Source organism: Erinaceus europaeus, chromosome 1, assembly GCF_950295315.1.
Source record: "Erinaceus europaeus chromosome 1, mEriEur2.1, whole genome shotgun sequence".
Taxonomy (NCBI): Eukaryota; Metazoa; Chordata; class Mammalia; order Eulipotyphla; family Erinaceidae; genus Erinaceus; species Erinaceus europaeus.
In genome coordinates this window covers 1,548,829-1,651,328 of record NC_080162.1, presented here as the reverse complement: position 1 = coordinate 1,651,328, position 102,500 = coordinate 1,548,829, and the positions used below count along the sequence as shown (strand labels likewise).

General features: G+C 43.8%; 3 protein-coding genes across 8 annotated transcripts in view; 2 read left to right on the top strand and 1 right to left on the bottom strand.

The window, feature by feature from the left end:
* Positions 1–2,285, top strand: part of LIPN (lipase family member N) — a 51,147-nt gene extending 48,862 nt beyond the window's left edge. For 4 of the 5 annotated variants that reach the window (XM_060185977.1, XM_060185787.1, XM_060185914.1 and 1 more), the window contains 2 exons: positions 24–95; positions 669–2,285. In XM_060185977.1, the coding sequence (XP_060041960.1) occupies positions 24–95; positions 669–899 (303 nt within the window). In that variant the 3' untranslated portion in view covers positions 900–2,285. Of the gene's footprint in view, positions 1–23; positions 96–564 lie in introns of all 5 variants that reach the window. The other variant, XM_060186030.1, reaches the window with a different exon arrangement.
* A 3,451-nt stretch (positions 2,286–5,736) lies between these two features.
* Positions 5,737–58,397, top strand: LIPM (lipase family member M). 2 transcript variants are annotated; one of them, XM_060185641.1, is made up of 11 exons: positions 5,737–5,965; positions 28,870–29,136; positions 34,170–34,284; positions 44,829–45,027; positions 46,524–46,633; positions 50,524–50,660; positions 50,768–50,914; positions 52,248–52,331; positions 52,574–52,645; positions 54,871–54,942; positions 57,934–58,397. In XM_060185641.1, the coding sequence occupies exons 2-11, from the start codon at positions 28,990–28,992 to the stop codon at positions 58,204–58,206; spliced, it is 1,356 nt and encodes a 451-aa protein (XP_060041624.1). In that variant the 5' UTR covers positions 5,737–5,965; positions 28,870–28,989; the 3' UTR covers positions 58,207–58,397. The 2 variants fall into 2 exon arrangements, with proteins under 2 accessions (XP_060041624.1, XP_007537843.1); XM_007537781.2 differs by lacking the exon at positions 52,248–52,331 and having other exon boundaries at positions 5,750–5,965.
* Positions 58,398–58,999: 602 nt separating this feature from the next.
* On the bottom strand, positions 59,000–98,878 carry ANKRD22 (ankyrin repeat domain 22). Its single transcript, XM_016194636.2, has 6 exons — positions 98,634–98,878; positions 68,534–68,725; positions 65,506–65,613; positions 62,359–62,436; positions 61,459–61,557; positions 59,000–60,860 (listed from the first exon to the last, which is right to left on the bottom strand). Exons 1-6 carry the CDS (start codon positions 98,652–98,654, stop codon positions 60,783–60,785), a joined length of 576 nt encoding a protein of 191 aa, XP_016050122.1. The 5' UTR covers positions 98,655–98,878; the 3' UTR covers positions 59,000–60,782.
* Positions 98,879–102,500: the final 3,622 nt, after the last annotated feature.

Genomic DNA, 102,500 nt, shown 5'->3' with positions numbered 1-102,500 from the left:
TCTCTGAAACACATTTATTCCAGCTGTATCGGTCAAGTGAGTTCCGAGCCTACGACTGGGGTGACGAAACTCAGAACATGCAGCACTACAACCAGGTGAGCACCAGCAGCACCTTTTACTGCTGATGTTACTACATTCTGGTCCTCACGGTTCATTCTTCCAACAGTCTGTTTCTCCCTACTCTGTGTTTTATATAAAATAAGAGGGCTAATCCATACAAATGCCTTGGGGGAAGGGGATGTTATTTCCCTTCAATCTCTCTGTTTCTACCCAATAATAAATGAATAAAAATTCAAAAGGGATTTTATATATATAGAGAGGGGGGGGGGGGCAAAAGAGCACTCAGAGCATCTTCTCTGGTTCTGCTGTGCTGGTATTAAACAGAGAACCTCACGCATGGGATTCGATCCTTCTAACGCTTATAATCTACCTCCTTGACCCTTTATCGTGTCCTCCTTTGGATGTAAATAACTTGAGCTTATTTACCGTGTTCATTCCTCTACATGCCACGTAAAAACGGGAACTGTTATTTGTTTCCTTCCTATTTCCTTCGGTTCCAAACAGACCTACAGACTAAGGCTCCTCTAGTCGTCCGTCTCTCGCCTGGCTGAGCACACTTGCTGTGAGGACCTCGCCCTGAACTGCATCTGCTTTTTTCTCTCCCGTAGACTCGCCCCCCACGGTACGACTTGAGGGCCATGAACGTTCCAACTGCTGTTTGGGTTGGCGGACATGATGTCCTTGTCACCCTCCGAGATGTGGCCAGGGTCCTCCCCCAGATCCGGAATCTTCAGTACTTCCAGTTATTGCCGAAGTGGAACCACTTTGATTTCATCTGGGGCCTGGATGCTCCAGTGGTTTACAGGAAAATTATAGATCTAATGAAGGAAAATCCATAACAGAGAGCCAGTGACTTGTTAGTTCAAAGCTACAATACGTCCAAACCTCTAAGAGGATTTAGAAGAAAAATACCAGTGAGGTCTAGTCTGTTGCCCCACACCTTATTATTTGTGCTAAGGTCTTCCCTTATCAGGACATTTCACATGGGAATTATTTCCACCGTGTTTTAAGAGATGTTCACATTTGGGAATTTTTTTCTCTCAGTCAAGGTCAGGTCCCATGTTTCATCCAAGATGTTTGACTCTCAGAAGAGTTCAGGACCACAGGAAGACCTTTCCTGTTCCTGTTTCGCAGTATGTTCATGTAGTGACCCATCACTTCTCTTGAAGAGTTGAACATGAACATTGGGGCACTCTCTACAAGAAGACTGTTAGGTCAGGGTTTTTTTGAATTTTTTATGGGGAGTGTCTTTGTGGTGATTGTGATCGTGTAAAAATCACAATACAGTGTTAGTCATTGTAGTCATGAGATAAGCCCTGGCCTGTATCAACCTTGGAAATAGAAAAAAAAAAAAGATAGAAAACAAACCTTCAATATTCTAAATGTTCTAAGAATATGATTTATGAGCTAGAACAGAAAGGAACAGAATTAAGGATAGCTAGAATGAGCTGAAGTGCCAAAGATTAAGATTATTGGTTACAGCACACTTGTCTTTGAATCAAGGCTAACCTTTCACCGCTGCCTAGGAGTGGGATACCCTCTCTGATAATCAGCGAGTGGTCCTGAGTCACAACACGTGGGAAAGATTCCTTCTTTTTTTAATCTAAAGAAAAACTAAAGAGATCAACTATTACAACTCTACCAAAGTAGAATTTATACTCCTGCATTTGTATCCACGAAAAATTGAAGGCAAGCTCCAGAAAGCACAATTCAAAACCAGCAAGGGAGGCACAGGGAATATTTGAAGTTTTATTCAGTCTTTCTCTAGACGATGCCTACCTTGATTCTAATCGTCAGTGCAGTGTTCTAACAGTTGTGTGAAGTGGTAGTGGGCCTGGTCTGCATTTTTAAGTGGTGTAAACTTGAAAAAGTACCTTATCTTCTATGAAGATGTGATTAATGAAAAGCAATTTATATTCCCCAAGAAACCATAGATAAATGGCACACATGGACATGAATAGTGACACTGGGACTGACAGGCAGGACCCCAGTGACATTCCTCAGCAAATAATCCATCATTCACCCTTCATTATTCTCATGTGGATTTTAGTACCTTTAAAATGGAATGAGACTTATTTTTATGTAAGTTGTATATTAGTGAGTTAACACCGGTTTGAAAAGTCATTAGATTTCAGGGTTACCATTCCCAACCTGCGTCCACCCCCAAACCACAGTTTTCTCATAATTTAAGGCACAGTTTGATTAATAATACTTTTTCAAGTCCATTTGCTTTATCGTATTCTTTCATTTTTATTGGGGGTGGGTGGGTTAATGGCTACAATCCAGTTGACAGCATGTGCATACAGTTTCTCATGCCCACAGGCTTCATACAGCAGGATCCTAAATTTCCCTCCAGCCAACCCTTCGTCCCCTTCCCCAGAGGCCTTTGCTTTGCTGAAATAGCTTCCAGTACTTATGCCACACAGGAATGACTGACAGACGGCTACTCAAGAAATTATGAGATACACATTTGGGGAAATACTATTGTGCTGTTAAAAATGCTGATAGTGTATTCATCAGGGCAGAATGGTTGGAAGTGGAGTCAGGCGGTAGTGCAGCAGGTTAAGCGCACGTGGCGCAAAGCTCAAGGACCGACTAAGGATGCTGGTTCGAGCCCCCCGGCTCCCCATCTGCAGGGGAGTCGTTTCACAGGCAGTGAAGCAGGTCTGCAGGTGTCTGTCTTTCTCTCCCCCTCTCTGTCTTTCCCTCTTCTCTCCATTTCTCTCTGTCCTATCCAACAATGACGACATCAATAACAACAATAATAACAACTACAACAATCATAAAAAACAAGGGCAACAAAAAGGAAAATAAATAAATAAATATTTTTTAAATGGTTGTCTGGATAGTGGCCCTGTTTGTAGCCCCTGTTTGTAGCCCCATTTCTAGCCTCATCCCTGAGGCACCGGGAGATATTTCTGTGTGGTTCTCTCTCTCTCTTTCTCCCTCTGTCTCTCTTCTTCTCTGAAAGAGCAATGAATCCCAGGTAATGACAGAGAAAAAAAGAATTTAGGGGGCCAAGTAGTGGCAGACCCTGTTAAGCACACAAGGTACTAAGCCCAAGGACCCGGGTTTGAGCCCTCAATACCCACCTGCAGGGAGGACACTTCACAAGCAGTAAAGCAGGAAGCAGGTCTGCAGGTGTCTCTCTCCCTCCCTTTCTATCTCCTCCTCTTCTCTCAATTTCTCTCTGTCCTATCCAATAAAATGAAAAAAAAAAGTACACCAGTTGCAGTGAATTCATAGTGCCAGCAGGCAGCAAACCCCAGCATTAAACCCTGGAGGAAAATAAATAAATAAAAGATTTAAAAAATCTTTTAAATGAAAAGTGAAAAGGATGTGACCATTTTGATAAGTGAACATTCAGGAAGTGCTGGAGATCAGTCAGTAAACTGGTTGATCTGAGAACTGGCCCAGCAGATGCTAGAGAAGACATGTCCTGGGAGGCTGACCTCCTGTTCCTACTCCAATGATTTGTAACAAGTACGAACATGCCATCCATTGCTTTACTGTAACAGACACTTGTGGACCTTGCTCAGAGATCTGCACCTTTGACAGTTCTTACATCAGGCCCATGTGACTCAGGTTTGGCGCAGAGCTCTGGGGTGGCGCCATGTCTGCTCCACGTAGCTCTTGCCTAGAAACCAATGCCTCTCAAAAGCGTGTCCCGGAGCACCCAAAGGCACTGAAATCATCCGTCATTTCAAGACCTTTTGCTGGTGACATATCTGGCTGCAGCTGATCATGTGATCAAACCTGACTCCCGTGAGGTGCCTGCTTCACCCACAGAAGGCTGTGAATCATGTCACCTAGGCCTGGTGTCTGTGACAGTTGTGTGTACGTGTGTGTACGTGTAATGGAACAGTCAGCTGAAATTAATTATTTTGAATTGATTGCTATTTCTACCCAAAGCTGAATCTCTGTCCTACCAAATGAAAATGGAAAGAAAAGGAATGGGGGGGAAAGTTCATCTCAATTGTGTGCTCTGCATTCCAAGACTTGTGTTGGCTTTGAAATTTAACAGAATTCCATCCCCAAACCATTAGTATCACCAATGCAGAGCCACTTCATATGAAAATAAGCAATTATAATAAAATAAAATCATCAACACCTTAGGTCAGGTGAAAATGAATCACTCAAAATAGTAGGCATTCTGCTGAGAACTCTCATCCCACTTCTAAGCAAATGGCCCCTTAACACTCCCGTCAAGTGGCTCTGGAGCCAGGACTCCCTTCTGTCTGTGCCGCCTCCTCTGTTTGCTTGTCCTTTTTGTTTGTATATTGTTTCCCTAAACAAGCCAGTCAGTTGAGCTGAGAAGGAAGAAAGTTATTTTATTTGGAACAGTCTGTGATCTCAATAAGGTTCATAGAAGTCAGAGCAGAGTGAGAAAAATGCTTCCACACCATGGCACCTTTCTCCACAAGAAAAGTCCCTGGAGCAACTGTCAGCAATAAGCAAAGGGTCCTAGTCGCAGGGCCGCCACAGCGGTGGGTGGAGAGACCGGAGCTTGAAAATAGGAACTGCTGGGGTGGGGCAGGGGGATGACTAATCACACTCTGAGAGAGCTGTCACAGGCTATGGGGAAATACATGTGTTTATGAGTCCTGACGAAATACTCACATTACACACATCACGGGAGGTGCATGGGAATGAAATATGAAAAGGCTTAGTACTTACGTTTTTAAATTTTAATTTATTTTCCCTTTTGTTGCCCTTGTTGTTTTATTGTTGTAGTTATTGTTGTTATTGATGTCGTTGTTGTTAGATAGGACAGAGAGAAATGGAGAGAGGAGGGGAAGACAGAGAGGAGGAGAGAAAGACACCTGCAGACCTGCTTCACAGCCTGTGAAGCGACTCCCCAGCAGGTGGGGAGCCGGGGGCTCGAACCTGGGTCTTTGAGCCCGTCCTTGCGCTTTGCGCTACCTGCACTTAACCCGCTGCGCTATCACCCGACTCCCAGTACTTACCTTTTGAAGACGCTTTAATATTAGAATCCTTTAATGTGTATATACACATTTTGGCACTGTAGCCATATCTGGTCATATTCCAATAGTAAGTCTCACAGGGAAACTCCAGTGTGTTAACCTTGCATCGAATAGATGGCTTGGAAACATTCTCTCTCCCTTTCTGGACGTTTTTTTTTTTTTTTAATTATATTCATTATTGGATAGAGACAGAAAACAATTGAAGGGAGTGGGAGAGATAGAGAGAGAGAAACAGAGCGACACCTGCAGCCCTGCTCCACCACTCATGAAGATTTCCCCCATAGATGGGGGACCAGGGGCTTGAACCCAGGTCCTTGTGCCCTGTAAAGTCTGTGCTTAACCAGCTGTGCCACCTCCTGGCCTCTGGTGGTTTTCTTTCTTGTACTTTAATTTTGTAGTCTCTTTTGTTTTCTTTCCCTCTCTCTTCCCTTCCTTTCTTTCCTTTCTTTCTTTCCTTCTTTCTTTCTTCCTTTCTTCCTGTCTTCCTTTCTCTCTTGGGTAACTATTTTTGCTGCTGCTGTTATTCCTTTACACTAGTTAGCTGTTAGGCTAGTTGTGGAAAGTCAGCTCCCAGACTGATGTCAGGAGCCGTCCCGGCTGTGCAGCTACCTAAGCGACATTGTAGGTGAGTGAGCACCTGGCCCCATGCTGCAGAGGCCACACACAGAGGCCACCTGATGAGCTCCTGGAAGTCATCAGGAAAAGGTGGAGGCCAAGACACAGGAATGTGGATCTGAGTCAGCGGCCTGGAGAGGTGGCTGAGGCCATGGCTGGTGAGAGAGGAAGCCCTGTGGGGTTTGAGTCCTGCGTCCTCACCTGCATCCTCACCTGCGTCCACCTCCCTTCCTACGGTAGCTTCTGGACTAAAGACACATCAGTCCTGGCCGAGTCCTCCTCCAGCGAACGGGCGCTGCGCTGAGGTAGGCCAGATTACCATTCTCCTTGCTGCTAAAGCCGTCGGCCCATCTTTTAACTTAGAACAGCATAGAAACATTTTATTGTGTCTTGAAACTGTAGCTTTATTTCATTGAAAAAAAATTTTAAAGTCTATTATAAAAATTTCATTTACTTTTTCAAGTATTTATTTTTTATTATCTTCATCTATTTGTTGGATAGAGACAGACAGAAATCCAGAGAGGAGGGGGAGATGGAGATGGAGAAGGAGAGAGACAGAGAGACACCTGCAGTCCTGCTGCACCACTTGTGAAGCTCCCCCCCCCTGCAGGTGGGGACCTGGGGCTCAAACCGGGGTTCTTGTGCTTTGTAAGCTGTGTGCTCAACCAAGTGTGCCACCACCAGGCCCCTATTATAGACATTTAAAAAAATAGAAAAGAAAAAGAAAAAGAAAAGCAATCACTGGTCTCATCAGCTAGGAAAAAAAAAAAAAAAGAAAGACTTAGAATGTTGATGGATTTCTCTCTGACCTCACTCCAACTCATGTCCTTTCATTTAAAAAGTAATATAAAACATTGAATAAGTAAGCTTTAATAAATACAACCTTGATTTTATGACCACTAAAACGTGCTGTGAATAGCGTTGCATTATCTTAATATATGTTTCTAATATTTTTGTAACGAATGAATAGTATTTTGGGGTAAGAATAAATTGAAATGTATCCATTCCATGCATCCAATTGTTTATATGCTTTTCAAGTTTTCACTCTGTCTCTTAGAAATATTTTTTACTCATTACTAATGACTCCCAGAAATAAATCTCTGAATGAGAATATCGTATTTGAATTTTTGTATAATGACTATTTTATTTGTATGCCGTCACATTTTCCATTAGTGTATTATAAACATTGCAGTCAGTCAAATTAAAACGCAGCACTGCTTTCAGGGATATGCCACAGTGATTTCATATTTGTACACTTAAAAACGATCCCCACAATAAAGTTAAGTAATGTATCACCAGATAAACATAGCTACCATTTCTTTCCCTCTATGCTTTCTTTCTTTCTCTCTTCCTTAATCCTTGTCTTTTTCATTCCTTTTTTCTTTTCTCTTTCCTCCCTCCCTCCCTCCCTCCCTCCCTTCTGCAATAAGCACTCTGAGGACCTGTCCTCCTAGCAGCTTTCAGATGCCCAGTGCGTGGCAGGGAGATGGCTGGGCTGGCAGAGTCCCTGCTTCCCACGTGCAGAGCCCAGGGCTGATTCCTCAGCCGCCACAGGAAAGAACAGTGGGAAAGAAGGCGTCAGGAGTGGTGGGGCAGTGTTGAGGTGTCTCCTTCTCCCCACATTTGTGTCTAATATTATGTCCACAAGTCATATATTTTATAATTGAATCTTCATTCTTCTGGTCTGCCCACCCCAGCAAGCAACAGCTTACCTTCTCTATGAGCTAGACTCCTGCTTAATTTTTTTAAATGTATCTTTGTTATTATCTTTATTCATTTACTGGATAGAGACAGCCAGAAATTGAGAGGGAAGGAGGTGACAGAGAGGGAGAGAGACAGACAGACACCTGCAGCTCTGCTTTACCACTCACAAAGCTTTTCCCCTGCAGGTGGGGACCGGGGGCCTCAAACCTGGGTCCTTGCCTATGGTAACGTGCGCTCAACCAGGTGCACCACCACCCAGCCCCCCTTTGGCTAATTTTTACTAAATTGCATTTGTGGGGCAGATGATAAGCTTGTTGTCATGGGAGCACAGTATCTTGTTCCCCCATGCTCGGTGCCAGCACACCACAATTCTGTCAGTTTGACACCTTCCTCCACGGAAGGGTGATGGGACTCCCCGACTCCTTTCCAGCTGACTGCCCGGTGCCCCTTTTAGGGTCCATAGGACCTTTCCAGTTTCACACATTGATTAAAGCTTCACCCTTTACCTGCCTTTTTTTGTTTCTTAAGTCTCATCCAAGATGGGCCAATGAAGGTGGGTCCATTATTCTTAACAGCTGCATAGTATTCCATTGTGTATTCCACAGTTTTCTCATCCAATCATCTGTTGTTGGGCACCTCTGTGTGTGTGTGTGTGTGTGTGTGTGTGTGTGTGTGTGTGTGTTTTATTTAATGTTTTATTAGAGCCCTGCTCAGCTCTGGCTTATGGTGGTGCAGAGAACTGAACTTGAGACTTTGGAGCCTCAGGCAGGAGAGTCTCTTTGTGTAACCATTATACAATCTACCCTGTCCCTACAGACTCTGTACTTTGCCATTAGTGCAAATCTTTAAGGATGGTGTTATTGTTAACACTTTATAAGTAAGAAAAGAACACATTAAAATTTTGTCCAAGAGCTCATATCTGGTAATACATAAAACAGGAATTAAAACAGACTTCCCTGGGCAGACAACCCCACCAATATGTCCTGGAACTCTGCTTCCCCAGAGCCCTGCCCCACTAGGGAAAGAGAGAGACAGGCTGGGAGTGTGCATCCACCTGTCAACGCCCATGTCCAGCAGGGAAGCAATTACAGAAGCCAGACCTCCCACCTTCTGCATCCCACAATGACCCTGGGTTCATACTCCCAGAGGGATAAAGAATAGGAAAGCTTTCAGAGGAGGGGACGGGATACGGAGTTCTGGTGGTGGGAATTGTGTGGAGTTGTACCCCTCTTATCCTATGGTTATGTCAGTGTTTCCTTTTTAAAAATAAATTAAAAATAATAATAAGCAAGAAAAAAATAACAGCAGTTGAAGGCAGGCATATTTACACAAACTGATATTGATTTTACAGATAGAACTGTCCTATATCCTTTTGTTCATTATTAAATTCTATTTATCCATTAAAAAAAAAAAAACAGGAATTTGGACAGGGGTCAGGAGAGTCCTCTCCTCCCTGTTGTCTCTGCTAAGGAAGCCGTGCTAGCCCTTGCGGCTCCAGGAGTTAGTAGTTATTTTTAGATTGTGTTTGTTTCTTTGCCAGCGCACTGCTCACATGTAATTTATTGTTGTTTTGGGAGTTAGCCCTGAGTCTGCAAAGGCTCTGGCCTACAAGTTTTAGTACAACCACCATGCTACCTCACTGGCCCTGTATTTAGAGAGTCATTAAATAAGCTGAATCCCTCTAATGCTTACTTTTTAATAGCCCTGGAAAACATTTAACTTTTTAAAAGTTATCTTTATTTATTTATTGGATAGACACAGCCAGAAATCAAGAGGGAAGGAGGAGATAGAGAGGGAGAAAGAGAGAGATACCTGCAACCCTGCTTCAACACATAAAACTTTCCTCCTGCGGGTGGGGACAGGGGACTTGAACCTGGATCCTTGCACATTGTATTATGTGCACCCAACACCGTGTTCTATCACCCAGCCCCTGTAAGACGTGCTTTAAAGAAACCCAATGACAGTGTTGTTTCTGTTCCAAAGATTTCACGTGGCCCGCAGCATGTAGCAAGGTGTGACCGGGGGTGCTCCTGGCCACATTTCCTCTCAAACAGGTGAAAGAGCAGGACAAAAAAAATCATTACTTCTTCTATAAGTTGAAGATTACTGCTTTATCTTCATTTTTTTTTTATTTTGTGGTAACATTGCAAAATGTGCTTCTACACTATTTTGGTGAGTTTGTTAAAAGATGAGTAGCTGGGCAGGGGTAAGTAGCATAGTGGTTATGCAAACAGACTCTCATGCCTGAGGCTCCAAAGCCCCAGCTTCAATCCTTGCACCACCACAAACCAGAGCTAAGCAGTGCTGTGGTGAAAAATAATAATAATAAGGATTTTAAGATAAGACATTTATTTTCTGAGGCCAGGCAGTGACGCACTTGGTAAAGCACACACATTGCAGTGTACAAGGTTGCAGGTTCAAGTCCCTGGTCCCCACCTGCAGGGGAAAAGCTTCATGAGTGGTGAAACAGGGCCGTAGGTGTCTCTCTGTCTCTGTGTCCCCCTCCCCTCTCAATTCCTCTCTGTGTCTAGCCAATAATAAGAAAACAAAAACATTTATTTTCTTTTTCTGACTGCAAAATACACATATAAAAATATCTTCCTTTGGATGATGCAATTTGGAAAGCTAAGCCTTTTACCACTGTTCTCAGACATCTTGTCATTGGGGCTGAGTGACCCTAGATGCTAACAAGCCATGTCTCCATCAACCATGCCAAGTTCAGCTGAGCATCAGAAAGGCACCTGACTGAGAGGCGCTGTGTGATTCACGGCTCTCTGCTTGGCATCAGACAGGTCCAAGCCAGGCCACCTTATTCGACAGGCTCCGCTACATTGTTTGTTGAAGACAACCAAGCTTGATGCTACTTGATGTTCAAACCCACTGTGACATGAAAGAAAACTATCATTAGTTGTCACAGAAATAGGTAGCCCGCACCCCTATTGGTCCAACTCCTGTGATTAATCCCAAACGACTTACAACCTCCCAGAGACCAGGGTCATTATGAATCGTCATTTGAAGACCTGCTCTGGTACCTCTGCCCTCCCTGCCACCCAGCATCTGATTGCACCACAGCTTAGATTCTTGGCTGAGCAAGAAGCAGCTTTAGGACAACTTGCCCCGGGGGAACACAGCTCTCTCTGGGGGTGTGCAGAGGCCACTGTGTGGGGCTAATCCCCACACCCTACTCATCCTTGGGTTCATCTGGGTTCATCTGGCTCAGCTGATAAAATCACAAGTCACAGTGGCCTGTGGAGTGGGCAGTGCTGATGCGGCAGACTCTCGAGTAGGAGAGCCAAGTTTAATCCTGACATCCCTTGTTCCTGAGTAATGTTCTAGTTCTCTCTTCTCTTCATGACCAGATAAATAAATCTTGAACCAGATGCCAAGTGAATGGCTTGTAAACTTGTAGCTTTGCTCGGTCTACACCAGTCAGGAACCGAAGTCAGCATTATCAATGGGCTGATTCTCAGACCGGGGAGAGAAAATCATTTTAAGAACGTGGGTCCCACTGACCTAATCAAAAGCAGCACCTTTAGGAGAACACAGGACCAGGGCATACATTGTCCAGAGATTTGGACAAGCTGGCTCGGAGTTGGTGGGAATGAGAAATATCTCATAGAGATGACAGTGAGAAAAGGTTACAGAGATCTTTCCTCACTCCCTCAGAGACATGAAATAACGAGGGTGAAGTCAGATGTGAACAACCTTTGGTGAACTTAACCAGCAGCCATTTGGTTTTGTTTTCTTTTGACCAGAGAGAGGGCAAACAAAGAAACTGATAGTAATTGCATGCCGGTCACCTGTCGACACAGGAGAAATCCAGTCAAACTGAGCAACTTAGCACATGGCTAATTCACCTCTTCAAGTAACTTTACCGAAAGACGAGATGTTGCTGGAAGTGGGAATAATTCTAAACACGGATTTATTTTTAAACGAAAAGTTCACGAGCCTTCTCTATATAGGCTGCAGCCTTTTCAGACTTGTACCCCATGATGAGTCTGCTAAGATTTCTCAACCTCAGCAACATCAACACTTCAGGCGGGAAATTCTTTGTGGGGGGGGGGGGGAGGGAGGGTCTGCCATGAGTGTTTTAAACTGTTTAGCAGCACGGCAACCCTCGCCACTAAATGCAAGTAGCATTTCCCTTGGGGTGAAACCCCCCAAAAATGAGTCCAGATGTTGACAAAGTTCCCTGGGAGGAAAATGCCTCCCAGATGAGAAGCATATAAGAGAAAGAGAAAGTCACGTCCAGTCTCTGGTGCCTTGTGGATTTGTAACACTCATGGCAGTAGAGCCCGCCAATACCAGAAGTGATACTGACTAATTAACAGAATCATTTTTTAAAAACATTTATTTATTTTATTCCCTTTTGTTGTCCTTATTGTTTTATTGTTGCAGTTATTATTGTTGTTGTTATTGATGTCATTGTTGTTGGATAGGACAAAGGGAAATGGAGAGAGGAGGGGAAGACAGAGAGGGGGAGAGAAAGATAGACACCTGCAGACCTGCTTCATCAGATCTGTGAAGCGACTCCCCTGCAGGTGGGGAGCCGGGGGGCTTGAACTGGGATCCTTACGCCGGTCCTTGTGCTTTGTGCCACCTGTGCTTAACCCGCTGCGCTACTGCCGGACTCCCTAAGAGAATCATTTTTGAAGAATGCCATTCATTTGTTAACAAGAGAGTGGACTGGAGCCTTAGGCTGGCATACAAGAGGCCAGGTATTGGAATAAGCGCCTCACGCATTCAAGTCTGGCACTGCACCTGTGATGCCACTTGCTGGCCCACTCACTAAAAAAATGACATAATCACTTAGCAAAAGAAATCTAGAAGGGGGCCGGGTCATGGCGCACCTGGTTGAGTGTATGTGCTACACTGCGCAGGGATCCAGGTTTGAGCCCCCTGCCCCCGCCTGCAGGGGGAGCTTCAGGAGCAGTGAAGCAGGGCTGCAGGGGTCTCTCTGTCTCTCCCTCTCTGTCTCCTCCTTCCTCTCAATGTCTGGCTGTCTCTATCCAATAAATAAAGATAATAATAAAAGAAATCTAGATGTAATATGTAACCATACTGAAAAAACATTTCAAATTATCTAGAGATCACACACACACCTATATGTATATGTAATATATATATGGATATATGGGGGGGAGAGGAAATAAACTTTTATAACCTCGGGGAAAATAATATCTGTCCTAAAATATCTCAGAAAACCTAGGAGCTGGGTGATGGGTTCTCACCTAGTAGAAGGCACATATCCCCATGTGCCAAGACTTGGATTCAAGTCCCTGTGTTACAAGGGGTAGCACAGAGCTATCTCTCTCTGTCTCTTTTTCTCTATCTCTGTCTCTCTCATTCTCTCTCTCTTTCCCTCTCTGTCTCTCTGTCTCTTTCTCTCTCTGTCTCTTTCTCTCTGTCACTCTCTCTCTGTCTCTCTCTCATTCTCTCTTTCCCTCTCTGACTCTGTCTCTCTTTATCTCTCTGTCTCTTCCTCTCTCTCTCTCTTTCCCTCTCTGTCTCTGTCTCTCTTTCCCTCTCTGTCTCTTTCTCTCTCTCTCTCTCTCCAGAGAGAAAGTGAAAGAGACCACAGCACTAGCTCCTGCAGTGTGATGTGGGCTAGGTCTGAAACTGGACAGCACACAGGGCAGAGCAGCTCTTGGCCAAGTGTGTTATTCTGCTGCCCTGCCCCTGCTCTGTGGGTGTCCCTCATGCTTTATCAGGAAAGAGTAGAATGCAATATGACCCCTGAGCTATACAGATCATTCTATGTGCCACAGAGAATTCAAAAGTTTGCACCGGTAAATGTTCTTGATATTATATTTAACTTGAATAAAAGTGAGGGAGTCCAACTCAATAGTTGGAGAAGTTTGAGTGAAGCCATAATAAACTATTACTTAATTAATCCAAGTTTAGAAATGAATCTGTAAATAGAAGCTACTAACCTTGTGTCCAAGTCTCTGGTTCCCTCAAAAAGAAAAAGGGGGAGAGAAAGGATTGACTATTTCTTTTTGCTTTCTCCACCAGGGTTATTGCTGAGCCTTGGTGCTGACACTAAGAATCCACTGCTCCTTGTGGCCATTTTTTAAAATTTCTATTATTATTTGACAAGACAGAGAGAAACTGAAAGGGAAGGGAGAGAAGGGTGGAGAAACACAGACATCTGCAGCCCTGCTTCACCGCTCATGAACCATGCTCCCTGCAGGTGGGGAGCAGGGGCTTGAACCCAGGTCCCTGAACGTAGCGATAGGTATGCCTAACCAGGTGCATGGCTGCCTGGCCCCCAAAGAATCGCTGTCCCTTAACAGCCGCTGTGTGTTTGATCTTGTCTACGTTTCTCTCTGATCCTGACAGGATCTTGTTCTGAGAGATGAGTTGTTCAAAGAGCCACCGGAAGGGAACAAAGCCCAGAGACTCACGCGGCCCTGCCCCGGCAGCCCCAGCCGCTGCTCTTCACGCAGATGAGCAGCTAGCTGATGGAGAGACTGGCCTTTGCCCTAGAGACAGCAGGCCGGAGAGCAGGAGGGTCGGTGGTGCGGGGCAGGGCTGTCCGGCAGCACGGACACCGTGAGTGCTGTGAGCGGGCGCCGCCTCTGTCCCAGCACGCAGCCCACAGACTCTTTCCTCAGTCAGCCCAGCACGCAGCCCTGAGGAAACAGGCCAGTGCTGCTCACCTCACGGAAAGAGAGAGAGAGGTGGATCCGGCCCTCAGTCAATGTTCAGACAACAGTCAGGTCAACAAGGAGCCTCAGGGACCAAGGTGGCCCCCAGATATACCCCAGAGGCAGTCGGCTTTGCCGCCACGTTGTGGAAATCCACTGCTACGTTTGCACGGGGATGGAGTCACTCAGCAATGTGGCTTCATTTCTTCAGAGACACGAGACTACAGGACAAGCAATGGAGCAGAGTCCCCAAGTCCCAGCCGACTTTCCTTTCTCATTGCCACCTGGATGCGGTAGTATAAAAATTACCGGGTCCGGGGCCAGGTGGTGGCACACCTGGTTCAATGCTTACATCACAGGGTATAGGGACCCAGGTTCAAGCCCCTGCTCCCCAGCTGCAGGGAAAGTTTTCATAAGCGGTGAAGCGGGGCTGCCGGTGTCTCTCTGTCTCTCTCCCTCTCTCCTCTCTATCTCCCTTCCCTCTCAGTTTCTCTCTGTGTCTACCCCATCATAATTAAAGTAAAAAAATATTTTTAAAAATAAATAAATAAGGGAGTCAGGCGGTAGCGCAGCGGGTTAAGCACACGTGGTGCAAAGCTCAGGAACCGGCCAAGGATCCCGGTTCAAGCCCCCCGGCTCCCCACCTGCAGGGGAGTCGCTTCCCAGGCTGTGAAGCAGGTCTGCAGGTGTCTGTCTTTCTCTCCCCCTCTCTGTCTTCCCCTCCTCTCTCCATTTCTCTCTGTCCTATCCAACAACGACGACATCAACAACAATAACTACAACAATAATAAAAACAAGGGCAACAAAAAGGAAATAAATAAATATTTAAAAAGAAAAAAAAAGTTAAAAAAAATTAAAAATGAAAAATAAAAATAAATAAATAAAATAAAAATTGCCAGGTCCTAGCTAACTTGCGGGAAGGAGAACTTGAAACTGTAAGATATTGACCATTGCAACTATTACTAGGTGAATCCTAGGAGTCAGAGCTCAAAACTGCTTTCCTGTGCGTGTGTTCTGAAGGGACTCATGAGGCTTCAGTGGAGAGCAGAATACAGAGCCCTTGCCCGGAGACTCCAGGCCCAGCCTGGGAAGGCAGCGCTGCAGGCCTCCAGCTGCTCTGAGGGCTTGCTCGCGAGCAGCACCTCTGTGGTGTTGCTGGATTCCTGTTTGCTAAGCAAGGCAGGGAGGGCTGTGCAAAATTCATACTCCTAAGATATCATGGGCCTTTGGGCCTCATTTTTTGCAGTGTGCTGCCTGGGACCACCACAGTGGATGAGCAGCAGGAGGGTCTGGGGTCTCGAAGGCAACCTCCCAGGTGGGTCAGGAGTCGGCGAGGGAGAACAGATAGACACCACACTCTATTGGAGGGTGAATCTGGACTCATTTTAATAGTGAAACTGCATTAGCTTTTATACTTTTTTCAGGTTACATTCAGGTTGTCTAGACAACCAGCTCATAAGGAAGTAGCAATAAGCATCATAGTCTTGTGGCTTTGGCAAGCCATATGTCACTCCCCTATTTCTGTAAAGAATGGTACAATGCTTAGTATCGCCCTGTTCTCAGGGGAGGTCATACCCAGAATTGTTTTAGACTTTTGCTGAGGGCTATCTCTACCATTAATCTTCTATGGGGGCATACGGATCTTTGCCTAGTCGTGGACCACTGCTCATCTAGGTCTGGTACAGTTTAACTATTAATCTTTCTTTGTTTCAGTATGTCAACTTGTACCTGGGAGGCCTCAATCTCTGTATTGTTTTTATGAGGGGCAAGTCATAACATGACTTCTTTTGTCCGTCTATGTTGACCCACCTTCCCCATTTTCATAATGTAACTTTCAAATATGCCCCTGTGTAAGGGAGAGGGGTGCTTCTGACTCTCCATTCTCACCAGGCACTGCCAAAGCATTATTAATCAATTGTGACAGTATAATTGTTTGTAGCAATAACGGGGGGAGAATGCATCTTCCCACTCTTGTCCTTTCTGCCCAGCTTCCTTGAAGTCTGAATGCAGGTCCAGAGGAGATGACCCTGTCAGGCTCCCTGGCATTTGTGACGGGGGCCACAGTGTACAGAGGCCATTCAGTAGGTGATGCCATCACCTTAGATGTTAACAGTATCGAGACAGGAAGATGAGAGGCTTCAGACTCTGTTTCTCCTTAAAATCGGCCATCAGACAGCTACCTACCAGCACAACCCTCTCTGAGGAAGGGCCGGGGATCCCCTGTGAGGCTGACTGGCATGCTGAGGACCACACCACACAGACTGTCTCTGTGCACCGGGACTTCCTGTGGCCTGAGGGTCTCCAGGACTTGGTCATCAAGGAGACAGTTCTTCCCAAGACTCAAGTATGAGTGGGGCCTGGATGGTGGCACACCTGGTTGAGAGCACATGTTACAGGACACAAGGACCCAGGTTCAAGCCCCCAACCCCCACCTGCAGAGGGGAAGCTTCAAAAGTGGTAGATTAGTGCTTTAAGTCCCTCTCGCTCTCTTTATCTATCTCCCCCTTCTTTCAATTTCTGGCTGTCTCTTTCCAATAAATAAATAACTAAAGAGAATTTTAAAAATCAAGTGGGTAGGGGTAGATAACATAATGGTTATACAAAGAGACTCTCATGCCTGAGGCTCCAAAGTCCCAGGTTAAATCCCCCGTACCACTGTAAGCCAGAGCTGAGCAGGGCTCTGGTAAAAAAAAAGAAAAAAAAAAATCCAGTGAGAGGCATCTTCTCAAGTTCACACAACTGACATTAGCAGGATACATCTGCTCATAAGCCAAGGCTCAGTGGGCCTTGTAGTAGTGAAGCTGCCAACGTGGCTCCTGGTTTTGACCCCCCAAAATGAGAGAAGGAGCAACTGAGAAAAAGCCAACTAAATGGAAGTCACATATTTTTACATTTTTTAACTTTGTATTTGTTATTTTGTTTTATTTATTTATTGGATAGAGACAGAGAGAAAATCAGGAGGGGAATATAGAGAGGGAGAGAGACAGAGAGACATCTGAAGCCCAGATTAACTGCTTGTGAAGCTTCCCCCTGCAGGTGGGGACCGGGGGCTTGAACCTGGTCCTTGTGCACTTTGATGGGAGCACTTCACCAGGTGTGTTACCACCTGGCCCCATATGTATGTAGCCTGATCTATAAAATATCCTCTCATCTTTTTTTTTTCTCTCTATCTTTTAAAGGAACTCCCTGCTGATGGGGTAGTGGTTTACAATATTATGAAATTACAGGGGTGTAGTTTCACACAGCTCCCATCCCAAAGTCCTGTCCCCACTCAGGTCCTACTGCTTCCCGACACTCACCACTATCATTCCTGCAAAGGCTCAGACACAGTTTAAGTACTTCTGTTAAATCTCTCTCCAACCCTGCCTCCCTCCCCCAAGTTTGTGTGATACCTTTAGTCTTGCTGGGTTCTTTCCACCAAGAAAGGACTGCAGGTGAAAGAGAAAGAGAAGAAGCAGTCAGCTCCCTATCGCCAGCTTTGCCCCATTGATTAAGCAGACATGACATTGCTCAATATTAGGAAGAAACTCGTCAGTTGGAAAAGGTTCTCCATTGCCCTGGCTGGGAAAGTCAGATCAAGGTAAACAATCAGCTTCTCCATCCTTCCAGGCCATCATGGCATGAAAAACCTGCTTTGGTTTCACCCCACCCAAAGTGAAAAAATTGAAAGGCGGGGACAGCAAGAAACAAAGTAAAGCAGGCAGGCATGTTCTGAGAGCAGCCACACAGCAGGAAAAGTCGTGACTCCCAAGGACCTGTTCTGTAGATAAACCTCGCACATCACACCACTAGAGAAACCGAAGTCCAGAGGCCTGGAGGCAGGACTCTGGAGTAGCACCAGTCCCATGTCCCTCTCCCTGATCAAGTAGGGAAATCACAGAAACATTACCTGGGAACTCAACAGAATACAACAAGCAAACTCAAAAAGCCGGGGTGAGTACAGACACCTGTGGCTCATGGACAGAAAAGGGGTGAGGGAGAGATTCCTGGGACTGAAAGGCTGGACGCAGGGATGGCTGGGACCAGACTGAGAGGGCAGCAACTGAGGCTCACCACTTTCGGGTCAAAGACAATCACCTAAGCCACAGGCGAGTACAGACACGTGTCTCCTCCTGTGGACAGAAATGGGAAGCCATTGCTAGGACTACAATCAGTGTTTTGGGGGTGGCTGGCACCAAATTGGGGGATTGGTGGCTGAGCTGCCCTACTTCTGGGTCTGACCTTAAACCACAAAGAACTCTGACAATGAAGAAAACAATACCTGAAAACTCACCAGTTTACAACTATGACTTCTCAAGTCTCCATTGCTGTTGCCCCACAGAGGCTGGATTCCTCATTGACATCAGGGACTCTGACCTGGGAAGGTGACTCAGGATAAAATCTCCCCTCCCCATCAGGAGATATAAACAAGGAAATTGAACACCGGAATCATAGTGCCTCCTGCTGGCACTACAATGAAAGCCACAATAACGAGAAAACAGAAATACACATACAGCAATGACAGAAAACCCAAATGACCAGACAGACACAAATCTAGAAAAAATGGCAGAGACAGAGTTCAGAAAACTCACTATGAAATCAATTCAAGAAACTGAATTTAAGATTCAAGAACCCAGTGATTATTTTATGAAAGAATTACAAAGTACAGGGAAAAAAAAAAAAAGAAGAAAAAACTCCAAACAGAACTGCAGGGCTTAAAGGACAGTTTGAATCAGTTCAGGTTGAGGGAAGAGCCCTTGGAAGTAGATTGAATCAGGTGGAGAAGAGAATATCAACACTAGAAGATACAGCTCTGTAAAGTTAAAACTTCTTGGAGAGGAAAGGTTTAGTAAAACTATAGTACTTCTCAACAGACTAGCAGACTCCATCAAAAGGCAAACATCACTGTTATTGGGATCCCTGAGGAAGAAGAGAGAGCAAGAGGAGTAGGGAACATATTCAAAGCAATTTTAACAGAGAATTTTCCATACCTGAGCAATGTTCAAAATACAGAATTCCAAAAATGTGAATGCACACATAAATTTTTGAATCCAAAATGACACACACCAGTTGACATTATTGTAAAACTATCCAAAGCCAGGGACAAGGAAAAAATATTTCAAGCTTCCAAGGAGAGGAAGAAATTGACATGCAAAGGCCAACCGTCAGGCTTTCCTCACACTTCTCATCACAAACCCTATAGGCAAGGAGGGAGTGGATGGTTTATTGAAAGCACTGAAATATAAGAATTGTCAGTCAAAGATTTTGCATCCTACTAAATCATCCTTCAGATATGAGAGAGAGAAAAAAGATCTTTTTAAACATTCAGAAACTGAATGAATTTGCTACTACCAACCCTGCTTTGAAGAATTTCTGAGAGGAGACCCACAGGAAAAGAAGAAGCAAAAGATTTCCAACTTTCAATGAGATAATATTATAATAGAACCAGAAGCACAACAACAGGGAAAATCAGACACAGAAAAGGGGAGAGCCAAATAGTCAGAGGAGCATAGTAGAATGTTGGTGAACCAATGTCAACTTGAAAAGGACTCTTGTACATATTGTAAGTTAGACACAATATTCAGGGTAACCACACAAATACAGCATTAATACAAATAAGAAACATATATACAATAGGTAAGGGCATTAGAGAAAGTCACATAAAACAACACACAGAAACAGGAAAAAATTCAACAAGTGTATAAAGCAACCTCAAAAAAAAAAAAAAACCATAATGGCTCTAAGCAAACCACATTTATCAATGATCAGCTAAATATGAGTGATGTAAATTCACCACTCAAAGGTTCAGAGTGACTGAATGGGTAAAAAGCAAGACTGCTCTATTCTGTGTCTCCAGGAAACACACATACAAAAGAAATACAAACAGAAGCTCTATGTGACAGTCTGTAACAAGGTATTCTAAATCAATAACACAAACAAAAGGGCAGGAACAGGTATTCTAATAGAAAATAAATTAGACTTTCATGCAAAAGAATTTTAAAAGTGACAGATATGGACAGTACATATTGGTCAGAGGATTAATCCAACAGGAAGACATAACCATAATCAATATATATGCTACCAATATGTGTGCACCCAAATATATAAAAAAAGTACTTACTGACCTCAAAGGAGACATTGACAGCAGCACAACATTAGTTGGAGATCTCAATGCACTACTCACAGCAAGAGACAGATCATTATGGCAAAAGATCAACAAGGAAATAGAAGCCTGAAATCAAGTCATAGATAAGATGAGCATAACAAATATATTCAGAACCTTTCATGACCCCCCCAGAAGAATACATATTCTTTCTTTCTTTTAATTTTTTATATTTATTTATTTTATTTACTTTCCCTTTTGTTTCCCTTGTTGTTTTTCATTGTTGTTGTAGTTATTAATGTTGTTGTTATCAATGTTGTCATTGTTAGATAGGACAGAGAGAAATGGAGAGAGGAGGAGAGAAAGACAGACACCTGCAGACCTGCTTCACTGCCTGTGAAGTGACTCCCCTGCAGGTGGGGAGCCGGGGGCTCAAACCAGAACCCTTATGCCAGTCCCTGAACCTTGTGCCACATGCGCTTAACCCGCTGTGCTACCACCCAACCCCATTCTCAAGGATCAAGTATGTATTGGGTCACAAAGAAAGTCTTAATAAATATGTGAACATTTAAATAACAAATTTTTTCTGAATAGAGGGAGTAAGATTAGAAATAAAAAGAAACAAAGAAATATACCCAGGCAATGGAGACTGGACAATACATTTCTAAATAATACCTAGGTCATTGAAGAAATTAAAAGAGAAACTGAAAATTACTTGGAGAAGAACAAAAATCAAGATACCAACTAACAGATCCTGAGGATGCATCAAAAGCTGTTCTAAGAGGGAAGTTCATAGCAATACCGGCCCATATTAACAATCAGTGACAATCTCAAGTAAGCTACTTAACATCACAAGTGAGATAACTAGGAAAGAAGCAACAAAAAGACCTAAAAATCAACAGGAGGAAGGATGTAGTCGAAATCAGAGCAGAAATTAGTGAAATAGCATACAGAAATATGATCCAAATGATTAGTGAAGGCAAGAGCTGATTATCTGAAAAGATAGACTAGATAACCCACTGGCTAGACTCACAAAAAGAAGAGGAGAGAAAGCTATGATAAAAACAATCAGAAAAAAGAGATGGAATTACAACTGAAGATGGGGAGATATAGAGAATTATGTGTGCATATGAACATCTCTATGGAAATAAATTGAACAACCTAGAAGAGATGGATACATTTCTAGAATAATACCACCTAGCAATCCTAACATAAGAGAAAGAAGATAGCTTAAACAAGTCTATCACTAGTTTAGAAATTATATCAATGGGAGTCAGGCAGTAGCGCAGTGGGTTAAGCGCACGTGGCACGAAGCACAAGGATCAGCATAAAGATCCCAGTTTGAGCCCCTGGCTCTCTACCTGCAGGGGAGCTGCTTCACAAGTGGTAAAGCAGGTTTGCATCTGTCTATTCTTTCTCTCCCCCCTCTCTCTGTCTTCCCCTCCTCTCTCCATTTCTCTCTGTCCTATCCAACAACAATGACATCAATAACAACAACAATAATCACAACAACAATGATAAACAACAAGGGCAATAAAAGGGAAAATTTTTTTTAATTAAAAAATAAATAAATTGTATCAATAATCAAGAATTTTCCCAAGAATATAAGCCCAGGTCCATTTGGCTTCACTAGTGAATTCTGTAAGAAATTTAAAGAACTAACACTTCAAGCTGTTCCAGAAATATTGCAGAAGGGCAAATACTACCAAACACATTCTATAAAAAGAACATCATTTTGATCCACAAAGCAGGAAAGGACTCCACCAAAGAAGAAAACTATAGACCTATATCCCTGATGAACAGTGATGCAAAGATCCTGAACAAGATCTTGGCAAATCAAATTCAACAACATATCAAGAGAATAATTCACCAAATGGGATTCATTCCTGGGAAACAGAGTGGTTCAATGTCTGAAAAATCAAGCGATGCAATACACCATATTAACAGAAAGATAAAAATCACAGTCATATCAATTGATGCTGGAAAGACATTTGATGGAAGCTGGGTTGTGGCACACCTGTTTAAGCACACACATTACAGTGAGCAAGTACCCAGGTGCAAGCCCTTGGTCTCCCACTGGTGAAGTAGTGCTTCAGTTGTCTCTCTGTCACTCCCCCTCTTTATCTCTCCCTTCCTTTCAACTTCTGTTGCTATCTAATAAAGAAATAAATAAAGATAATAAAAAATTAAAAAAAAAAAAAACGGCACTTGACAATATCCAAACCCATCTGTGATAAAGACCCTCCAGAAACTGGGGATATAAGGGCCATCTCTCAACTTAATGAAGACCATTTATGACAAATCCACAGCTAATACCTTTCTCAATGGGGAAAAGCTGAAAACATTCCCCCCTAAAATCAGGAACCAGACAAGTTTGTCCACTATCTCCACTGTTACTCAACATAGTTCTTGAGGTCTTTGCCAATGCTATCAGACAAGAAAGAGATATCAAAGGAATACAGATTGGTAAAGAAGAAATCAGACTATCAGTTTTTTCTGATGACTTAATATTATCCATAGTGAACCCCAAAGACTCCACCAAAAAACTTTATGGAAATAATTCAGTAGAGCAGCATGATACAAAACCAATACACATAAATCTGTGGCATTTCCGTATATAAACAAGGAGTCAGAGGAAAGGGAAGTAAAAGACTCAATGCCATTTACAATTGAACCCCAAAAGCTAAAATACTCTGGGGTGAGTCATATGAAGGAGGATCTTTATAACCAAAAATACAGGACATTGCTAAATGAAATAGAGAAGGACACAGAGAAGTGGAAGCACATTCCTTGTTTCTGGATTGAAAGAATAAGCACTATTAAAATGACCATTCTACCAAAAGCAATCTACAATTTCAATGCACTCTCTATCAAAATTCCAGTGGAACTTTTTAAGCAAATTGAACAACTTGTTCAAAAAATTTGTGGTACAACGAAAGGGCACAAATTACCAAAGCAATTCTGAGAAAAAGGGGGAAAAATGGACGTATCACACTCCCCAACTTCAGTTTATACTACAAAGCAATAGGGATCAAAACATCATGGTACTGAAATAAAAATGGACAACACTTGGATCAATGGAGCAGAATCCAAAGCCCAGAAATGAGCCCACACAGATACAACCACCTAATATATATGACAAAGGGGCCAAAACCTTTCAATGTGGTAAAGAAGATCTCTTTAAGGGAGTCAGGCTGTAGCACAGTGGGTTAAGTGCAGGTGGCACAAAGCATAAGGACCGGCATAAGAATCCTGGCTCAAGCCCCTGGCTCCCCACCTGCAGGGGAGTCGCTTCACAGGTGGTGAAGCAGGCCTGCAGGTGTCTGTCTTTCTCTCCCCCTCTCTGTCTTCCCCTTCCTCTCTCCATTTCTCTCTGTCCTATCTAACAACAACAATAACTACAACAATAAGACAAGAAGGGCAACAAAAGGGAATAAATAAATAAAATAAATATTTTTAAAAAAGATTTCTTCAACATATGGTGCTGGGGAAATTGGACAGTCACCTGTAGAAAAGTGAAACTAGACCACCACTTAACACCATACACCAAGGTCAAATCAAAATGGATTAAAGTTCTAGACATTAGACCAAGTACTCTAAAATTTATTAAAGAAAATTTTAATGAAACTTCATAGGACCTTCACATCAAATATGTATTTGAAGACTCAAACCCCTGGGCATGAGTAAATAAAACAAGAGTAAATAAATGGGATTACATTAAACTAAAGAGCTTCTACACATCAAAATCAAAGTATAGCAGGATATACAGGTAACCCAGTACACAGGAGAAGATATTTACACATCACACATCAGACAAACAACTGATATCAAATGCTGGTCCCTGTTAGGGCACCGGATGCGGGGCTAGCTTCGTGGGTGGGAGACAGATGACCAGGGACTCATGGCTGAGCTGGGAATGCGGTTCAGTCTTTATTGATGAGCGAGGATACAGTGCAATCAATCTAATCTCTATTCATTAGAAAATCCTGTCCTTTATATCTCCTGAGAAGGAAGTGTCAGGAAGAGGAAGTATGTAGGATAGGGGATGGGGAGAAGGAAAAAGCGTGTGAACCAGTGGGGATTAAACGGTGGAAAACAGGATGTGACTAGGAGAGGGGGCGGAGTGGAAAAAGAGCTTGATCCAGTTGGGATTAAACCAGTGTGAGTCTCAGGTAAAGCAGTGATTATGTAAATAGACCACAGCATTAAGCAATGCAAGTAAACCTAACATGATGATCAAAACAGAAGGGGTCTTAGAAGCAGAATTAGAAGCATACCAATAATCAAACATATATACAAAATTAGCACAGATCTACAAAAGAAGCAGAAATGACTCAATTAAAAAGTGGGCTAAAGAACTATACCGTTTTCTAAAGAAAAGATACTCATGGGCCACATGAAGAGATACTCATGGTCCAGTTTCACTTATCATTGGAGAAATGCCAATTAAAACTACACTGAGATCCCCTCTCACACCCGAGAGAATGGCCTCCATCAACACACCAGGAAAGGACGGGAGCTGGAGAGGTTGTGGAGAAAAGGGACTCTGCTCCCCTGCTGGTGGGAATGCAGACTGAGACAGCCCCTGTGGAAGACTGTGTGGAGAGTCCTTAAACAAGTAAAAATGGAATCACCTTGTGACCCAGCAAACCCACTCTTATGTATTTATCCAGTGGACACTCAGACAGTAATTAGAAGGCATGTGTGTACCCTGTGTTCATAGCTGCATTATTCACAGTAGCCAAGGAAGCAGTGGAAGCAGCCTAAATGCCCATCCACAGATGATTGGCTGAAGAAGTCTTGGGATAAAGGGACTGGATGGTGGCACACCTGGTTGAACGAACATGTTGCAATGCACAAGGACCTGGGTTAGAGCCCCTGGTGCCTACCTGCAGGGAGAAAGCTTTGCAAGTGGTGAAGCAGGGCTGCAGATGTCTCTCTCTCTCCCTCTCCCTCTCTCCCCTTACCCTCTCAATTTCTGGCTGTCTCTATCCAATAAATAAAGATAATAAAGTCCATTGGAAAAAAAAGAGAGAAGTGGGGAGTTGGGCTGTAGTGCAGCGGGTTAAGCGCAGGTGGTGCAAAGCTCAAGGACCGACTGTCATAAGGATCCCGGTTTAAGCCCCCAGCTCCTCACCTGCAGGGGAGTCACTTCACAGGCGGTGAAGCAGGTCTGCAGGTGTCTGTCTTTCTCTCCCTCTCTCTGTCTTCCCCTCCTCTCTCTATTTCTCTCTGTCCTATCTAACAACAACTACAACAAGGGCAACAAAAGAGAATAAATAAATATTTTTTTAAAAAGAAGTCATGGAATATTACTCTGTGATCAAAACAGATGATATTGCGTCTTGTGGGATAAAATGGATGGAGTTGGAGGTGATGGTGCTTAGTGAAATAAATAAAGAAAGCTCACTATCAGATAGTTTCACTCATATGTGAAATCTAGAGACCAGATTTACATAAACTTGCCCCCCTAAAAAAAATTTCAAGACAAAACAGAAGCAAGCAAACTGTAAGCCTTGTGAGAACTCTGGTGGTGATCTCTAGGAGGTGGGAGGGTTGGGACAAAGAATGCTGGCGGTGGGTGTGGTGTGGAGTTGTACAAGGTATCCTTACAATCTGGTAACCAAGTATGAATAACAAATAAAAATTATTCTTAAAAAGTTAGCAAGGGAAGACCCTCACAGGGAGCATGACCAGCCTTACAGATTTTACTGGCCTCAGTGCCACAAGGGTTTGCACTCAGGCACACAGGCTCTGGGCCCCTCTCTCACCCCCATCTCGTGGGCAGCCTGTCCAGGTCTCTGTAGCTGTGCTCAAGTGACAGACGAGACCCCGGAGGCAGACTTCAGTGCCATGAACATACTCACAGCAACTTTAGCAGGGTACCTGTGTGCACCAGGCTGATGTCTGTCATGGACGTTCACTGCCTTGTGAGCTGGGAGACCTCACCCCCAGGGGGAAACGCTCTCAAGATCAAGCCCCTGCAGATGCCAGGCTGCCTGCAGCTGGGCCTTGCCCTCTCTCCATCCATACACACGCAGCTGCAACTCGGCCCTGGAAGTGCATGGACACCTTCCACAGATGTGCACACGGCCAAATTAGCGAGCAGCACCTCTCTCATTCATCACCGCCCGCCGTCTGCCCTGACCCCTCACCCCTGCCTACTGTGAGCCTGAGAGTAGGTCTCCATTAGCCCGTCAGAATGGGAGCGCTTCTGTTCTGTCTCTACCAGTTCTTTCACGAGTAACCCTGTACCTACGAGTATACTTCCTCATCCAAATTTGAGTTGTTCTACCTGAATATATAGGCTCAAATTGGAGTAAAGTAACATATCTGAAGATTATAATAAAATAATTAAGAATGGACTTAATTTTAAATCCAAGAGAGAACTATTTTGAAGGTCAGAGCTGGAAAGCACTCTATTTTTTTTTTTTTAATTTTCAAAACATTTTATTATATTTATTTACTTATTTTTAGGGTCAGAAATCGATATGGTAGGGAGAGATAGAGAGGGAGAGATATCTGCAACCCTGCTTCACCACTCGTGAATTTTTCCCCCTGCAGGTGGGGAGCAGGGACTCAAACCCTCTGGGAGTCTGGACTGAAACTCTCTATGGGGTGCAGAAAGTGGTGGTTGTGGCTTCTGTAGGTCTGAGCTCACATTCTATGGTCACAGCTGGGAACATTCTGGGCTGCATCCATGTCAGGACCCCTCTTCCTAGAGTGGCAGAGTAGGCTGACCAGACTCCCTTCAGAGAGTGGCGAGTCCCTACCATTGTTGATCCACATTGAGGGCAAGGTCCTATAGGAGCCCTCAAAGGGGTCCATTATGCTGTTCCTGATGGAGACGACCAGTGGCAGTGGAGAGAGGGATCTGTTAGAGGTCTGGGATCCATCATGTCTGTGTGGGAATCCCACTACCAAGCCACCCCATCATCCAGGGTCCTTGTAAGGGAAGCTTCCCTCTTCTTTATCTTTTTCTGGGAGTATGGAGCACAATTCTTTATTTTGATTTTGACTTTTATATTCTCTCAGCAGAAGGTGCAAGGTCTGGCTTCTGTAATTGCTAAGAGAGAACTTGTTAAAGAGACAATTTACAGAGATTTGTGATTGCCTTTGATAGGGAGTGACACTTTGAGCAAGGAAGACAGTGTTGAAGTGTCAAGAGTTTTCCGTGTGACAATAAACCAAGCAACTCATTTAAACAGCTGGATTTTAGTTCTGGCTTGCCATAATCTAGTGAGATAATGTTTAGGCAGGGAATGCAACATGTCCTCACATTTCTAAAAATGGAAAAAACTGAATGATATTTTCTTTCCTTCTGACTATAAGCATATTTAAGGCCAACATATCAGCAGTAGGAGAAAAGCTTCTCAAGATCTTAGAAGATTAGTTTGAAATACAGGTTGCTGCAAGGCACGAGGAGATTTATGCAAGGGGAGATGTTTGCATGAGTATTATTTAATTTCTACATAGGAAGAAAAGTGAAATTCCTTGTGAAATAGAACCTGATCCAGGTTCTATTTAGAATAATAGAAACTTATCCAACTTATCCAAATAATAATAGAAACTTATCCAAGTTTAATTCCAGTTTCGAAATCATGTAGTCATCATTCTCAGTGCAGGAGATCGTGTTCTTGTAAATTTTCCCAGTCTCCTGTAGCTGAAATCTAGCAAAATACAGGATAACCTTCAAATTGTTAGTGTTTTCACTCTTAAATTGGTGACTATCAGAGTCAGCTCAAGGGGTCCTAGGTGTTAGACAAATCCTCCCTCTGTGCTTCTGAATCAGGTCAGACAAGCCTCACAGCAATCATGGGAAGGTGGAGATCATCCCAGATAAGAGCTGGGGCTTAACTCACCACCATGTCTATGTAGCCAGTCCGGAACAGGCGAGGTCAAGATGATGGGCAGGTCCCTTCTGACAGACTCACCTTTCCTGTTCCAGCTTCTGCCTCTCCAGTGACATTGCAAAGGTCTGTAAATCAGCATGCCTGCTCTTGGCTCAGAGCTGATAGGAATCAAAGCCATATTTAGCTCTCAGTAACATCTCCCTCAGTGTTAACATTTGATGTGTTTAAAATGACAACGAATCTATCCTGCTGGCCTTCCTAAATATGAGTATGAACACTGTCAATTGAAGTAGGACACTTGCTTCATGAAAATGGTCAGGCTGTGAATCATCTTACTGCTGAGATGATCTGATTACTAGGTAGTGTTCGCGTGAGGTCTCAGCAATTACCTAGCAATTACAAGGGAAGATAAAACAGCTGTTTTCAAATGTCTATGTAGATGACCCAGATAGAAATGATTGAACCTTGGATGATTTATTTTTTTCTCACCAAGATTCTCAGCCATCACAACAAATAGGAAATGCCCTAATTTTTTAATGTCTTAAATATTTATCACCACACGATGCTCAAAGGACAGTGATCTTTGAAACTCTAGAGTGTGACTGGAGAAACATATCAAGTTTTCTGCAGATTCTTCACCTATCAAGGATAAAATCTGGGGGACAGTAAAGAAGTAGGTGCTTTCTGGGATCCCAGTTACCCCATGATGAAGAAGAAGAGTGTTATGGGCTTTGTCTTAGACACAACTCCAGGTGGCATCAAGGAAAGTTCTACACATGCCGAAGCTAAAGTATTGGTGACTCCATGATGCATGAGGGAGGAGGAGGAGGAGGGGCCAGTATTGAGCCATCCTTGGCAATGCCTTGGTTCCACTTGGATTGCTGCTCTCTTCTGAACTACGCTTGTTTAATTTGCTTCAGAAATTGGAGAAGAAATGGCAGCTGGAAAATAGATGAGAGAAGGTTAAGCCTACAGATCCCTCTGATGTAGAATTTGCTGTTCTACAACCAGGAAAAAGAAATAAATGCAGATGTTGAATCATGCCAAAAATCTTGTCAAGAGAATGGATCATTTCACACAGAACCGAGCTATGGATTCTCTTTCTGGTGGCTTATTTTCTCCAAAGACATGTGAATTCCGGACGCATGCCCACTAAAGATGTGGACCCAGAAGCCTTCATGAATGTGGTAAGTAAGCTGGTATTTTTTTATAGTATTTCATGGGTGGTCAAGTTCTGCATCCAAGCATCATCTGTGTTACAAATTGTATCTCCATGTCGTCTTGATTTTTACTAGCAGAGTATAGTCACAAATGAGCCTGTTGTATAGCAAAGCTCATTAAAATGAGCATGGGTAGGCCTGTGGTTCCCTTGAACAAATTTGTTAAATGTAGGGAAACAACTATTTTTTTGCATTTCAAACACAATGTATAGTTTTCTTAAACTTTTAAGGTTCATTCTATGAGAAGAGAAATCACTGGCATTTGTTGGATAAAGCTCATTTTCTCGATTATTTCTACTGTGTCTGTGCTTTTTATTCTTTTTCTGTTTTATCCTACATTGGAAAGAAATGATCTCTCCCTTATCACTATCAGGGCACCAATTCTAGTGCCATCTTATACCAAATTTCAACTGAAAATAGCTGTTTCTGTTGCATGTGGATAGATAAGAAAAAAAAATAATCACATCACATTCGTATCCTAATTATAAAATTTCCTGCCCACAGGAAATGAGGTGACTAATCTGGATGTTAGGAGATGGGGTCACATATTTGACTTAAATCATAGGCTCTTCCTAGGCCTTAGTTTCTGTGTGTGATTTTTTTTTTGGTCTTTATTTTCTGGATAGAGACTTATCCTACATTGGAAAGTTATCTCTCCCTTCTCACTATCAGGGCACCAATTCTAGTGCCATCTTATGCCATTCTCCTGCAGTTTTGTAGCTTATTCTGAACTGGTAATTATGTTAACTGGCACGAAAAGGGACTTCAAGAATGCCAGAATGGGATTCCTGTGAGAGACATGTCAGTGATGCAATGTCTCTTTAGCAACTACAGAGAATCTGGGGTCAAAGAGAAATGCACCAATGATGCAATGTCTCTCTAGCTATCACAAGGCATTTGGGATGGGGGCTTCATCAAATAGCTAGCCAAATGGTCGACCTGCAAGAATTCATCCCATAGCAGATGATGTGATGAAAACTCAGAGACACTGCTTTATATTAAGACATATGGTATCTATAGGTGTGATCACCAGACTTATCAAAACAAAGAATTGAAACTAAAGAGGTTGAGCAGCTTAAACTAGGCCATACCACGGGTACATGGTAGAGCTGGAATTTAAGCCCGACCCTGCCTGATCACCAAGCTTATAATTATAACCACCATGCAGTGAACCTTCCCGGGTGAGAAGGGGAGGTTACCACCAGATGCGTAAGATGAGTGTATGTAATGATCACAGTCCATGATTTAGCACAGACGTAATATGCCCTTATGCGTGTGAGACTCTTGTTGCAGTAACATCCCTGAGTGGATTTTAAATATCTCACAAAACATGTATATCATCTGAGTCCACATGACACCAAGTTTTAGGATTCTTTGTGCCACTATATTGATAGGTTCTTTTTTTTCTTTCTTTCTTTCTTTCTTTCTTTCTTTCTTTCTTTCTTTCTTTCTTCCTTCCTTCCTTCCTTCCTTTCTTTCTTTCTTTCTTCCTTCCTTTCTTTCTTTTTTTGGGGGTTTGGGTAGTGGTGCACTGGGTTAAGCACATAATTATGAAACACAAAGAGCCACACAAGGATCTTGGCTTATGCCCCCAGCTCCCCACCTGCAAGGGGATCACTTCACAAGTGGTGAAGCAGAGATTCAGGTTTCTATCTTTCTCTCCCCCACAGTCAACAGCTCTCTGTCCTATACAAAAAATTGGTGGTTTATACATATATTTGGAACACTAATGTAAATCTGAACGACTTATCCTTTGACCCTTGAAATGAAATATACAAATCCACTAGATTCTGGAACAGCTGGAAGCTCTTAAATTGTAGACAGGATCAGTCTTCATCCTTTTTTTATTTATAAAAAGGAAATATTGACAAAACCATAGGATAAGAGGGGTACAACTCCACACAATTCCCACCACCAGATCTCCGTATCCCATCCCCTCCCCTGAAAATTTTCCTATTCTTTATCCCTCTGGGAGTATGGACCCAGGGTCACTGTGGAATGCAGAAGGTGGAAGGTCTGGCTTCTGTAATTATTTCCCCGATGAACATGGGTGTTGAGAGGTCAATCCATACTCCCACCCTGTCTCTCTCCCTAGTGGGGTACATCTCTGGAGAAGCAGAACTCCAGGACACATTGGTGGAGTTGTCTGTCTAGGGAAGTCTGGTTGGCATCATGCTGGCATCTAGAACCTGGTGGCTGAAAGAGAGTTAACATACAAAGCCAAACAAATTATTGACCAGTTATGAACCTAAAGGCTGGAGTAGTGCAGATGAAAAGTTGGGGAGTCCTCCGTTTTGTAGAGAGCTAGTAGGCATATTTTAGTTATATTTCAAAGGGCCTGTGTCTATACTAGTTTTTGTTTGTTTGTTTTTTCCCTGAGCCTGAAATCGGATATGCAGGTGGATCCAAGTTATTGTCTGGGGAGATGATATCATGACTGGAAAAAGTACCACAAAAGCTAGATCAGGGAAGAGAGTAGCTCTCTAATATGAAAAAGGGGTATAAATATTGTTGACTATAAAACCCATTGATTTAATGTAGTCTGGGGCCCATATTCGGTTTAGGAGCCTATGTGACCTCTGCATCCCTGTGGATCTAAACTCATATTCTGTGGTCATGAATGGGAGAAAATCTTCACATGCCATACATCAGACAAGAGACTAATCACCAAAATATACAAAGAGCTCAGCAAATTTAGCAACAAAAAAGCAAATGATCCTATCCAAAAATGGGCAGAGGATATGAACAGAACGTTCACTACAGAAAAGATCCAAAAGGCTAACAAACCTATGAAAAATTGCTCCAGGTCACTGACTGTCAGAGAGATGCAAATAAAGCCAACATTGAGATACCACCTCACCCCTGTGAGAATGGCATACACCAAAAAGGACAGCAGCAAAAAATGCTGGAGAGGCTGTGGGGACAGAGGGACTTTTCTGCACTGCTGGTGGGAATGTAAATTGGTCCAGCCTCTGTGGAGAGCAGTCTGGAGAACTCTCACAAGGCTAGACATGGACCTTCCATATGACCCAGTAATTCCTCTCCTGGGGATATACCCCAAGGACTCCATAATGTCCAACCAAAAAGATCTGTGTGCACCTATGTTCATAGCAGCACAATTCATAATAGCTAAAACCTGAAAGGAACCCAGGTGCCCAACAACAGATGAGTGGCTGAGAAAGCTGTGGTATTTACACAATGGAATACTACACAGCTATTAAGAACAATGAACCCACCTTCTCTGACCCATCTTATGGAGCTAGATGGAATTATGTTAAGCGAGCTAAGTCAGAAAGACAAAGATGAGTATGGGATGATTCCAGTCTTCATCTTCTAAGATAAGTCAGCACGTGTAACAAGCACACAGAAAAGATGTTCTCAACAGGGGTTAAGGAGACCAGGGATGCAAAGCCCTCTGAATTGTATGCACATCCATGTGTAACAACTTCCTCAAGTCATTACAGAAACAGGACTTGAAAGCTCTAAGGACAATTACTCTTGAGTCTGGTTATAGAATTTACCAGTCCTTGGGGAATGCATGGCCCTAGGCTTCTCAGGAACTGTCCCATGTGATTCTGATTCATTTACCTAATTTGAAGTCAGTGATCTGTCTAGTGGCTCACAAACTTTAGAGTGTGTCAGAATTCCCTAAAGAGTCTGCTCAAACACAGAGTACTGGGTCTTATCCTGAATTCCCATTTCAATAGTTAGCAGGTCATTTGTAAATCTAACACATGCCCAAGCTGCTTTTACACTTTGCATCCAGACCCCACTGTTTTGAGAATTACCACTCTAGTCAAGTTTCCGCATTAAAAGTAAAGAAAATGAGGGCTTACTGACGTTACAAAGAATTAGTTGTCCAAGTGTGGAAAGAAGAGACAACTACTAAGTACTGGACGGTAGCACACCTGGCTGGGCACATAGGTTACAATGCTATGACAGTGCGCAAGGACCCAGGTTCAAACCCCTAGACCCCATCTGCGGGGGGGATAGCTTTGAGAGTGGTGAAGCAGGGCTGCAGGTGTCTCTCTGTCTCCCTATCACCCCCCTTCCCTCCCCACTTCTGGCTGCCTTTATCCAATAAATAAGCAAATACAAAAAAAAAGTCAACTGCTAGATAGTTTCACTTACATGGAGAATATAAAAAATTAGAACACATGAACTTGAAATAAAAAGAAACCACACTATAACACTGTATCTAAGATTTCATGAGAACTATGGTGGCTGTCACGTGTGGGTGGATAGAACAGGCATAGAACTTTGGTGTTGGGAGCAGTATGGAATTCAATTCCTGTAACTTTATAACCCAGTAAACATTCTCAAATCACCACTGAATAAAAAAGGGGGGAGGCTGCTAGCTCTTGGCTGCCTTCCCAAGTATGGGTTGCATCAAGGAATCTCCTTTTAACTTTAGAGTCAGTAAGAATATAGGTGGGAGGGGCGGTCAGGCGGTAGCGCAGTGGGTTAAGCGCACATGACATGAAGCACAAGGACCGGCATGAGGATCCCGGTTCAAGCCCTTGGATCCCCACCTGCAGGGGGAGTCGCTTCAGAGGCAGTGAAGGAGGTCTGCAGGTATCTGTCTTTCTCTCCCCCTCTCTGTCTTCCCCTCCTCTCTCCATTTCTCTCTGTCCTATCCAACAACAACATCAGTAATGACAATAATAACTACAACAATAATACAAGGGCAACAAAAGGGAAAACTGAATAAATAAATATTAAAAAAAATAAAAAAAATATAGCCAGGACCATGTGGTGGCACACCTGATTAGGTGCACACATTACAGTGCGCAAGGACCCAGGTTCAAGCCCCTGGTCCCCACTTGCAGGGGGAAAGTTTACGAGTGGTGAAACTGGGCTACAAGCATCTCTCTGTCTCTCTCCCTATCTTCCCCTCTCAATTTCTCTATGTCTTTATCCAATAATAAATAAATAAAAATATGTTTAAAAAATATAGCCAGAGAGAACAAAAAATAAAATGAACTCTGCTTTATCCACAGAGCGAAATCATCCGACATAAAGGCTATCCTTGTCAGGAGTATGAAGTCACAACAGAAGATGGATATATCCTTTCGGTCAACAGGATTCCTCAAGGTTTAATGCAGTTAAAGGCAGGTATGAGTCTCCATTATGACCACACTTAACAGTACTGGAGTGCCTGCCTGTGATTTGAATGTCATAGCAAAAATTAAGAAAGTGTTTTGGATGCAATAATGGCTACAGTTTCCTCCACAATCCCTCTCACTCCCATTCCCAACCTAATTATTTCAAATAAGCGCATGACATTTACTTTTATTTTTTAAAAAATTATTATATTTTGTTGTTAAAATTTGGAGGCTCCAGCTGGCTGGGCTAGCTTCACGGGCGGGTAACAGAGACGACCAGAGACATACGGCTGGGCAGGGAAGCTGTATTTCTTTATTCAGGAACAACGATTTATAAACTAAGACAAACTAGTCACCAAAAAGAACTCTGCTGCCTCTTTCCCCTACAGCGGCACCAAGCACTCTCGAACTCTGCAACTCTCCAACTCTTGAACTCTGGAACTCTGGCCCCCTCTCGGGGTTCCCAGGGGCGGGGCCAAGCGGGCCCGCAAAACTAACTGGACTGATCCAATTCTCTTGGTGGGGGAGAACTAGAACAACCCAATGTAAAGCATACAACAATTCCCCCTTTTCTTTTTAACTAAATGACTACAGTATCAAGGGTGTGGGGTGAACAGAAACCCATATCGTACAGGCATTTTTTAAAAAAAGAAACTGGCACAAACATGGAGAAACATGTAAGCAAGTAACAAGAACCAGTGTGCTGTCAAGGGAAGGCCTGAGGGGGTCATTTTTTGCCTCTGTGGGCAAAACTTTATCAGCTTAAAAAAAACATTTCTTGCCTCTGGGGGGCGTACTTGTCTCGACAGGCATTTGCATGGGGGTAGGGAACGGCCTAGAGTCCCAAAGGCAGCTGGCTGCAATTTACTTACTATGAAACAAAATTTGTTATTAGCATAACCACAGCACAATCTAACATTTCTAATAGAGAAGGAATTTGAGACTTTTACATATCAACAACATCTTTTTAACCTTTTGTTACACCCATTCAAGATGGAGACACACCCTAGGTGTGCGCAGGAAAGGAAGCCTCAGGCATGAGAACAATTAGCATAGCCATTGTGCGATCTACCATTTCTAATAGAGAAGGTAATGGAGAGTTTTACCTATCAACAAGTCTATTTAACCTTTTGTTTAGACCAACTTAGTTAAAATATATTGATGGTTAACTAATTTTTACCTCAGAATTTAAATGTAAGTTAATTTTATCTTTATGAGAATTACGTTGAAAACCTTTTTCATTTAACTTTCCGGGATCGTTCCAGAATTCATAGCCCGAGGGCGGGCGGGCCATCTTTGTAGAAGGCGTGGGCCGAGGTGCCCAGGGGTGGCAGCCATGATAGGCCGCCGTGGCCCTGCCCCATGGCCCTGTCATGTCTGCTGCCCTGTTTGCAGTGGCTGAGCAGCGTGGAGGGATCACGCGTCCAGTGCCCTGCGCCACGCGGTGGAGAGCCGGCTCCTGTGGGCTGGCCTGCGTGCTGGCATTGGCCTCCTGCGTGGTGGCATCGGGCTCCAGCGTGCTGGCATCGGGCTCCTGCGTGTTGCCATCGGGCTCCTGCGTGCTGGCATCGGGCTCCTGCATGCTGGCATCAGCCTCCTGCAGGCTGCGGGGCTGCGGGGCTGCGGGGCTGCGGGCGCGGTGCGCGGGGTTGTCTGGGCGCAGCCGGCTGGCTGGCTGTTTAACCAGGTGGAAACGGCAGCTCTGCACCTTGCCTCCCGCCCGCTGGCTCTTCCCGCTGGCTGTTCTGAGTTCGCCCGAGCGAGTGGAAACCACAGAGTGGTCCAGAGATAAATGTTCCAGAAACAGCGAAACAGTCTCATGAAGAAAGAGCAGAGGCCTTTGGAGACCTCTTCACAAGCAGAAGAGAAGGCCATAGTGCATAGGTAGCCAAATTGTCTTCACTTATCTGAGAGATGTGCAGGTCAGGTCCACGTGGGCGCCATTTGTTGTTAAAATTCGGCGGCTCCAGCTGGCCGGGCTAGCTTCACGGGCGGGTAACAGAGACGACCAGAGACATACGGCTGGGCAGGGAAGCTGTATTTCTTTATTCAGGAACAACGATTTATAAACTAAGACAAACTAATCACCAAACAGAACTCTGCTGCCTCTTTCCCCCACAGTGGCACCAAGCACTCTCGAACTCTGCAACTCTCTAACTCTTGAACTCTGGAACTCTGTCCCCCTCTCGGGGTTCCCAGGGGCGGGGCCAAGCGGCCCGCGAAACTAACTGGACTGATCCAATTTTCTTGGCGGGGGAGAACTAGAACAACCCAATGTAAAGCATACAACAATATTTATTTATTTATTGGGTAGACACATCAAGAAATCAACAGGAAGGGGGAGATAGGGAGAAAGACAGAGAGACACCAGCAGCCCTGCTTCACCACTCAAGAAGCTTTCCCCCTGCAGCTGGGGACTAGGAGCTTGAACCTGGGTCCTTGTGCACTGTCAGATGTGTGTTCAACTGGGTGCACCACCACCCAACCTCTAGTATTTATTCTTCAAAAAGACCTTCAGGAAAATTAGTCTCTTCACCCGTCCAGCACTCACTCCCTAGACCTCTCCTATATTTTCAGAATCCACCAAGGTTCTTTTGAACAGACCACACCAACTTCAGTCCCTGAAGAATCCAAGTAATACACCATAGCTCCAATCTTGTATATTCCTCATCCAAAGTAATACTTTAGAAATTTAAGATGTTGCCCAAGTTTCCAATGAGTCTGTTTTAAGTCTTTTTTATTTACTTTTAAAATTTGAGATATATACTCCCAGAGTTTATGCAATTTTGTTTTTAATAGTGAGATTTTCAGTTGTAGTTGACTTTTTAAAATGTACCTTCATTCTGGAGCCAGGTGGTAGTGCACCTGGTTCAGCACACACGTGCACAAGGACCAGGTTCGAGCCGCCCGTCCCCACCTGCAGGGGGAAAGCTTTACGAGTGGTGAAGCAGGGCTTCAGGTGTCTTTCTCTCTCTCTCTCTCCCTCTCTATTTCCCCCCACCCCTCTTGATTTCTGACTGTATTTAACCAATAAATAAATAAAGATAATTTAAGAATGTACCTCCATTACTAATTTTGAAAAGATGCTTAAAATTTTGGTATCTCTGCGTTCCTCTGCCTCCAGTCAATTTGTTTTTTTTTTTATTTCTTCCAATTTTTATTTGTAGTTAGTAGTAGTTTACAAGATTGTAAGATTACAGCGCATAGTTCCACACCTCACCCACCAACAATGTTCTGTATCTCCACCCTCGCAAAGAGAATCTTTCTCACATGGTTCACAGTTTGTTTCTGTCTTCTTCTCAAATTCCTGTGTATCAGTTCTCTGGATTCCACATCTGAGTGAAACCATCCTGCAGTTGTCTTTCATCTCCTTTCTTATTTCACTAAGGATCATCTCCTCCCGTTCTGTCCATTTAGTCCCAAACAGTGCAATATCATCATGTTTATGGAAGAGTAGTATTCAATGGAATATATATCCCATGATTTCTTTTATGTAATTTTTATTTACAAAATGAAAATGCTGACAAGACTATAGAAGAAGAGGGGTACAACTCCACACAATTCCCACCACCAGAACTCCGTATCCCATCCCCTCCCCTGACAGCTTTCCCATTCTCTATCCCTCTGGGAGTATGGACCCAGGGTCATTGTGGGATGCAGAAGGTGGAAGGTCTGGCTTCTGTCATTGCTTCCCCGCTGAACATGGGTGTTGACAGGTGGATCAATACTCCCAGCCTGTCTCTCTCTTTCCCTAGTGGGGCAGGGCACTGGGCAGGTGGGGCTCCAGGATACATTGGTGGGGTCGTCTGTCCAGGGAAGTCCAGTTGGCACCGTGGTAGCATCTGGAACCTGGTGGTGAAAAAAGAGTTAATATATAAAGAAGAACAAATTGTTGACCATTCATGAACCTAAAGCCAAAAATATTGCAGAGGAAGGTTCAAGATCTCCATTCTGGAAAAAGCTAGTAGGTTTCCTTTGGGTCCTATTCCAAGGCGCCCATTGCTTAATTCATTTTTTCCTGAGCCTGATATGCAGGTGGACCTAAGTTATTGTCTGGGGAGCTGGTATCATAGCCGGAAAAAGGACTAGAAAGCTGGATCAGGAAATATGTCTTACTAAGAAATAGAAAGTAGCTGTGTGGTGATGGTGGAGGTATCCCAGATCCGCCTACCATGATGCCCTGTTCCTCCCCCTCTACAAGCTTTCAGGTCTCTGCTACTTGCAGTCAACTGAGTCCAATCCAAGTCCCTGAGTAAATCACTTGCCAACTTCCCATTCTTGTCAGGTGTGGCGACTCCCCAAGGCTGGGGAGAGGTTGAGCTCCATTTAAGTCATTCTTGCATGTGAGCATTTCCAAGCCTGTAGGCTAAGGAACATACAGGGTTTTTTGTTTTGTTTTGTTTTTAATTCTTTCTTGCTTGGTTATAGTCAAAGTACACGTGTCCTACATCTCTACCCGACTGTTCCTTCCTATATTCTAGTTCTTTGTTTATAGAAGCAGCAACATGATCTGTTCCAAGTGTAGACAGGGTTTCTTACTGTGTTTTTTTCTTTTTTTAAAATATTTATTTATTATTATTTCTTCCCTTTTGTTGCCCTTGTTGTTTTATTGTTGTAGTTATGATTGATGTTGTCCTTGTTGGATAGGACAGAGAGAAATGGAGAGAGGGAGGGGAAGACAGAGAGGGGGAGAGAAAGACAGACACCTGCAGACCTGCTTCACAGCTTGTGAAGCGACTCCCCTGCAGATGGGGAGCCAGGGGCTTGAACTGGGATCCTTAGGCCAGTCCTTGCGCTTTTTGCCATGTACGCTTAACCTGTTGTGCTACCGCCCAACTCCCACTGTGTTTTTTCTAAATGTCAGGAACTAACTGCTTTGTTTCAGTCTCAACTTCCATGATGATCCTAAAATATTGTCCATCTCAGAGGTTAAGGAACTTCTCCAGACACTTGATGGTGATGCTTGTTAGTATTTTGAGAGAACCACTCTAGAATCAACATTTGCCACTTCAGCCTGTGATCCTGACTAGAACCAGAACATGCTGGGCTACATCTGTGGTGTAAAGATGGTTCGTGTTTTGTTTTTTCTGACACTCAACACAGCCTTTTGAAAACCAGCAGTTTTTTTATGCCAGCTATGAACTAAACCGTGGGGGGGTGTGGATACAGATATCCAATTGTCGCCTCAGTCCCTCTGAACTAACGGCCCATCTTACAAACCACTGACCAAGCAGACATCTCTAGTACCCCAAGCGTCCTGCCAGTCAGTTCTTTCACTCCTGTTCCACCTTCCAGCTCCAAGACTTGGCCTTTCCATAACCATCTTCTTCAAAACACTGGCCCTGTTTTTACCTTTGATACTACTTCTATGCTCTTTCTGCCTTTTCCTGGTGACACTATACCCACCCCATATGATATGATTATTTTCTGTCTCTTCTCAACTAGGATATAAATCCACTGAGGACAGGAGCTATTCTGTTTTGTCCAATTGGATAGTCAATGCCTAGAAGAATTCCAATTACATTGCAGGTGTCAATAAATATATGTGAAATAAGTTTGTGAATTTCCTGTAGTGAAATTAATATTATGGAGACACAGGTAGAACTTTTTACTAAGCCCTATAAATCCTGGGGGGCTTGGGAGACAAGTAAGGCATACACTGTAAACAGTGGAGCAAGTAGGATGATTCCCAAGCTCAGGTTCCAGCTGCATTGCAGTTTCTTTTGCAGAATGAAGACTGTGTCCCAGGAGGTGGGGGCCCCTTGGTGCAGAATATCCAGCCCAGTGGCTGATGTCTTTGTAGATCCCACTTCTGCCAAGAAGATGTCTCCTGGTACTGAAGGAAGACAAGTCCTCACCTTGTTTTTAGTAAGAGTCACTGAGGATGTTGAGAAGACAGTCCACCAGATGCAGAGTGAACTCTGCCATGTGTGTGGCCCAGGTTCAAACCAAAGCATCGCAGGGGAGTCCCATGGTGACACCAAGGAGAACTCTAATTCTGTGGTGTTTTGTGTCTCTTTCTCTGTCTGAACGAAAGACACGGACAGAGAGCAGTAAACTCGACGATCTATGTGGCCGTGTCTCTGCAAGAGTCAGTGAAAACCAAAGTAACAACCCCAAAGTGTCTCTAGCTTGTGGTGAAAGCTTCTGTTAGTCCTACTTCATCAAATACTGTTGACTTCAACCATTTACATCAGGAGAGAAAATAAGCTCAGTTGCCCTCAGAAATTATGCTATTTTAAGGTGTAACCTTAACACACTCGCCTACTGCTTAAAATTCAAATGAAAGACTAAGACTTGAAGGGACATTTGAAATGATGTAAATGATATCAGGTCAGTTCTTTCTTCAGAGTCACTGCAAGTACACACAGTACTGATGACAGCAAGTGTGGTGCCCGACCTGGGGAAATGTGTACAGGCTGTGAAGGGGCACTGATGCATTGGCTTAACTATCCCATGTTGAGGAAAACAAGGCCATCCCCTGTCGGGCTGGGCTGTGCTGCAGAGGAGAGAGAGGAGATGGGAGTGGAGAGGGAGCACAAATCTTTATTCACGAGGGCACAAGAGACCAGACCCGCAGCAGCAGCAGCAGCGGTGGGCTTTAGAGGATAAAAACCGGAAGTGGAAGTTGGGACAGGATTGGCTGGGAAAGGCACTCCAGGAAAGAGTTTCAACTCTCACGGGAATTGACAATACCCTGAGGGGACAGACAATATGGCAGAACAAGGCACTCCAGGAATATAGTTTCAACTCTTGCAGGAATTAACAATACCCTGAGGGGACAACATGGTGGATGTGACCGCATCTGCACAATTTCCCAACAGTCCCCCTTGAGGGCTGGAAAGACGTACCTAGTGACTAGACATAAAGGAAAGTCTAAGGACACTCTGGGTTCATTTCACCTGGTCCTCAATAGTAGTTCACATGTTCTCCCTTAGAAAAGAGTTTGAGTTCTAAAGACTTGTGTCCTGTAGAGAGATGACTATGGAATCAGTTCCCAGAAGAGCAAGCACTGCCATTTTAGGAGGCCATGCAGCATGCTGTTCATTTATTTAATAAACATTCTCTTAGTTAACCCTCACTGCCTGGGCACTGAACAATAGCATCCTTGTTCAGAAGCTCATAAATAACCCAATGCCTTGGGAAGATTGATCAAAAGCAACAAATGCAGTGATTCCCCTCTGTACCTTGCCCAGGTACCGTGGTGTGTAGTTACATGATGGCCCACTTGAAAACCTCACAAGTCCTATTGAGAGATGCTTTGTCCTCCTAAAAATGCAGTATTTTCTTAATCTTCCATGTTAAAAAGTCAACTGAGGGGCAGGAGTGGATAGCCTAATGGTTCTGCAAAGACACTCTCATGGCTGAGGCTCCAGAGTCTCAGGTTCAATCCCCTGCACGACTATAAAAACCAGAGCTGAGCAGTGTTCTGGTTAAAAAGAAAAAAAATTAAACTGAATAAAATTCAGAGATTCTGTTGGGCTGTTGAGTATATTCAATAATCTATTAGTCTGGCGGCATCCAATCTAAGAGAGAGAGAGAAGTTACTAGGAGCTATGCAACAGGACATTTTTTTTTATCATGGATCACTCTGATTGTATCAATATGAAGAGCTTGATGAGCTACTGTGTTCCTTAGGAGTAAGTACCACTTCTCCATATTGTCGGGATTGATTCTTGAGGCTCTCTGTGTGACCCACTGAAGGGTAGCCTGTTTTTCTGCTGTGAGGTGCTGTCATAGTTCTTAGGGGCTCTGCTTAGTTTTGTTTTTGTTTTTTTGTTTTGCTAAACCACCCCGCCCCCCCCCACACACACACACACACTAAGGCACATCTTGTCCTTTTGCCACAGTGAGTACTTCATTAAGCAACTCAAAGGACTACTTTGTGGATATGTACTTCATCTTTTTTGACAGGAAAAGCAGGGAGGAGGGAGAGGGAACAAAGAGAGAGAGGGACAGCAGAAGCTTTCCTCAGTGCTTGAACCTGATCTACACAGAGAGAGAGAGAGAGGGAGAAAGAAAGAGATAAAGAGAGAGAGAAGACAGAGCACTATTCAGGTGAGCTGTTTTCCCAGTGCTTGTCGCTTGTCTTAACTGTTTACAAGGTGGTCTTGGTCACCAATCCTCTGTGTGTGGCAGAAAGGAGAGATCGCTCCTGTAATGATGCAGAGTAGAAAGTTGAAGACTCAGTGCAAAGCTTGGTTACTCTTTCCCCTGTCAGATTCCACACTCCTTCTATAAGGAAACTGCTGTCAGCTGAACTTGGACGGAACTCCTCGTCTTGCCTGGACTGGTTCTTGTGTACTTCATGCTGTGTTTGTATTATTAATAGAATAGCTTCTAGTCAGATGCGATCCAGGGAGGAGTCCTAGCTTCATGTAGGACAAGGGAAGCTTCATAGATGGTAGGGCATTGCTATGCTGTCTCTTCTCTCTGTCTGTCTTTCCCCTTTCTCTAGTTCCCTCCCTTTCTTCTTTAGATTTTTAGTTATAGAATGGAAATATTGAAAAGACCATAGGATGAGTGGTTCAATTCCACACAGTTCCCTTCTATAGTCATAAGGGAGCAGGAAGAAAAAATATACTAGACTAAGACAACCTACATTGTCACTAGAGGAAGACGGGTCCTGACATGAGAGCAGCCTGGAATGTTTCGGCCACAAGCATGGACTGTGAGCTCAGACTGACAGGGACTCAGAGGCCACACAGGCTCCTGTGCTGAATGTGAACAGACACGGGCCCTGGGGCAGGTGGATGGGTAAACAGTTAATGGTATTTATACACTTTCCTCGAGTTTGGGAGCTAGTCTCTGCCCTAGTTCAGCTCACTAGTCTTCTTCTCAACTCTGACATCATCTTCCCAGACAACAATCTTCACTCACCTGTGTGTTAGCTATTGGGCTCAGGCAAAAATGTCCAAAGCCATGGGCCCCTTGGAATAGACCTAAAATAGATTCCTAGCTTCTTCCCACACCAAGACCCTTAGTTCCACCTGCTCTATTCTGACCTTTATATTCTTGGATATTAAACAATTGGTCTTTTTTTTTAAATATTTTTTTCTTTTTTTTTAAATTTTTTATTTAAGAAAGGATTAGTGAACAAAAGCATAAGGTAGGAGGGGTACAATTCCACACAATTCCCACCACCCAATCCCCATAACCCACCCCCTCCCATGGTAGCTTTCCCATTCTCTATCCCTCTGGGAGCATGGACCCAGGGTCATTGAGGGTTGCAGAAGGTAGAAGGTCTGGCTTCTGTAATTGCTTCCCTGCTGAACATGGGCGTTGACTGGTCGGTCCATACCCCCAGTCTGCCTCTCTCTTTCCCTAGTAGGGTGTGTCTCTGGGGAAGCTGAGCTCCAGGACACATTGGTGGGGTCTTCAGTCCAGGGAAGCCTAGCCAGCATCCTGGTGGCAACTGGAACCTGGTGATTGAAAAGAGAGTTAACATATGAAGCCAAACAATTTGTTGAGCAATCATGGATCCCAAGCTTGGAATAGTGGAGAGGAAGTGTTAGGGAGGTACTCACTGCAAACTCTAGTGTAATCCTGCTTTCAGGTATATATTTTGCAGTAGTTTATGGATACGTGTGCACATAAGCTCTCTCTCACAGAAACTGGTGTATATCTAGGTTATGGGACTTTGTTAGAAAGTGAACTACCTGAGATGAAATTAGAGTGTACTATTAAAGGAAAGGTCTCACCCGAGTAATGAAGCTGAAGGGTTGTCATTCCACACGTGAAGTCTCTGGATACATTCTGAGGTGAAGCATGTTGAGGTAGCAATCGTTGCTTTGGTTTGGTTGTGATCGGCGGATGCAATATTATTTGGTTTGGATTGGGAGATGTATACGGGAAAGTGGGCCCTATCCAAGGGTTCCAGGACTGGGGGAAGTAGGGGCTCTATAGTGAAGATGTGAGGTTCCTGCTGTCTTAGGGTAAATATTTTTTATATTTATTTATTTATTCCCTTTTATTGTCCTTGTTGTTTTATTGTTGTAGTTATTATTGCAGTCATTGTTGTCGGATAGAACAGAGAGAAATGGAGGGGGTAGGAGACAGTGAGGGGGAGAGAAAGATAGACACCTGCAGACCTGCTTCACCGCTTGTGAAGCGATTCCCCTTCAGATGAGGAGTCAGGGGCTTGAACCGGGATCCTTATGCAGGTCCTTGCGCTTTGCACCACGTGTGCTTAACCCGCTGTGCTACCACCCGACTCCCAATTGGTCTTGTTTTATATCTTAATGCTTTTCAGTCACCAAAATGCTACCATGACACCAACCTGACCTCACCAATGTGTCCTAGAACCCCACCTCCCCAGAGCCCTGCCCCACTAGGAAAAGACAGACATAGGCTGGGGGTGTGGATCCACCTGCCAACACCCATGTCTAGCGGAGACGCAATTATTTTATGTAATAACAGAAATCCCCCTTTTCAGATGAGGAAATGAAGACACAGGCAGCTTAACTGGCCAAGACTCTCACACGAGTGAACTATTTACTCATGATCTGGGCAGAGGTGAACATTTCACACAGCTGGGACTCTCTCTCCCTGTAGGCCCCAGGCCTGTGGTTTTCCTGCAGCACGGCCTGCTTGGTGATGCCAGCAACTGGATTTCCAACCTGCCCAACAACAGCCTGGGCTTCATCCTGGCCGACGCCGGCTACGACGTGTGGATGGGCAACAGCCGCGGAAACACCTGGTCCCGGAAACACCAGAGCCTCTCCACCGACCAGGATGAGTTCTGGGCCTTCAGGTACGTGAACGTCTTTAGGGGAGGGTGGAAACGGATGTCTCTGAGCACGCTGGGAACGGAATTACAACGTACAATACTTGATGCTCACTTTGGCTGAATCATCAGCATCCTAGCATAATCATGCCCCTACCGGTGAACTTAATTAAATAGTGATCTGTGGGAAAATTGGTGAGGAGGACTGGGTTCCCCATTAAACGTAGGTATGACTGACTGTGTGAGGGTGGTGGTTGTGTCCACATGATAGAAACTTGGAAGAGAAAAGTCTAGGTCCGGGACCGGGTGGTGGCACACCTGGTTGAGTGCACATGTTACAGTGAACAAGGACGCAGGTTCAAGTCCACAGTCCCCACCTGTAGGGGAAAGCTTCATGAGTGGTGAAGCAGGGCTGCAGGTGTCTCTCTGTCTCTCTCCCTCTCTATCACCCCCTTCCCTCTCAATTTCTGGTTGTCTCTACCCAACAGCTAAATAAAGATAATTAGAAAATGAAAAAGAAATAAAAAAGAAAGGGATTCAGGCAGCGGGTTAAGCACAGGTGGCGCAAAGCACAAGGACCAGCGTAAGGATCCCGGTTCGAGCCCCCAGCTCCCCACCTGCAGGGGAGTCGCTTCACAGGCGGTGAAGCAGGTCTGCAGGTGTCTGTCTTTCTCTCCCCCTCTCTCTCTGTCTTCCCCTCCTCTCTCCATTTCTCTCTGTCCTATCCAACAATGACATCAATAACAACTACAATAATTACTATAACAATAATGAAAAACAACAAGGGCAACAAAAGTGAAATAAATAAATGAATAAATAAAAAATAAATAAAGGAAGGAAGGAAGAAAGAACAAAAGAAAGAAAGAAAGAAAGAAAGAAAGAAACAAAGAAAGAAAGAGAAAGAAAACTCTGTTGTGATCCTGGAGGTGGTGCAGTGGTAAAGCTTTGGACTCTCAAGCATGAGGTCCCAAGTTTGATCCCCAGCAGCACATGTGCCAGAGTGATGTCTGGTTCTTTCTTTCTCCTGCTATCTTTCTCACAAATAAATAAAATCTTAAAAAAGAAAGAGAGAAAGAAAGAAAGAAAGGAAAGTCTAGGTCCATTTCCTGGGAGATAAATGTTCGGAAACTAACTTCCTGAGTGGTATGTAACAGGGACCGTACCCACAGGGATCTGGGCCCAGAAAACATTAAAGGCTTAAGGAAACCTATTAAGACTGGGGAAAATTTGACTAGCACATCTCTCACAGTTTACAAAAGGCAGTGGACTTCTTTCTGTCTCACCTTCTGGCAATCCAATCCACTCTCTGTGTTTCATCAGAAGTGTCTCTTATGGCTGTTCACATATGTGAGTCTGCGTGGCCATGTCCTGTTCTGCTAACAGGGTAAGAGGACATGTCCACCAGGCCATGTCCCGTGAGCTCAGGGAATAACTAAGGGCTTGTTTTTAAAGCTTGGAGACTGTTTTTATTTGTTTGTGATCACAACTGTTTCATATGAATTTTGTCTCTTCTTCCTTTATAGTTATGATGAGATGGCTAGATTTGACCTTCCCGCAGTCATAAACTTTATTTTGCAGAAAACGGGTCAGGAAAAGATCTATTATGTCGGCTATTCACAGGGCACCACCATGGGTACGTTCCAAGGAAACCAGGTTTGTATACACAGAAGAATCGTGAGTGTGTGAGGTCCCGTTGTGCTTGCAACTGGCTCTCCTGCATTTGTGTCAGAGCTGGTCTCTGCGGCCGCTTACGCGGGGCCGCTGGAAACGGGGACAAAGCTGAAGGAGGACTCTGGTACGGTAAGAGCAAGGGTTCAGCTCACAAAGGTGTGAATTCAAATACCCGCTCTACAGCCTCTTAGGTAGACATTCCTGAAGAAGTCACTTAGCCTCCTCTCTTAGTTTCTTCATTTGTGAAATTCAAGATGATAACTCCCTTTCAAGGTGGAGTAGGAGTCTGGAATGAATATGACCGTCCACACACGCCCTGTGAGGATGCTTGTTTGTTCTAGGCATGAAGGAAACACACTGCCCTGTGTATCTGTGCTGTGCTATCTCTCCTCTCTTTATCTCTACCTGTCTCTCACTTTCTGAAGTTTCAAAGAACAGAAAATCTCCCAGGATACATGAAGTCGCACAGATGTGAGGTCCTGGCAGGCAAAAATGTCCGAGCTTCTGCTGTAGAACTGTACAATGGCATTCATACACACAAGACTGAAACTCACGCAACGATTTTCTTTTAATTGTGTTATCTTTATTTATTGGATGGGGAGAGCCATAAATCACAAGGAAGAGGAGATAGAGAGGGAAAGAGACAGAGAGACACCTGCACCCCTGCTTCACCACTTGTGAAGTTTTCCCCTTACAGATGGGGACTGGGGGCCTGAACCCAGGTCCTTAAGCATTGTAGCGTGTGCACTTAGCCAGATGCACCCCCACCTGGCGCCCACAAAGATATCTTATCTCTTCCACAGTTGTTGAAAATCTCAACTCAATATCTTAAAATAAATAACTCACCTGTAAGGTCTGTTTCATACTTATGGCACTAGGAGTTAAGGTCCACTGTGGGAAGAATCTCTGAGCTTTTGTTTGATAATGTTTGTCTTCTCTTAATCCACTACACACCACAGAAACCTCAGCCCCCGGGCTTCTGCGCTCTCACAGACCATAACGGTCACTTTAGCCCTTGATATGATTTTCCAGGTGATTTGATTCTGTAAAAATGCTCAGTGATCATCAGATATTATCACCAAGCTGTGGGGTCACTCACCTCTTGCCTGTTGTCTATCTCTTGGGATGGAGTCACATTTACTTTTGCCTCTGCTTTTTTAGGAACTTTTCCAGAAATAATTATGGTCTTTACTCACAGTAACTTTAGGTTAAAAAAAGGAAAAAGAAAGAAAGAGAGGAAGAAAGAAAGAAGAAAGAAAGAAAGAAAGAAAGAAAGAAAGAAAGAAAGAAAGAAAGAAAGAAAGACTGTCTGTTCTGACAACTTAGCAGTTGCTAGAACTAAATACAGCTTCATTTGGGTAACTTTTAACTGACTCCTATAGTAAAGAAAAAGAATCGACTTCTATGTTGGCTTTTCTGGATTTTCAACAACATTATCTGATTCCAGTGACGTTAGCTCTTGTTGTTTTCGATGGGTTATGTTGTTTTCACCGGGCTGGCTTCACGGGCGGGTAACAGATGACCAGGGACTCAAGTCTGGGTTGTACGCAGTATCTCTTTATTCATGCAGGACGCAGCACAATCTAAGACGAGCTAAGCTAAATTCAAGGTACAGTACTCTAAAACTCACAATGCTGTCTTTATATATACTTGCTAAGTAGGGTGGAAACAGGGTGTGACCTAGAGAGGGTGGAGAGAAAAGTGACTGGTGACAATCAGAGTGTGACAAGGAGAGGATCAGGGTGTGACAAGGAGGGGGGGTGGAGCAAAAACATATCATGAAACAGTGGGGATTGAACCAATGCCCTGGAGGGAGGTGCTTGTTAACAGCGATTATATAAATAGAATGAAGTGGTTATGTAAATAGAATAGTGTTAAGCAGGGGGGATTTAAACCAAATGAAACAGAAAGGATCTCATGTATACCAACAGCTCTTACTACCAGCATACAGAAATAAAATCCAGATGTTTCTGCTCCTACTGCAGCATCAAAAACTTTAACATTTTCTACAGGAGCCAGAACTTCCACCTTCTTCACCCCAAGAAGAATTTTGGTCCAGATTCCCAGTAGAGGAGAAATGTTAAGGAAAGAGGACCAGAGGGCTCTCAACTCCAACTCCATCAGGATTCAGAGAGAGAGGGAAATGGGAAGGACATTTGGATGGAGTAACAGGTGTAGGTGTGACTTAAAAAGGAAGAGAAGATAGAACCATGGTGGGGAAAAGATATAGACAGATAGTTGTAGAAATAATAGTCAACTCATATCTTTGACCTTGGGAGAACTGCTGTAGCTTCCAGGGCAGGAAACAGGGATACAGAATTCTGGTTCTGGAAATGGTGTAGAGTTGTAGCTGTTCTCGTGTAATTTTGTGAATAAATATTAAATCCTTAATAAAATGAAAGATGGGGCCAAAATCATAAAGAACAAAAATAAATTTCAAAAGAGCTTTAGCATTTCCCTTATGCTCAGTTTGTCCAGCCGGGCCTAAGTGTTAGTTCTGGGCTAAGTGTCCTTTCAAGCACGAGGAAGCAGACAAGAGACCACAGATCACGTCTAGCTGTCAGACGCAGAGTCGCCGGTCCACACGGTGCTCTTGGAGTGAAGCATTGCTGGGGGAAGTTGTCTAGAGCTCTCAGATGTCGACACTGAGAGTTTCGATTGGGTTAGAGTTGAGCTGCGATACAGTTGAGGGTGTTGCGATACCCTTGCAGCCACACCTGGGAGAGCCAGAGCGAGTGGTGGCCAGTCTCGGGTCTCCGCGATGAGGCGATGTGGAGGGGAAAAGCCAGGAAGGAAATTGCAGAGTGTGCATTTACAGCCATGTGTGTGTAGCTGGGACCTCGTGCATGCAGGATTCACTGCTCTGAGTGGAGATAGAGAGAGAGAGAGAGAGAGAGAGAGAGAGGAGAAAGAGAGGAGAGAAAGAGGCAAAGAGAGAGAGGAGAAAGAGAGGAGAGAAAGAGAGAGAGAGGGAGGGAGAGGGAGAGGGGGAGAGAGAGAGGGAGGGAGAGGGAGAGAGGAAGGGAGAGAGAGGGAGAAGGAGAGAGAGGGAGAGGGAGGTAGAGGGAGACAGAAAGAGAGGGAGAGAGAGAGGGAGAGAAAGAGAGAGAAATACACTACAGTACTGGAGCTTCTTCTAGTGTTAAGGCACTTCCCATGGGTGCTGGGCTCAGATGCAGGCAGCATGACCTCTCTGGGCTGCTATCTTTCTACCCAAGACATGTTTGTACTCATAAACAAAGAGATCATTCAAATTCTCAGTTTCCCACACTGTAGAGATTTCTTAAAATCAATCCACAACATTCTTAAAATTAAATGAGCTGAATTTCGTGGAAATCCCCAGCAAAGTGTCTGGCCAGGATCACACCCTCTATGTTTCTCCGTTCTTATTTTCCTCTAAGTGCAGGTCACCCTACTCAGTGAGCTAACTCGGTCATTCAGAGAGAATGTGCTCCTGGAGAATGAGCTTGCTGGGCGTCTCAGGGGCCATAGCGGTGTGTTCCTGCTTGGGGCACCTATGATTTTATAGAAGGAAGAGACCATGGGGTGGGGCGTGGGGGGCAGGAGCCAGCTCACACTTGTCACCTGCGTGAGAATCTGGGCCTTGGAGCAGCAGGCAGAGGGGGAGTGTCCCAGTGCTGGGTCTGTGCTGTGGAGTCTCTCCTTCTCTCTGTCTCTCAGCCTCTAGCTGCAAAATATCTGCCAAGGAGCACGACGGGTCAGGAGAAACAGTGAGTCACTAGCAGAGGGAATAATGACGCAGAATTCCTGAAACAGGGATGAAAGCAGAACAGCCACGGAGTGAGTCCTGGCATAGGCCGTATCCACACGGGCCTGTCCCCTCTCTTGTAGGCTTCATTGCTTTTTCCACCATGCCGGAGCTGGCTCAAAAAATCAAAACGTTTTTTGCATTGGCACCTATAGCCACCGTCAAATATGCAAAAAGTCCCGGGACCAGATTCTTGCTGCTGCCGGACATAATGCTGACGGTAAGCAGGCAGCTCCTTCCTCGTCTCTGCTCAAGAGCCTTCCAGCGTCACTTAAGACGCGCTTTCACACGAGGATTCCATGCCTCCTAAACCCTCATGTTTTACAGGGGCTATTTGGCAAACAAGAGTTTCTCTACCAGACCAGGTTTCTCAGGCAATACATCATCTACCTTTGTGGCCAGGTCATCATTGACCAGATCTGCGGCAACGTCATGCTCCTTCTGGGAGGGTTTAACTCAAATAATATGAACATGGTAAGTGGAGGCCCAGATGATCCTCTGCTTCTCAGAGCCAACCTGAGAGCTCCTTTGTCTGACTCTTTGAGGATAACCAGCAAATACTTAAAGGAATGGCGTCCCAGTCATTCATTTTCTCTGAACCACAATATCACACACAAATGGTCCCACCTGGACTGAGTCAAGTTTAACAGAAGGCACTAGTTCATTATAAATGTACCACACAGGGGCCTGGTGGTAGCACAGCTGGTTGAGCACACACATTTGCAATGTACAAGGACCAGGGTTCGAGCCCAGGACCCCCACTTTGGGAAAAAGCTTTGTGAGTGATAAAGCAGGGCTGCAGATATCTCTCTGTTTCTCTTTCTCTCCTTCTCTATCTCCCCCTGCACTCTCAATTTCTGACTGTCTCTAATAAATAAATAAAGATGATACAAAAAACTGACTTAAAAAACTGTATAACAGGGAGTCTGGCGGTAGCGCCTCAGGTTAAGCACACGTGGCACAAAGGGCAAGGACCGGTGTAAGGATCCAGGTTCAAGCCCCTGGCTCCCCACCTGCAGGGGAGTTGCTTCACAGGCGGTGAAGCAGGTCTGCAGGTGTCTGTCTTTCTCTCCCGTTCACTGTCTTCCCCTCCTCTCTCCATTTCTCTCTCTCCTATCCAACACTGACAGTAGTAATAACTACAACAGTAAAACAGCAAGGGCAACAAAAGGGAATAAATAAATAAATTCATTAAAAAAACTGCATAACATAAAGGTAAGCTGTCTATTGACAAATGATATGTCACAGATGGAAGAGGAAAGGGGTTTCACCACAGTGAATTACAGAGTCGGGGACTTGGAACCTCACTGCTGAGCACAGGGCTGTGCACACTTCACCTGGTCCTTCTGACTGGGTCTCTGTGATTTGTAACTTGAGCCCTCGCCTGGGGATGCCATGAGGTTTGAAGCAACCAGCAGTCCCTGCAGGCTGGCTCAGGGTGCTGTCCTGGGCATCACGACTCAGGAAGGGAAGAAGACTAGGGCTGAGAGTTGGGAACACCTAGAAGGAGCCAAAGTGACCCTGTGAGCAGTTGTGCAGACAGTGTGACGCTTCAGGCTTGTCCCAAATTGGGCAGGAAGGCTTCGCATTTACAACCCTCACGCCACCAGTCGTGTGATGCTGACCGCACTGGAGGTCGGGGTAGAAGCTGGGCAAAACCAGTCCTGCCTTAATTCCACAGGAAGCTGGGCGGAGGAGGCAGTGCCAGCAAATGTCTCGGCAAAGGGAAGAAAGGGTCTTTTTATCCCCAACATTTTTCCTTTTCTATAAATATTACCATAATGGTCATTTGATGCACATCGGTTAGGTAATGGTTGGCATGTCCCATGTCAACCCTGGAGACTCTGAAGGTCATAGGAGACTGAGGCTATCAGTACCACACTTGACACAGGTTAACATCCTGGAGTTTAAGGGATTAAATATTTCTCCCCAATGCTCCCCCACCCCCACCCCCCCAGCCAAATGCCGGAACTGGGATTTGATTTGAGTACAGGCCCTTTTCAGAGCTCCCATCCTAGTTCCTAGCATCCCAGTGATTTCCCTGCTTCTTAGTCTCACACCCTTAAGGTGAGTTGTTGGCCAGGGGCATGTTCTGTGCGTTTCCCCCTCTCAAATACCCCCACTCTGTTCCAGAGTCGAGCAAACGTCTACGTCGCTCATTCTACTGCTGGGACATCGGTGCAAAACATTCTGCACTGGAGCCAGGTAAGAGTGTGGGCTCTGCAGCCTTTGTGCGTTAGGGTACGGCACAGAGATGGTAAAGTGACAGTGCACTGGGCTTGCTGTTGGTACGTCCTGGGTTTGATCCCGGCTGGCACCAACAACAGCCAGAGCTGAGTGGCACCCAGAAATAAAGGGAAGAAGAAAGAAGAGAGAGAGAGAGAGAGAGAGAGAGAGAGAGAGAGAGAAAGGAAGGAAAGAAGGAAAGAAGAAAGGAAGGAAGGAAGAAGAAGAAAGAAAGAAAGAAAGAAAGAAAGAAAGAAAGAAAGAAAGGGAGGGAGGGAGGGAGGGAGGGGAAAAGAGTGAGAAAAAAAGAAAGAAAAGAGAGGAAGAAAGAATTAAAGAAAGAATATAAAATTGATTCTTTTTATTTTTGTCTGTATCGGCCCAAATATGCCCTTTGGTATTTCAGAAATCATTCCATATTTATTCCAAGGTGAGACAGAACCTTTTAAAAGCTATTTCTACCATGAATTTGATACTGAATGCCGATCCCTTTCAGAAGATGGAAGTAATGGCATCAGATATTGGTAGAGGGTCTTCAGGGTGAGAACTCAGATGGCTCAAGACAGTCCTTACAGGAGATGGTTTTGCTTGGTCCTTTCTCCTGTTCGATTTTTCAAAACGCAAGGCCAGGTAGAAACAGAATCGCTCAGGCAGACTGTCATGCCCCAGGTGATCTGCAAAGGTGCCACCGGGTGCTCAGCCTCCAGAGTGGCCTCTAGACGCCAGTGTGTGTGTTGGATCTGAGACCAAGGTTCAGAGCTGATCCCAAGGCCCCTTAGTCCAGCTGTTCTGTGCCCGGCGAGGAGGCTTGCGTCAGTGTGCGTGTTAGAGATGTCACTGCGTGCAGCTTTACCCCACTTGGCTGGAAACAGAAGGAAGGGAGATGAAAGAGAGTAAGCCAGCCGAATTTCCCATTTACAGGGAGTGCAGAGACTCTTAACTGAAGGGCGGCCTCAGTAAACCACTGATTGCCAGACTAGCTTCACGGGCGGGAGACAGACGACCAGGGACTCATGGCTGAGCTGTACGCAGTATCTCTTTATTCATGCGGAACGCAGCACAATCTAAGCCATCTAAGCCATAGCTAATCCCAATCCTGTCCTTATATATATACTCGCCAAGTAGGGTGGAAACAGGATGCAACGTAGAGAGGGTGGAGCGAAAAGAGACTGGTGGAAATCAGGGTGTGCTATGAGAGGGGGCGGAGCAAAAAGGCATCATGAACCAGTGGGGATTAAACCAATGCCCTGGAGGCAGGGTGGTGCTTAGTTAACAGTGGTTATGTCAAGAGAACACAGTGTTAAGCAGGGGGGATTAAACCAATGAAACAGAAGGGGTCTTAGAAGCAGAATTAGAAGCAGACCAACAACTGATGTTGGTCTCTGCCCGTCTTCCTAACAGTGCAGAGCCGACTCCAGAGTCCCTGTGATCCTTGACGTCTGTGTGTGTGAGAGAAAGTGACATTTTGATGAGCTTTTCACAGACTCGCCATATCACCTAGCTCTGGGGAATACGTCCCCATTGTAGCTCATGAAATTGTGGTGCCTGAGTGGAGGGGCACCTGGTTGAATGCTCACATTACAGCATGCAAGGACCCGGGTTCAAGCCCCTGGTCCCCACCTACATGGGGAAAGCTTCACGAGCGGTGAAGCAGGGCTGCAGGTGTCTCCATCTCTCTCTCCCTCTCTACCTCTCCCTCCCTTCTCAATTTCTCTCTGTCTCTATCTAGTAAATAAATAAGATATTTTAAAAAATAATTTCGCAGGACACCCATCTTTGTGATCTACAAAGGGGTTGCACTTCCTGGAATTGGATCACATCATGCTTAAGTACTTGTGTGCACAGTTTTCTTTTCCTAAGGGCTTTGTCCTCCACTTTTTGGCGTCAGGGAGATTATCCTGATACTGAAGAGAAGGGCAGTCTCGACCATTATCTCTGCTCCTTTCACCACTGGAGGTTCGGTGGCATATTTCCAACACCCTCCTCAGCCTTATCCAGCGATCCATTTAAATGTCAAATATATATTTTAAGGTTCATTATTTTATCAAGAGAAATGAGGGGAAAAACCATGTTCAGATCTAGCCAAAGACAGTGCTAGGCATTGAACCTGCAGCTTCTAGGGTCTCCGACATGCAAGTTGGGCTCCAGTAGACTGAGCTGCCTTCCCAGTGCAGACTATAATACACATGTGTGTTTCCTTTCAGGCAGTGAACTCTGGGGAACTCAGAGCATTTGACTGGGGGAGCGAGATAAAAAACCTAGAGAAAAGCAATCAGGTAAGACAATCCAATAACACCAGCCGGAAGTACAACCTTTTGAAATAGATTGAAGGACATTATGACGTTTATTCCAGAAGTGGGACTAAAATGCAAGAGGGCAAGTAGGAAATAATAGTTTGGATTTGACCCTTTGAGAATTGGGAAGCTTAAAATACATCAAGTAGTTTTAGAATTTATTCATTTATTTAATGAAATAAGAGAACTTTTGGGCTCAGAACGTGTTTATCACAGTTTTAGTAGCAAGATGGCAGATCCAAATGACATCTGCAGCCTGTTTTAGCTATTAGAAAAATCCTTTAGGAAAAAGAAGAAGGAGACGAGGAAGAGGAAGAGGAAGAAGTAGAAAAATAAAAAGCAAGAGTGAAAGAAGGGGGGTGGGCTGCACCATGGTACATTAAAAAACATTTAGGGGGCCAGGCAGTAGCACAGCGGATTAAATGCACATGGTGCGAAGTGTGTGAGCCCCAGTACAAGGATCCAGGTTCAAACTCCCAGCTCCCCCCATCTACAGGGAGGTCTCTTCACAAGTTGTGAAGCAGGTCTGCAGGTGTCTGTCTTTCTATTCCCCTCTCTGTCTTCCCCTCCTCTCTCCATTTCTCTCTGTCCTATCCAGTAACAATAGCAGCAATGACAACAACAATAATAATAACAACAACAAGGGCAACAACATGGGAAAAATAGCCTCCAGGAGCAGTGGATTCATAGTGCAAGCACCCAGCCCCAGCAGCAGCTCTAGAGGCAAAAGAAAAAGTATTTAATAGTGAGGGCGACTCTGTTAGTCTTTTTTAAAATTTGTTTATATTATTTTATTGCTAATGGGGTAGAAGATTTACATTTTAATTTGTATTTATTTATTGAATAGAGACAGAGTGAAATCAAGAGGGATAGCGAAGACAGAGAGGGAGAGAGACAGAGAGACACCTGCAGCCCTGCTTCCCTGCATGTGGGGACCAGGGGCTTGAACTCGGGTCCTTGAGCATTGTAAGATGTGTGCTGAACCTGGTGTGCCACCACCCGGCCCCAGTCTGTTTGTCTTGTCTCTGCGAGATAAGCCTGTGTGATATGCTCACATTGCTGTGGTGTTCGGGGGCTTTAGTTTCTGTTAAAATTTGTTGAACTACATAGCCCCTAACAGTGTTCTCTGGCCACAGGCTTAATGACTTTAATTTACAAGTGAAAAGAACTTTTTAAATACTTACTACACCATGCAAGAAAAATGAGGTTCCAGCACTTGGCTGAGTGCAAATATTACAGTGTTCAAGGACCCTGGTCCCCACTTGCAGGGGGGAAGCTTCATGAGTGGTGAAGCAGGGCTGCAGATGTCACTCTGTCTCTCTATTTCCCTGTACCCTCTTGATTTCTGGCCATAGCCATCCAATAAATAAATATAATTAAAAAAATAAAGAAAGAGGGAGTCAGGTGGTAGCTCAGCGGGTTAAGTGCATGTGGTACAAAGAGCAAGGACTGGTGTAAGGATCCTGGTTCAAGCCCCTGGCTCCCCACCTGCAGGGGAGTCACTTCACAGGTGGTGAAGCAGGTCTGCAGGTGTCTGTCTTTCTCTCCCCCTCTCTGTCTTCCCCGCCTCTCTCCATTTCTCTCTGTCCTATCCAACAACGATGACATCAATAACAGCAATAACTACAACAACATTATAAAACAAGGGCAACAAAAGGGAAAATAAATAAAAATTTAAAAATTAAAAAAAATAAAAAGTAAAAATAAAAAAAGAAGTGAAGAAAAGTGTGGTCAACTCGGAAAATAAATAAAAATTTTTAAAAATTAAAAAAATTAAAAATTAAAATAAAAAAGAAGTGAAGAAAAGTGTGGTCAACTCTGCAGAATAAAAGCAAAACTAGACACCTTTGGGGCGTCAAAGGGGAAGTCGCGTCCTCCTGAGTGTGAGCTCTTCAAGGAATATCACGGCTCAACTCGTGCAGGCAGTAAACAGATACTGCCCATGCCTCATGCTGAGGTGGTAGACTTAGGCAGACCCTCAAGGGCATCACATCTTCCCTAACATCCATGTCTCCAGGAGTCGGGCTGTAGCGCAGTGGGTTAAGCGCACGTGGCACAAAGCGCAAGGACCGGCATAAGGATCCCGGTTCCAACCCCTGGCTCCCCACCTGCAGGGGAGTCCCTTCACAGGTGGTGAAGCAGGTCTGCAGGTGTCTGTCTTTCTCTCCCCCTCTCTGTCTTCCCCTCCTCTCTCCATTTCTCTCTGTCCTATCCAACAACAATGACATCAATAACAACAACAATAAAACAACAAAGGCAACAAAAGGGAATAAATAAATAAATATTTTTTAAAAATCCATGTCTCTGTATCTGTCGAGAGAGAAAACTCTAGGAAGTTGGAGAGACTACCTGACCTGAAGGGCAAAGTATAAATCATAGGTGACAGCTGTCTAAAGTGATCAGGTAATTCAAAGGTTTTCATATTTAAGTTAGCAGTTACTACAGATAGCCCCCATTCCATGGGTGAAACAGCTGGGGCTGAGTAAAGATAAATGATTTTACCTTCAAGTAGAGGCTGAATACAAAAGCACTCAGTGAAGCTTGGTGTGGCACTGGTGTCAAGCGACTCTGGAGCTCCCGCATGAATAAAGAATTTTATTACCCACCACGAGTTCCTGGTCTCTCTCCCGAGAAGCTAGCCCGGCATCTCTCTCTCTCTCTCTCTCTCTCTCTCTCTCTCTCTCTCTCTCTTCTTTCTTCCTTCCCTTTCTCTCTCCCTCTTCCTCCCTCTCTATTTCTCTCTTACTGAAATAAATAAAATAGTTTTAAAAGATAAATTTGGTGGTCAGTGAGGACAAGCAGTTTTACCTTCAGGAAGAGACTGGAGAGAAACTCTCTACAGCTCTGTGTGACTCTAACACCACCTACCTTTCACCGTGACACGGGCTTATTTGCTTTGCTCATCTGAGATGGAAAACGTGAGTTGGAAAGTCTATAGGTGCTGTCATCAGTAAGCATTTTCTTCTCTTCTAGCCAACTCCTCTAAGGTACCGAGTTCGAGATATGACGGTGCCTACAGCAATGTGGTCAGGGGGCCAGGACTGGCTTTCGAATCCGGAAGACGTGAAAGCACTGCTGTCTGAGGTGGCCAACCTCGTGTACCATAAGAGCATTCCAGAGTGGGCTCACGTGGACTTCATCTGGGGTCTGGACGCCCCCCAGCAGGTGTACAGTGAGATCCTAGGTCTGATGCAGCAGGAAGAGACGGGTCTCGCCCAGGGGACGTGTGGGGCCACGTTGATCTGATGGGATGCAGTGGGCGCCAGCCAGCCTTCAGGAGAAGCTCTCGGAAGGGGGGGGGTGTTTGTAAGGAAATTTCCCAGAGTCACAGAGAGAGGAAAACAGGGACATGACTAAACACGCCTTCAGATCTTTCTACATTTGGTACTAACATTGGCATTTCACTTTTCAGGTAATAAAGCTATTCACCTCATGAACACAGATTCCCTGTACTATTATTACAGGCTCCATCACCTTGCAGGGTAGGTGGGCTTTATCGGATAGTTAAAATCTATGTAAACGAGGGAAGCCTCCTTGAGGTCTTAATTTTCTACAAGCCATATTTTGGAGCAATTAAGTAAAAAGACCAACTTGGTCAGAAACAGAGCTCTTGAATCTCCACACTGTCACTGACTTTGATGAAACAGACGAGTCACTGTCATCGTATGGCCATCCATAATTGTTTTACCCCCAAACCATAAAGATCATTTGCACTGTGAGTGAAAGCTGTCTTCAATATCTTCATAATAAATGTTGAACCCCAGGGAGGTGAAGCTGTGTATCCTAATAAGAGCATCACACCTTTCACAGAGCAGGATACTTGGACTCTAGCCCCAGACAACCTGAGAGTTTACAGCCATTGCACAGAGATCTGGTGGCAATGGACCTCTGGCCCTGGGATTCTGCCTCCAAAAATTAACACAAGAAGAACATTTTATCCTCCCAGGGGCACAAGGAAACACGTTGCCTTATCTGTTTTCCCCACAATCTTGACAAAACTACTATTACAAATCACACCGACGCAATCACAAATCAGGGGTTGTCACGTTAAAAATATATTCAGTTCTCCAATGATTTCCAGAGTGACAGCTACATGCTACATGTCACAGAAATGAGGGTCAGATTGTGCAGAATTCTTAAACCAAAGGAAAGCCATCCTGGTGTGTAAAGTTATTTATTTTTCTGTCCTTCCTGGTTACCAGGTAACTTATTTCAGTGTGAATTTATTTCAAGTACATTAAGCAAGATTTAAGAGTTTCTGAATCTATTATTATTTATTTAGTTTCTATATATACAGAGATAAATTGAGGTGGGGAGAGAGAGAGAGACACCTGTAGCCCTGCTTCACCACTCACGAAACTTTCCCCCTGCCGGTGGGGACCAGGGGCTTGAACCCAGGTCCTAGTGCACTGTGATGTAAGCACTTAACCAGGTGCACCAGCACCTGGCCCTATGAGTTTCTGAATCTATATCTAAAAATTACCATTTCCCTCACACAATACATTTCTTAAGACCCTGTGCATAGTTCAATAAGTACTGATTTTAATTAGAACATTTTCTTTGACTGAAGATGGTAAATCTTTATTTTCATACTAGATTTGTCATCATAAATGGCGAAGCTTAGTTCATGTCTAAAATTATTCACAACTTAGTCTTGCTTTGAAAATTTCTCCTTTGTCTCACTGACCAAAAAAACTCAAGACAGATATTGAAATTCAGTTTCTCGTCTAGATGTATAATCCCGACACAGATATTGAAATTCAATTTCTTGTCTAGCTGTATAATCCCAACCAGAAGATTCCATTTCATAGCTCTATCTCTTGTAAATAATCCCTTCATGCCAAAACTGTGCAACCATATTTTAAATTTTATCCGTAAGAATAAACAGAACAAGTTTATAATTCACAAAAGAATAATAGATATTTTAACACCTTGATAAGTATTAATTATACAATCTTGTTCAAAATCAAGATGGCTTTTATTTCTAAACTGATGCAAAATACTTAGAGGCATAATGGTAAAAGGATCCCCCCCAAAAAAACACCTAATTTTTAGCACTCATCAACTTCTGTGGTGTAAACACTGCCACAGCTGACAACTGATGACTTTGTTCAAGTCGTTATACCAAGGGGATGTTTACATATGGAAGACTACCCCCACACACACACATAAGTTTAGATAGAAATATCGATATTTAGGATCTCACTCATGAACAGAAGTTGAGAAAGAAGAACTGAAAGGGGAAAAGCAGAGCAGGATCTCACTGAGTTTGGAGTAGGGCAGCAAAGTAATAAACTCCGGGAGGAGGGTGAGGGTAGATGCCCAGCTTCACTCTGAGGGCTGGGGGGTGGGTAGGGACATGGGCCTTTGGTGGCGGGAACAGTGCTAATATGCACTTTTAAAAAGGGATTTAAAAAAAAGAAAGAAATGTACATATTTTCTGACTCTTACTGCTAGTTGGGCTCTGAGAGGGGATTTGTCTTTTAAGACACGCATAGACAAGAGGCCTGTTCTTAGAGAAGGGACGTTCTCAGATACGCTAGATCCCTTTCTTCCCGAGGGACTGGATTTAGAACATGACCTTGGGAGAGAAGCAGGAACTCCGACAGCTTTAGAACTTCCCTTAGAAAGGAGTGTAGGGGACGCCACCAAGCAAGAACAATAAATACAGAGCTCTTACTAAGCACATCCCACAGCAGCCATCACTACCCCCCCAAAAAGCGATGGCTCCCAGGCTGAGCACCTCACAAAGCAAGAGTCCAGGATGGAGGCAGAGACCAGTTCTTCCTTTTCCCCCAGTCCTCCATTTCAGGCCACAAAGATTATGATCCTTTCTTTAGCATTGACTCAATCTGGAGAAAGTTTAGTCTTCGCGCGATATCCAGGGAACTCTCACCATGCTGAGGAGAAAAATAAATTTTAATGACTTATCTCCAGGATATTCAAAGAACCCAGTGATTTAAAGACTGACTGACTGTCACACATGGCAAGTTCTAAATGGCATGTATTTCTTTTTTTGAATCTTTAAAATGCTTTGATTTATTTATTACTGGATAGAGACAGAAATTGAGAGGTGGGGATAGAGAGGGAGAGAGACAGAGAGACATAGAGACACTTACAGCCCTGCTTCACCCCTCATGAAGCTGCCCCCCCACAAGGTGGGGACAGGGGATTGAACCTGGGTCCCTGCGCACTGTGATGTGTGTACTCAACCAGGTGCGCCACCACCTGGCTCCAGTGCCATTTATTTCTAACACCAATAAGATCACCTTTTATTTTCAATTTTCTACAATTCTCCCACGCTTCCCATACAATGTTTTTTCCTTAATGTTTTGTAAATGAATTACAGAGTTTAATGAGAATGATCAATTTGCTGTTACCAGCACTACTTTGATTCGAGGTCAGCGATAAACCAGCAATGGTGCAGCAGACACATTCTGGACCCATAGAAAACCGGGTGTCCAGAAGCCTCTCAGGGCGCGGCCCACGAATCCTTACCTTACTGCGTATCATGGGGTCAGCATGGGCTTCGAGGAGCAGAGGGATCAGATTCTGGTTTTTCATTTCACAGGCGTAATGTAAGGCAGTGTAGCCATACTGAAACACAAAGGCCAACACTGCAGTCGCCGGTTGAGCTCCTGAGACTTGCTGTCCTATGCTTTCTTTTCATTTTTTTAAAGCATTATTTTTATTTTGTTTTTTCCCCTTTTTGTTACCCTTGTTGTTTTACTATTGTTGTGGTTATTATTATTGCTGTTATTGATGTCACTGTTGTTGGATAGGACAGAGAGAAATGGAGAGAGGAGGGGAAGACAGAGAGGGGGAGAGAAAGACAGACACCTGCAGACCTGCTTCACCGCCTGTGAAGCGACTCCCCTGCAGGTGGGGAGCCGGGGGCTCGAACCAGGATCCTTATGTTGGTCCTTGTGCTTCATGCCATGTGCCCTTGACCTGTTGTGCTACCGCCCAGTTTCCTTGTCTTAGAGTTTCCTTAGCAAGAACTTTCACACTTCTCAGGGCACAAGAAAGAAAACAGTCTGCAAACCGTCTGCACGCAGTTGTCTTTCTTGTGCTTAGACAGTCTTTTTGGCCTCAACATTGATATTATTAATGCCCAGCAAGCCACAGCTCACTTCCTTTCTCATTTTCTGTTTCAAACAAGAGTAAGTAAAAAAGAAGAAAAAAAAGCTGATGCTGAATTATACCAAAGTTTCTCCACAAAATTCTATGTCTAATCATCACCATTTTGAGAGTGTTAGCATCTTTTTCCCTTCAAGTGAATTCAATTTGGGACAGATGAAATGTGACAGCGAAGTAGGCAACATACAGGAAATGAGTATATTACCTATGAGTGCTGTGTGGGGCATAGTTTCAAAGTGTCTTAAGTTACAAACTCACACAGTCAGCTGCATTGACATCAACACCAGCATCAAGGAGCATCCGGACAAGAGTTTCATTCTGTTTTGTCTTTGATACCTGTAACAGCGAGTACAAGATCTATTTACAAATAGTTCTACCATCTTTGATTTGGACGTCCTAACCAACACATTTAGGTCATTTTAGTCCCAATCACCTACACATCTCTACACCTGCTTTAAAAATTCATATATCTTGAGTAGGGGAGATAGCACAGTGGTTATGTGAAAGGACTAACCTGCCTGAGGATCCAAAGTTCTATATTCAATTTCCTACACCACCATAAACTAGAGATGAGCAGTGCTTTGGTATCTCTCTATCTCCATCTGATCACCTCTATCCCCATCTCCACCTCCAATACCATTTCCAACCCCATCTTCACATCTACCTCCATGATCATCTCCATCTCCATCTCTATTCCCACCAACATCCCCATTGCCATCCCAAGACCATCCCTATCCCCACCTCCATGGCTATGCCCACATCCACCTCCAGCCTGAACCCCAACCCCAGCCCATCTACATGTCCAACTCATTCCCCATTCCACCCCCATCCCCAACTCCATCCACATCTCCACCTCAAACTCATTCTCTAACCATCCCATCCCCAAACACATCCCAGTCTCCAAATATATCCCTTCCCCATCCACAGCCCCAGCCCCTTCTCCAAATCCATCACCATCTCCATCATCATCTCCATCATCATCTCCATCATTATCTCCATCACCATTCCCATCCCTTCCCACATCCCTATCCCATCCCCATCATCTCCATCATTATCTGCATCCCCATCCCCCATCGCATGCTCACCCACTCCCTGCTCCCCACCACCACCCCATTCACATCCCCCACCGCATCCAAAACTGCATCTCCATCCCCATCCTCATCTCCAACCCCAATCCCAGCCCCATCCCCAACCCCATCCCAAGCCCATCCACAGCCCCATCTCCAACCCCATCTCCATCCCCATCCCCATCCCCATCTCCATCCCCATCCCCATCCCCATCCCCTTCCCCACCCCTAACCCTATCTCCACCCCCACCCCCATCTCCATCATCATCTCTATCTTCATCTCCTCATTCTTGTGTGCAGTCATCCCTGCCTTTCTCCTCCTGCCCCTTGCTCAAGGAACCCTGTCCTTTTTGGGCTCTTGCCCTATAATTTACCCTAGGGTTGTTTAATCTTTACATAATGCATGTGCACAATTTTAGGGACTATTCAGACAGGATTGGACATGTACAAGGTGGTGTGGCCATGGGACTATTCAGTCAGATGCATGTGATATCAAAACTGTGCTGTTTGGCAAAGCAAGAGAGAGACTCCTTTTCACCTTTGTTTCCTTAGCCACCTACACCATCCAGGCCCTCATATCAGGCTTGCCCAAGTGACAAGCAAACTATAATCACCACGAAAGATATGCTTTCACAAACTGTGTTTGTGGGAATCTGTAAACTGAGGACCACCGATAGATAGACAGCAGAAAGTAGACCAGAAGTACCTTCCGAGAAGCCCTCTCTTCCCTAGCACAAAAGTCTCTTGGGACCAGTCTTGCACAGTATTGTTGCCTTGAATTTGCTTTTAACATTTTAGCAGACTAGACTAAATATACTGACCACTGGAACCGGATCATAGTGGGAAACTGACCCTTTCCCCTTCCCCTTTCCATCGTCCTCAACCCTCACCTCTCTGTTGACCCTCAATAGTGCCCTTAACTCCCAGCCGAGCAGAAAGATAGGCTTTGGAGATCATTATCTTCTCTAGGAGCTGAAGCACTTGAGAATAAAACCATTTTCTTTTGACCAGCAGTAGCCTCTTGAATATTGGCTTGGAAGAGCCAAGCGCTGAGCCTTGGTATCAGTAACATGACTATGTACTGCACCTCCTGTGTTTGTCTAAGTCTCCAGCTCTTAAACACTAGACTGTCTTAGAAATCACAATTGCATGCCAAAAATTTTTAAATACATACATCATAGCCATAATTACTTCTCTATAACCTCTAAAATGATTTACAAGACAATGACAGATCCCCTGCTGAAGTACAAATGCTATGCACTAGGTGCACAATTTTTCAAAAAATTTTCAAGGTATGAGGAGATTATGTATTTACTTCTGTATTATGATATTTTTAATTCCAAATTCAGCCATCAAAATCAATGTTATGATATTTACAGTTTTATAAATTTGGTAGTATCTAACTATTGGATGATGTAACATCATTTCTGACTAGCAGACTTTGGATCCAGGGCTCCTGTTAGCAGAGGTTAATACCAATGGTCTATTAAGTTAAAAGAAAATGGAGTGTGGCCACTTAACTGGTGGAATTTAACACAAGTTACTCCACACAGCATACACATGACTTGAGTTCTCTCTCATAGTTGGGACTGTCATACAGGTGCCAGAGGGAACAACATGAGCAAACTTCTTTCTATTAAAAACAAAAACTCAAGCTTTATCTCCTTTTCATTGTGTTTCTACATTGACATTATGTTTAAAAAACTGCTGATGTCTAAGATTCATACAGGCAGGAGTTAATTTATCCAGGTGAAAGGCAAGCTTAAAATTCTCTGTAAAGAACTCTTGGATTTTTATCTTCCAGGTACATATATATATTCAGAGCCCTGTTCAGCTCTGGTTTATAGTGGTGTGGGAGATCAAACCTGAGACTTTAGAGCCTCAGGAATGAGAGTCTCTTTGCATAAACATTATGCTATATACCTCTTTCATCTGTCTTTTTTTAAACTCACAGCCAAGTTGTGCCCTTAAGAATATAAACCTGGGGAGCTAAGTACAGAAACAAACTCTTCTGACATGAAAAGGAAAACAAGAACTTTTAAATATTCAGAATGTGTGTATTTCTTTCAGATGATCCTTAATCAAGTTTAGCTAACTTGTTTTAAGGAAAGATGTCATAGATCACATACATAATTATTTCATTTCTGTTTTCATTTCATTTCTTTACTTTAACCACAGCATGGAAGGCTTGTTGCAGGTGTCATTTGAAGAATGCACACTAAGAGCTAAGAGCTTATTCTCTACGAGTTCTTTATCACATGGGTTTAACACCACAGGACAGCAGCTATTACCTTCCTAGCCTTCACTGCTTGTTCTCAGCCTTCACTGCTGTACTCACCATAAGGAAGTAGCCAATGAGTAGGACAGGCATTAAGAGTATGATGAGTAGATAATCAAAGAAGGTAAATTTTTTCATCACAGCATAATGCAAGCAGGTCCTCTCTTTCTAAAAAGCAAGAGAAGGAAAATTCAATAACAGAGTTTCTTGTTTCCAATTTCGTATTACCATTTTCAAATGTTAACTTTGTGCTTTTTATTTTTATGATAACACTTGCTACTTATTCCAGTGGAGTACCTGTGATTATAAATTCAAGTTTTCATTGACCAGAACATGAAGTACAGGTTAGTCTAAAGGAAAAAATCTATGGGAAGGAACAAAAAGTGACCAAAGAGGTGAAATGTTTATTTTATAAATCATCCAACAGTGGCTAGCTTCGTGGGAGGGAGAGACCAGGAACTCGTGGAGGAACGGGAACGCATATCTTTATTCATGTGGACGTTCCAGAGTCGGGTGTGAGCACAATAGGTTTAGGCCACGTGGAGCTAGCAAAATGGCCGCCTCTGGCTGTGCATGCCGCCAGCCTTTCTCTGGGTCTTCTCCAAGTCAGGAAGTGGAAGATAAAGAGACCAGGAACAGCAGTGCTTTTTATAGGGTAAAAACGGAAGTGGCTAGCGAAGAGGGTGGAGAAAAGAAAAAGGCATTCTGGGAACGTCCTTAGGTGTGGTTACTATAGTTTTAGCTGGCGGGAATTAGCAATACCCTGAGGGGATAACGTGGTGGGGATATGTAAATAATACTCGCATCGAAATATAGCAGTTTGTGGGCCCTGCCAATGTTCAACCACATCTGTATAATATCCCAACAGGTTCTCATGTTCATTCTAGTATTTGAAAAAACGCACTGAGTTACAGGCAAACCAAATTTAGTATGAAAGCTATCGCTGTCCTCAGCCCTCTGTGACACACCACCACTCAGTTAGTGGTTGGTTCAGAGGAAAGCAAAAACTTCACCTTGTGTCACATTTCCATGTTCTTTCACACACAGAGGCAGTACCTGAAGAATAGAAATAGCCCAGCCTAAGTGTTCACATGTCTGAATAGTTACAGCATGGTAGACTGAACTCCTGAGTCTGGTGGAAGATATGGGCCCTCAGGGCCTCAGAACAAAACTAGATGAACAGAATCACACAAAACAGGTAGAGAGAAATAGGTCATGCTCACTGGAAACGAACCAAATGAATGAGAAAGGCAGAGAGAGGGCACCTCTTCTTGGAGAAGATACTGTTCTCACATGAGAGTATCTTTTGTTTTTTTGATATTAAAGTATGTACCTGAAAGAGTTTGAACCCTGACAAAAACAAAAGCACCCCTGTAGCAAGCAGTTCAGTTTATCAATGAGAGTTTTGTGTTTTTTCCTGTCTCTTTTTTGCTTTTTGGATGTATGACAGACATAGCATCCCTTTGCATGTAAACATGTAGGATTTTCAGACACAAGATCATAGCCTGAGAGATGGCATAGTTGAATAGCCTTGAACTTGCCAAGCATAAGGTCATGAGTTCAATGCCTGGCACCATTTGTGCTCCAGTCCTATTCTAACATCTCTCTTCCCTGTGAAATGAAAAGAAATCTTCTTTTAGAAGTAGTGCCATTCTTTCCATGCAAGATTGTCTTGTTTTTATTCTTTCAGTGAACATTATGCTGTTGTCATAGCACTTAAAACTTTCCAACATCTGACTGTAAGAGCCTCAGTCATTTGCTTTTGAGTAGAGCAACGTTATTTAGGCAAAAGCTCCCTACTGGGAAGCTCAAGTTTTAGTTTCTCATTTCCTAAACAATGATCTTTAACAGCCTTGTTAATAAGATATTGTCAACATTTTTAAATATGTTCTTCCCACAGGATTCTAAAGATGGAATTCCTGGCATGAAAGGTAAGGACACTTTGCACACTGAGCTTTTAAGGAAGGAGACTTAGACTTCCTAATCAACGTGTCATTTTCTTTCTTAATCCTCACCAAGTTGGCAGATTAAAAAAAAAATGTCTGTTTTAATGAATTACTTTGTATTGAATCAGTGCTCTGGCAGTTATCTGAATCATCAGAGCTTCTGTTTGTTTTTAAAACCATTTTAAACATAATTATGAAAATAACTCATCAACATAGAGTCAAGGAAGGAAAATTTTCTGGTTTATTATGAACAAACAAACGAAAACAGTTGAGATATTGAAACATCATTATGAATATTTTTAAAAAAACATAAAATGCAAACCAAACACTTCTGGCATTATCTCTTTCCGACTTGCAACTACCATTTTCTGGCCTTTAAGAGCTTGGGATAGGGGATAAAACAAGATTGGAACCACCTCGCAGACACCAGCTCAGTTCCTGGGTCATCTCTCTCACATTGCTGATTGTATTTAAGAGGCACCCCCACACTAGCCCGACAGTCGAGGTGCTGCCTGTCCCTCTGTGCAATCACGGGGTGACCCAAGCTGACCTTAGAGCACACGTGCAGTAATACACCTGCACTCTGCTCTTCTGCAGGGCTGTGGACTCCAAGCACTGATGAGTGTTTTAGTACTGCCTTTGTCTGTGTGGGTGGCTTGGAGTGTGTTTCTTACTGACATTCGTTCACTCTACACTAGGATTTTTCTCAAGAATAGGAAAGCAGTACAGGAGGTAAGCATAATGCTAATGAAATAGCATCATATGCCCAGCGTCCCCCCCACCCCAGTTATCTTTCCCACTATTTCTGTAAAAGAGAAGAGGAGGAGAGAGTGGGGGAGGGGAAGCACAAATGGGAAGTGAATGTGAAGCAGGCAGGAGCACTATCCAGTCACATAGTGAGACTCGTTCTCCTATTTCAGTAAAAACACACAAGCAGAACTCTCACTGCACCTGTGTTCGGACTCTACGTAATCTCACCTTTTAAGCTGTTGAAATGCCCTAATACATACCTAAAATAGAGGCAAAGACAAGGTTACTGATATCAGAAAATACAAGCAATGGTAGACGAGACGGCACTAGCTACTTGTATCCATGCGGAGAGAGTGACCTTGGAAAGCTCGCTTCTCTACGGAGACCCTCACCTGGTTTTTGAGATTGGCGTCAGCATTTCTCCGTAGCAGGAAGGAAGCGATCTTCAGGTTCCCTCTCCGGCAGGCACAGATGAGCGGAGTGTCTCCATTGAAGCCATCTTGGACGTTGACATAGCTGCTGTCTTCCCTCACCCAACGCCACACCTGACCGAAGTCATTCTGGTAGGCGGCCTGGCAGATGGGCTGCCGAGAGAAAAGCAAAAGTGGGATTTGAAACACAAGTACTACTACCACACACACATACACACACACACACACACACACACACACACACACACACACACACACACACACACACACACGAGTTTATTCAGACTTAAATTCAAGTGCATCTGAATCTCAACACACCACTCTGTGGGAGACATGGGTGTGTCCCGGAGGTCTAGCCTTATGTCTAGAATATACAAAATTTCATGGGGAACCTCAGAATTTCATAGCTCTCTTGGCATATTACCTATTAAAATGAGTGAACAGTTGGATTCTGGGATGTAGCTTCAGCTCAAAAACCGCACAGAAGTTTCTGGTAAAAATCAGGATTTAACTGAATATAAAACAAGCCAATTTGAAGAGATTCAGGCACCTTCAGGTGGGATCACATCACCACCTCCACTCAAGGGACTCAACACAATGGAAAATACCTCCTTTAGAAAAATAACACAAGGGCTGGGAAGACATCTCAATGGTTCTTCAATAGATTCTCGTGCCTGAGGCTCTGCAGTCCCAGGTTCAATCTCCAGCTAACTACCATAAGGTGGAGCTGAGCTGGACTCTGATCTCTGATTCTCTCTGTGTGTCTCGCTCACTAAATAATAATAGAAATAAAACCTAAAATATAACAAATGATGTAATCAACTTCAATTCATCAGACACTTTTATGTTAGAAACCGCAATAAGGAGTTCTGGGATTCATAGGAAAGATCCAAACACTTCTGGTCATGGCTCCTCTTCTCACTCTCTCAGCCTGACTAGTTGTCAGCTCACCCTTCCTGTTATGACTTGACTTTTACTTTCTCTTTCCCCATTCCTGCCACAACTTCACAAAAACCAGCACACCTGTAACCCTGCCTAAAGTACTTATTTACTTATTTTCATTTTGTTAACTACCTCCAGGCTTATTGCTGGGGCTCATTGCTAACACTGTGAATCCACTGCTCCCAGAAGCTTTTTTTTTTTGTCCCCTTTTCTTTTCATTCAATTAGATAGAGAGAAATTGCGAGGAGAGGGAGAGAGAAGGGAGGAGACACCTACAGACTTGCTTCACCATTTGTGAAATGAGCAGGGCCTCAAACCTGGATCCTTGGGTGGGTCTTTGCGCTTAGAACTCTGTGTACTTATCTGGTTGTGCCACCTCTCAGCCCCCTGCCCAAGGTATTTATGATCACATGTCTCAAGCAAATGTGATTCCGGAAGTGCTGAGGTCACACTGAGTGAAGGAAGGTCCTGAAGTTAGGGCTATATCTCCATTAACTAAAGGAGACACTGACTCACCACCATATCCCCAGCTGAAAATACAGCACTGGATGAGGCTGGGGGAGTAAACAAGGGCCCAGGTTCAAGCCCCCAGTCCCCACCTGCAGAGGGAAGTTTCAAGTGCCATGAAGCAGGGCTGCAGGTGTCTCTCTGTCTCTCTCCCTCTCTGTCTCCCCTACTCCTCTCAATTTCTATCTGCCCCATCAAATAAAAGAAAATGGGGGAAAGTACAAAGTGGCCACCGGGTAAGAAGCAAATCTCTGTACCCCAAACAGAAGTGAGCCTGAGCAAGGAGATCCAACTTGGAAAAGAAATGAGCTGTTACAGAAACAGAACCACCCTTTCTCCAAGTCCAGAGTCACCCGTTACTAGGCCTGGGCCCTGCCAGGCTTGATAACATCTGCTGGACCAGCTGGCTGACAGCAGTAACTTAGAGCAACTGAGAGACACTCGCTGCTGTTGGGAAAACTGGGCTTGGTCACAGTTCTTCCTCTGCACTGTAGGTGAAGTGGACAATCCTCTTAGTGTGTCACAGTGGCAGTACCTGAACCCAGCCTGACTTGCTAGTCCTCCTATCTGCAACTCGGACACCATCTTCCCAGACAATACTCCTAGCCCACATGCGTATCAGCTGTTAGGCTCAGGCAAAAATGAGTAAAGTCATGGGCCCTTTGGAATATACTTAAAATAGACTTCCTAGCTTCTACCAACATGAAGGATCCAACTTTCAACTACTATTATTTTACCTTTAGGTCCCCGATTATTAAACAAATTGTTCTGGTTCTGCTTTACATCTTAATGATTTTCAGCCACCGAGTTGCAGATGCTACCATGACGCCATCCTGACTTCCCTGGGCAGGCGCCCTCACCCATGTGGCCTGGAGCCTCCCCTCCCCAGATCCCTGCCCCACTAGGGACAGACAGACACGGGCTGGGGGTGTGGATCCACCTGCCAAAACCCAAGTCCAGCGGAGAAGCCATTACAGAAGCCAGAGCTTAAAAAAAAAAAAAAAGAAGAGAAATATCAGTTTATTTTTCTTCTGTTAAATCTGAAAATGACAGCATTCTTAAGAAGTGGAGTACTTAATCTAGTCATTTGCCTTGCCAAATGATCTCTAAATGTGTAACTGTCTGACAGCATGGGGCTGACAAGCCCCTCACTGCTTGGATGCTTCAAAATCTTTACTGAGGTTTGATTCAGACAAGGAAAGAAAGCAGCAGGCTTCCTGCCTTGGGTGCCCACTGCCCTAGAGAACATTTCCAGTTTCACATTAGGACTAATACTAAGCCATCAACTTGATCTTATCTTTTAATATTTCCTGAGCTTCCTATGCCCTTGACAGAGTTTGCTTTAGTGCACTTTCTTCCTGACCTCATACACAGGTGGTGTGGGGCAAGGGTTGACCAGATGGCTGAAATCTCCATGCTGTTGTAGACCCAGTTTCCACTAGAGGGCAGCTTAATACCATCAGAGCACTGATAACAGAAAAGGGAACTCAGCGGGAAAGCTCTAGTGTCAGAAGGACTTGCTAGGATTGAGAGAGGTAGCCGTCCACCGAGGTTGAGGGAAGACATTATTGATGACTTGTTCCTTCTGTTGATCTCTGCAGTTTCTGGAGCTTGGAGGACTTCTGCATATGCAGGAAAACAGTACACTCCTTGGAAAATGACTCAGATGATTCCAACCTTTTAATGTAATCAGATCTGTCTGCAAAGAGACCCTCCTGCTGGAGGTTCCAAGGCCACAGGTTCAATCCTCCGTACCACCATAAACCAGAGCTAAACAGTGCTCTGGAGGAAATACACACACACACACACACACACACACACACACACACACACGTAGGACTATGTGAAAGCTTGGTAGAGCTTAGGGGAGCTCTCCCATCCTTGGATGGAGGTCTGGAAAGATACACCACTTGTTATCCTGTCTCCTTATAGAGACGAGCCAAGAGGAAAAGTCTCCCAGACTCAGTTTCTCCTTGTTTGTCTCTTAAGCTCACAGAAAGCCGACAGGCCTCTCACACATAGTTCATTCTCCTGCTAAGTGGCTGCTTGCTTCAAAGTTCATTCAAAGTTCACACATTCACTCTAACTTCACCTTTTGATGATACAGGAGAACACACTCTACCATATACCCCTGCCAGTACCCAGCAGTGAGACCCCAACTTCTATTTCTTTGTGTCCTTTGATATCTGTGACTTACATCAAGCTTTGTTTTTTCTCCTTCTCTACCTCACCTTACTGGTTTAACCCCTCAGCTTTTCTCAAATACCTTTGGATAATTAACTGGCCTGCATCATGGAAACTAATTGTCTTGACCTTTATGTATCTCATCAATTCTTGTCATACCAGCCCCTTACCATGGGGGCAGGCTGACCTTTAAGAAACCTGTAATTTCTGACATATGTGAAAAATGTTCTTTGTTTAACTCAGTATAAAATCCTGTACCCTTCTCCAAATAAATGGATGTTCATACCAGAATATCTCCTGATGCCTCTTTCTATTTCATGCAGCCACTAGAGCTGGTGAAGGAGAGTCGGAGGCTTACTCCCCCCCGTTGGAGCCACTCCACATGAGCACCAGCACACACACACACTCTCACACGCACACACTCTCATGCACACGCGCACACACAGACACACTCTCATACACACGCACACACACAGAGACATGCACTCAGACACAAACACACACACATAGACACACGTAAACAGGCACACACACACTTACACACACAGGCACACACACTCACACACGCACACACACACTCACATAAACTCACACACACACTCACACACTCACATAAACTCACACACACACTCACACACACACACTCACTCGCACACGCACACACACACACACGCACTCGCACACGCACACACACACACACACACACACACATCTTTATCATTCCCACCACACTCTTACAAACTAGAGATTAACTTTGCTTGTATCTATCCAGTCCCCAGTCCATCCTTCAACAATGCCAACTTTGTCACTTCTCTGCTGGAAGCCATCTTTGCTGACTCTGGGTCAGACTCATCAAGCTGCCACACGTGCGATTGCTAAAATGTCTGAAGTTCTGTCTGTCTGCCTGCATCTCTTACTGCTCCAGTAAGTATACTGTTCATCTCAGGGATCCTTCATCCACATGGCTTGTTGTGAAAGCAGAGTCCCCACACGAGGGCAAAATACATGCCTGCATCTAGCACATAGGACTGACACACAGAGCACATGCGACACACACTGGGTGAGAAAACAAGGGACAGAGAGGCCAGGGGGTGACATGTCGGGTTAAGTGCACATAGTACGAAGCACTAAGACCCATACAGAGATCCAGATTTGAGATCTCACCCCCCACCTGCAGTGGGGACACTTCAGAAGCACATCTGCAGGTGTCTCTCTCTCTCTCTCTCTCCTCTCAATTTCTCTTTGTCCTGTCCAATAAAATGGGGGAAAAAGGCCTCTAGGAGCAGGAGCCCAGTGGTAATCCAGGGGTGGGAGTGAAGGAACATGGAATTAGGGAAATGAAATTTATTTATTTATTTAGTTTTTTATTATTTTCATTGTCTTTATTTATTTATTGGATAGAGACAGGAAGAAATCAAGAGGAAGGAGGAGACAGGGAGGGAGAGAGACAGAGAGATACCTGCAACACTGTTTTACCACGTGTGAAGCTTTTCCCCTGCAGGTGGGGACCGGGGGTTCGAACCCAGGTCCTTGAGCATTGCAACATGTGCGCTCAGCCAAATGTGCCACCACCCGGCCCCAGGAAAATGGAATTTAAGGAAAAACCATTGGGTTTGATGATCAGTGATCATTCATAGAGCAGTCTCCATAGAGTGGCAGAGCACGGGGTAGAGATACGGGCATAGAGCAGTCTCCACAGAGTGGCAGAGCACGGGGTAGAGATACGGGCATAGAGCAGTCTCCACAGAGTGGCAGAGCACGGGGTAGAGATACGGGCATAGAGCAGTCTCCACAGAGTGGCAGAGCACGGGGTAGAGATACGGGCATAGAGCAGTCTCCACAGAGTGGCAGAGCACGGGGTAGAGATACGGGCATAGAGCAGTCTCCACAGAGTGGCAGAGCACGGGGTAGAGATACGGGCATAGAGCAGTCTCCACAGAGTGGCAGAGCACGGGGTAGAGACACGGGCATAGAGCAGTCTCCACAGAGTGGCAGAGCACGGGGTAGAGACACGGGCATAGAGCAGTCTCCACAGAGTGGCAGAGCACGGGGTAGAGACACGGGCATAGAGCAGTCTCCACAGAGTGGCAGAGCACGGGGTAGAGACGCGGGCATAGAGCAGTCTCCACAGAGTGGCAGAGCACGGGGTAGAGACACGGGCATAGAGCAGTCTCCACAGAGTGGCAGAGCACGGGGTAGAGACACGGGCATAGAGCAGTCTCCACAGAGTGGCAGAGCACGGGGTAGAGACACGGGCATAGAGCAGTCTCCACAGAGTGGCAGAGCACGGGGTAGAGACACGGGCATAGAGCAGTCTCCACAGAGTGGCAGAGCACGGGGTAGAGACACGGGCATAGAGCAGTCTCCACAGAGTGGCAGAGCACGGGGTAGAGACACGGGCATAGAGCAGTCTCCACAGAGTGGCAGAGCACGGGGTAGAGACACGGGCATAGAGCAGTCTCCACAGAGTGGCAGAGCACGGGGTAGAGACACGGGCATAGAGCAGTCTCCACAGAGTGGCAGAGCACGGGGTAGAGACGCGGGCATAGAGCAGTCTCCACAGAGTGGCAGAGCACGGGGTAGAGACGCGGGCATAGAGCAGTCTCCACAGAGTGGCAGAGCACGGGGTAGAGATACGGGCATAGAGCAGTCTCCACAGAGTGGCAGAGCACGGGGTAGAGATACGGGCATAGAGCAGTCCACAGAGTGGCAGAGCACGGGGTAGAGACACGGGAGTCTGCGTGTGTAGTCCCTGAAGAATAGAGGATGAGAGTGGAGGAAGAGAGTGTGCTAAGCCTGGAGGTACAGGGCAAGGGGTGGCTAGCAAGCATGTAGGGAGGACAAGCACAGCCACCAGTGTCTGGAACATGCACAGGGACAGTGGTGTTGTCAGAGTTAAGGATTAATACAAACGCCTGAAAGAAACTTGGTGAGCCCCAGGCTCAAGTCCAACGTGCAGCAGCCGTGAGTGTGGATCACCTTGTCTCTGTGCCAGGGTCCTTCTCCAGCTGATGATCACGTTGCCTATGAGGTCACAGGGAGGAGGACCTGTGATTCTGTAAATCAGGCACTTAGCTCAGACGTGGCTTACAGCAAGCCCTAAGGTAATGTTCGTTATGCTTATAATTATCAAAACAAGATGCTAGTAAGGATGGGCAGGGATGGCTGCAGAAAAGAAAATGCTTCCTCAGAGGAAGTGGAGGGGGTGAGGATAGGGAACAAAAAGGCGGCACTCACCTTTCTAAACGAGCAGGATGACAGAGTCTAAAAGCAATACAAGGAAAGGTTCATTTATGAGATAGGGAGATCTTTACTGATCAAAAAAAAAAAAAAGTATTCTCCCTTCCAGGGTTATTACTGGGGTTTGGTGCCTGCACTACAAAACCATTGTTCCTGGAGGCCATTTTTCCTGTTTTTGTTGCCCTTGTTATTATTATTATTGCTGCTATTGTTGTTGGATAAGAAAGAGAGAAATCAAGAGAGGCGGGGAAGGGGGGGAGAGACCTGTTTCACAGCTTGAGACTGTTGAAAGGATTTGGGATGGTCATAATGAAATGTGTCTTCACAGATAAATAGAAATATGAAATCGAGGCACCTAGTTATAACAACACGTCATGAAGCTGCAGTGGATTCAGTCTTTTTTTTTTATTATTTTCTCTGTTGTTGCCCTTTTTTTTTATTGTTGTTATTGATGTCGTCGTTGTTGGATAAGACAGAGAGAAATAGAGAGAGGAGGGGAAGACAGAGAGGTAGAGAGAAAGACACCTGAAGACCTGTTTCACCGTCTGTGAAGTGACTCCCCTGCAAGTGGGGAGCCGGGGGCTCGAACCGGAATCCAGATGCTAGTCCTTGCGCTTTGTGCCATGTGTGCTTAACCCACTGCGCTACTGCCCAATTCCCTTGGATTGAGTCTTCTTATGGGCATACGATTTCCTCCAGCAAACCCACTATGCAGGAAGAGTGGAGAAACTGAAGGAGGCAGAAAGCATCATGGAGGAAACACCTCCTAGAAAACCGAGGGTACCGAAGGAGAGTTGTTTATCATCGAATTCAGACGGCATGAATAATGTATATAAAGCAAGTAGGCACTGACAGACTGGATGAAAAGACAGCCAGCAACAAAACCAGTGAGAAGGTAGAGTGGGCTAGTGGGAAAGGTGGCCAGGAGACCTCTAATCTCATCTGCTCTGTTCCTCCCTTTGGGTTCCTATTTATTAAACAATTTGTCCTGCTTTAGATCTTACCACCTTTCACCCACCAGGTTACAGATGCTTCCATGACACCATCCTGACCTCCCTGAGCAGATGACTTCACCCCTGTGTCCTGGAGCCTCCCCTCCCCAGAGCCCTGCCCCTCTAGGGACAGACAGACACAGGCTGGGGGTGTGGGTCCACCTGCCCGCACCCATGTCCAGCCGAGAAGCAATGACAGAAGCCACAACTCCCACCTTCTGCATCCCACAATAACCTTGGATCCACACTCCCAGAGGGATAAAGAATAGGGAAGCTTCCAATGGAGGGGATGGAACAGGGAACTCTGGTGGTGAGGACTGTGTGGAATTGTGCCCCTGTGAACTTAACAATCTTGCTAATCATTATTAAATTAGTAATTAAGAATTTTTTATAAAAATAAATTTTGATAGGAAATATTAGTATCCAATTCTTTATAAATTTTGCACATGATAGGAACTCAAGAGCAATCATTATAAGTGACTTATTTACCATAGAGACAGAGGCCAAGTAAAGGTCTGTGACCAGCACAGTCTCTGAGGACAGCCCCAAAGAACAGAATCAAAGGGTCAATTGTGCTTCAATGATCAAAGATGGTGGATGTAGGCTCAGAAGTGAGAAGGGGGAAGAAGCGGCATAAATAAAAACTGAAAGCAAGAGCCTAAGTCTCTTCTTAAACTGCCATGGTGGGGCAGGGACGATTACAGAGCAGTACGCACCACACTGGCATTCCTGAAGCCTAGTGGTCCTGGGTCCGATGGCCAGTACCATGTGCCTGAGGTGAGCGGTGTTCTGGACTCTGTCCCGGTATCTCTTTATGTGCCATTAAAAACAAAAATAAACACATTCAAAGATAAATGTAAATTAGAATGGTAACCAGCTATCAGAGGAGAGAGGGGATATGGAGTTCTGGTGGTGGGAATTGTGTGGAGTTGTACCCCTCTTGTCCTATGGTTTTGTCAATGTCTCCTTTTATAAATAAAATAAAATAAATTTTAAAAAGGAATAGGAAAACTATCAGGGAATGGGATGGGGATATGGAGTTCTGGTGGTAGGAATTGTGTGGAGTTGTATCCCTCTTATCCTATGTTTTTTGTCAGTGTTTCCTTTTTATAAATAATTTTTAAAAAAAGGATTGAGAAAAATAAAGAAAGAAAAGAAAAGAAAGAAATTGAGGTAGAAACCAGAGTGAGATTTTTAGCAAAGAGAATCGGGAAGATGCGCCAAGTGTGTGAGATAGACTGAAGAAGGGAATGGCTAGTGTTTTCTCTGACTTCCCCTCATTACTGCTACTCTTCAAAAAGCAGTCACAGTGGGGAACGTTCTTCATGTTACTCAACAATTCAGTTGGTCTAAGACAACTTTGAAAGATATACTTTGACCTTCTACTGTCTCAAAGAAGGAATATTCTAAGAAACTAGAAAATCAAGATATGTTAAGAAGTAAATAATTAAAAAAGAGAAGAGATAGATGTAAGTGTATATTGAATAATTCATCCCTTAAAATACCTGAATTTGAAGATGTATAAGACTGTCTTTCTCTTCTTTTTTAAATTTATTTATTTATCCCCTTTTGTTGCCCTTGTTGTTTTATTGTTGTAGTTATTATTGTTGTCGTCGTTGTTGGATAGGACAGAGAGGAATGGAGAGGGGAGGGGAAGACAGAGAGGAGGAGAGAAAGACAGACACCTGCAGACCTGCTTCACCGCCTGGGAAGCGACTCCCCTGCAGGTGGGGAGCCGGGGTTCGAACCGGGATCCTTATGCCTTGCGCCACCTGCGCTTAACCCGCTGCGCTACAGCCCGACTCCCGTCTTTCTCTTTTGAGAAGGCATTTACTAATAGGGGAATTTCTACTAGAATCAGTCTGTTTCTCAAACCAACAAACCTTTCATTAATTCCCAAGAAACATTTTAAATGGGTGGGGTTTTGCAATTTCTTAAGTGCTCTAAGTCTCAGGCTCAGTTTTCTGTGATCTTTTGTTTTGTTGTGTTTTTAAAAATATTTTTATTTATTTATTATTGGATAGAGACAGAGAGAAGTTAAGAGAAGAGAAGGAGATAAAGAGTGGGAAAGGGGGGGCCAAATGGTGGCACACCTGGTTAAGTGCATACATTATAGGGCACAAGGACCTGGGTTCAAGTCCCTGGTCCCCGCTTGCAGGGGGAAAACTTCATGAGTGGTGAAGTAGGGCTGCAAGGGTCTCTCTGTCTCTCTCTTTCTCTATCTCCCTCTCCCCTCTCAATTTCACTCTGTCTCTGTCCAATAATAAATAAATAAATAATTTTAAGATAAGAGTGGGAAGGGACAGAGACACACCTGCAGCCCTGCCTCACCACTCTTGAAGTTTTTCTCCAGCAGGTTAGGGACCAGGGGTTTGAACCTCGGTCTTCGCACACTGTTATGTGCGCACTTAACTGGGTGAACCCTCACTTGACCTGTACGTGACATTTCTTTCGATTGAGAGTTATGAAAGAGCCTTTACACTTTAGAAGAAACATAACCCAGAGTGTACATTTTGGTAAGCTTTGCTCTCCGGACGTCTGTAAAGACGCAAGCAGCTCAGATGTTTCTATATTATTAAAATGATAACGAGCGTTGTTCTTGCACTGATAATAACACCCTGAAAGCAGTATAAAACATGAGTTAAAGAGTATGTGCAAACCAGCTTAGTGATCAACAAACTGGTTATCTCATACGTTACCCACCAGCATTTCCCACAGCTCAGAGTGTGGGAAAGTAAAGTAGAGCAGGTTGGGTTTCTAGCTCCAAGTTCTTGGTTATTTTAAAGGTCAGGTGCATGAGAAGAGGCCAGTCATACAAATTTGCTCCTAATGTTCCAAGTCTCCAGAGTTCCAGTTGTTCCTTAATCACTGTGAATGTGTGTGTTGCAACAACTCACAGCCATTGTTTCCATCATGGGGATTGTTTCTTCTTTATGTTTTCTTGGGGGACATAATAGCTTATAGCAAGTACAGAAGTACAGCTGTTAATGCATGAGGTCTCTTTCTTTTAGCTCTGAATAGTTCTCTCTCTTTTTAAGATTATTTTTTTATTTTTATTTTTTTTATTTTTATTTATAAAATGGAAATAATGACAAGACCATAGGATAAGAGGGGTAGAATTCCACACAAATCCCACCAGAACTCTGTATCCAATTCCCTTCCCTGATAGGTTTCCTATTCTTTATCTCTTTGAAAGTATGGACCCAAAGTCATTGAGGGATGCAGAAGGAGGAAGGTCTGGCTTCTGTCATTGCTTCCCCGCTGAACATGGGCGTTGACAGGTGGCTCCATACTCCCAGCCTGCCTCTCTCTTTCCCTAGTGGGGCAGGGTTCTGGGGAAGCGGAGGTCCAGGACACATTGGTGGGGTTGTCTGCCCAGGGAAGTCTGGTTGGCATCATGGCAGCATGTGGAATCTAGTGGCTGAAAGAAGAGTTAACATACAAAGCCAAACACATGCAAGTGCAAAGACCTGGGATGAGTGCTGTGAGCAGAGACAGGGGTAGAGATGACACTGAAGAGAAAAGTCAGTTTCAGTAGAGGATTATCTCTGTGTCAGTGTTTTCCGTTTCTTCCACAACAAGGCCTGCTTGAGAATACGATGTTGTCCTCACTGTGAAGGAGGTAAACAAATTCATTACCATACTCCAGACCTGAAAAGCATGGACAGACACGCTGACCAGTGGGTTAGAAGTGAGAGCCCAGAAGTGAGGCCCCCACACGTATGGACATCTAATCTTTAACAAAGGTGCCCAGACTATTACACGGGGAAAGCAGAGTCTCTTCAACAAATGGTGTCGGAAACAATGGGTTGAAACATGCAGAAGAATGAAACTGAACCACTGTATTTCACCAAATACAAAAGTAAATTCCAAGTGGATCAACGACTTGGATGTTAGACCACAAACTATCAGATGCTTAGAGGAAAATATTGGCAGAACTCTTTTCCGCATAAATTTTAAAGACATCTTCAATGAAACGAATCCAATTACAAAGAAGACTAAGGCAAGTATAAACCTATGGGACTACATCAAATTAAAAAGCTTCTGCACAGCTAAAGAAACCACCACCCAAATCAAGAGGGGTCACAGAATGGGAGAAGATCTTTACATGCCATACATCACACAAGAGGCTAATAATCAGAATATATAGAGAACTTGCAAATCTCAACAACAAGAAAACAAATAACCACATCCAAAAATGGGGAGAGGACATGGACAGAATATTCACCATAGAAGAGATCCAAAAAGACAAGAAACACATGAAAAAATGCTCCAAGTCTTTGATTGTCAGAAAAATGCAAATAAAGACAATAATGAGATACCACCTCACTCCTGTGAGAATGTCATACGTCAGAAAAGGTAACAGCAGCAAATGCTGGAGAGGGTGTGGGGTCAAAGGAACCCTCCTGCACTGCTGGTGGAAATGTCAATTGGTCCAACCTCTGTGGAGAACAGTCTGAAGAACTCTCAGAAGGCTAGAAATGGACCTACCCTATGATCCTGCAATTCCTCTCCTGGGGATATATCCTAAGGAACCCAACACACCCATCCAAAAAGATCTGTGTACACATATGTTCTTGGCAGCACAATTTGTAATAGCCAAAACCTGGAAGCAACCCAGGTGTCCAACAACAGATGAGTGGCTGAGCAAGTTGTGGTCTATATACACAATGGAATACTACCCAGCTATAAAAAATGGTGACTTCACCGTTTTCAGACCATCTTGGATGGACCTTGAAACAATCCTGTTAAGTGAAATAATTCAGAAACAGAAGGATGAATATGGGATGATCTCACTCTCAGGCAGAAGTTGAGAAACAGGATCAGAAGAGAAAACACAAGTAGAACCTGAACTGGAATTGGTGTATTGCACCAAAGTAACAGACTCTGGGGTGGGTGGGTGGGGAGAATACAGATCCAGGAAGGATGACAGAGGACCTAGTGGGGGTTGTATTGTTATATGGAATACTGGGGAATGTTATGCATTTTTATGCAAATGTTATGTGAATTTGAAACACAAACTATTGTATTTAATGTTGAATGTAAAACATTAATTTCTTAATAAAGAAATTAAAAAGAAGAAAAAAGAAAATTTAAAAAAATAATAAAATAAATTAATTAAATAATATTTTTAAAACTTTCTTATCCTGACATCTGTTTTTGTCTCCATCTTCTGTGACAAATTTTATTGATTTCCTATGGCCATCCCCAATTCACTGTCTTAAAAAAAAAACTATGACGAAGTAGGAATTCTTATTCACTTATACAGATATGGAAAATCTGGCACCAGGTGGTGGTGCACCTGGTTAAGTGCTCATATTACAGGGCACAAAGACCTGGGTTCAAGCCCCCGCTCCCCACCTGCAGGGGGAAAGCTTCACAAGCGGTAAAGCAAGGCTGCAGGCGTCTCTCTCCTTCTCTCTCCCCCCTTCCTCTAAATTTCTCTCTGTCCTATCAAATTCAATAAAGATAAAAAAAAAAACAGAAATGGAAAATTCTTAGGTTTCTAGACAGTAGAGCAAAGCCACCTTGTTAGGGATCCACATGCTTTTGAACGCCGGCTGGAGGTTAATTATTGGCCAAACCACAAAACCAGGCACAGTTGTCTTCCTCTTTAAAATTTCACCAGGTCTAATTTTAAGTACATTTCAGAGAAAAAGAGCCTTCGTAGAAATGTGTGATTTGTAAATTTGTGTGGCTTAGTCCTGCATCGAAGCGCAAAGAAGGTTTTTTTTTTTTTTGTCTTCCCATTTTTTTGTTGTTACAAATTAGATTGCAAGAACATGAATATGGATACTGGGATTAGTTGACTATTTTGGTGTCAAATAAGTTTGGGTTGTTACTGTGAAACCTATTTAAGACAATTTTGACTCCAGCAGCAGGAAGGTTGAATTACTGTGAGGTAGAAGTCACTTACACTCAGCAATTCCCCAACAGACAGATTCAGAAGGAGAAATAAGTACATCTGGTCTCATGACCTAAATATGCTCTGGAGAGATACAGTATTTTGGGGACATTTCTAGTGCTGACTAAGTGGTGTTATTTTTACACAAGGCGTTTTGTTCAATTAACATCGAGAACAAGGAAGTTGTCATAAAATCTTCCTCAACAGCACACATAAAACTAAGAATCATAAAAATAATAAGGCCAAGGGCTCAATTCAACTCAAAAAATAAATTCTGATTCACTGAGAAAACTGGAAAGACTTAATTGCAATACTGAGACATTCAAAAGTTACTTAGTGTAAGATAATTTCCACAAAAAAAAAAAAAAAGTTGGACTGAATCATTTCCAATGTGTGAAACAAGCTTGTCCTGAACACTGAAATACTGGAACCCAATAATATTTCTATAGTATATGTAACCTAAGGTGGAGGGAGTTGGTTGTTTACTCTGGGTTCTAATGGGAAAAAAAAAAAAAAAAAAAGAACAAACCCTAAATCCTGCCCACCAGAAATGTTCTTTTATGTTGTTGTTGTTATTGGATAGAAACAGAGAGAAATTGAGAGAGAAGGGAGAGATAGAAAGGAAAAGAGACAGACAGACACCTGCAGACCTGCTTCACCGCCTGTGAAGCGACTCCCCTGTAGGTGGGGAGCCGGGGGCTTGAACCGGGATCCTTACACTAAGTCCTTACACTGGTCCTTGCGCTTAGCACCACCGGCACTTAACCCACTGCACTACCGCCCGACTCCCAGGCAATGTTCTAATTATTTTGCTCATATATGGTAGATGAAGGGGAAATAAAAACATATCAACAAGCAAAGCAAAACTAAGTCAAACTTTTGGACTACAAGAACAGAATAATGGCTTCCAGACAGGAAGGTGACAGGAGGGTAGGCCAAGTGCAAAAGGCATCAGCTGTGATGGGTCCCAAGCAGTGGTTCCACAAATCTCCTCCTAAGAGGTTTTCCTGTGTATTAGATGTCAGGCTTAGGAAAAAAAAACTGGTTGGGTCACAGGCCCTTTAGAACAGACCTAAAATAGACCTACTTGCTTTTTCCAAAACAGAATCTAGATCTCCATCCAATATTATTCCAGCCTTTAGGTTCACAATTAGCCAACAATTTGTTCTGCTTTCTGTCTTAACTCTTTTTCAGCCACCAGGTTGCAGATGCTACCATGATGCCGACCAGGCTTCCCTGGACAGACGACCCCACCAATGAGTCCTGGAGCCCCGCTTCCCCAGAGCCCTGCCCCACTAGGGAAAGAGAGAGGCAGGCTGGGAGTATGGATCCACCTGTCAATGCCCATGTTCAGTGGGGAAGCAATTACAGAAGCCAGACCTTCCACGTTCTGCATCCCACAATGGCCCTGGGCCCATGCTCCCAGAGGGATAAAGAATAGCAAAGCTATCAGGGGAGGGGATGGGATATGGAGTTCCGGTGGCAGGAATTGTGTGGAATTGTACCCCTCTTATCCTATGGTCTTGTCAGTGTTTCCATTTTATAAATAAAAACTTTAAAAAAAGAGGTTTTCCAAAGAATTACTTCCACTGTTAATAGTTGTTAGTATGGGATACATATATATTACCAGTGAGCAAAACAGACTTTGAGTTGTAGGAGTTACTGCTTAAAATCTAAAGAATCTTAGTGGTTCAAATCAGACATCTTATCTGTTCTGTTCACATCCTTTCTCAAATACGTTTGTACACTGTCATAAAAAGCAAACCAAGAAACATAAAAGTGGAATTTCTTCAGCTGATCACAAAGAAACATCCTGTGTATTTAACCTCAAAGTGATTTATTATTATAATAGTCACACTAGTAACAATGAAATGAGTCTTGGTTTATGTTGCATATTCAAATAAGATAACTTATTTGAACCCTATGAAAAGGAATTTGTTGGGAGGATTTTGTTCCCCTTTCTCTTGATATTAGTAAAGCTCAAATTTGAAATCAGGCCTTCTGAGTCCCGATACTAGTTTATTTTTAAAATTAATGATTTAATATTGATTTACAAAGTTACACGATCACAGGAATACAGTTTCACACGGTTCCCACCCCCAGAGCTCTGTGTCCCCATTCCCTCCATTGGAAACTGCAGTGGTTCTCCCAAGGTCACAGATAGGGGCTGACTATGATTTTAGCAATTTCCTATCTGTATATTGATATTCTTGCCAGTTTTTTTTCTATGGTCCTGCCTTCGCTTTCTTTTTAAATTTTTATTAGTGATTTAATATTGATTTACATAATTATAAGATAGCAAGGGTACAACTATACACCATATCACAGACACAGGTCAACTATTATTTCTATATCTGTCTGTCTATATTCATATATATTTGCCCATCTTGCCCACAGCCCTGTCCTCTCCTCCCCTCCATGTCAAACCTACTGCTACTTCTGAGAGTCCTTCTTTACACCTTTTCTCTCTCTAGATGGAGTTGGATCTCAGAGTCCTCTGGTCATCCCCCTCCAACATTTCTCCCCCTCTGGGAGTATGGATAAAAGTCCTTTATTTTTATTTATTTTTAAAATTTTATTACTTTTCTTTATTTATTGGATAGAGCAGGCAAAAATCAAGAGGGGAGGTGGAAATAGAGAGATAGAGAGATACCTTAAACACTTCACCACTTGCAAAGCTTCCCCCCCTGAAGGTGAGGATCTGGGTTCTTGTGCATTGTAACCTGTGCCAGCACCCAGCCCCCAAAGTCATTATTTATTAATTAATTACTTTATTTATTTATGCATTTATTATTTTTACCAGATCCCTGCTCAGATCTGGCTTATACTGGTGCTGGAGATGGAAGCTGGGCAGTAAGAGCCTCAGGCATGAGAGTCTGTTTACATACCATTATGCTGTCTCCCTCACTAGACCAGAATTCTTTCCAGGGCACAGAAAGTGGGAGTTCTGGCTTCAGTAACTTCTGCTTCCTTACTGGTCTCGAAAGTCAAGTTTCTGCTCATTTACCACATTTTGTAATGATTATCTGACTTTGTGTCAGGTACTAGAACTCCCTAAGTTTTTGTCTTAGAATAAAGGAAGGGCAAACAAAATAACCCCACCTTAACTAATGGCACTTGTGTTTATTGGGTGGAAATGATAATTTTAATATTTACAGATACTAGAACTGAAAATGTGAAAGCATCTATTCATTCAACTGTCCATTTGTTTGCCGTGCATGTAACTGATCCCACACTGTAACACAGACACATGGCAGCTCCTGTTATGTGGTGATAAGCAAAAGTGAACTCTGATCTCTTGGCATTTATAGTGAAAAAGACACATAAAAATTAGTGACAAGGGAGTCGGGCTGTAGCGCAGCGGGTTAAGCGCAGGTGGCGCAAAGCACAAGGACCGGCAGAAGGATCCCGGTTCGAACCCCGGCTCCCCACCTGCAGGGGAGTTGCTTCACAGGTGGTGAAGCAGGTCTGCATGTATCTGTCTTTCTCTTCTCTTCTCCTCTCTGTCTTCCCCTCCTCTCTCCATTTCTCTCTGTCCTATCCAACAACAACAACAACAATAATAACTACAACAATAAAACAAGAAGGGCAACAAAAGGGAATAAATAAATAAAATAAATATTTAAAAAAAATTTTTTAAAAATTAGTGACAAGAAGAATCAACCATGTTTTAGTGCCATATGATAATTTTTAATATTATTTTAAGTAACAGTGTACATGAAAATAAGTAAGTAACCAGGGCCAGGTGGTGGCACACCTGACTAACCACACAGATTACAGTGCACAAGGACTCAGGTTCAAGACCCCGGCCCCCATCTGCAGGAGAAAAGCTTCACGAGTGGTGAAGCAGGGCTGCAGGTATCTCTCTGTCTCTTTCATTCTCTCTATCTCCACCTTTCTTCTTGATTTATTTCTATCTCTCTCCAATAATAAATAAAATCAAAAGGTTTAGAAATAATAATTAAGGAAGCGATTTGTATGGAAGCCCCTTGGTGCTGTTTCTGAGTCTGGAAGGCCAAACATTTATTAGGGATTCTACCACAAGGAAAGCCTCGGTAAGGTTGGGAGGAAGACACTTCTCTCCCTTGTCTTGCCTTGGGTTTCCCCACATGAAAATGGTCGCCCAGTAATGAGTGGCGCTCAGCACAATGTTCCCGCCTCACAGCTATCTAAGCCTCAACACAGGAAGGCACAGCCTCCGTGAATCTCTAGGTTTTCTTGCCTTCATGTCCAGCTACCCTCTGCTGAGTCACACTTCTTCCTATCTCCCTTGACTTTCCTCCAGGGAGATCTGCTGGTGAATAGGAGAAGACATTCTACGCTTTTGGGATGATCCTTTTCCATAGTAACATCTGCCTGGTAAAAACCAGTCATTCCCCAGAGACGAAAAGTATGTGTGTGTGTGTGTGTGTGTGTGTGTAGTATGTATATATGTGTGTGAGTGTGCGTATGTGTGTTTGTGAGTGTGTGTGCATGTGTGTATGTGTATGTGTGTATGTGTGTGTGAGTGTGTGTTTGTGAGTGTGTGTGTATGTGCCTGTGTGTATGTACGTGTATATGTGTGTGAGTGTGTGTATGTGTGCATGTGTGCATGTGTGTATTTGTATGTGTGTGTGAGTGTACGTGCGTGTGTGAGTGTGTATGTGTGTATGTGTGTGTGTGTGTGTGTGTGTGTGTGTGCGCACACGCTTTGCTAGTGTTCATTCCTTTGTAGATAATCTTACCACAAACCTGGCCTGAGTTTAGAGGAATACATAGTGTGATGTGTGACAAGACTTTCAAGAAGCTTTTCCTCCCTGATGTCTTCCAAGGCCTTGCCCAGGAAACTGCGTGCAGAGGCTACAGGGTGGGACCTTGCTCAGCCCAATGCTTACCTGGGCGGGCAGGACATGCTTGGTGAAGAGCTTAGCTGTTCTGCTGAGTGGCCTTCCCCATCAGAGTGACTTTTGTGAGTGTAATTATTTCCTGCCTTAGTCCACTGTCTTGGGTGTGGATTGACACAAACTCTGTGCCTCTGTGCAGGGCAACAAGTGTCTGCAGAATACTAGAATAATCCCTATGGTATAATGGGTTGCCTTTGCCCATTATTGTCACTAAGCGAAACGTAAAATAGCACATCCTAGCCAAGGAGAGTACTGGTAGATGAGAAAATGGTTAAGTCCAACTCATTTATAGAATAGGGCTTCCCTGTTAAGACAAAAAATAGAACAAGAGTTTGGCAGGCTCTGCAGTGATGTAAGAACTTGCTCTACAAACACGGCTTCTACCTGTAAAAATAAACAGAGTCACTTTATCCCCAATCCTTGCCCAATCTCTAGCCAATAAGTACTTTTAGGTACATGACTCTGTTAACTTGCAAGTACTTGCTTTGCCTCTATTGTTAATTTGTAAAAGAAGCATGATAACAGTATTCTCTTATATAGTTATTGAGTATTATGAAAGCCTATGTATCAGATCAACTAGGAATACCAAAAGAGATCACTTGGGACTTCAGCAAGACAGGAATTGAATGACTTAAGAAACCCAACAAATCACCGGTGTGTGCAAACATGTATGGTTCATGGACAGAGAGGAGGCTAAGAAGATACTGAGTAGCTGGTAACAGTCCGGCAGTGTACCAGTTGAAGCACCAACTCCAGTCTGATTTACTAACAAAAAAGCTAGTGAAGGGAGGAAAGGACTTGCCTAACACTCACCCAGTGCAGCTATGAGTCTCCACTGCTACTGCCCTCAGAGGCTGGAGCAGCAGGGGAAGGCCCTGTGCTGACATCTGGGGACAGAGAACTAACCAGGAAATGCAGGAAAGATCTACACGTTGGTGGTCTAGTGGTGGGGCTGTATAGAGGAAAACTTTCCACATTGTTTTCCTGATGTGAACATGATGACTAATTGCCTAAGAACCTACAGACTGTAAAGAGAACTTGTTTAGAAACTCACAGGGTCCAGCAGTGCTGCCCAGCTTGGCAGAGAAGCTGAATTGAGCTTGAAGCATTGAATCCTTGGGGTGTGAGAGTCTCTTTGCATAACCACTGTATTGTCTCTCCCCCACCCTGATTTGTCTCTTGCTGAAAAGTGACTGATTAAGCTAACAAGCCTACTTATAGTTTAAAAGCCCTCATGCTCCCATAGCCTACTGGGAAGAAAAAGAACAAAAGAGGTTTTAACAGCCACTGTGCTCCAACTCAAGGATCAAGATCATATTGAAACAACTGTTAATTTACAGAACTGTGAACTCTTTAAGTACTTTATTTAGACACAAGTCAATTCAGGCAAGAGTGACCAGTAATTAGAAAAGAACTGAAAGAGGGACATCATAAAATACTATCTTGAATAGTTAAACCAACATGAAGAAATATAGGAGAAATGAACCAGGATAAAAGTCCAGCTAAAAGCCCCCCAATGGTTGAAGAACAGAATAATGAGGTCAATATCAACATGCTAGTTAAGGAAATAGTCACAGGAGTGAGTAAAGAGTTTGAAAGAATTGTCATCAGAAGTGCAGAAACAACAAATGAGACTCTGGAAGAAAACACTAATTATCTCAAGGTGATTAGAGAGCTGAAAGCTGAAATAGCTGAGCTAAGAACACAACTAGCTGAACAAGCTAAAACAGAACAGGGTAATAAAATAGATGAACTCCAGAAAACAGTAGAAGGGAGAGAGAATAGAATCAACGAGACTGAAGACAGAATTAGCAAGTTCGAGAATGAATTAGACACAACTAAAAAAGAAAAGATCTCAAAAAGAGATTAAGAGATACAGAAAACAAAAACAGAGACCTATAGGATGACTTCAAAAGAAATAATATGCTCATTATTGGCTTACCAGAGATAGAAAGAGAGGGAGGGGAAGAAAGCATTTTACAGGACATAATAGGACAGAACTTCTCTAGTCTAGACAACATCAAAGACATAAAGGTTCAAGTAGCCCAGAGGGTCCAAAACAGAATTAATCCAGATTTAAAGACACCAAGACATATTATATTTAGAATGGAAAAAAATAAGGATAAAGAAAGGATCCTGAAGACTACAAGAGAAAAACAAAGAGTCACCTACAAAGGAAAACCCATAAGATTAGCAGCAGACATCTCCACACAAACACTACAGGCCAGAAGAGAATGGCAGATATCTATTGAGTACTCAATGAGAAAGGCTTTCAACCAAGACTACTGTATCCTGCTAGACTGTCATTCAGACTAGATGGAGGCATAAAAACCTTCTCAGACAAGCAACAGTTGAAAGAATCAACTATCACCAAGCCTGCCCTGAAAGGAGTTCTGAAAGGTCTCCTATAAATAGTCATACCACCATAAATAGGCCATATATCAGAAACTCTAAAAATCTACAATAATGGTGTTAAAATATCTTCAATCTATGATATCAATAAATTCCAATGGTCTGAATTCACCTATTAAAAGGCACAGAGTAGGGGGAGCCGGGCGGTAGCGCAGCGGGTTAAGCCCAGGTGGCGCTAAGCACAGGGACCAGCGGAAGGATCCCGGTTCGAACCCCCGGCTCCCCACCTGCAGGGGAGTCGCTTCACAGGCGGTGAAGCAGGTCTGCAGGTGTAAAAAAAAAAAAAAAAAAAGGCACAGAGTAGGAAGATGGATCAGAAAATACAACCCAACAATATGCTGTCTACAAGAAACGTACCTAACTCAACTAGAAAAACACAGATTCAAAGTGAAAGGATGGAAAACTATCATACAAAATAATGGCCCACAAAAAAGGGCAAGAATTGCTATTCTCATATCTGACATGATAGACTTTATAATCAAAATTTAAAAAGATAGGGGTGGACATTACTTAATACTCAGAGTATTAGTCAACCAACAGGACATAACAATTGTTATCATCTATGCACCCAATGAGAAGCCATCTAAATACATCAAACATCTACTGAAAGACCTACAGCAATATATTAACAGCAACACAGTCATAGTACGGGACTTCAACACCCCATTCTCTCAACTTGACAGATCATCCTGGCAGAAAATCAATACAGACATGAGGGAGCTAAATGAGGAGATAGATAAACTAGAACTATTGGACATTTTCAGAGTCATTCATCCCAAGAAACTGGAATACACATTTTACTCAAGTCCACATGGGTCATTCTCAAAGATAGACCATATGTTACGCTGCAAAGCCAGAATCAGCAAATTCAGGATCATTGAAATCATCCCAAGCATCTTCTCAGACCACAGTGGAATTAAACTAACACCAATAAACAAAAGATTAGTAATAGTCTCGAAATGTGGAAGCTCAAAAGTTCACTACTTAACAACTACTGTGTCAAAGAGGAAATCAAGGAAGAAATCAAAATGTTTCAAGAGTTCAATGAAAATGAAGACATAATCTATCAAAATATTTGGAACACAGCTAAGGCAGTACTGAGAGGGAAGTTCATAGCCATACAAGCACACATTAGGAAACAAGAAAAAACACAAAGAAACAACTTGATTGCATATTTTAAAGACCTAGAAGAAGAGGAACAAAGGAACCCTAAAGCAAACAGAAGGACAGAAATAACTAGTTAGGACAGAAATCAATAACATCAAAAATGAGAAAATCATACAAAAGAGCAACAAAAGTAAATGTTGGTTCTTCAAAAGAGTGAAAAAAAATCAACAAACCTTTAGCCAAACTCACAAAACAAAAAGGGAGAAGACCCTAATAAATCAGATCATAAATGAAAAAGGAGATATCACGACACCGCAGAAGTTCAACATAACATGTGAGGCTTCTATGAACAACTATATGCCACCAAGCTACAGAACCTGGAAGAAATGGACGATTTCCTAAATAGCTATGATATTCCAAAATTAAATAAAGAGGAACTAAATAATATGATCAGGTCCATCACAGCTAACAAAATTGGAATTGTTATCAAAAACGTTCCCAAGAATAAAAACCCTGGACCGGATGGCTTTACAAATGAGTTCTACAAAACCTTCAAGGAAGAGTTAATACCTCTACTTTTAAAACTCTTCCAAAAGATTGAAGACACAGGAATACTCCCTTCCAACTTCTGTGAATCCAACATCACTTTGATATCAAAAGCAGACAGGGACTTAACCAGAAAAGAATACTACAGACCAATATCTCTGATGAACATAGATGCTAAAATATTGAGCAAAATTCTAGCCACTGGATACAGCAGTATATTTAAAAGATTGCTTATAATGAACAAGTGTGATTTATCCCAGGAATGCAAGCTTGGTTTAGTATATGTAAATCAATCAACATGATCCACCACATCAATACAAGCAAGACCAAAAACCACATGGTCATATCAATAGATGCAGAGAAAGCCTTTGACAAAATACAATGTCCTTTTATGATCAAAACACTAAAAAAAAAAAAAAAAAAAAAAAAAGGGAATAGATGGAAAATTCCTGAAGACAGTGGAGTCTATATATAGCAACCCTACAGCCAACATCATACTCAATGGTGAAAAACTGGAAGCATTTCCCCTCAGATCAGGCACTAAACAGGACTGCCCACTATCACCATTACTATTCAACATAGTGTTGGAAGTTCTTGCTATAGAAATCAGGAAGGAGCAAGGAGTTAAAGGCATACAGACTGGAAGAGAAGAAGTCAAACTCTCCCTATTTGCAGATGACATGATAGTATACATGGAAAAACCTAAGGAATCCAGCAAGAAGCTTTTGGAAATCATCAGGCAGTACAGTAAGGTGTCAGCCTACAAAATGACTATGCAAAAGTCAGTGGCATTCCTCTATGCAAACAGTAAGTTAGAAGTTGAAATCCAGAAATCAATTGCTTTTATTATGGCAACAGAAACAATAAAATATCTAGGAATAAACCTAACCAAAGAAGTGAAAGACTTGTATACTGAAAATTATGAGTCACTACTCAAGGAAATTGAAAAAGACACAAAGAAGTGGAAAGATATTCCATGCTCATGGGTTGGAAGAATTAACAGCATCAAAATGAATATACTACCCAGAGCCATATACAAATTTAATGCTGTCCCCATCAAGATCCCAAGCACATTTTTTAGGAGAATACATAAAATGCTACAAATGTTTATCTGGAACCAGAAAAGACCTAGAATTCCCAAAGTAATCTTGAGGAAAAAGAAGAGAACTGGAGGCATCACACTCCCAGATCTCAAATTGTATTATACGGCCATTGTCATCAAAACTACTTGGTACTAGAACATGAATGGACCCACTGATCAGTAGAATAGAATTGAGAACCCAGAAGTGAGCTCCCCACACCTATGGACATCTAATCTTTGACAATGATGCCCAGACTATTAAATGGGAAAAGCAGAGTCTCTTCAACAAATGCTGTTAGAAAAAATGGGTTGAAACATGAAGAAGAATGAAAGTAGACCACTATATTTTACCAGGTACAAAAGTAAATTCCAAGTGAATCAGCACCTGGATGTTAGACAAGAAACTATCAGATACCTAGAGGAAAATATTGGCAGAACTCTTTTCTGTATAAACTTTAAATACATCTTCAATGAAACAAATCAAATTACAAAGAAGACTAAGGCAAGTATAAACCTATGGGACTACATCAACTTAAAATGCTTTTTGCACAGCAAAAATAAATCAATATTCAAACAAAGACACCCCTCGTAGAATGGGAGAGGATCTTCACATGCCATACATCAGACCAGAGTTCAATAACCAAAATGTATAAAGAGCTTGCTAAATTCAACAACAAGAAAATAAATGACCCCATCCAAAAATGGGGAGAGGACATGGACAGAATATTCACCACAGAAGAGATCCAAAAAGCTGAGAAACAGTGCTGAAAAAAAAAAGTGCTCCAAGTCTTTGACTGTCTGAGAAATGCAAATAAAGACAACAATGAGGTACCACCTCACTCCTGTGAGTATGTCATACATCGGAAAATGTAGCAGCAACAAATACTGGAGAGGTTGTGGGGACAAAGGAACCTTCCTCTTGCACTGCTGGTGGGAATGTCAATGGGTGCAACCTCTGTGGAGAACAGTCTGGAGAACTCTCAGAAGGCTAGCAGTGGACCTGCCCTGTGACCCTGCAATTCCTCTCTTGGGGATAGATCCCAAGGAACCCAACACACCCATCCAAAAAGATCTGTGTACACATATGTTCTTAGCAGCACAATTTGTAATAACCAAAACCTGGAAGCAACCCAGGTGTCCAACAACTGATGAGTGGCTGAGCAAATTGTGGTATATATACACAATGGAATACTACTTAGCTATTAAAAATGGTTATTTTCTGTTTTCAGCCCATCTTGGATGGAGCTTCAAGATATACTGTTAAGTGAAATAATTCAGAAACAGAAGGATGAATATGAGATGATTTCATTCTCAGGCAGAAGTTGAAAAACAAGATCAGAAGAGTAAACACAAGTAGAACTGGAATTGGTGTATTGCACCAAAGTAATAGACTTTAGGGTGGGTGGGGGGAGAGTACAGGTCCTAGAAAAGTCTGGCAGAGGACCTAGTGGGGGTTGTACTGTTATGTGGAAAACTGAGAAATGGTATGCATGTGCAAACTATTGTATTTACTGTTGACTGTAAAACATTAATCCCCCAATAAAGATATTTTTTAAAAAAGCCAATGTATCTACAAGTGCTTATACCAGGACCTGGGATCTAGGCACTATTAATTAAATGATTATTACTGTATATATGATAGACAAACAGGTCTGGTTAGGGTTTAAATAATTCAGCCTTGCTTAAAGTCCATTTTAGAAAGCTGAATTTCTTGTTCCCAAGGCAGGCCATTTCTGCCTTAGCTCCTAACACGCGCTCAGCTGCAGATTGTAGTGCTAAGTCTGGAGTACTCTCATTCCCTCTCCTTCCTTCCCTTTTTCCTTCCTTCCTTTCTTCTTTTATTTTTAGATTAACTCATTTTATAACCCTCTCTCTCTCTCTCTCTCTCTCTCTCTCTATATATATATATATATATATATATATATATATATATATATATACTTATTTTACCTTAGAGAGAGAAATACAGAGAAAGAATACAGCACCTCTCAGTTTAGGTATATGGTGGTGCAGGGGACTGAACCTGGGACTTTGGTGCCTCAGGAATGAAAGGCTTTTTGCATAACCATAATGCTATCTCCCCAACCCTACTTATTTATGTTTAAGAGAGAGAGAAAAAAGAAGAAGAAGAAGAAGGAAGAGGAGGAGGAGAAAAAGAAGAAGAAGAAGATGATGATGATGATGAAGGAGAAGGAGGAGAAGGAGAAGGAGGAGGAGGAGAAGGAGGAGGAGGAGAAGGAGGAGGATAAGAAGAAGAAAGAAGAAGAAGAAAAAGAAGAAGGAGAAGGAGAAGGAGAAGGAGGAGAAAGAAGAAGGAGAAGGAGGAGGAGGAGGAGGAGAAGGAGGAGGAGGAGGAGGAGAAGAAAGAAGAAGAAGAAGGAGGAGGAGGAGGAGGAGAAGGAGGAGGAGGAGAAGGAGAAGGAGAAGGAGAAGGAGAAGGAGAAGGAGAAGAAGAAGTTCAGGAATATATCAGCATAAGGCATTGAAGCTGGGTCCTCTGGGCCTTCAGACATGGACAGCTTGTTCTCAGACTTTGGCTTATCTCCCTGGTCCCACTCCTTTCTTGGTAACATAAAATTTTCAACTATAGCTAAGCAGGAATCTGATGAGTAGCAGACTATGTAGTTGCAAGCATACCTTCTGTTATCATGATTATTTAAAACCGAGAAGCAAAGAAGAGGAAGCAAGTACCAGGAAAGATCTCTCTCTCTCTCTCTCTCTCTCTCTCTCTCTCTCTCTCTCATACACACACACACACACACACACACACACACACTTAGCTAGAAACAGGACACAAATCTATGAAAATGTTCCACTTCCTACTCTACCAGGTAAGACACAGGCTACATTTATCACCCTGGAGATGGGACCAAAGAAATCTACACAACAAAACTTTTGGGTCCTGTGTTTTTATGTTATTATTAGCATCGTATATGCTTTCCTACCAATATTAAGTTTTCCAGCATAGAAATGCAAAGCCTTTTTCCTCTGTCATGTCACTTCTGTAAGATGTAATATCTTTTGTCAAGATGTTCTGAGAGTGGGACTAGGTCGAGCAGCTCTGGTTGAACACATGTGGCCAGTCCTGAGGTTCAGGCTCCTGGTCTCTACTTGCAGAGAAGAAGCTTCAGCAATAGTGAAGCAGTGCTATAGACGTCTCTCCGGCTCCATCCCCTACCCTATCAACTTCACTCTGTCTCTACCTAATAAACACACAAACAAGCAAATAAATAAAATATTTTCAAATGGCGAACTTACGTAAAGAAGGAAGATGTTATCTGAGTTCAAGTTCTAATCTCTCTTTAAGCTCAGCCAGGTGCATCTTGTGTTCACATGAGATTCAAGAGTTAATAAACTGAATTTGGGGGCTGGATGGTGGCGCACCTGGCTGAGTACACACGTTACAGTGCACAAGGACCCGGGTTCAATCGGGGGAAAGCTTCATCAGTGGTGAAGCAGGGTTGCAGGTGTCTTTCTGAATCTCACCCTTTCTATCTCCCCTTCTCAATAGCTGGATGTTTCTACCCAATAAATAAATGAAGATAATAAAACATAAATAAAAATAAGTAAACTGAATTTTTACTCTCTGTTCCTTCTTTTATCAGTCTAATCTACAAGACCCCTGTAAATTAGAATTAATGAACCAAATATGAACAGAGAGTAAAGAATTTTTCTTCTCTTACAACTTAAGGTAAGTGTATTTCTCTCCGTTGCAACCTAGAAGAGGTCCCTCAACTGAGTATAGCACTAGAATTGTACTACAAGTTTACGGGAAAAGTCATACTTCAAGGCAGTGCAGGACTAAGAAATGGGACAGATGGACTTGCTTTTGTCCAGGTGTCATGGAGGGACTGAGTCACTAGTCCTAGAAACACCCCACATGGATGCCAGACCAGTGAGAGACGGGCATATGACCAGTAAGCAGGTCGCGTTTAAGTACCTGAGTGATCGCACCAGGACTCTGACTTCTGTACAATTATGAAGACAAGAGCTGCACCGAGGATTCCAGCTCTGGCCTGGATGGGAATACCATAGAATTAGCCTGATGCTGCTTTGCTTTTCATTTTCTGACTCACAGTGACCGTCAGATGCATCCAAAGCTATTTTCTAATCTAAAGGCGGACAGACAAACATTCCTCTGCAGTGATTGGCCTTTGTTGCTCAAGTCAAATTCACCTGATGTTGGGTACTTATCAGCACAGGATTCGTTTAGAAACCAAAAAGTCAGCACCAAGAGGGAATTCTTTAAATTGTGAAATTACAGGTCAGGAAGATAAAAAAAACGACCTTCTCTCAGGAAATGACCAAGACTTCCTAGGTGTTTCCTGTGTTTCGTATTTGCAAATACTAAAGGAAGCCCGCAAGGGAGCAGGGTCAGATGGAAGACACTAGTGGTCCCTCCGCTGGGGACAGTAAGTCGTTAGCAAACAGTATTTATGTCGGCTCAACCTTAGACCACTTGTAGACTCAACATCAGTTGTGACTTTTGAATGGATACCTCAAGCTTCTAATAACTTGGGGTTTTCTTATGAGTTAGTGTGAGTGTGTGTGTGTATGTGTGTATGTGTGTGCATGCGTGTGAGTGTGTGTGTGTGTGTGCATGTGTGTGAGTGTGTGTGTGTGTGTGTTTGCTTTTAAATACCATAAAAAGTTCTAAGATGCTTTGTTCTTAAAATAGCTATAAAGTAAAATATTTATTTGACTTCTGGGGATTTTATCATTAATGTTTAGATATAATTCAACATTTATCTGGCCTCACCTTGAGGTCTTGTCAAACCAACAGTTAAGTAACTGCTGCTTGTGGCTCAATCTATTTTCTAAGTTTTTGTTTATTTAATTTTCAGACCGAGAGAGAGAACCAGAGCACCACTCTAGCATATGTGGTGCCAGGGCTGGTCCTAGGAGCCCGCCGTGCAGGCTCTGTCCTGCTGAGCCTCCTCCTGCCAGATCAGCTCTTTGCTCCTGTGATCACCCCCGGGGCCTAGGTGACATCTGACTACTCAAAGTGTAGTCCACGGTCCAGACGGGAACATCCATCAGTGAGCTGAAACCATAATTATAGATCTTACCCAGATGCAGACAATGATAATCTGGAGTTGAACAAGACCTTCAAGAGATCTGTCTGCTCATTAAATTTTGAAAGAGAGCCACCATGTTTCTCTCCAGGGGTAGAAAACCGATAGCCCATATCTGAATCACTAGAACAGACGATGCCACAGATAGAATGAAACACAGTCTCTGGGGCCCTGACAATGCGTTTTCTTATTCATTTATTTTATTCTGACACTGCATTTTAAATAAATTCTTCTCCTGGCATCTAGAAATCTCAAGTTCAAAAAATTACTAGAGTCGTATTTTAGAAATTAAAAGAGTTTTCATTCTGGGTCTGTGAACTTTTCACAAGACTAAGTTCCCTGACATAGCTATCAATAACATTATAAACTGGAGAGCTATAGAAACACACATGTGCACACACACACACACACCTACAAAAAGCAGAAAATCTCCCTTTATTGCTAGAAGAATCAGCCAACAAAGTTCTGTTGAGTGTGTTCAATTAAATGTAAATTCACACGCTGTAAGTATTACAGAGGAGACATCAGCATAAAGGCAAGGACAAAGTCCGTATGAATAACAATCACACTGCGTCTTTCTGCCGCCTTAAAACAGTGCTCCCATGGACTCTGTCAGCTCTTAGCAACGTCCTCAACTCTAATACATCCCTGTTCGTAAAAGAGGAAGAATGTCAGTGTCTGTCATATGTGAAAAGAAAAAACACAACATGTCAAAAAATATACGGTTTGTATTGCTCAGTTACAGAGGGAAAGTACTAATTAATAATCACTAGCAGTTATTAGCTTCTGAATGCCAAGCTACAAGGTGTCACTGCCTATTGGATTCCAAGGAAGCAATCTAGCTGTTCGATGTGTAGGAAATAGAGCCACAAACAATTAATTTTCCTTTGCAGATTTAACGGCAGACAGTGTAAGAATCAGATTCTACTGTTCAAAGTCCCAATTACTCCTACAAACACTTAGATGTCAGGAAATGTGAATATTATCATTCCTGACTACTGCCTAGCCACTGTTACAGAATTTGAAAATAGTAAAAGGATTAGAAATATTTAAAAAAAAAATGATCAACATACAGGAATTGCATTTGGTCTGACATCAACAGAAGAAGAAGAGCCTTAGTACAGATGAGAATCAGTTACTTTGGAAAAGCAGGAACAACTTCCAACACTTTCTGGAAGGCTACACACCTCAGAGTATAAAATTCCCATGCTGGTCCTTCACAGACTTGACTTCACAGCTACAGCGTCTGGCTTCTTCAGGGGGGTGTTTCTACTGGGCATCAAAATTCTTCCCGGCTGAGGGACGGGTCCTCAGTAGCTCAAGCTCTTTGTCTCCACACCTGTGAGCATTCCTCCAGCAACACAGGTAGTGACACACCTGGAGAGTTCAGCCCCAGAAATCAAGACAATGGCACAGCGTGAAATGATCCCAGGGCTGAGTCATCTAAGGTTTCCACCCTGAAGAACCGGTTTCTGAGTCACATGAACACCTCCACCAGTAGTAACATGTGGAGAGAAGGAAGCAAGTCAAGGGGAAAGGGGAGTTCTCGCACGGACAGGAAGGACTCGGGGTTCCAAATAGGGCACAACGTTTAAGACACTTCCTCACTGAGATCAGGCTTTCAGTGGCTATTGACAAGGAAGGCCGAGAGGCTATCGCACATGAGGACTAGACTCAGGTATGTGAGCCACACAACTTGGGATTCAAGTCATCGCTGTGAAGGACTTATTTTTTCTTGAAACACACACTGGCATTCTGCAATGTTTTATCCACTAAGATGAATAGATAAGGTTGGCTGATAAGCTGTATTATTTTATACGCATGAATGCCTTCTGAGTCACCTTCAAGGGCATCTTTGGGTAAAGCCTGAGCAACTCAAATTGAATAGACCAAGCACTGAAGAAGCAGTACCGTTTACCTACTAACTTAAAATCATATTGAGAGGTTGGAGATGGGCTTATCGTACCACTATATCGAAATTTTCTTCTTAAGCTTTTCAGTTCTCAGCCTCGGAAGAAATAGATTGGATTATAATGATCAATCACACTGTCTTAAACGTCCTAGTAATGTTTACGAATTTAGCCAAATTATTTCACAATGTGTCATTGAAAAATCACAAGCTTAAAATAAGTTACCTTGAGGTGGGGGGTGGGGTCAGGAGACACCTCGCCATAGTGAAAGCTCTGGGTTCCAATCCTCACACCACGACACTGAAGGAAACTCCTTGGTGGGATAGCGCTGTGAGGTCTCTCCCTGGACGTCTGTGTGTATGTCTCTCTCTCTCTCTTCTCCCTTGTTCCCCTCTCCCTGGACGTCTGTGTGTATGTCTCTCTCTCTCTCTCTTCTCCCTTGCTCCCCTCTCCCTGGACGTCTGTGTGTATGTCTCTCTCTCTCTTCTCCCTTGCTCCCCTCTCCCTGGTCGTCTGTGTGTATGTCTCTCTCTCTCTCTCTCTTCTCCCTTGTTCCCCTCTCCCTGGACGTCTGTGTGTATGTCTCTCTCTCTCTCTTCTCCCTTGTTCCCCTCTCCCTGGACGTCTGTGTGTATGTCTCTCTCTCTCTCTCTCTTCTCCCTTGTTCCCCTCTCCCTGGACGTCTGTGTGTATGTCTCTCTCTCTCTCTCTTCTCCCTTGTTCCCCTCTCCCTGGACGTCTGTGTGTATGTCTCTCTCTCTCTCTCTCTCTTCTCCCTTGTTCCCCTCTCCCTGGACGTCTGTGTGTATGTCTCTCCCTCTCTCTCTTCTCCCTTGTTCCCCTCTCCCTGGACGTCTGTGTGTATGTCTCTCTCTCTCTCTTCCCCCTTGTTCCCCTCTCCCTGGATGTCTGTGTGTATGTCTCTCTCTCTCTCTTCTCCCTTGTTCCCCTCTCCCTGGACGTCTGTGTGTATGTCTCTCTCTCTCTCTTCTCCCTTGTTCCCCTCTCCCTGGACGTCTGTGTGTATGTCTCTCTCTCTCTTCTCCCTTGTTCCCCTCTCCCTGGACGTCTGTGTGTATGTCTCTCTCTCTCTCTTCTCCCTTGTTCCCCTCTCCCTGGTCGTCTGTGTGTATGTCTCTCTCTCTCTCTCTTCTCCCTTGCTCCCCTCTCCCTGGACGTCTGTGTGTATGTCTCTCTCTCTCTTCTCCCTTGTTCCCCTCTCCCTGGACGTCTGTGTGTATGTCTCTCTCTCTCTCTCTTCTCCCTTGTTCCCCTCTCCCTGGACGTCTGTGTGTATGTCTCTCTCCTCTCTTCTCCCTTGTTCCCCTCTCCCTGGACGTCTGTGTGTATGTCTCTCTCTCTCTCTCTCTCTTCTCCCTTGTTCCCCTCTCCCTGGACGTCTGTGTGTATGTCTCTCTCTCTCTCTTCTCCCTTGTTCCCCTCTCCCTGGTCGTCTGTGTGTATGTCTCTCTCTCTCTCTCTCTTCTCCCTTGTTCCCCTCTCCCTGGACGTCTGTGTGTATGTCTCTCTCTCTCTCTTCTCCCTTGTTCCCCTCTCCCTGGACGTCTGTGTGTATGTCTCTCTCTCTCTCTTCTCCCTTGTTCCCCTCTCCCTGGACGTCTGTGTGTATGTCTCTCCCTCTCTCTCTTCTCCCTTGTTCCCCTCTCCCTGGACGTCTGTGTGTATGTCTCTCTCTCTCTTCTCCCTTGCTCCCCTCTCCCTGGTCGTCTGTGTGTATGTCTCTCTCTCTCTCTCTCTCTCTTCTCCCTTGTTCCCCTCTCCCTGGACGTCTGTGTGTATGTCTCTCTCTCTCTCTTCTCCCTTGTTCCCCTCTCCCTGGACGTCTGTGTGTATGTCTCTCTCTCTCTCTTCTCCCTTGTTCCCCTCTCCCTGGACGTCTGTGTGTATGTCTCTCTCTCTCTCTCTCTCTCTCTCTTCTCCCTTGTTCCCCTCTCCCTGGACGTCTGTGTGTATGTCTCTCTCTCTCTCTCTTCTCCCTTGTTCCCCTCTCCCTGGACGTCTGTGTGTATGTCTCTCCCTCTCTCTCTTCTCCCTTGTTCCCCTCTCCCTGGACGTCTGTGTGTATGTCTCTCTCTCTCTCTTCTCCCTTGCTCCCCTCTCCCTGGACGTCTGTGTGTATGTCTCTCTCTCTCTCTCTCTCTCTCTCTTCTCCCTTGTTCCCCTCTCCCTGGACGTCTGTGTGTATGTCTCTCTCCTCTCTTCTCCCTTGTTCCCCTCTCCCTGGACGTCTGTGTGTATGTCTCTCTCTCTCTCTTCTCCCTTGTTCCCCTCTCCCTGGACGTCTGTGTGTATGTCTCTCTCTCTCTCTTCTCCCTTGTTCCCCTCTCCCTGGACGTCTGTGTGTATGTCTCTCTCTCTCTCTTCTCCCTTGTTCCCCTCTCCCTGGACGTCTGTGTGTATGTCTCTCTCTCTCTCTTCTCCCTTGTTCCCCTCTCCCTGGACGTCTGTGTGTATGTCTCTCTCTCTCTCTTCTCCCTTGTTCCCCTCTCCCTGGACGTCTGTGTGTATGTCTCTCTCTCTCTTCTCCCTTGTTCCCCTCTCCCTGGACGTCTGTGTGTATGTCTCTCTCTCTCTCTTCTCCCTTGTTCCCCTCTCCCTGGACGTCTGTGTGTATGTCTCTCTCTCTCTCTCTTCTCCCTTGTTCCCCTCTCCCTGGACGTCTGTGTGTATGTCTCTCTCTCTCTCTTCTCCCTTGTTCCCCTCTCCCTGGACGTCTGTGTGTATGTCTCTCCCTCTCTCTCTTCTCCCTTGTTCCCCTCTCCCTGGACGTCTGTGTGTATGTCTCTCTCTCTCTTCTCCCTTGCTCCCCTCTCCCTGGTCGTCTGTGTGTATGTCTCTCTCTCTCTCTCTCTTCTCCCTTGTTCCCCTCTCCCTGGACGTCTGTGTGTATGTCTCTCTCTCTCTCTTCTCCCTTGTTCCCCTCTCCCTGGACGTCTGTGTGTATGTCTCTCTCTCTCTTCTCCCTTGTTCCCCTCTCCCTGGACGTCTGTGTGTATGTCTCTCTCTCTCTCTTCTCCCTTGCTCCCCTCTCCCTGGACGTCTGTGTGTATGTCTCTCTCCTCTCTTCTCCCTTGTTCCCCTCTCCCTGGACGTCTGTGTGTATGTCTCTCTCTCTCTCTCTTC

What these genes read in the sequence shown, in the direction of transcription:
- LIPM (XM_060185641.1), top strand. Translation starts at nt 28,990, where the DNA reads ATGCCAAAAATCTTGTCAAGAGAATGGATCATTTCACACAGAACCGAG. An exon ending in TGCCGGACATAATGCTGACG is followed by an intron (nt 50,661 to 50,767) that starts GTAAGCAGGCAG and finishes CATGTTTTACAG; the next exon opens with GGGCTATTTGGCAAACAAGA. An exon ending in CAGTACCACACTTGACACAG is followed by an intron (nt 52,332 to 52,573) that starts GTTAACATCCTG and finishes ACTCTGTTCCAG; the next exon opens with AGTCGAGCAAACGTCTACGT.
- ANKRD22 (XM_016194636.2), bottom strand. Translation starts at nt 98,654, where the DNA reads ATGGGAATTTTATACTCTGAG. An exon ending in TGGGAATTTTATACTCTGAG is followed by an intron (nt 68,726 to 98,633) that starts GTGTGTAGCCTT and finishes TTCTCTCGGCAG; the next exon opens with CCCATCTGCCAGGCCGCCTA. An exon ending in ACCCCATGATACGCAGTAAG is followed by an intron (nt 60,861 to 61,458) that starts GTAAGGATTCGT and finishes TTTTCTCCTCAG; the next exon opens with CATGGTGAGAGTTCCCTGGA.